At 32.0% G+C, this 139,636-nt stretch overlaps 3 protein-coding genes and 1 pseudogene across 3 annotated transcripts; 2 read left to right on the plus strand and 2 right to left on the minus strand.

Annotated features, from left to right (window-relative positions):
- The first annotated feature begins 16,762 nt into the window (after positions 1-16,762).
- LOC134706551 (putative polypeptide N-acetylgalactosaminyltransferase 9) lies at positions 16,763-43,645 on the plus strand. The gene is made up of 12 exons (XM_063565581.1): positions 16,763-16,805; positions 19,881-20,268; positions 21,415-21,568; positions 22,344-22,510; positions 24,739-24,903; positions 25,313-25,526; positions 27,274-27,391; positions 28,179-28,370; positions 40,050-40,178; positions 41,030-41,134; positions 41,896-42,024; positions 43,296-43,645. Exons 2-12 carry the CDS (start codon positions 19,989-19,991, stop codon positions 43,434-43,436), a joined length of 1,794 nt encoding a protein of 597 aa, XP_063421651.1. The 5' UTR covers positions 16,763-16,805; positions 19,881-19,988; the 3' UTR covers positions 43,437-43,645.
- A 2,974-nt stretch (positions 43,646-46,619) lies between these two features.
- On the minus strand, positions 46,620-64,318 carry LOC134706553 (uncharacterized). The gene is made up of 5 exons (XM_063565582.1): positions 64,132-64,318; positions 54,624-54,653; positions 53,910-54,207; positions 50,565-50,660; positions 46,620-50,007 (listed from the first exon to the last, which is right to left on the minus strand). The coding sequence occupies exons 1-5, from the start codon at positions 64,162-64,164 to the stop codon at positions 47,396-47,398; spliced, it is 3,069 nt and encodes a 1,022-aa protein (XP_063421652.1). The 5' UTR covers positions 64,165-64,318; the 3' UTR covers positions 46,620-47,395.
- A 12,911-nt stretch (positions 64,319-77,229) lies between these two features.
- On the minus strand, positions 77,230-114,988 carry LOC134706555 (uncharacterized). Its single transcript, XM_063565583.1, has 7 exons — positions 114,778-114,988; positions 96,674-96,937; positions 95,511-95,606; positions 93,540-93,905; positions 92,737-92,921; positions 85,258-85,393; positions 77,230-77,566 (listed from the first exon to the last, which is right to left on the minus strand). Exons 1-7 carry the CDS (start codon positions 114,824-114,826, stop codon positions 77,490-77,492), a joined length of 1,173 nt encoding a protein of 390 aa, XP_063421653.1. The 5' UTR covers positions 114,827-114,988; the 3' UTR covers positions 77,230-77,489.
- Positions 79,005-82,072, plus strand: LOC134706554 (piggyBac transposable element-derived protein 4-like; annotated as a pseudogene).
- Positions 114,989-139,636: the final 24,648 nt, after the last annotated feature.

Genomic DNA, 139,636 nt, shown 5'->3' on the forward strand with positions numbered 1-139,636 from the left:
TTTGACAAAACTATTTCATACAAAAATGAGTTAATCGTCATCTGCCATGAATGTAAAGAAACGGGATTTTCTCGAAGTTTTGAAGACCCATTTGTGGCCTTTAGTTGTTTTCTGTTCTTTGATTGGGTTGTTGTCTACTTGACACTCCCCAATTTCTATTCTGAATTTTGAATATCTGACAATTTCATAATATCTGAGTTCGACAGATTCAACAAGTGTCTTGTGCCGAAAATAAAAATCAGTTTCGAAAATAAGAATAACAAACTTTAGGGGATTAGACCAGTAAAAATACATATAACTTCCGCTTTTACCTATCTAGACGATATTTTGTAAAGTTTTAAACACCAAAAACAAGAAAAAAAAATTAAAATTAAAATTAGATTAAAAAAAACAGCACGCATAGACACATTATCAAAAAGCCAACCACCTACTTACAGAACGAAACATAAATTTGAAAATCGGTCATGTGCCGTAAACCATTTTGAGATATATCTCGGAATTTTAAAAGAACAAGTATGTCTCTTTTAAAAATGTCAAAATATAGATAAAAAGTCAGAATTTTATTGCTTAGTTAACATTTCTGTTCAATGTATTCCTACCTATCAGGACAGATTCAGTTTAAGAAAGGCAAGGTTTCTATCATCTTTTCAAAGGTCTTTTGGAGTATGTTAAGCTTTTTTTTAACATAAACCTTTAAAATTAACCTATCTATCGGAACTCATTGTGTTATTTATGTAAGATATGAGTATGTTAATCGTAAGAATTTCTGTTGACCAAACATAAAAGATACGGAAATAAAGGACATCCTTGACCAACATCTCGTATATCAAATATTAAGGACTAAACCCATTTATTTACAACCAAGCTAATATAATTAACTTCCCTAAATACTTCATCTAAACTAAACGAAAATGCATGAACATTTCAATCTATATTATAAGTTATGTAAAAAGTCTTATATTAAACCCGACATATCCGTTGGCTACATACTATATAAGATCTGAACTATGTTATTCTCGAAGATAATATTACTCTTTGTTCTTTCGAGGATTACTTTTTATAGGAGTTGGTTTTAAATGGTTAAAAGTAAATATTGCTGAAAACTATTGATAAGAGCTAAGCCTTGTTACATACGTTTAAAAGCTAAAGAGACTGCAAATCGCCAATAACAGTTCTATTTATATATTTATCCTTTCACTTTCTGGAAATAATTGTCTTAGTCCTTCTTCTGAAGTTAATAAAAGAGATTTTGCTGCAAATGAGATTTTTTTAAATATAGTTTTTGGGAAAAATAAATTTGAATGTATCTTACCTGTATGAGTTATGACAAATAAGTATGTTAAAGTTACTAATGGAATGTATACCTGTTTCTACATAACATTATATATAGATAAACAAGTTTGTGGCATTAAGTACGCGTTAACACGTTTAAAACATATGGTTCATTTATTGATTATAGAAATGTAAGTTTTCCAACCATAAACTATTGCTAAATTTAAAAACAAACATTATCGTTAACCTTCAGGTGTGTTCATTAATGACTTAGATAACTGGGTTTTCGTTCTTTCAGACGGAAATATCATGATAGTTCGTCAATATATGGCATCAGATTTGATGTTCAAATTTAGACTAGATATATGACTGCGAAGATATAATTTTGCACAGTAACATAGATAAGCATTTGCATTGGCAAGATAAATATAGATCACCATATTTCTGTGTGTCAATCATTTCTTTAATTTTAGAGTCTTTTGTACTAGAAAAAAGTAAAATCACAAATATACTGAACTTAGAGGAAAATCAATTCGGAATGTCCATAATCACATGGCAAAATCAAATAACTAAACGCATCAAAAACGAATATTATGACAGGACAGCTAAAAGATAATCATAATCATCTATCAGGATATGATTCGATTTTCATAATCATCTATCAATATATGATTCGATTTTCATAATAATCTATCAAGATATGATTCGATTTTCATAATAATCTATCAAGATATGATTCGATTTTCATAATCATCTATCAAGATATGATTCGATTATCATAATCATCTATCAAGATATGATTCGATTATCATAATCATCTATCAGGATATGATTCGATTTTCATAATAATCTATCAAGATGTGATTCGATTATCATAATAATCTATCAAGATATGATTCGATTATCATAATCATCTATCAGGAAATGATTCGATTATCATAATCATCTATCAAGATATGATTCGATTATCATAATCATCTATCAGGATATGATTCGATTTTCATAATCATCTATCAAGATATGATTCGATTATCATAATCATCTATCAAGATATGATTCGATTATCATAATCATCTATCAGGAAATGATTCGATTATCATAATCATCTATCAAGATATGATTCGATTATCATAATCATCTATCAAGATATGATTCGATTATCATAATCGTTATTTGTCATATTATTTCCCATTTTCATGGTTAATATACATAGCAATATTTAGGTAATGCCAAAAACATGACTAGTCCTAAAATTGGACATATTTCATTTCATTATTCATTTAAAACTTTAAAATAAAACCTTCATCGTATTTAAATACTCCATTCAAATGCCATCGACGAACAATTGTATACTTCCAATAAAAGAAAGTGGCAAATAGATCTCAATTGATGACAAAACTGAATCAATCAAATTTTGGAAGTCAACGACAGAAATAGAAAGTTACATGTCTTGATGTTAGAAATAGTTATAAAACCAAACATGTTATAAAATACTCAATGTTGTTTTTATATTCCTTGAACGTAATTAAAATGCTCGACAAAAATGCAAGTTTAACAAAAAGAAACAAGATATTTAGACAATATACGTATAGTGTCTTGAAATATGAAATTTATTTGTATGAGGCTTAGAAACGGGAAAATGCGAGGTTCTACCGAGCATTTTCCCGTTTCGTGCCGAATACAAATAAATTTCATATTTCAAGACACTATACGTATATTGTTTTTATACTGAAATCGAAAAAAAATTATTTAAAAATGAAAAAACTATGTAACAAAAATTGTTAAAAAAAGTGTTTGGAATTTCCCTCTTGGGGTACCATTTTGGGGGTATTTCCCTAAGAGCGTAGTCCAGGCGGTAAAACATTGACATATTAAGGAATTAGAAAGGGAAAATGAACTAAATTGATAACATTTGATAACCATGGTATATAAATAACCAATTTGAAGACATAAAAGTTTAAATTCAGAAAAGTTTGACCATTGTTACTTTACGTTGTCATGGTCTTGACGTGACGTTGTTGATGAAATACAATAAGGAGGCGGGGCTTATAGGTTAGTTGGGGTCATTGACGTATAAAGCTTACGTTTATACGTATAGCTTTATCTGTATAGTAAATTAGCTGATTGCAGTATAAATAGGACATCACTGTAGAACGTCAATTTTAATATGAAAAGTTGAACTTGTAACACAATCCATTTCAACATATCCGTAATGAACATTTCAATATCTCTATCTTAAATACTTCATTGAAAAATAAAATAAAAAGCTTTATTTTAAAGAAATCATTCTCTAAATTTACTGAGCGTCACAGATTAATCTTTTGTATACTAGACTCACGTCCGGAGTACGCCATGTTAATCCTGATATCTTTGATGAGTTTATTTTTATTTAACCAAGATTATAAGATGTAGATAATCTCACACGTCCTTTGTACAAAGTATCGATACATAATGGAAAATTTTATATATGGTACCTACAAAATTAAAACGGAACCTACTTTCATTCTTTGATATAACTATGGATTGTAATATTTGCCTTAAGTTACTAAGGGTGCAAATTAAGGAATAACAGTACTGTAGTTGAAGAGTTGCCACCGTCAATTATAGATTTGACGGTCGCAAATGCAGTTTTACTGGCGACGCGTAGCGGAGACAGTAAAACGGAGATTTGCGACCGTCAAATCAAAATTGACGGTGGCAACTCTTCTACTACAGTACTGTTATTCCGATTCTAATGCATTACAAAAAGAAAAAATATGATAAAACTTGAAAAAATGACTAAATTTGTCTAATAAAAAAAAATCCGCGAAACTTCATGAATGATTTTGGCACAAAGACGTGATGGCTAAACGTGACGTCATACAAATGAAAACTTACAAACTGGAGGATATATCGTTACCTGTACGCTTCAAATTCAGATAAAATTACATTACAACGGCGAATTCGAGGAAGTTGTTGTTTTATTTTCGATTATATAGTAGTATTCGAACATTTGTTGATTCATCAATTCAAAATGGCGGGTTCCTCCTTAGTTACACCTGGTCAACTGTGGATTTGACGGCAACTTTAAGCCAATGGAAAAAATTGTTACTTCCAAGTTGCATTAGAATTGGCAATACCCTTTTTATCTTTAAAATATACAGAAGGAAGAAGGACGAAAGATACCAGAGGGAAAGTCAAACTCATAGATTGCAATAAACTGACAACGCCATGGCAAACAAGACAAACAGACAAACAATGGTACAGAGAACAAAATATATAAAACTAAAGACTCAGCAACACGAACCCCACCACAAACTTGGAGTGATCTCATGTGCTCTCAGGATAAGCAGATCCTGCTTCAGATGTGGCACCCGTCGTGTTTCTTTAACATTTATTTTTTTATAATTTGTCAATACATTTTGTGTAATTATAATGAAACATTTGAAATCAAAGTATGTTCTCTAATTCAGCTTAAATCTTGAGAATGAATTGTACATAACTAATATACCTTATCTGGTGTATATAAGAATTGATAAACAAAGATCACATACAATTTTGATAACAAATTAAACATATCTGTATCCTCAATGTTTATGTTAGTTGAAGCAAAACAATATGTTAAGTTACTATAGGAATGTAAACCTGTTGTTTCATGAAATATGAATAATGTATTATTTTTTTTTTGGATGGCATTAAGAACACTTAACATGTGAAATGTCCGTAACATATGTTTAAATTATCGATTACAAATACTTATAAACATAAAATTAGGTCATCCGTAAATCACAGAACATAAAGGTAAAAAATAAATTGCTTTAACTTTTTGTTTTGGGGTCGGTACAACCCGTCATTGTGTTATTTTGCGATGACATTTTTTGTATTTTTGTCTTTCAATTTTACTCAAAGACATGTGTTTTTTTTCTATATGCTATTCGTTTTTCTATGTTGACACATTTGTTTATTTTATAGTGATTATATTGGATAACACAATATTGACTACTGTGTCAGTTTTACCCTATATGTATGTATGTCTATTTGCTTTTATCACAATTAGTGGTCAGTTTGGTGGATTTTTATTCACATAAGTGAGAGGTTAAAACCACCAGTTTCTAAAAAAGAAATTGCCTACACCAGTTAGGAATATAACAGTTGTTTTCCATTCGTTTGAAGTGTTTGAGGTTTTGATAATGCCATTTTATAAGGAACTTTGCTGGAGTTCGATATTTTTGTAATTTTACTTTTTACAGACAAAAACACTTTTCCAACACGCGGCGTCAGATGCAACTTACACATTCCGATCATGTATTACTGCAACGTTATAAAACGGCAAAGAAACTCATAATAGATATAAGAAGGAGTTATGAGTTCCAATAAGACAACTATACTTCCAATTTACAATATGTAAAAGAACACCATGATAGGTGAAGGTACCGTCCTTAACACGGAGCCTAAAAGTTAGCTCACACCGAACAGCATCTACAAAGGGCCCCCAAAATAACTAGTGTGAAACGATTTAAACGGGAAAACCAACGGTCTAATCTATATAAAAAGGAAAAGCGAGAAACAATGATAAGCATGAACGAGAGAAGCCAATACCTAGTATTACTATCTTTAAGTCCTTTCTACGTACTTTTGAGCCTTTTTGTGTGTCTGAGAAAGATCGTTTTGACAAGGTCAATTATGATGGATCATAAACACTCATAACATATAAGTTTTTTATTTGATTTTGAACTTTTTTAGCCATGACATTCTCATTTTATTTTCGATTAATGAGTTTAAATGTCCATTCGGTGGCAATATGAACCGTAACTCAAAAAGGGACCTGCACAATGACAAAATACAATAGAATTATGTACTAGTATGACGATTAGAACTACTTTGGACGCATAATCGCATCATTCACTTGAATGTCATAACTTGAAATTCCTCGACGAAGATTGCTTCGGACGCAAGACATTAATAAACGTGTTGTTTTCAATTTTTCTCTCCAATATCAGAAGTGGCACATAGATCTCAATAGATGGCACAACTTAAATCAATCGAGTTTAACAATAGTCAATTGAAATCTCGAAGGGAAAAACCCAGGTGGACAGAGGTTACAGTGTTTAATCACTTAGATATTTTGGTCATGTTGACTCAAAAAATGTGCTACTTGATTTTGCTTTGCTAGTAGTTTTTTTCTATCAAAACTTTCTGGTTGTATGATTTTGATTATAATCGTCCAAATCAATATAAAGAAAAAGTTAATACTGTCATTTAATGGGAATTACACCTATACGCATTCCTTTGACGATTTCGGTTTTCAACGGTTGACTTTTATCTTCTATTTTTATATTACGATATAATTCTAAATCTGCTATTCAAAGGCACTGACTTCCATCAGGAGTCGATAAACAAATTGTGCTATATTGAATTATTTGTATTTCATATCTTTCGAATTAGTTGTGCTGTTTACAGTATCTCTCTATCTATTAGTATTATAACATGCTAGATCCATATGAAGACCAATTAGTGGCCTTGAACTGTATTCTGCTTTGCTTAGAAAAACGAAGCGATGACACATGATCTGTGAAATATAGCCGATTCAACCTTTATTATTTTCTTAATATTAGGGGATAAGTCTTTAGAAGAGGAAACGCGCGCCTGGACCAAATACGAAATTTTAATCCTGATATCTATGGTGAGTTTATTTACAACCCCTGGGTCGATACCACTGTTTGTTGAGATTTTATTCTACGAGGATATCACTAGCCCAGTAATAAGCACGCATGTGTTGACATGCATTTTCATTGATATGGTTATAATTATGAATTAATTATTTATGTGTAATTTTTTTTAAATCAATGTGTTATGTATTACTTTGTAAAAGGTGAGACGTTAATAAAATATTGTATTGTATTGTATTGTATTGTATTGTATTGTATTGAATTGTATTGTATAGTATTGTATTGTTTACGAAAATATGATTTTTCGAAATACAAAGACATTTCTACCTCAGGAAAAGATAAAATTAGCTGTATTTGGCAAAACTTTTAGCAATTGTTGGTCCTCAATTCTCTTCAACTTCGTACTTTATTTAGCCTTTTAACTTTTGTTATTCGAGCGTCACTGGTGAGTCTTTTGAAGATTGAATACGCGTCTGGCGCAAATACAAAATTTCAATACTGGTATCTATGATGATTTTTTTTTAGTGAATTGAACATAACGTAATGTATGTGTTTAAATCTTCAAGTTACCTTGCTGCATAATTTGTGTTTATATATGATATTTTCTAGGGTCAAACAGTCGTCGACATTGTTCACCAAATACCTTTGATAGGAGAGGGACGAAATATACCAGAGGAATAGTCAAACTCAAAAACGAAAATAAACTGACAACGCCATGGATAAAAATGAAAAAGAAAAACAGACAAACAATAGTACACATGACACAACATAAAGAAACTGAATAATAAGCAACACGGAACCAACCTAAAAAAACGTGGGGGTGATAGATTATCCCATTTTTGCATGAACCCCCTGAGTTCATGCTTATATATTGGTGAGTTTTGGATGTGTCTATGGGCCACTCGATATCTCTCGGCCGGAAGTCAGAATAAAATTCTCGGAACGTCTCGAAAGTTATCGGTAATTTATACAGGTTGTTATCTACGTCTTTGATATGGTCATTTGATGGCCTTTGACGACGCAATTATATTTGTTTTAAAACGACCACTGTACACCGTTTGTATCTGGATCAATTATAACGTTGTATTGTCTGTTGTCTTGATAACATGTAAACTAATTATGTTTGAAGATTTAACCACGAGAATCACTGTGTATTTCATCATAGCCTTACGGGAGAGAACATTCTGGTTAAAATATCAATATTAGATCGTAAAACAGAAAGATAATATTCTTATCAAAAGTATTTAATTCAATCAGTATCAAAGAAATATATACAAATTACATACTGTATTTATGTTTTCTTTTAGAAACTAACAATGATTGAAATCAGAATATTTTCACAGCTGCAATTAAGAAATGAAGTATTTTATATATGACGAGATACTCTGCTTTGGCATTTTTGAATATTCATTTGTAAAGGAAACAAAAAAAATGAATCTAAATAAATTCTTACATCCTACAAAAAAAAATGATTATAAACAATAATCATTATATTTCTACGTTAATTATTTCATACCATTTTAGTTTTTAGGTTTTTATTTATTATCTATGTTTTTGTATTGTAATATATCCATTAAACGGAAAGTAAGATAAATTTATTATTTTTTTTATTTTAAACGGTCGTGAATAAAATACTTGTGTGTTTTCAATTCATAAAGCATTATTTTAAATCCTTGCAGCTCACAACAACCGTAAAAATAGTTTACAATAATCACAACAAAATTTAATTACAACCATAATGTTGATTATTTTATACTGTTTAAGTATGGATTTAGAAGTCTTTGCTTATATTTTGTATAGTAATATATTCACATAGTGGAATGTTAGAATTTAAAAAATCGATAAATAAAATGTCCATCCGTAAATACTTGACGTTCGTGTTCATAGATATTATATATATTCAAAAGAATTTGAAAAAAATACTAACAGGAATGTTAGTTTATTATAAAATTTTAATTCAATTTTTGTTCGTATGTTTTAATAGTTTAACCTTTTAGCATCTACATATTTGTACTATGAAACGGTTCTGAAATTTGTATTCATTGTGTTGACCAACTATCCTACACGTCTAGATTCATTCACATTATAGATCACATTTCAAAAGCACACTATCGGTTTGCGTTCTAAAAAAATCCGGATAAAATGTCAATGAATCCGGAGTCAAAACATTTAATGTAGGCCGTTTGACATTTGAATTCGAAAATATGTGATGACACAAATGCGTTTTATTTTCCTGAGTATCAGTGAGATGCTTTCTATTTACTATTTCGTGCGCTAAAAGATTATTTGCATGCAATACCATTAAATTCACTCGTGAAAGCTTATTTTCGTTTTCGTTATTTAAATTCAGGACACGGCAGAAAGAGTTTTACATGTGACATTCAAGCACGGTCATCATTACTAATGGTATTCTGACCTCGAGTTGTTTCTCTTTTGTTTCTTTTTTGAGTCACTGTCCTATTATAAACTTTGACCTTTACAAAAAGCTAAGAATAGGATTCCTGAACTTTTTAATATATTTAGCCTTTTAACTTTTTTCATTCGATCGTCAATGATGTTTTTTTGTAGACTTAATTCGTGTCTGGCATACATCATTTTAATTCTGGTACTTTTTTATATCTACATAACTTTTTATACAAATTGGTTATTTTGAAAGTGTATTCATAAACTTCTGAATAAAGAAATTCTTCGGCAAAACTGAGATTCCCTGTAGAATGTTTAAATTGATTTAAGAAAAGTTAGGAAATCCTTGAGATGTTTTATGAGACCATAATAAGTCTCTTCATAAGAGGTCCCAATCAATTGCATGCCACAGGTTTCACCGCATACAATTTCTGCCATGAGTAAAGACAGCTTCGAATACGAGTTGAGAATTTTATAGGCATTCATTTAGGAAACAAAATATATTAAAAGATATGATAGATAAAATGAATGCATCCACAATTCCAGATTATAAAACAAACTGAGTGCATAAATTTATATTGCGATAGGTTTGTTAAATTTGCATAAGTCATCCGGTTAGTAGAAATTAGGATTTGTCAAAGGGTTATAATCGGGAAAATTATGAACATTCCCAAGTAATAAATAAAATAGTCGAGCTTTAAAATAACTATTCAAATAGATGCTGTAAATATATACTTTTAACTGGCTTCTTCTATTCACATTCAATTATTTCAATTCAAAAGTAAACACAAATTCAGCAACGATCATTGCCGGGTCGGCAGTCAGCGGTCTTAGGTTCATGTATTGCTTTTCTTTTTTTAAAGAAAGCAACTTGTTTTTATAATTCACCTGTCTCCGATAAATTTGAAATTGGGTGAATGAAAAGAGAGACAAAATTACAAAAATTAGGTATCGTTTAAAAAAAACTGAATATGTTAATTGCCAGTTATAATGGATAACACGAAGTACATAAGGCTCTGGATGTCTGTTATTTGCTGAAGTACAGTAGAGATCATTTATAACCTCTCATTAGAACTGCCGGAACAATCTGTCATGGAGCTGTTCTAAACTGTCCCGGAACAGTTAGAACTAGAACTGTCACGATCAGTCCTTGGGCAGAACTGTCTAAATCAGTTCTTGTCGTAGAACTGTTAGCAGAACTGATCAAATCAGTTCTAACCGTAAAACTGTCAGCCAAACTAATCAAATTAGTTCTAACTGTAGAACTGTCAGCAGAACTGACTATTTCAGTGCTAACCATAGAACTGTCTAGCCGTAGAACTGACCCAACCTGTCAGGATTATAGAACATGACGTCACTGAATGCTAAAACAGTGCTGTGATGAGAATTTTTTTAATATACATCATATTTTTTTGACAAAGAGAAAACTAATGGCCTAATGACTGTACCTCTTCTAGCCCGTTAATTGGAGGATGTAATTATACAGGATCGAAACATCTGGTGAAGATTGGAACCATCTGAAAACATCAAAGCACCAACAGAGAGCTACGAAGATTCAGAGATGCGGGTAGTCCGAGATTACTCTGACGTCCAACGGCTGTTTTTCCAGACAAGCTGGGGCAAGATAAGCAGTCAAGAGAATATTACAGAAGAAAAGCAGAATACCACCATCTGTAAGTAATAATCTCTATTCTTGGCGAGATCTTTCTCAGTGCAAACAACATTCAATATTGGGTTAAATTTAAAGAGAATATTTTGTGTTTGGTCTGAAATAAAAATATTGGAAATACTAATCCATTACACATAAATACAAGTCTAGAGATTTAGACTCTGATTTCAAACTCTAGGATTTAGTGATCTACATGATAAAATTATGGTTTTACATCCACACAAACACGCACAATCAGTGAAATGAAACAACATTTGCATTGAATTTATGAATTAACATATATACGTGTTACAAATGGAGACTGAGTTAGACAAACGTATATATTTCCTGGTAAAACAATGATTTTTTTCCGATATCAAAAGTTTTTATTGTTTGTCCAATCCGCCATTCTTCTTTGTAATTTGAATTACAAATTCGTCGTCTGGTTCACTGAATGCTGGTTGATCTTTTGACTTTACCATAATTTCTTGTTCGTGTTGACGCCTTTCGACGCGACTGTCTCAACATCTGAAATACCAATATCAGTTCACAGTAAAGGATAAAAAACATGAACGATATACCACATTTTGTTATTTGTTATTCTGCTTAATTCAGATCTGATGATCAAGTCAATTACTTTGTTCAAATTGTGTGCTGCTGAAGTGTTAGTATAACATTCTGTGTTTAAAAAATTAGCAAATATTTTTGATACTGTCGTATTTTGTATTTTGTTTAATTTTACGCCAGCTATATTTTGTATTTGATCCCAAACCAGGATTCGCTAGTTATACAATGATTATCGTCGGTTGATAGCTGTCATTATAAATTTTCGTTTAATGTTACCTTAATTCAGAATGTTGTTTTTTCTTTTGAATTATTTAACATTTTGTTGGTCTGTAACTTTCAAAACGTACACAACGGTATTGGTTAATTACTTAAAGAAAAATATTCAAAAATTAAATAGTATCGTTTCTACGAAAACGTATTAGGGACGTATACAAAATAAATTCGGCATATGGAAGTTTTTTTTTCAAAGTCGAAATTTTGACAAATCAATCTTAAAAACTCTGTGAATGATCATTATTTTCTCAATTATTGTGATAATTTCCGGATTTATTTAACTTTTTATTACCGATCCGATAATATATGAATATAAGGCGGGTATGCATAGCCAATGAGGTCCAATTTGGCTACGCCTACCCGCATGCGGGTACGCACAGACACTGCCTTTCAGGAAAGGTATCAAAATGCTTAGCCTGGGTGTGCCGTTTTGACAGGACAATTTTGTTTTAGCCCTCCCCCTCTTTTTCCAAAGTCCGTTATTGCTTGTTTTCTGTTTTTCTGTATACTCAGAAAATACATATTTAAAAATAAAGCGTATTTGCTATACTATAATTTCCTAGTCTACTATCCACGGCAGTAATAAATCAGCGACCGCCGTTGAAAGTTAGCATGGAATTGATCGTAAATAGCAAATACATTTTATTTATAGTATATGTATGATCATATTATAAGAAAACCGTGAAAATAATTGTCCTGCCCAAGGACTTTTGAAAATTATGTGCTATTTAAAAACAGTTCTAAACGAAAGTTGTTTTTGACTTATAAGCCGATGACGGCAACAATATCCAGACACCTTTTTTTTCGTTTTTCTTCCAAAATGACCCAAACTGAATAATCATAAGAATGGATGACAAATACGACTATGCATGGTACCTATAGGACACAGGGGGCATGATGATTAATTTATTGTGGAAGGAAGAGAAGCGACACACAAAATGAGGTCTTCTCGTTTAATAGTGTAGAAGAGTTCTTAAAACTATTGTATGTTGAGAACTGACTTAATAGAAAAGTCTAAAAGGAATCAGGTTGGTAGTTCTGCATACTGTCCTAGAACAGTTCTCCTGACAGATTCTGACGGATTTGATGAGAGGTTAGAAGTGATCTCCACTGTAACAATGGTAAAACACAACAAACTGAGTACATCGAATGCATATTTAAGACATACTAGAATATACTAGAAAATGATGTAGTTGGGGAAATGAAATATTTAAAGCTTACAAAATACAAAACAAGTATGGTTGGTTAATAAAGCAAAATCACCACAAAAAAAAACGACCTCTGAGAGGAAAATTTAAAAGGAAAGTCCATTATCAAATGGCAAAATCAAAAGCTCAAACACACAATCGAATGGATAACAACTGTCATATTCCTGACTTGGTACAAGTATATTTTTTTTTATGTAGAAAGAGTCTATATGCTATGACAAGAGATATCTGTATAATGGAAACGATTTCTTTTCCTGTTAGAATTTAATGTTTTCCTGAACTAGGTAGGGTCATTTAAAGGCATGAATGATAAACATAAGATTTTGTATATGATGATTGCGACATTATATACTGAATGACTCAAGAAACCCAACACTAATTTTTGCAGATTTATTTTACCGACACGCAACACTAGATTATTCTTTGTAATTCCCATTTTCAAATATTCATTCTTTTGTAAACAAACTTATGAATGTTGCGTTTCTAAAGTCGGTCAGTATAAGTACCGTTTTCATGAAAATGAAGAAAAATAACCAGAATCTACGCACTTTTACATCATTATTTCTTTTGAGGAACAAAAACAAAAAAATAATTTAAGAGAAGATTATTATAAATATTGACATTATCTCACCAAAATATAAAATTATTTCTTGGATGCGCGGATATCTTGCTAGTCTAAAACATACTTAAAATTTGATGAAAAACAAGGGAAAATCAAGAACTATTACAATATATACGAATTTACGACGTGGCGGGGTATTTTTACATCCCTAGAAAAAAAAAACGTGAATTAAAATTGAGAATGGAAATGGGGAATGTAGCAAAGAGACAACAACCCGACCATAGAAAAAACAACAGCAGAAGGTCACCAACAGGTCTTCAATGTAACGAGAAATTCCCGCACCCGGAGGCGTCCTTCAGCTTGCCCCTATACAAATATATATACTAGTTCAGTGATAATGAACGCCATACTAATTTCCAAATTGTACACAAGAAACTAAAATTTAAATAATACAAGACTTACAAACCAGATGCTCCTGAATTGGGACAGGCGCACAAATAAGGCGGGGTTAAACATGTGTATGAGATCTCAACCCTCCCCCTATACCTCTAGCCAATGTAGAAAAGTAAACGCATAATAATACGTACATTTAAAATTCAATTCAAGAGAAAATACATATATATGAGAGTACTAATCAGAACCATACAAAGAAGAAAAACAACTAACAAAAACGCAGACCCTACAAGGCAGGGAAGTTAAATATCCATCTCTAATAAACGACAAAGTAAAGAGAGTACTTGTAGTTACTGACAGCCAGTTCAAAACCAATAACAACTAATAAAAAATAAGTTTCTAAGACTGAAATATCAATCATTAAACATCAAACATCCAATAAATTAAGTGTTAAGACGTTTTATATTATAATTTTATATTTTAGAAAGACACTAACAAAATTTAAATTATATTCATTTCAGTGTGAGTATCGCGTTTCTTAAAATCCGTGGCAATAATTTGTAAAGTATAACAGTAAGTTTTTCACATAAAAATGCCTACATTGCAATATTAAGATTCAAGGGCATTAACTCTTATTAGATGCTTATTAACACTTTCGGTAATACATGTATATCTTTTTCATCATTTTTTGTTTGTTAGCATTTTTAGTATTTTATTCAAAAAAAAATTAAGGTAATGCTGGAAGTTTAAGTGTACAAATTCCATCTAAATCAGACAACTTCAAGTTGTTATACTGACCACTAGTCTTTTAAATTAGACAAATTTTAACGTTTTTAAACCTGTTTTAGTTTATTACTATAATCTGGTACGGAATTCTTATAAGGCTTGTGTGAATTGCAGTTTTCCATTTGGTTGATTAAAGAAGATATCAAACGTTTATCCTTTTAACATGTCGGTCAAAGTAAATAACTTAAATTGAAATTACGTAATTCGGAATCTATTTTGTCAGAAAGAAAGGGAAGAAAATCTTTTCAATTCTTACTACGACAAAGTCAGCCGGCATGGAATGGCATACGTTTAAAGTCTGTAATCCTTTGAAAAGTCAATACCTACCAAAGAATATATGCATTCAAGTTATGACTGATTAACAGCTAGTTTTAGAGACAGTTTCAAAAAAATTCAGTGTGTCAAATGAATATTTGTTTTGTAAACTTTTTGAGAATTATTTTAGTATATTTTTTATTAAAATTTCGTTCCAGTTGACCGACATTTCCAACACTTAACTTTGAACATATAGTTGCTGGTGTGCACGGTCCCTGATACACATTACCATTCACACATACTCTCAAAAATGAATTTAGTCAGGTTTATTCGTGTCGTGCTGACACATCATTTTTTTTTACAGAATACTGCTTCCTTGGGCAGATATCTTTTATCTGATAAATCTTCTTTCTTTTCGTTGATTTTTTCAATGGATTAAAATTACGTCTTCAAGATTAAACATTATTTACACCTTTCATTATCAGTTGTTAACATTTAGGTGGATTATAATACTATTTGTTATCATTTAATTTTTGCTCACTGACCTAAAAGGCCAAGTGAGCTTTTCTCATCACTTTGTGCCCGTCATCGTCTGTTAATTTTTACAAAACCCCTCTCCTCTGAAACTACTGGCCAAATTTAACCAAACTTGTTCAACAATCATCATTGGGCTATCTAGTTTAAAATATGTGTCCAATGACCCGGTCCGCCAATCAAGATGGCCGCCATGGCTAAAAATAGAAAATGGGGTAAAATGCATTTTTTGGCTTATATATCTGAAACTAAGTAAATCTGATCTAGGTAAAAATGTTTATCAGGTTAACATCTGTCTATCCTGAAATTTTCAGATGAATCACACAACCCGTTGTTAGGTTGTTTTTTTCTTCTTCAGTTTTTGGTTATTAATTTAAATGTTATCATAGATAAAGATATACCGTAAACAGCAATAATGTTCATCAAAGTAAGATTTACAAATAAGTCAGGAGGACCAAAATTTTCAATTGACCCCTCAAGGAGTTATTACCCTTTAAAGTCCTTTTTAACAATTTTTCGTAATTTTTTGTTAATCTTCTCCTTTGAAACTACTGAGACAAATTTAACCAACTTAGACTTGGCCACAATCATCATAAGGATATTTGGTTTAACCCTGTTTGTCAACCAACATGGCTGACATGGCTAAAATTAGAACGTAGGGATAAAATGCAGTTTACAAAAAAAATCAGGTGAGCCACACGGGCTCCTTGGAGCCTCTAGTTTTTATATAACGGTATCCGTACTTGCTGTTATAATAATTGGTATATAAACAATTATATTCGATTGAGAATGTTGAATTATACGGATGAAATAAATTTTGGATTGTCACAGACATAGGTATAAATATAAGCAATCTAAATGTACCGTTGTTGTCTTTTTTGTCTTTTTTTATCACCTGAAATACATTTGATTAAATCTATTTATCTTCCTGTAAACAAAATAAACATAAATTATGTAAGAATATTAGTGTTAAATTTGTTAAGAATGAAACTGCCAAGATACGAGACAAAGTCGGTAGTTTTAAAACGTGTTCATTTCTATAAAGGGAATGCACATTTAGTGAAGACTAAGTAAGAAAGTTTTTATCAAATTCGTATTGGTAAGTTTGGTTTCAGATTTATTTAGAGTTATAAATGTTATCAAAATCTTATTTTATCACAGTTTAATTCAATACCATTCCTCAGTAACTATGATTAAACAAATTCAAGATATACAAAATATAATTGTACACACCAGACAGTGGTCGAGGGATAAAGGTAAGCAATATGTATGTATTAAATGTAAATACTCATTCACCAAAGAAACGAAATTGCAGAAGAAAATTCTGCAACTCAGTATAAAAAATATACATAATATTTGTTCAGCAAACACTGATAAAACGTATGTGCATAATATCAAATTCAAGTAAATTTATTTTCCTTATCATTAAAGTTTGTCTTATGACCAAAAAGCTAGTAAACATTATTTTCGAATCTCGAATGAGAGCTTTACTTTGAATTATCCATCAGAACTGTCTGTATAAACTGTGCTGAACAATCAGACTAAAACACATGCTAATATTTACCTGAAGTGCTCAGAATTATCAAATGACTATGTAAAGTCAAAGGGGATAACGGAAGACGTGTTTAGAGCCGGCACATTGATATTCATACGATGAAGACATAATCTTTGAAATAGTCAGCAAGGTCTCGAGCTTGCATGTCAGTAACTGCTAGTAGTCTTTTGTTATTTTATGTATTATTGTCATTTTATTTAGGTTCTTTTGTTACTAAGTATTCTGACATCGGGCTTGAACTTCTTTTAAACTGAGTTTAACTGTGCGTATTGTTATGTTTTTTTGTGTAATTGGGTTTTCTTCATTTGCTATAGAGGTATAGGGGAAGGGTTGAGATCTCGCAAAACATGTTAAACCCTGCCACACGTTTGCACCTGTCCCAATTCAGGAACATCTGGCCTTGGTTAGTCTTGTATGATTTCAAATTTTAGTTTTTATTTATGTATTTCGGAGTTTAGTATGACATCCATTATCACTAAACTGTTATACATTTTTGTTTAGGGGCCAGCTGAGGCAAGCCTCTGAGATTTTCTCTCAGGATTGAACACCCATATGTGGCATTCGGCTGTAATCTGCTCTTTGGTCGGGTTATTGTCTCTTTGACACCTTCCCATTTCCATTCTCAATTGTTTGATAATTTTGATTGGAATCAAATTCCTTTTTATCGTGTTTTATGAAGCCGTCATGGTAATGCGCGTAGCTACGTTTACGTCAAAACGCCCGGGCGTACACTTGAATTTTGAAAATAAAACAAATAGTCGACATAGAATAAGAAAAACTGGTCAAAAGCACACCAGCCTTGTGCTTCGTTTTTCAATGAATTGTAATTTTGAATAAAAAGGGACTAAATTTACTCAAATAGATCATTTAATAAATGTGTTCGAATCTTTTGTAAAAGTCTGAATCTACTATGAATTCTACGTACTTTTCTTGTATTTTTAAAAAGCAATTCACTATCTGCTCAGATTCTATATGCTGTTTGTATTTTTGTCGAGCCTGTGATTTATGTCCCAAAAAAGAGACAAAGCGGTGTCAATATTTAGGTTCCGAATGTGGATAAAGTCTTTTGAATGACTCTCCGTGAAATTTTACGAAAGATGGACAGAAACTGTTTGTGCTCAAAAGAATATTCAGAGCAATATAATTATGCAATTATATCTTTATTTTTTCCGCATTTTCAGGACAAAATGTATTTCTTTCTGCAATTAATAAGTGCATGGTCGCTGTTTTGGCTTACATTTTGTTATTTTCACAATTACAGTTAACTACTTGTCGAACCTTCAACGAATTTTATGAAAATGCCTTATGTCTAAAGCTGAAATTTTGAAAGCATTTGTTTTCGTTCATTTTTCTGTTCTTTTCTGATAGACAGATAGCCGGACTCTTCTTTACGCAATTAATTGTTTTACATGCTCAATTTATAAACCTTCATAGATTGTCGTGAACTTGTTATTCCAAATCAAGAACAAAAAAAAGACAAACGAAAATTTCAGATTTTTTTAAAATTCCTTGAAAGGAACGATAAATTGATTCACTTTTTGTGTCAAGAAATCCTAGGTGTTTCAGAATAATTTTTTTTATATTTCCCCTCTCGGATATTTCAGTTTTCGTGTTCATTAAAAGGTGCTTATGCTCACTCACGGCACCCTTTAAACTTATTTAAAAGTGATATTGGTTTGAACGTTTTCTCTAAAACCAATGACCATTAGGCTACCTCCCAGGTTAATACGACGAATATAAAGTTAACATATTACAAAATTTAACCAAAACCAATAAACCATTTAGATTCAAAAGCATGTGGCTATCAATGATTTTTTACTAACAGGAATCATTACGGTATATCTCATTCTCGATAGCTTTCGGGGGCTTTGTCCTTTTCGAACACACTACCAGCAGGTGCTTTATCATTGAGCGGTTGGCACCCCTCATGTCCCTCGCCAAGGTTCGGGCGTACACGTTAAAATAACCCAGCTACGCCACTGATGGTTAATTTGTCACCACTCAAATGTTGGTGAATTGCACCCTTTACGTTTGGACAGTACGATTCAACTTCAATACTGGAAAAGGATTAGTCATTTTCTGATTTAATTTTTATTTGAACGATCTTAAATAAGCTTTATGTCATGTGGAACAAATGCGCATCATGGCACATTTCATGGTCGTGACGACAATTTGGATGATTTTATGTTTGTAATGGTAACAAACACAATTAATTCTTAATCCATTTGCTTATATTTTTTCGCAAATCAAAAAATTGCACCGTTCATATTTATTTACATGTATTCTGGATAAAAGAAGAAAGCAGTTTCAACATTGAATTTAGTTATTATTCTACAGACCTCTAGTTTTCTCGATTAAATTACATTTCGTCATTTCAAAACCTTTAATAGCTGTTAAATTCAACTCATTTGGTCTCTCTTTAAGAGGTGTATCATTCCCAATATAAAAACTTTTTTTTTATTTCAAACTGTTTCTCTTCAATGTTCTGAAATAGACAGTGCTCATCATTACATAAATATTTCATGTTTTAATGTATAAATAAAAGGTGTGGTACATTTTTATTTGCAAATCATTATTATATATACCAAAGACCATGAGATGCAGACGTAAGCAACCATAATAGTTTACAATTTGACCTTCAAACATGAGCAAAACCTGAACTATATAGAAAGCTATACAAATGCCTGAGTAAATCTAATGGTTACATTTATTTAGTGGTTTATCTTGCACACATTTTGATACTCTTTGTGTTAGTCATTGTTTTGTTCTTTTTCAGGATTATGTCAGTAATGGATAGTTCATTTAGGTGTTCAATCACTCGTATTCTTTCCTGTGAAGAGTAACGGAAGGTATTCGTCTCTTTAATTTAAAATTAAGTTAAATAATGCGGAGATCTGAAAAGCGGTTTCTGATCAAGTTTACGTGTTTATTTTGTTTAATTTGGATATGTGTGACATTCTTAATCAGTAAAAAATATAATTTACTTTTGAGTCAAACATGGATGGAAAGCGCAAACTATATCAGGGCTAAAACTGTACGAAATTTGGCTAACAAATCTGAAAGTCCGGATAACATATCGGGAAAGCCTGAATTTAGAGATCAGTTGGTAGAGCAAGCAAACAAACCTTATAGATGGAAAACAAACTACAGTAACTCAAAAGTGGGTATGTTCTAAATATGAGACAGTAAGTTTATGTTTAAACTAGCCTACATACAAATAATCACTAAACACTAAAATGGCAATACAGTTTTGTTTGGTTTACTATGATATAACTGAAAATAGACAAAATCGGAAATAAAGGAAATAGTAACTTCAGTTGTATCTCATATTGAAAATCTTTTCAAAAAGTCGCATTTAGGTACACGAAAGAAAAGACATTCGATAACTCGAGCTAGAATGAGTTTCACTCGATACAGAATATAGGTTAAAGTATGTATGTGGTTTTCTATTATAAGATGGTGGTTTTCTATAATAAGATGGAGGTTTTCTATTATAAGATGGTGGTTTTCTATTATGCGAAGGTGCTTTTCTATTATAAGATGGTGATTTTCTATTATAAGGTGCTTTTCTATTATAAGGTGCTTTTTTATTATAAGGTGCTTTTTTATTATAAGGTGCTTCATTAATGCTTCCCCACACTTCCGGTTAATCACCTTATAATAAAAAAACACCTTATAATAAAAAAAACACCTTATAATAGAAAAGCACCTTATAATAAAAAGCACCTTATAATAAAAAATCACCTTATAATAAAAAAGCACCTTATAATAAAAAAGCACCTTATAATAGAAAACCACCATCTTATAATAGAAAAGCACCATCTTATTATAGAAAAGCACCTTCGTATAATAGAAAACCACCATATAATAATAGAAAACCACCATCTTATAATAGAAAAGCACCTTCTTATAATAGAAAACCACCATCTTATAATAGAAAACCACCATCTTATAATAGAAAAGCACCATCTTATAAAAGAAAAGCACCATCTTATAATAAAAAAGACCCATAAGACAGCTATGGCGTTCCATAGATAAGACATGTTGCATTCTGCATAATAAAATTGAGAAAGGAAATGGTGAATATGTCAAAGCGACAACCACCCGACCATAGAGCAAATAACAGCCGAAGGCAACCAATTTTCGTTTACAAAACACTCATCGGTGACGCTCGAATTTAAAAAAATGAAAAGTCATAGTTAACAAAAGATTGTTCGCATATTTTATATACTAAATAACTACTTGAAGTGTATAATTAAGGAGGTTGTAATTGTAATTTTGAAATCTATTTTGTTTGTTTATCTTTTAAGGTTATAAAGGTAAAGGTGTAAGTGTTGACGAAAGCCTTCTGTCGCCTTTACAGAGACAGACATATGATGACGGATGGAAGAAAAATGCTTTTAATCAGTATGCTAGTGACCTTATACCGGTTAATCGATACGTCGGAGACCACAGACATGAATTGTAAGACACAAAGATACACAATAATACACAAAGACACACACAGATGCACAATAATACACAAAGATGCACAATACATAAAACATTTAGGTGGATTATAATACTTCATTTAATATATTTTTTTGCGAATATTACTATGTAAATGATTTATCCTTCGATTGGCCATGTTAAAAGGGCCAAGTTTCAGTCGATAGGCTATCAACACAATAAAAATTTATACCTCAAGTCAGCTACTGTCTGTTACAATAGACAGGGCCATATTTGAGGCCCTATATAGCTTCCTGTTCGGCGTGATCCAAGGCTCCGTATTTGTGTATTGAAGACTGTACTTTGACATATGATATTAAAGTTAACATTTACATAATGTGACTTGGATAGTTGTCTCATTGGCACTCATAACAAATCTTCTTATATCCATATTCGACAATAAAACGTTTTAGAAGTACTAAAATGTGCAACAATTGCAATATTTTGATTGTTTGTACTCTTAGTCTGAGTACTATAGTCTACCAAACTGAGAAAAAAAATTGTCGTGTGCTTTATATTAAGAAAAATGCAAGGGATGAGAATTAAAAACCAATATTCTGAAAAAAACAACGTTGCCTTTTCAAACGGTTTTTAATGCATAAGATTTTAATACTACATTTCTTGAAACAAAGTTATACGTCTATGCTCTGAGGTTCTCTCTGGGAATTAAAAGTTTCCTCGCCAATTAAGATTGCATGGACGCACTAAGTATGATTATAAATTATCTTTTATAATTTAATTATATTTGCAGGTGTACAACGGTGGTTTATAAAGAATATTTACCAGAAGCATCTGTAGTAATTATATTCCATAATGAGGCATGGAGTGTATTATGGAGGACTGTATACAGTATATTAAACACATCACCTTCATATCTGCTGAGGGACATCTTTCTGGTCGATGATGCCTCAACACAAGGTAAACATGATAATAATAGAGTTTATATGAAAAAAGGGGTGATATTGGAAGCATAAACTGTTCATTGAGGGCTACGTATATGTGGGTATTCATCAAACAGCAACATAAATTAACGAATCAAATATACATCAGGGGGAACAACGCGCTCTTCAACAACAGACAAGTACATAGATAACGTAAGGGTACCCAAATTGCACCGAGTACCCAAATTGCGCCTATTTAGAAAAGATAGCAATGGAAATCTTACAAGATTTCTAGAGACTAAACAATTTGTATTTTTATGATTTGATACTATACACGTCCTTCAACATAGATAAACATATTTAAATATACAAAAAAACGTTCACAGTATTTATCAACAGATGGACTATTTACTGAAAAAGCAAAATGTACGAAAACGTCACCATGCGACGTCATCAAAACGTCATCTTTTTAAAATTAGAAAATACAATATATTATAAGAATCCATTTCGGAAAATATGAAGAGTAAGCATGGACTAATATCCAATTGTTCAAAATATTTGAAACAATTAAACAAAAGCTCGGTTGTAAGACTTTTGACGATGTGAATTTAAGCATGGATGCAATTTGGGTACTCCTCATTACAGAATCATGGGTAGTTTGGAGGTTGATTCAAACCCATTTTTTTATGACTCAATGTGGATTAAAAATCAAATTGGTGTACCTATACAATAAAGAAGGATAGGGCTACAAAATAAACACAGTATGGACATTTTTTTCTTGATCATAAAAAAACGTAGGTGAAAAAACTGTCAAAATAGGTGCAATTTGGGTACCGTCACGTTACATGTATAAAAAGATTTGGTGTTAGTGCCAATGAGACAACTCACAATACAAGTAACAATTTATAAAAGTAAACCATTATCGTTTAATATACGGCCTATAACACGGAGTCTTGGCTTACACTGAAGAGCAAGCTATAAAGCCCCCCACCCCCCCAAAAAAAAAATACTGTTGTAAAACCATTCAAATGGAAAAACCAACGGTCATATATTTACAAAAAAAAATGAATACGATGAAAATAAAATTCGACTCTTTGCGGCTGGCATAAATCATTAGGGGATGAGACATGTTTTTGTCAATCATTGACAAACTGCTCTTTCTGCTCTCGTTTTGTATTATTTATAGTAGCACAACAGTCTTATTCAGGACTTATTTGAATGGTTATAACTTTGAAGAACATTAAGACAAATGAAGTGTAATATTAAAAGAGAGATTGCTAGGTAACCATTTCCAGAAGAGTTTGTAAACCCACAATTACCTGTCAATTCGAAGGCAGAAAAAATATTTACAATATTTTTATTTTCAAGATTAGTATTGTCAGTTTTAAAAGAGATATCTAGTTTATTTCTATTTCATCATAATTCTGTATGTCAACATGTATACCGGAATGCGTTTGGTCCGTTAGAATTACTTCCCTTATCTTAGATTGCGTTAGGCCGAAACTACATAGCTTATTAAATGTTTGGGTTAAGAGTAATAAGGATTGAATACTTTGTCTCATTAAAGGTTATTGGCGTGTAAACTGGGACGCTGGATAATAAGGTATCAATAAAAGCCAGAACCCTTCCCTTCTGACTTTTATAAGGTTTTGATTCAGCGGCCTAATTCAAAAAGAAAAATGTTACCAAAATGTTTCACACATTTGGTTTAACGATTTTGAATATATGCGATTCATTAAGTCATTGGTTGCCCTCGAATTAAAGGTCTATCGATTATTTCGTAATAGGTCTTAATATTAGAAACGGTTTTGGGACTTTTTAATGCAATTCAAACATCTAAGTATGACACCTTTTTGATAATTTCCTTATTGCAATATGAGTACTAGGAGCTCATTTTCTCATACATTGTAATACCACATCTGTCTTTATTTACCGCAGATGATAGATATATATAATAACATTTTAAATGTTCAAAACGTAACCTAGCGAACTATTGAAGTGTATTGAATAATCTATCATTATTGTTATTTGAATTAAAGATTTTTCACGATTTCTGTTTGATGGAAACGAGCGGATTACATTGGAGAAAACAAAAACATGTGTTACTCGCTGAGCTATGTGTTAGAGTAGACATGTATCCTCGTATTAACCAATAAAAGGCTTCATTTTGGGATGAAGTATATAATGATGATATCAACTTAATAAGACGATACTCGTTGAAGCTAATCAAGCATCTATAATAATATATTTTTATTATATTTTCAGAACATTTACATCAGAGGCTAACCGAAGAAGTTGATAGATTTCCTAATGTTCATTTGCTTCGAACTGGTTTTAGATCAGGCTTAATCAAAGCTCGATTATTGGGTTTTTCTCATGTTAACACAACAGTTGCTATATTTTTAGACTCTCACTGTGAATGTTCGGAGGGTATGTAATATTTCATGAACAGGATGGCGATTTTTTCTTATAATAATGATGTTCCCCTTTAAAATGTCCTATCTTATTTTTTTGTAGATAATCTGTGAAATAATCATTCTTTCCAAATGAGCCTGGGAATATTTATTCATATACATCTGTTAGAACGTTGATAGATCTACCCTAAATAGTTAGAGTGGGTTTTTCTTTTGCATACAATTACGGTAACCTAGAAACAAAATTACCTGGTATCAAATGTTTGTGATCAAAACGCTGAGATAAAAGTTAATGAGAGTTTACATTCAACATATTTTAAATGCTCAAGGCAAATCATTAGAAATTTTACCCCAGTATTCCTCGCCTCAAAATGATATGTGCTTACAGTTAATATGTACTAAATATCTTTTTATATATGTTTCAGGCTGGCTTGAACCACTATTAGATAAAATAGCACACTGTAACAAAACAGTTGCTGTTCCCTTAGCTGACCAAATCTCATCAGAAACATTCCAGTTTAGCCCTGTCAATATAGAACATATGCACATGGGAGGATTTGACTTCGATTTAAACTTTAACTGGAGACCTGTTCCAGAGGAAGAATTGAAGAGGAGAACCAGTGTTATAGACTCTGTAAAGTACTCATCCTCCCTTATAGATAGTCACATATAATATTTAAATTGGAAAACAAATAATATATCTGAATGAAAGGTTAAACCAACTTCATCTGATGTACAGTAGTTGTCGTTTGTTTATGTAATATATACGTGTTTCTCGTTTCTCGTTTTGTTTATATAGATTAGACCGTTGGTTTTCCCGTTTGAATGGTTTTACACTAGTAATTTTGGGGCCCTTTATAGCTTGTTGTTCGGTGTGAGCCAAGGCTCCGTGTTGAAGGCCGTACTTTAACCTATAATGGTTTAATTTTTAAATTGTTATTTGCATGGAGAGTTGTCTCATTGGCACTCACACCACATCTTCCTATATCTATTCAAACTAAATATTTTAATCATAATCTTTTAGGTATATACATTTTTCCCACACAAATTATGAATGTTAAATTCAGGAAAAGCAGACTTACAGTTGTGATTCAAATTACAAACACTAACTATTCTTTCATCTAACTTTACATTTTTTTAATGATTTTTGCTTAAAAACTGTTTTGATTTGAGCGCCACTGGTGAGTCTTGTGTGTCCAAAACACGTGTCTGGCATACCAAATTATAAGCATGGAACATTTGTGCATGTATCTTTGATGAGTGTTCGTTAATGAAAAAACATTCTTACTCTGTCATAATGTAGCAGTCTTACACTGTCATAATGTAACAGTCTTACTCTGTCATAATGTAGCAGTCTAACACTGTCATAATGTAGCAGTCTTACTCTGTCATAATGTAGCAGTCTTACACTGTCATAATGTAGCAGTCTTACTCTGTCATAATGTAGCAGTCTTACACTGTCATAATGTAGCAGTCTTACACTGTCATAATTTAGCAGTCTTACTCTGTCATAATGTAGCAGTCTTACTCTGTCATAATGTAGCAGTCTTACACTGTCATAATGTAGCAGTCTTACACTGTCATATTAAATTCATAATGTAGCAGTCTTACACTGTCATAATGTAGCAGTCTTACTCTGTCATAATGTAGCAGTCTTACACTGTCATAATGTAGCAGTCTTACACTGTCATAATGTAGCAGTCTTACACTGTCATAATGTAGCAGTCTTACTCTGTCATAATGTAGCAGTCTTACACTGTCATAATGTAGCAGTCTTACACTGTCATAAGTCTGTCATAATGTAGCAGTCTTACTCTGTCATAATGTAGCAGTCTTACTCTGTCATAATGTAGCAGTCTTACACTGTCATAATGTAGCAGTCTTACACTGTCATAATGTAGCAGTCTATGTAGCAGTCTTACTCTGTCATAATGTAGCAGTCTTACTCTGTCATAATGTAGCAGTCTTACTCTGTCATAATGTAGCAGTCTTACTCTGTCATAATGTAGCAGTCTTACACTGTCATAATGTAGCAGTCTTACTCTGTCATAATGTAGCAGTCTTACACTGTCATAATGTAGCAGTCTTACACTGTCATAATGTAGCAGTCTTACTCTGTCATAATGTAGCAGTCTTACACTGTCATAATGTAGCAGTCGTACACTGTCATAATGTAGCAGTCGTACACTGTCATAATGTAGCAGTCTTACACTGTCATAATGTAGCAGTCTTACTCTGTCATGATGTAGCAGTCTTACACTGTCATAATGTAGCAGTCTTACTCTGTCATAATGTAGCAGTCTTACTCTGTCATAATGTAGCAGTCTTACACTGTCATAATGTAGCAGTCTTACACTGTCATAATGTAGCAAATCAATCTTTTCAGAAGTCCAACGTTCCTTGGGTGTTGTTTTGCAATTAGTGTGGATTTTTTCAAATATTTGGGGACATACGATCCCGGCTACCAGATATGGGGAGCAGAAAATTTAGAACTATCTTTTAAGGTATGTTTTCATGAATAATTTTAAAGCATATAGTTATTTATTAAACAATCAGAAAGAACATCAAAATAAATTATAAATATAAAAAAACCAAGATGTGGTATGATTGCCAATGAGACAAGTCTCCACAAGAGACCAAAATAACACAGAAAACAACTCTTAAATGAAATTGAGAAAGGAAATAGGGAATGTGTCAAAGCGACAACAACCCGACCATAAAGCAAAAAACAGCCGAAGGCCACCAATGGGTCTTCAATGTATTCTTTTAGCGTGACAATAATTGGAATACAGTAACCAAAACTGTAAACATACATCACAACACAATGTGCCCCATAAAAAAGCTAAGACGTAGATGGAAGAGAATGAAAAATGAAAGCAAATACTGAACTATAAATACAGAACTAATTCCATATGGGACGATTAACAATAAAGATGTAGTCTAAAATGGTTTTGGTAACAACCCAAAAATAAAGAGATATAAAGGGTCAATGCACGATGCACATCTTTTGGATACATTAAATGTTCATTTGATAAAGGATCAATTTGAGACAAAAATATTGATTTGTAACAAATCTTTAAGTCCAGTCTTGCATTTAACTGATATATTTGTTTCAAATATGATATATATAAACAAACCAGGTTGCAGCATCCTTCAGTTTAAATTTACACATAAAATGTATGTTTAAAGCTAGAGTCCAAATTTAAACGTTTAATCCTTGTAAAATACATATAAACATTATATGTTTCGTGTACACTTAGTTTTGTATTGAAATGTGTTTTTACAATTTAGACCTGGATGTGTGGTGGATCACTAGAAATAATTCCCTGTTCTCACATTGGTCACATGTTCCGTAATGCCATGCCATACTCCTGGGGTGAGAATGGCATGCACATATTGATTAAAAACAGTCTCCGATTGGCCGAAGTCTGGATGGATGACTTTAAAAGGTTTTATCATGACAGAATATTTTATAACATAAAAGTAAGTATGCAATCACAGTAACTAATTAGAATATAGGGTTTTGAATGAGGACATACACATTCTTATATATATTTATGCACTTGACATAATCGAAGTCAAAACAATAATGTAACAGTGGATGTTTCGCTGTTCTGCATCTAGAAGTTATAGTGATGTCTCTAACACTAAACAAAAGCTCTTATCTCTAGAGTATGTAGGCGTGTGGTCGTAACAACAATCGTGTTAGTCTCTGATTCTAAACACCTTTTCCTCGAATCAAATTTACGATCCGGGTATATCGTCTGTGTTATACCTCAGTATGCCTATAATCATACTTTTTGTATTTTAATTGTGTAATCGATGGTTAACTGTTGAATCATTTACATTGCAAATAGAAATTAGTATGATGAATAATATCATTAAAACAATTGTTATCGATTCAATATACAAACAAAGTTTTTTTTCTTCGAAATTGAGTGGCGACTTTTGTCATCATTTTCCGCAAAATAAAGACCCATGTGTTTAATAAAAATTATCTCTTCCATCTTAGTAAAAATTTCTGAATCATCTACACTTGCTTTGCAAATACACGTATTTATGCTGCAATTGGGTGTTCTACTATACAGATACAGCCCTACAGATATCGCTATGCTGTATCTGTATACTATACTTTAAAGCTCCGAACACTGCCGGACTGAGTATTGTATGAACCTGTGTGACCTCATAATGTGTATTCAAGATGCATTCCAAATGACGATGACAATTGTCGATTTTAAAACTTGAATGTGTATGATTGTGTTACAAAATCAACTATGTCAATTTCAGCATACATGTTTAGTGAATGTCAAGTCTGAAGCGTAGGACAACTCGAACACTTCTGTTTGAAATTTGACAATGTTTTGTTATTTGTTTTTACTATTGAAATTAGTTGTTATGTTAGAATAGATAATTATTCACCTTGAGCGATGTATTATTGTTGACAATTCGAGATTCTTTGTTTGCGAACCCGTCTTCAGCGTAATGTGTGATTTTGATATTACTACGCGGGCCTCAAGGGATTACAAATCGAAAATTTATGCTTAATATGTTAGTTTTTGTGTGTCTTTCAAAACACAAACAATTATAATATACAGAATTAACTGCAGGATAAAGACAATAACTGTTTAGTGTCTTTAAATATCAGCTGTATCTGTACTCGGCTCGAAACAGGTGTAGTAGCTCGCTAAAAGCTCGCATACACCTTGTTTCCTAGCATCGTACAAATACAGCTGATATTTAAAGACTCTAAACAGTTATTGTCTATGTATCAGGATATTTGGCAGTTTTCTTTTATAACATATGTCATGATGAATTGGAGTTCGAACTTATGGTTATTACTCTTCTTGTTTGGTATATATTTTAAAATTTAGAATTTGAAATGTTCATTTAAAGCTTAAGGTGAACATATCAATATCATAGTCCGGCGGCTACAAGCATATTTCAGACGAATTGTGCACATCCTGTTACAAGCATGAAATTTGGCATAAACCTTCCTCAACTATTACTCTTTTATTTCAGATAGGGAGGCATTTGAAAAAAATGTCTTACTTCCGGTAAAATCCAAAATGGCGGACGTCATACTTAAATCAGCCAAATATCGAAGGCTAGCGTGTAAAAATGTGTTATTATCATGCTACTATCATTATATTTGGTACAGACCTTTTTTTCAACTACTTTTGGATAAATTAGATAGATAAGATGTCTTCAGAAACCCCACTTCCGGTTAAAATCCAACATGGCGGACATTGTACTTAGATAAGCTCATTTTTTAGGTAGGGTAATTGAAATGTGTTATAACGTATTGCTACTATCATTACATTGTGAAGGATTCTTTCTTTGGTGCTTCTGATGGATACAATGTATAAGACATATGTCTTAAAAACCCTTACTTCTTTAAATATCAAAAATGGCGGACATAGAAATATCATTTCTTTTTTCAAATTTTCAACTTTTTTCAAAATGTAAAGAAAATGATTTTATTTTGTGCTGGTCATTAAACTTTTGGCTTAAATTGTTATCAAAGTTACCAGGATTATAATTTAGTACGCCAGACGCGCGTTTCGTCTACATAAGACTCATCAGTGACGCTCATATCGAAATAGTTTTAAACCAAACAAATACAAAGTTGAAGAGCATTAAAGTTATCCCCAAAACCACTTATTCTAGCATGTTGTTAATGTTTAGATATAAAGGTGACACTTCCGGTAAAAATATGACGTAAATTTCAAAGATGAGTTCGCAATCTATTTCTTCGATGTAGAGATAGATTGATTAAAACAAAATAAAATCACCATAATACTAAAAAATATTTAAAGTTACTACTATTTGGCCAAGAATACATTTTTATTCACAGTCACCATGACATGCACACATCGCAGTGCACGGGATACCCGATTTTCCACATTAAAAATAACCGCGGTATCCTTTCTTACATCCACAATGTACAAGATTCTGACAAAATGATGATGCTTCAAAAAGAGTTTTTAAAAAGCTATCCTCTTTGTCCTCGCCTTGAGTGGGTAGCATAAGAGCCAATCCCAAGCTCATCTCCCTAAAAACATTCCTAAGTATATTGCATGATTTACATGCTGGAATAAACATGACCAAGTTGAGGGATAGCATCAAAAAGCCTTCCCTTTTGCGCAAATAGTTATTTTCTTGCTTCGTTAACAATGTTATACCCATCTGTTTAGCTTGTGCGATCTTACAATAAAACCCCGGTGATTTAGTCTGATTAATCATCATTCTTTTTTGTTAAAGTCACATCTTCAAATGCAATCAATGTTTCCCACATAGTCTTTTTTCTCTTTCAAGCAAAGAGAGAACCATATCACAACAGGTAAAGGCATGGATAACAATAAGTGGGTCAGATCACTCAGATCACTCATTGCCTAGTGCATTTTAAAGGCCCTTGATAGATATTAATCCACAAGTCTTTTGCCCTCCCAAACACAATCTATAGTTAGTCTACCCCTATGTGACAGAATAGCGAAACAGTAATGACAGCATCATCATTAACGACTGTTCGAATCATGACTCGTTTAAGTTCGTGTTTGACTGCATCAGACACATGCACCATGATTTTAGTGTCTGCCTCTAAATGTGAACTTGGTGCTGAACTTGAAATACATCACGTGGTGGATAAGATCCTGACCATTTTTTGCTATAACTACCAGACGCATCCAAGACTTCATCCACTCGTATTTCAGTTTCAAGGTATTTTATTAAGGTAAGTACATAATACCCAATCAGCATACTGGTTAGGCCGCAATTCACAATCGGAGAGCTGATTTCCAACATTTACAAAGACTGTGGTATTGTTTCTCACATCGTTAAATTCCAAAAACACATATTTTCTTGCCTTGTTAACCAAATCTGTTTCTTTTTTTCGATCTTACAACAAAACCACGTATCGTTTTCAATGACATTAAACTTATCAAATCCATATTGTGATGTTGGCTGGTCAATCATCATTCTTAATGCTATAGTCACATCTTCAAACTCCATTAATGTCACCAACTCAGTTCCTTTTCCAGCAAACGTGTTATCTTTTAATGCCTAGTGCATTTGAAAGGTCATTGATTGATATATATCTGATACTTTTTCCCTTCCAAATGCAAACCAAAGTTTGTCTGCCCCTATGTCACGGAATAGCGAAACAGCAATCACATCAGTATCTGTTTGAGTCATGACTCATTTAAGTCTGTGTTTCACCGCATCAGACACATCGATCTTGATTCTAGTGTCAGCCTCTTCGTGTAAACATGGTGCTAAACTTGAAACATCATCAAGTGTTGGATAACACTGAACATCCTGAGCATTTGTTGCTTCAACTACCTTTTACTCAAAATTGTATTGAGCAAGCTGCTGTGATTGAAAACTTAAAAGTTCTTTCTTACTGTCGTCATCTCTCAGAAAACTTTGCCAATTTTGAGGATGTTTTTAACCCTGGATTCGTCTGTGTATTCCCTTTCCCCTAAATGTTGTTCTTGCTTCTTTTAGCAGCTTTCAAACTACCAGTATTGCCTATGTTCACATCTGACACTACAACCACTGTTGTTACAGTTTAAAAGTGTTTCCGAACGAGTATGATGATTGGGTATTATGTCCTTACCTTAACAAAATACCTTGAAACTGTAACAATAGTGGATGAAGTCTTTGATGAGTATGGAAGTTGTAGCAACAAATGCTCAGGATATTCTATCTTATCCACCACGTGATGTATTTTAAGTGTAGCACCATGTTCACATAAAGAGACTGACACTTAAATCATGGTGCATGTGTCTGATGCAGTGGAACACGAACTTAAATGAGTCATGATGAACAGTCACTGATGATGCTGTCAATACTATTTCGCTATTCCGTGACATAGGGGCAGACAAACTTTGGATTGTGTTTGGGAGGGCAAAAATCTTTGGATTCATATCTATCAATGGCCTTTCAAATGCACTAGGCAATGAGTGATCACACACACTTATTTCTGACCCATACCTTTACCGGTTGTGATACGGTTCTCTCTTTGCTTTAAAAGGAAAGAAAGACTGTGTGGGAGACATTGATGGTATTTCAAGATGTGACTTTAACATAAAGAATGATGATTGATCAGCCTTAGCACCAGGGTTTTACTGTAAGATCGCACAAACTTATCAGATGGAGCTTACATGATTAACGAAGCAAGAAAGACAATTTTTGCACAAAATGGAAAGCTCATTATATGTGAGGCTATTCCCACGACTTGTTCTAGTCTTTTAAAGCATGTAAAACGTGTAATATACTAATGCAGGTGTTTAGTGAGACGAGCTTGGGATTGACTCTTATGCTACCTAGTCTAGTTATTAATGGATTGCTAAGGGACAAAGAGGGTCCCTTTAAAAAAAAATCTTTCTGAGACCTCATCATTTTTTCAGAAGCTTGTACAGGTTTGTACATTATGGATGTAAAAAAGGATGCCGCGGTTATTTTTAATGTAGAAAACCGGGTATTTCATGCACTGCGATGTGTGCATGTGGTGGTGACTGTGAATAAACATGTATTCTTGGCCAAATAGAAGTAATTTTAAATATTTTTTAATACTATAGTGATTTTGTTTTGTTTTAATCAATCTATCCAAAACTCTACATCGAAGAAATAGATTGAGGACTCATCTTTGAAATTTACGTCAAATTTTTACCGGAAGGTTCACCTTTATATCTAAACATTTACAACATGCTAGAATAAGTGGTTATGGGGATAACTTAAAGCCAAAAGTTTAATGACCAACACAAAATGAAATCCTTTTCTTTACATTTTGAAAAAAGTTGATATTTGAATAGGTAAATGATATTTCTATGTCCCCCATTTTGGTTATTACCGGAAGTAAGTGTTTTTAAGACATATGTCTTATACATTCTAGCCATCAGAAGCACCAAAGAAAGGTTCCTACTACACAATGTAATGATAGTAGCAATACGTTAAAACACATTTCAATTACCCTCCTTAAAAAATTAGCTTATTTAAGTACAATGTCCGCCATGTTGGATTTTAACCGGAAGTGGGGTTTCTGAAGACATCTTATCTATTTAATTTATCCAAAAGTAGTAAAAAACAAAGGTCTGTACCAAATATTATGATAGTAGCATGATAATAACACATTTTTGCACGCTAGCCTTCAATATTGGGCTGATTTAAGTATGACGTCCGCCATTTTGGATTTTACCGGAAGTGAGACATTTTTTTCAAATGCCTCCCTATCTGAAATAAAAGAGTAATAGTTGAGGAAGGTCTATGCCAAATTTCATGCTTGTAACAGGATGTGCACAATTTTTCACAAAGCCGCCGGACTATCAACTCCATTTCTTCATATAAGCTTTTCATACTTGAACATACAATTAACATGACATTTATACGTTTATGTAGTTTGTTTCTTTTTCGTTTTGTTTTTTTTAATCTCAACACATAATCTTACAGTGTTCAATCGTTGTATTTGTTTGGCTTTTTAACTATTTCGATCTGAGCGTCACTGATGAGTCTTATGTAGACGAAACGCGCGTCTGGCGTATAAAATTATAATCCTGGTACTTCTGATAACTATTTACACCACTAAATAAATAAATAAATAAATAAATAATCTTTATTTCAAGAGGATGATCCCATTAGTTAAAAACTAATCTTCCTGAGAGTCCTCAAAATAATAATATAACATAGTTATAAGTACAAACAGTATTATAAAGTTATATTATACACAATATACAATTGTATTGAAATAATAATGAAAAGGCATATTAATTTGCACAATTGATGAAAAATGTGTAACATTTTGTTTTAAAAGATACAAGTGTATCACTCATTTTGATTTCATTTGGTAAACTGTTCCATATTTGAGAACCTGAATATGTAAATGTTTTCTTTAAAAAAATTGTTTTTGGTTTTGGAAGATTTAATAGTTTTTCATCAGCTGAACGCAAGTTATAGTTTTGATTATCAGTAAAATGAAAATTTTCTTCTAAATAGTTAGGAACCATGCCATCAACTGATTTAAATACAAGTATTGCCTTTTGGTATTGAATTCGTTTTTCCACATTTAACCAGTGTAAACTATTAAACAATAAACTGGATGATGTCATTATGTCAGCTTCTACTATAACCCTAGCAGATTTCTATAATAACTTATTAAGTTTATTTAATCCACTTTCACAACAACTTCCCCATATATTGCAACAATAATCAAATAATTGCAGAATATAAGCATTAAAATAGATAATACGTATATGCATAGGTAAATATTTTCTTATCTTTTGTAAGAAATTGATTCTATTTGATATAGTAATTGACATTTTATCTATTTGCTGATTCCAATTTAAGTTTTTGTCAATATATAAACCAAGTAGTTTTTCACAATCTACATTTTCTATTTGTTCATTTGAAATATTGATAACTAAACTGTTTCCAGTTAAACAAAGCCTTTGTTTTGAACCAATAATCATTGATTTACACTTTTTGGCATTTAATTTCATACAATTTTGCAAACACCAGTAATAACATGAATATCATTTTGAAGGTTAGAAGCTAACTGAATTACATCATTTCCTCTACAATGTAATGTAGAATCATCTGCATATAAATTTATTAATGAATGTTCTATATTAAGTGGTAAATCATTGATATATAAAAATAAATAACAGAGGGCCCAGGATAGAACCTTGTGGTACACCAGTTTTTATGCATTTAGTATTAGACATGACGATATTGACCTTAACTTGTTGGCTTCGTTCAAACAAGTATGACTTAAACCAGTCTAGTGTACTATTTGAAACATTATAATATTCAAGTTTTTTCAATAAAATAATATGATTAACCAGATCAAAAGCTTTCTTAAAATCTAAAAATATAACTCCGTTTATCTCTCCATTATCTATATTTGCTAACCATTCATCTACCAATTTCGTACGTGCAGTAGTACACGAATGCTTAGGTCTGAAACCTGACTGTGTAGTATTAAGAAGGTCATTGCTATTCAAAAATATATACAAACTATTAGCTATATGTCGTTCTATGATTTTAGAGAGACAAGGCAAAACTGCCATTGGTCTGTAATTATCAGGATTACAGGCATCGCCACTTTTAAAAATTGGGCATACTCTTGCAGTTTTAAAAATACTTGGAAATTTACCACATTTGATACTTAGATTAAATATATATGTCAAAGCTGTTGCTATGACATCGCTGCACATACTCAAAATATTTGGTCCGACATCATCTAAACCAGTTGCTTTCGACTTGTCAAGTTTTTTTAAATACATATTTACATCTAAAATACTCATTTCTGGTATAATGAATTTTTCACTACCCCTTTGTAACTTTGATTTTACAAATTTATTGAGTGCATCAAAACTGGCACCATCATCACTATCACATAATTCTATTATCAACTATACCTTAGCAATATTTGTGAAATGTAAATTAAATGTATTTGCTATATCAACATTATTTTGAAATACACTTTTTTTATATTCTAAATGCGTGATATTATTATGTATTTTTTTAGGATTAAGACTTTTGACATACTTCCAAATAGTTTTACTATCTTTACAATTTGAAAATATTTTTTCTTTGCCTGTTCTACTAAAAATGTAACCTTATTACGCCAAATCTTATAATTATATATATCATTAATTCTGTGAAAATGATCTCTTTGGTGTCTAGCGCTATTTATATCAGAAGTCCACCACTCTGGATGTTGGGTATTTTTTACCCTTTTAATTTTCTAGGAGCATGTTTCTCTAGAGTGCTTAGAAATAGATTATACCAATAATTAGCTGCTTGATCAACATCTCCAATCGATTCAATGTGATGAAAAGGAATATTTGTTAAATTTTCAATAAATTTATTTTTATCAAATTGTTTGAATGATCTATATTCTATGGACAAGTGCTCCATTTTTGATATTTTTTAGTTAAGTTTTCTTGTTACACAAACAGGATAATGATCACTGACAGCATAACTAGGCACATTTACTTCTATAATATGGTCTACATCGGTTGTATATATATGGTCTATGGTAGTTGCACATTTATTGGTTACTCTTGTTGGTTTATGTACAATTTGTTGTAAACCATACAAATTAATACAGTCCTTCCATTTTTGATTTCCGACAACTGTATGATTTATTTGTGAATAGTTTATATTAAAATCTCCTAAGAGTATAATTTCTTTATTTTCTGCAGAAGCTTTATCAATTTCTTTTTCAGCTGAATCAATCCAAGATTGAAATGAGCTTGGTGGACGATAAAAAATGCCTATTAAAATAGAGTTTGTGTTTGGAAATTTAATTTCAATCCATAAAGATTCAATACTACTTATTTCTAAATCGACTCTTCTCTTATGACATACACTATTTCGTATGTACGCAATTACACCTCCGCCATAATTAATAGCGTTTCTATCTTTTCTTTCTATTTTGTAACCTTCAATTTGTAATGTTTCGGTACCAATTTCATCATTTAAAAATGTTTCTACCATACCAAATATAATAAATAATTGTTCAAATTTCACTGGGTCGATGCCACTGCTGGTGGACGTTTCGTCCCCGAGGGTATCACCAGCCCAGTAGTCAGCACTTCGGTATTGACATGAATATCAATATTAATTATATGGTCATTTTTATAAATTTTCTGTTTACAAAACTTTGAATTATTCGAAAAACTAAGGATTTTCTTACCCCAGGAGTAGATTACCTTAGCCGTATTTGGCACAACTTTTTGGAATTTTGGGTCCTCAATGCTCTTCAACTTTGTATTTGTTTGGCTTTTTAACTATTTTGATCTGAGCGTCACTGATGAGTCTTATGTAGACGAAACGCGCGTCTGGCGTATAAAATTATAATCCTGGTACTTCTGATAACTATTTACTTGTAATTTATTTATGATATGTTTTTTTTAATACCCCAGTCCCAGTAGAAGGACACGATCGCACTACGATCTTTGAAAAAAATGCAAATTTTGATGATTGTAGTGCGATCGTGTAGATCGCAGTAAGGTCGTATCACGGTCGTGTTGAGGTCTTCAAGATCGTGAAGAGCGTGGCCAACTTTGAACATGTTCAAAACAGTCGTGGTGCGGTCCTGGCGAAATCAGGTCGTAGTAGAAGCGTAGTGAGAGCGCACTTAGATCGTAGTAAGATCGCAAAGGTCGCTGTACAATCGTAGCGAGCGCGTAGCGAAAGCGTGATTTTATTCGGGGAGACTGCTCTACGATCGCACAGCGACGTTATCACGACCTCACTACGACCATCACGTTCTCACTGCAACCCAACTACGCTTCCACTACGACTATACCACGCTGTTCACGAGCATAGTACGATTCTAGCACGCCATTGCCGTCCTCATCACGCTCTTCTTACAACCTGACTACGTTCACACTACGAACATCATTCTCATTGTCATTTTCACATAAAATATATAAAAAAGCTCCCTAGATTTTGTTTGTTTGAATGTAATTATCCATTTGCTCGAACGGCTCAACCATGCTTCTCGTTTTTATATAGATTAGACCGTTGGTTTTCCCGTTTAAATGGTTTGACACTAGTAATATTTTGGGTCCTTTATAGCGTGCTGATTGATGTGCCCACGTGTTCTGGTAGAATTTGGTGGCATGACTGTATTGTTTCCGAGAAATCTACGATTTAATCAGAAATAGAAGGAATTGAAATGTATTGATATGGAACACGATGTTTACGTTATTGCCGAGAACGTAGTAAGATCGCGCTGTGGACGTAGTATAATCGTGGTAAGAACGTGTTATAATCGCAGTTAGATCGTGTTGCAATCGGATAACTCGTGTTATGGTCGTAGTGAGAACGTGAAGAGCGTAGAAAGATCTTGATAAGCGTTGTGAGGTCGCAGAATAAGCGCGGTGATAACGTGGTATAATCGTAGCGGGATCTTTGTAGAAGCGTAGAGTGGACGTAGTAGCATCGTGAAAGCAACGAAAATTTACATTTTCATGCCGCTCATACTGCGACCTCACCACGATCAAAATTTATTTTAGATCGCGTTGAGCGTAGTGCGATCGTGGTCTAGTGGGAATGGGGCTTAATATATAAGAACAAACGCTATATACTACAACTATCTTTTTCGATAGTTTTACTCAGACAACGAGTTCATATGTATTTCGCAAATGTAGGCATTAAAGGAATATGTAATTCATTAGTGTAAGCATTTAATGAATATGTATTTGATAAATGTAAGTATTAAAAAAATATGTATTTTATAAATGTAAGCATTAAAGGAATAAGTATTTTAAAAATGTAAGCATTAAATGAATATGTATTTGATAAATGTAAGAATTAGAGGAATATGTATTTATAAATGTAAGCATTAAAGGAATAAGTATTTCACCAACGTAAGCATTAAAGGAATATGTGTTTCATCAATATAAGCATTAAAGGAATATGTGTTTCATCAATGTGAGCATTAAAGGAATATATATTTCACCAATGTATGCATTTAAGGAATATATATTTCATCATTGTAAGCATTAAAGGAATAAGTATTTTATAAATGTTAGCATTAAATGAATATGTATTTGATAAATGTAAGCATTCATGGAATATGTATTTCATCAATGTAAGCATTAAAGGAATATGTATTTATAAATGTAAGCATTAAAGGAATATGTATTTCATTAATGAAAGCATTAAAGGAATATTTATTTTATAAATGTAAGCATTAAAAAAATATGTATTTCATCAATATAAGCATTAAAGGGATATGTATTTTATAAATGTAAGCATAAAAGGAATATGTATTTTATAAATGTAAGCATTAAAGGAATATGTATTTTATAAATGTAAGCATTAAAGGGATATGTATTTTATAAATGTAAGCATTCAAGGAAAACATGTGTAAAATATTCAAACAACAGTTACTATTGGTCGAAAATCAACTTATGGTCTCACAAAGTGTGATGATTATTAATAAAAAGTCAAGAAATATTATATACATACTATATAAGTATGTCAATTACCTCTGTGGTCATTACTTACATCATATATGTCGTACTACGCGAAATATATGTATGTGTGATAATCAATTGGGAAAATATATTGCTATCTTGGACATTTACATGAAAGGACTTAGTTTTGTATGTAATAAGTTATATATTGAAAGTTATTGCATTTTTGTAGTTTGATATTGGTGACATTACAGACCGTAAAAAATTAAGAAGGTCTCTTAAGTGTCATAATTTTGACTGGTATTTGAAAAACGTGTATCCAGGATTATTTCTTCCCTATAATAGTAAGGCCACAGGACATGTAAGTAGCACACAATAAAGTTTGGTTTTATTTATTACTTAGCCCTACGGGTGTCCCATCTACACATATTAAAAAAATATTTCTTGTTAACCATACATTTATTCAAATCTCTGTAGCATTACTAAAGCGATAACAAGAAATTGAGTTCTTATTAACATTCCTCAGGCATACTGGCTTGACAACATCAGACATGAAGGAGTAAGAACCCAATGCATAAAATATTGTCAAAATGTCGGGCAATCTTGAACAATGACAACTATATCAATAGATGCGATATTTTCTGGACAAATGTAATTGAAGCTCATTTTGCTTGATGCAAAGGGATCTGAACTGATAGTTTTAAAAAATGGAAAAATTTATTTAAGATTTTTTCTTTAAATTATGCGATAGTACGTACTACGCTAACTGTCGTATACGTGAATTTTAAGACAAACCATGCCAAAACAAAACAAGACAAAAGAACTAAATTAACATTTTAAAGAGATGCTTCACAAAACAAATAACGCAAATCTTCATCTTCAATTAAGATATTTTCATTACAAGTGCTGCTAAAATACATATTATATTTTCTACATAAAACCTTCATACCTTCCAGTCCCAATTCTAAAAGGAACAGAACTACTGTTAAATTTGCCATCACACTTCCGTATTTTTCGGTGTGTAGATGGGTTTTTTTTTGTTTTTTTTTTAAATGTGTGTAGATGTTAAAAACCAAAAATCTTCGCCGAATTTATTTTGATAATAAAAATTGTATTTTCCAATTGCCAAGCATTGTCTGCGTTGATTCTGAGATTTTAAAAAAATATACATCGTTCGTTCGATCATTTTTGTATTTGTTTTCTTATCAACAGATACGGAATGCAGCTACTGAACTATGTATAGAATCTCCAGTGATGGGTTTTATGATGTACAGAGAAGTTAGTCTTAAGCCATGTAGTGATTATGCGTTCAATCAGGTATACTATTTTTGGAATAAAAAGGTTCTAAGAAAATAGGTGATACTTGCATCGTAAAACATATTCTTACGAAATCAGTCATCGTAACCATAATGAAACCAATATACACTTAACAAAAGATGTTTTAAATAAATTAAAATGTTAAAACACAGTTCTTTTATTAAACAATGTGTTCTATCACAAGACTTGTAAATATAAGCAACGTCATGGATGTACTCATTTACACTGGATAACCTATATGTGTGGTCATAAAAAAAACAAGATGTATTTCCTCTATCATAAACAAATACGGAAATCTGATTTGATTGCAAATGAGACAACTATCCAGAAAAGTTCAAATGAAATGGATAAAAGCCATCATTGCCATTTTAACACCTATTAAATGTAAACCTAGGACTCTACGTTTTATATGAAGAATATGGCATTTAGTTACATTTTTTTTGTACTCAAGAGTAAATACTTTAAAATCATATTTACAATGTTGCAATGAATATTTTAAATTTTCGATGTTGTAAAATGGCTAAAATGATGCTTTATTTTTTTGGCGGAATTGAAATATTTGATTTGTAAAAAATGGCATACAATGTGTCCAATAAAATGGTAGTTATTCTCTAATGAGTATCATAATGTCTTCTTTAAGTCACTTGATAGAGAATAGATGATGCAAATTAATCATCATACTTTAGTCTCACACTTGTTTCGTATTGAATCAATTTAAAGCAATACAGATATGTAAATAATGATTTTATTTTTCAATTTAGCACTGGACGTTTACAGAAAAAAACACAATAAGACGAGATGAGGGATGTCTTGGTTATCAGGAACCTCACTCTCTCGTAGTGATGCCATGTTACCCTCTTGCCTCAAATATTAAATGGACATATTCACAAGTACAGTACTTTGTTTTATCTGCGAATTCCATAGAATATAAGATTGAACTGCAGTTAAACATTACAAACACACACGACTGAATCAAATTTAAGTCTTGTTAAAAAATGCAATGGAATTAGCGTAGTTTTTGCTTGGTATCAACGAGAAAATCAAAAGCATGTATTTGTTTAGCAACTTTTGTAACCATTTTAAAATGTCTATCTCTAGTTTGCACAAAAGGATTCCCCTTATTTTCTATGTTAATGAATAGTTGTTTATGTCAAATTAGACTGCAGCTTAATTGTGTGTTATTTGGGATTTTTATGAACAAAGTAAAATAACAAAAATACAGAAATCCTAATAAATTCCAAAACCAATATTAAACACATCAAACCCCTATCATGCATTATGAGTAAATGGCATAAGAAGTTATCGTTGATATTATTGTTACTTGGAATTTACCAACAACTTAAACAAGACCATGTTATAATAAGTTTGTTAAATATCGCAATCACATTTTGTATACATATACAAAAAATTCAGATGTCCAAAGAAATTTCAAAACCAATATTAAACACATCAAACCCCTAACATGCATTATGAGTAAATGGCATAAGAAGTTATCGTTGATATTATTGTTACTTGGACTATACCAACAACTTAAACAAGACCATGTTATAATAAGTTTGTTAAATATCGCAATCACATTTTGTATACATATACAAAAAATAGAGTCTATTAATTTGTAATTTCCTTTTTATATTATAAAAAAGGCTATTCGGAATGGGAAACCTAGGTGGCTTTTTTGTCATTATAATATAGATCGATTGGCGTTCCAAGTTGGACAATATTTGTTTTCCTGAAAAAAAAATATAGTTCGGTAACACTAATTTTCATTTTCTTTCTTCAAAAAGCACATGTTAAGAGCAAATTCGAATATGCTATAGTTTATACTTTTATTTCATTTCTATTATTACAAATGTTCTTTTTCTTCACAACCTTACACAATCTGACTATTTTTTACGCATACTGTGACTTGAAATAAAGATTATAACTTTCACCGTATCTGTTAAGCTCGAGACCAACACCATCTAAATCGTCCTTCATACTGACATGGGTATTACTACCGAATTAAAATAGATATACAATGTTTTGTTCGCATGATATTCCAAACCTCACTTGTATCTCTTCAAACCTGTTGAAGATGCATTGTGATCTAAATTGTTTATGTTAAGACTATGTATTCAATATACTAAACACACTGTAACCCTGTGGGTTTTTTTATATTCAGGAGAACTTGATCATTAGTAACCTGGACAACCTTTGTTTGGAACTGTCTACTGATAGTACAAAAGTTAATGTGAAACCTTGTCACGGTGGAAGTCAACAAGTGTGGTCATGGCCTCGACGTACACTTAAGAAAAGGTCGTGATTAGAACTAATAGTAGAATTTTTATTATGGTTTAACCCAAATTATAGGACACTAGATGATGCAAGACGAAGTTCTATATTTGTTATGAATACAACTAACATTTGTGAATTATAAACAATCATTTTTTTATTCATTTACACTTATGAATCATGTTACTTGTTTGAGTTATACGGTGGATTCATTTAAAATAAATATTCACCGAACATTGATTTAAGTGAGTTTTATTTTACATTTTACAGAAGAAAGTGAATATTTTCATCCTTAGCTATCATAAATACAGGAATATAACTCTTTGCACAAATAAGGCCACTGTAGATTCATTTTTTTTTTATTGGAAGAGACAAACATTCTTTGTAAACACTCTTATTTATGTGGCCATAATAACAAATTAACTGTTTACAAAACCTTTGAATAGACTACCTAAGCTCTATTTGGCAAATCTTTTGCGAATTTTTGAACCTAAATGCTCTTCAACTTTATTTGCCCTTTAATTTTTTATTTTAGATGAAAAAAAGAGCGTCACCGACAAGTCTTTTGTAAATAAAACGCGCGTCTGGCCTAAATACAAAGTTTAAATAATCGTATCTATGCCGAGATTGTATTATAACAAAAATGTATTACGTTCTCTGAAACTGACATAAACAAGATAACTGATAACAATAAATCCAGAAAAAGCGACGGATATTAACATAAAGTTTTATGTTATTCATGCCCCCTCTGCAAGACAAAAGGGTCGTTAAGTATTAACCTTGTAGAGCTACTCAGTAAAATGACTGAATTACTATTAGAAAAAATTGAAACACAAAAATACTGAACTCCGAGGAAAATTCAAACCGAAAGTCCCTTATCAAATGGCAAAATCAAAAACTTGAAAACATCTAACGAATGGATAATAACTACGTTGCAGGACCTTGATTTAGAACAATAGAACACTTCTGACATGTGACTGTTCCAATCACCTCATATTTACAACCCCTCTGTCCATGTTATTACTTCGGGTCTAAACATAATTCAACATGATCATATTCGATTGGTGATGTCTCACTGTCCTAAGTTTAAAAAAAAACAAAATACATCAATTGTTTATAGTGAACAAAAATGTTAAACAAGCCACACAGAGGTACAAGCTTAAGTGATCGTTATGCTGGATTTATTATTGACAACATATCTGTTAAATTTGAAGTTAGACTCTCTTTTTTTTTAAATGTCCACATTCATATGGGAACGAATTGTTAATCTCTCCTTGCCATCCTCTTCTTATTTCTCAATGAGGCGGAATTAATTCCGACATTTGTCAAAAACAAGAAGATCAAAGAAGACAGATTATTGAATTTCGGATACACATATTTGTTACACTAATGTTTCAGATAAGGGTAGAGGTTGATACCTATTAAAACGCTTTAACCCACTGCAATTGTTTGCACCTGTACAAAGTCAGGAATCTGCTGTTCAATAGCTGTCGTTTGTTTGTGTAGTTCAAAAGTATTCCTCGGTTCTCGTTGTATATATTTATCAGTCTGTTGGTTTTCTTGTTAGCATGTTTTTACACTAATAAATTTTAGGGCCCTTTATAGCTTGCTGTTTGGTGTGTGCCATGGCTCCGTGTTGAAAACAGTACTTAGCTATAATGGTTATAATTACTTTCATAAATTGTGACTTGGATGAGGAGTTTGCTCATTAACACTCATACCACATCTTCTTATACTAGTATCGGTGTTGATAAGGTGCTTTCCATTCACAATTCAAACTATTCTTAATGGGTTTCATTAATATATCCACTAGAACTGGATATTAAAGAAACAACGGACACGGATTATGTTGCTCCATTTTTAAACTTATAACTCGAATTTGACATACGCAGTCATCTCATTACTAGAATTTATGACAAATAAAGGCAACAGTGGTATACTTCTGTCAGAAAGTCATAAATCGAGTGAGAGAAAAACATCTGGGTTACAAACTATAACTGCGGTAATCACATCAACCATAAGAGGAAAACAACGAAACAACAGAAACACAAGTGCTACCAAACGACAATGCAACGCACACAGAAACGAACTATAAGATAACAACTGCCATTTTCCTGACTTGGTACAGGACATTTTAAGAAAAAATGGTGGATTGAACCTAGTTTTGCGGCTGGCCAAACCTCGCGACTTTATGGCAATGTTAAATAGACAACATTACATGACCATACTTCAGTACAAATAAAAACAAGAACATTCAGGACAGAGAAATACAAAATGTACATTACAAGAGGACATTTCGACATGCAAATAATAAACAAACTAGACGATTTATTTTACCCAATCTTCACCTGCATATGGAGTATACATGTCCCAACTTATTTGGTATTCAAAAACTTGTAGCTGCTACTCATACTTTGTGAAACGAGTGTCTGAGCAGAAAGTTGATGAACCCTAAGGTTTTTAAAGAATTACGTTTCTAAATTCAAACATTCAACGGAAGATACCAAGACCTTGTTTAAAGATATTCCGTATCAACTTCAAAAATCATACACGTTGGTCTTGATGTATAGATTCTAGCTTCTGACGTTGTTTGTCGTCTTAAAAACGTTTACATTATTCTATAACTGTGTCTACGTGAATATCACTAGATATTTTACTGTTTAATCTATTTTTAGTAATATCCATTTGACTTGTTTCTATACATATCGTCATTGTGTTATTTTGCTATGGTAAATAAATGTGTGTATTCTTGTCTTATTTTTTCGCTGATGTGCCTTGCCTATGCGTATTTTTTTTTTGTATTTCGTTGTTGACATATTATTTAGTGTTTAAAATTATATAAACGCAATATTGACTGATGTACCCCTGTGTAGCTGTTTCACTTATACTATAAATATCATGTCTGTTTGTTTTGTTCACACATCGTTGTCAATATATTGGAATCTTATGCGACTGTCATACAACGTATGAGAGGTTAAGCTAGCTATAAAACTAGGTTTACACCACCATTTCAACATATCTGTACCATGTAAGGAATATGACAGTTCTTATCAATTTGTTTGATGTATCTGGACGTTTGATTTTGCCATTTGCTTATCGGTTTTCCGATAGGACTATTCGCGGAGGTCGGTATGTTTGTTATTTGACTGTTTGATCTTAAAACAATAGTTTTTTTAAAATTTGAAAGTCGGCAAATAAGAAAGGAAAACTAAACTTGAAAATATTATACATTTATTTAAAAAGATATTAATATTAGTAATAAAATGTTACATACGCATTTTTCTTTTTATTTCTACAATAAAACATTCACCATAGTAGGATGACCTAAACCATCATCTGATCTAGTATACATTTTCTACAATTACAATTGTTTCAAAGCAATATTTTCTATAAATAAAATACATTTCTGCTGCTAAACGAATGGACAACAATGCTAAAATATCATAATGGATATTTCAATGAAGTTCAATAACAATAGAAATTAGTGTTCTAAATAACCTAAAATAACTAAAGCTAAATGTACCATGTTTACACATTTCCAAATCTTCTATTATATGGATATCTAAATCGTATGGTACTTATTAGAAATAATGTAAAAAAAACCACTGACATGTGTTGGATAATTTGCAATTACTTATTCAAAACTGTTTATTGAACAGTGAAGGAATTTAACGTTGGTTCGTTTATCATTTGTATTAAAGTTTACACACTTCTGCCGTTCTCACACTTTCACAGAATGTATCACACTAATTAATATTCGTGTACAATATGTAATTTCAAGTAGTGATGAAAGCCTCATTTCAGAGACAGTGCAACGCTTTTAGACTGAAAAAATATGAAAATGTATGACTGTTGTAAGATTTGAATGTTATTTCGTGCAAAACATATTCACTATTGTCACTGTGCTTTAAAGCTTTAGAGTGTAATTTTATTTGTTAAGGAAGAGGCTAATAAGATGTATTCTCCTTATCACTTTAGTAGTATTCAACCTTAAATCCCTGTCTTTTTGGTCTTGAAGTAATTAACAACATCGTTCCACGCCAAGCTCTTTAAATCCAGGATTTTAGTTTTTATGTTTTGAGATGTCTGAAGTGCATTTTGTCGATATAACTGATGACCAATTGTTTTTTGGGTTGATTGTCTTTTGAGAAGGTGCTGAAGAAATATATTCATCTTGGTAGTTGACGGAATTGAAGTCGTTGTACCTGTAGTAGCAGTGGTGCCAGGGGTAGTACTAGTTACTGTTGTAGGACTAACGGTAGTAGTAGTGGTAGTAGGAGCGGTGGTAGTAGTGGTAGTAGGAGCGGTGGTAGTAGTGGTAGTTGGAGAAGGAGTAGTAGTACTTATTGGTTGTGTAATGTTTGGCTTTTTGCCAAGTTCGATCAGTATTGCAGCAAGCCACGCATCTATTTCTTCATCAGAATCATCGCTATCGTCGTCTTCTTCACTTTCATTTACTCTGACTTTGAAAGCTTTTATTGTTTGATTTTGTATTGCATACAAGAACTTTAAAGTTGCGTTTTTAGTCATTTCGTCTGACTCTTCGCTTTCATCCGATTCATCGCTGTCTTCTGTTGCATTTACCTTTTTGGTTTTTATATTAGAGATTGATGTATTTCCATTTAGAAAGGCTAATCTTAGTGCCTGTAAATGCTTAAACGCACTCCTTGTTGACGAATCTTTTGTCCCTAGACTGTTGACGGCTATCTTATTAAAATGGAGAAATTTATTCGATGATTTTGATTTTCTTGCCTTTTTCAACCTTCTGTTGGCCTTTTTCTTTTTTAAAAATTTCAATAGTTTCATTGCATGCAACGCTTTAGCTGTATTATAATTACTTATTGTATTTCTCATCTGATTTGAAGGGTTTGCTGTTGTAGTAGTTGCTGTTTGTGGTGGTGGTGGTGGTGTTGAATGGCCTATCAACTGTAATAACTGCTTCATGTGTGTATTTGTTTGCAAACTTTGTGATGTTTCAGCAGTTTGAGATCCAAACATGAGCATATTCATTAGCTGTTGATGATTATTCATTTGATTGTTTATCATTGGATTCACTGCCGCTGTATTGACAACATTAGTCATAGGCTGCATTGCCGCAGAATTGATGACATTGGTCATTGGATTCACTGCTGCAGAATTGATAACATGAGTCATTGGATTAATTGCTGCAGAGTTGATAACATGAGTCATTGGATTAATTGCTGCAGAGTTGATAACATGAGTCATTGGATTCATTGCCGCAGAATTGATATTATGAGTCATTGGATTCATTGCCGCAGAATTGATATTATGAGTCATTGGATTCATTGCCGCAGAATTGATATTATGAGTCATTGGATTCATTGCCGCAGAATTGATAACATGATTCATTGGATTCATTGCTGGAGAATTGATAAAATGAGTCATTGGCTGCATTTGTGGTATCGGTGTGCTTGCTTGTGGGAAAGTATATTGTACTGACTGAGCCGCACTTGCTTTCTTTTTACCAAGAAGTAATTGCAAACGTTTTAATTGAGGAGCAAGTTTATTATTTGGATCAATATTCCCTGCTATAAAACCCAGATCGGGCATTACTGGGGTAGTAGTGGCCATATTATTTGAGTTGATATTCAAATTAAACATACCACCGCCGGGCATTTGATGTTTAATATTCATCTGCCCGACCGGAGGACTTTTTGTTAGCTGTGGCGATGGTGCTGGCATCGGAATCATCAGCTGGGATGCAATAGATTCTGCAATCAATGCCGTTAGTGGATCTAAAGTTGTGGTTTCTCTAAAACCATGAAATTGGCCTTGACTAGCACCTAATAGAATATTGTTAGCCTGCAACGAATTCAATGTTTGCATGGTTTCAGAGTTAATCCCTTGCAATTGACTCATCGCAGACATGAGAGATGACTGGTGTGATTGTAAAACTGGAGACGATTGTCCTCTCTTCAACGAATTAAGTATCGTGTGCGTATTTGATTTTTTAGCATGGTTGGATATTAACTGTTTTACATCCACAATGTGATTAGTGGAATGTAATTTAGTGTCCAATAATGTATTAGTGTGTGTTTGTGGGTTATAAAACAAACCTAATAATGATTCAGTCGTAGAGGTAGGCGAGACTGTTGTACTGATGGGACTTGGTGTTGTGTTTGAACTGTTTAGTAAATGATTTATGATTCCTTGTAGAAGGACAGCAAGCGCTTCTTCTTCCGAGCTTTCGCTATCATTATCATCAGAATCGGAATCATCGTCGGCGAGAAAAGTTCTAGTCAAATTTTGAATTAAGCTGTTGTTCAATAATTTTGCTAGTTCCATTTCGTCACTTTCGTCGGAATCATCTTCATCGTCGTTTTGTTTTGCAATCATTGATCTCACCGTGGGAACTAAATGAGTTGGTACTTTGAATTTTTTCACTGCTTGTGAGGTTGAATTTTTCAAAGATTCGTCGCTGTCGTCATCTTCTTCTGAAGAAGAGTCGTCTTCGAATACCTCACATCTGTCATCCTCAAAGCATCTCATCCAAACTTGCATACTTTTCTCTAATGCTGCTTGGTACTGACAGACTGCTGGCTCACAGCAAGGTTTATTTACATCTCTGAAGCATGTCATACCTATCAAGCAGAAAGATAATCAAATACAAGTTCCAAAATTCAGTTCTTTTTATCTGATTATTTATATTTATTTTGAGTTACAATCGTAACTAATATATACCCTCAAATGTTAAGCGACACATTATTGAAGTGGACATAGTTAAGTTCATTTTTGTAAAAGTAAAATCTTAAGGAAATGAGTAATAAATCAAACTTATTAATAGTTGCAAAACTTTTATGGAAAACTTGAACATGACACGGTTTCATTTTGTGCTTGATATCAAGAACGACCAGAGAATTAGGATATACTTTCATAGTGTGCGATGAATATGTAATTTTGTTTATGTGTACACAACATACCTTACACTACTTTGTAGGTCTTATCTTGTTTTCCATATTTAGGATGATGCCAAATTTAGTGTGTTTATGGAATGAATGGAATGTCTAATTATCTCGTGTAAGTCTAGGTATATTTAATATACACATTTGACCATGTGCTTGTACCCTTCGTTACTGTGAGACTTCCCCATTTTGAATTTACCTTTGAATTTTATATTTTGTTACATATTTTTACATACCAATTTCACAGGCACAAAAATCATTACATTGTTCTCCAAGCTGCGCTCTGGAGTTCGAACATGTTCCATTTGTTGGAGGTCTAGATCTGTACGGACCTGCAAATAAAATATCTTTGTTTACTTTCGTTACTGTTATAAATATATAAAAGTGTATATTCTACTTTCCGTCGCTGATTGCTCATTATCAAGTTGAACAAGTTCTTAGTTCTCTGATAAAAGACAATTTCGTGAATATGCATGCATTTTGTCCACGTGATGTAAAGCAAATAACCTCAAAAAAATATCCCATTGAAATGTATCTTTTAGAAGGCAACATACACAAAATAATTCTCATTAATTTCTGTCATATACTAAATGAAGAAAAGAATAGGTGGACACTCATCTGTTGGAACTAAATAAACAAAAAGAAAATATAAAAAAAGAAACATTCAAGAAAAACAGTAAAATTTCAAGACAATAAAACTCCGAAGAAATGGTGTGTATTTAGCTTACAGTTGAAACTAGTACATGCCAAAATATAAAAATATCGTTTCAATGTGATATGAATGTGAAATGTATTTTGAATCATAAGAACTTTCGAAGTGCTACCTCCTGAGTTTTTAAACAACATTCCATAGGGGGAAAAAACCTACAAATCCGCACTCTTTATTCTGATTCCCAATCATATAATTCTGTTTAAATCACGTGACAAAGAGATAAGCTGTAGATGTTTTTTTTTGTTTTTTTTTGGTTTTGTCAGGCCTGATTATCTAGAGACGAAGACAAATATGTATACATATAGATTCTAACAATAAAATGATAGTTGAATTTTAAATGCTAGGTTTGAAGATCAGCACTATAAAAAAAACTTTTCACCACCACGGTAGCAGAATCTGATTCTTTGGTTATTTTTACACGATATATTCGCTAGTTTTTAAATTTGTTTTTCATGAAAAGATAGAATTTATTAAATATTGACGAAAGAAGAACCGATATCAGATGAAGAGCACGTTAAAAAAAAGTTATACATTTACCGGTCGTGGAAGTATAAATCAGCTAAGAATTAGAAATAATATTTAAAAAAAATGTTTATCAAATATGCAAACCCTTGATGTATAACAATGGATCTTAATGCATTCGTCCAAGATGAACTCACGATCTTCAATACGACCTGCAATGTGTTTGATTCCATACGGAACTTTAAAGCCGACGTAAGATAAATTAACTATGCATCTACGTACTTATAAGTAAATCTGATCATGATTTGCTGTATGCTTTATTTTTTATATCATTAATTTATTTCACAAACTCGAATTTGGATCATGATTGTAATAGCCTGGAAATATACATTAAGGCTGCACATATTATATCATACAATGTCACATGTATTTGTGCATCAAAAGTGACAATTCACGTTGACAGAACATATTATTCAAGGTGTGTTTATTTTTAGCATGATTATATACATATGTAAGTGTACACATCTCTTCCTCCTACAATAAAATGATTGAGTTATGTACATCTGTTCATAGTTATAATTAGTTCTTTTCTATAAATTTAATGAAGGCTAATCCGGACAAATTCCAGGCTATAGTCATTCGGGAAAAATAAACATAAGTTGATATTTGATTTAAATGGAAACAAAATTTCTTGTGAGGAAAATGTTAAACTTCTTGGAATAAATATAGATTCGGACTTAAATTTAAAAACAATCATATACTTTAAATAAAACAATTAAATATTCTAAAATGTATTGGTAAATATTTAAACAGGCTAGATAGGTTAACAGCATACTACTCATTCATTCTTTCGAGTTTTAACTATTGTCCAGTAATTTGGCACTACTGAAGTGAAAAAAAATCTTTTAAAATGAAAACAAAATCAAGAAAGTGCTCTAAGATTCATTTATGAAGGTTATTATAGTCCTTACGAAAAACTGCTAGAAAAATCTAAGTTACCATCTTTAAAAATAAAAACAATAAAAACAATTGCAGTGGAAACATTTAAAATAATTCACAAAAAAGTCCGAGTTACCTTCATGATTTGATTGATTTAAAAATTAACAATTATGATTTAAAATCACAGGAAACAGCAGTACTCCCAAGAGTTCAAACTACTATGTATGGCTTAAGATCGTTATAATGCTGCACAAGTCTGGAATGAGCTACCGAATAAAGTTATAAAAGACAAATAAAGAAGGAAGTTGAAAGGAATTGATGACCTAAGTTCCTAAACGTTTTGCCAAATACAGCTAAGGTAATCTATTCCAGATGTAGAAAAGACTTAGTATAAAAAAAATCAAATATAAAAAAAGATGTTGAATGATTGCCAATGAGTCAACTATCCAAAATGACCAACATTAACAACTATAGGTCACCGTACGGCCTTCAACAATGAGCAAAGCCCATACCTTGTAAACATTCAATTTATAATCATAACCATATCAAAGATAGTTCTTGTCACCACAGACGTGCTGACTACTGCGCTGGTGATACCCTCGGGGAATTAACACTCCACCAGCAGTGGCATCGACCTAGTAGTTGTAAATAAACTCATCATAGATACCAGGGTTGAATTTTTTATTTGCGCCAGACGTGCGTTTCGACTACAAAAGACGCATTAGTGACGCTCGAATCAAATAAATTTATAAAGGCGAAATCCAGAAAAAAGTTGAAAAGTACTGATGACCAAATATTCCTAAAAGTTTTGCCAAATACAGCTAAGGTAATCTAGAAAAGCCTTTGTATAAAAAAAAATATTTTGTGAATAATTAATTTATGATTATGACCATATCGATGATAATTCATATCAACACATATGCTCTGTTCTATTGAAATCTCAATACAGTCTACAAAATGAAGTTGTAATGATGTCTTGATAAAAAAATTTAAATTACTCGTTCGATCAAAGTATCGGTCATTCAAGAAGTAACTGCAAAGCTTATCTTAAAATTACTTATACTGTGCAATTAAAAGTGGGCATTTAATTCAACCATACTTTTTACTAGAGTATTGTTAGAATATTTTTACGTACCGTATATCCCAACGACACTGGTATTACTTACATACTGTCAAACGATATGTGATAAAATTTGTATACCCAGGACAGTCCTAGTAACCGTAATTTTGTAACAAATTGAGAGGTCTCTTACAACATGAATAGTTAAAACTTTTCCATAAAAATAATAACAAAGTCATCAGTTTTTCTAAACTGAAAATAATATCATAGATTGTTGTTTTCTTTACATCCAGTGGCAAATAAATAAAATCTCTTAACAATCCAAGAATCAATTGTGTTATTGTAGGATTCAAGTATTATATTTTAAGCAAAGATATAAATAATTATATTCAAGCAGGCGATTCTTACCGGTTGCATCAAACACTTCTGACATCACAATAACTTTTTGGTTAAGATCCCGACAGCAAGATGACAATGGACAATCTGCCGATATTCTACAAAAATTAGGGGGTAGTGTAGTAGGTGAAGGCGTTGTTGTTGTAGGTGCTGTTGTCGTTCCTGTTGTAGTTGTTTGGCCAGATGTCGAGAAAGAGATTCCAGGTGGCATTATATGATAGAACATCGGATTAATGACGATTGGAGCTCGCGTTGTTTGTTGATTTTTAACAAATGGATTATATATATTAGGATCAAACAGGACAGCTGACTGAAATACACATGAAGAGAAATATGACAATAATGATAGTTCATGTCAATAGCTTTTAAACAGCTCCTATGGAAATTCATTAATGAAAAAATGTACACTACAAAATTGAAATTTTAATTTTGAATTTCTTTTATAATCGATTAATCATAGCGAAAATTGTTCATGTTAATATTATTTGGAAACAAAAGCTTGTCTCAAATTTAAAATGATACAAATGTACAAAAGAGTAAGATGCAACAACAAAGAAAATACTACGGAAAAAAGAACACAAGGACTTACTTACTTATGGATTGAACAATCAAATGACAGGGAGGGCATTTTTTTTACTCTTAAAATTGATTAGAATAATTGTGTTTTAAAACAGGCAAACGAACTGACGAATGAAGAAATAATTACAGATTAAAGGTAACACTTACCAATGATCCTGATATCACAGACAGTAGTACCTAGTAATACAAATGATAGAAACGTAAAAAAAAAAAGGAGATGTATAATACTGTCATTCACTTTAATATATAATTTCAGTAAGTAAATATATTCAAACGTTGTTCTACGCGTTATTTGTTTTGAGAGTGTGTCATTGACAAGTTTGATTATTATTGTTGTTATAGTAGACAAAATCATTTAGCTTGACTGTATCGCTAGTAATGCATACCTAGAAACCATTTTATCAATACATAAACAATTTCATATTGCAAAACAGTTTGTCAGAACTAGTGACATTAAATAAGCAAAAAGGCTTAAGCAACACATCCCTGACTTATCAAAAGACTTAGCTTGAATCATTGAAAATTTTAATCCTTTCCATGTTTATATACTCTTATAACCTATTGATTGGAGTTTTTTTCGTCTACCGTTAAACACATGTCATTATTATATCTATTAGTTATATCTGCAATATTTATTTTATTCGGAAGTGTAAGATTTAGACTCACTATAAGGTTTAACTTCGGGGTTGATTTGAAATAAATGTATAAATAAGCAATGAATGTGATTGTTAAGTTTGATAGATGCTTTTTGTGCTTCTTTGTTTTACATTTGTTGTTTGTTTTTGTTCTAATTGAGCAATTGACTGCTTATTTTGACAATTTTACCTATTATGTCTGTTTTGTTCACGCATCGTTGTAAATATAATGGATTTTGATGCGACTGTCATACAAGTGAGAGATTAAGAGATAAAACCAGGTTTAATCTATTATTTTCTACATTTGAAAATTCCTGTACTAAGTCAGGAAAAGACGGTTGGTATCAATTCGTTTAATGTGTATTATTATTTGATTTTGCCATTTGATAAGCTAAAGCGACTTTCCGTTTGGAATTTTCCTAGTGTTCAGTATTTTTGTGATTTAACTTTTATTTGCCAATTTTCCAACAAGAATTCTCAGCAAAAGGATAAAATGAAACAGACAAAGAGTTCGCATAACACTACATAGACACATATTTCAGCAACATGAATTCTATCATGAACTGGCGTAACCCAAAAATAAAATAACAAAAATATAAACCTCAAATAAAAGCTGAAAACGGAAATTCCCTTAAGAAATTGCAAAATCAAATGCCCCAACATATTAATCGAATGAATAACAACTGTTATATTCCGGACTTTGTACCTACATTACTTTTTGTCGAAATGTTAGGTTAAACAATATTGTTCTGGACCTTAGATTGCAGGAAAACAGCATATTTGTCGCGTAGTTAGTCAAGTGCATAACGAAATTAAAGTCTTTGAATATAAACGAAGCATAAGTGTCCATGGGACTGACAACGAATTATCAGCTTTGTCCATTATTAAAACGTTTTTGCATTCTATTGTCCGTAAATACATAAACGCGAGACATATCTCAGTGTCACCAGTTTATGTGTTTATTATAATCGTCCTTAATATTATTCGTGTCCGAGAACATTCACACTATTATTATTATTACATATTATTTGGTTTATGTACAAAAAAATGTAAACATCAATATATTTTATATTATTCATGGCCGAGAACATTCACACTATTATTATTACATATTATTTGGTTTATGTACAAAATAATGTAAACATCAATATATTTTATATTATTCATGGCAGAGAACATTCACACCTATTATTATATATCATTATGTTGATGTACAAAGAAATGTAAATATCATAGGTATGCTGTAATGTTTATTGTTATGAAATATGACCTGCATAAGTGAATTTAGTAGTCACTCCATTAAAAGATAAACGACCAGTATATCTCTATCTATCAATGTCGTGACCATAAACATATTATTGTTTGCTGTTTTTATGTTAAATTATGCAAATGAACAAGTAAGAATCAATATTTGGCCGGAAAATGTCCATCTTAATAGTACTTCCTTACTAAGCTAAATATGAACCATAATCAGTTAGCATTAACAACATTTTTGATGTCGCAAAATACCTGTTATTGAGTTTTTTTATCTTTTTAACTTTTGATTTTGTCATTTGATTAGGGACTTTCCGTTTTGAATTTTTCTCGGAGTTCAGTATTTTTGTGATTTAACTTTTTTCTTGCTAATATTAAGAAATTCACAGCAAAAAAATCATATGAGGTATTCTTATTATTAAATTGACCAATGCTGTGATTTATGTTATTAAACAAACAAAAATATTCAGAGTTAGCAAATAGAGGGAAAAATTTCAGAATAAAGATAAGAGGGTGCAAAAATATAAGGAATAGATAATAATGAAAAAAAATAATAAAAAGAAGAGAAAAATTGTTTACTTTTGTTTAGGTTTGTGAAATACCGGTACTCTTCATTAAGATCTGCATAATGCTTTACCAAAATATTTGCGAAAAGTTACTTATGTCAAAAAAGAAACTAAACATGTAAAGATATCTGCGGTATAACATTTGGCTAATCATATGTGTTAAAACATTGAACCATGGAATGTTTGTGGTATAATTATTGGATAATTAAAGCAACCACAATGTATTTTTATTAAACATACCATCAGATATATATATAGGCCTTTAATTTTTAATATACAATGTATATGATTGATTTCTCTGACATATGTTAAAGGTTTGAGATAACGTCGACTGTGTTTTATTTTATTGTAGCAATGTAATGTAGTTATTTTCTGAACACTGATATTTAGAAGCGTTTTGTTATCTCATCAACAAAAACATTAAACCATATGAAATAAAAAGCTTTTAAATATGTTAGTATATTAAGTACTCTGATAAGATCCCTTTTTATCATATTGACAAATTTATCGTTTGAAAATCGTTATCATTATCATTTTTTACAATTTTCTATCAAACAAATAAAGCAGTTAGCGATGCACGTTATGAAACACAGTTTTAAAGGATATTCAAAATGATCTATGTTTGTGTAGTAAATAAAAATTCATTTTGGAACATCCGAAACCAATACGGATTTATATCTAAAAAAATCATTCCATTGTTGTATTCATGTCTAAGATGAAAACATAAATATTACCGTTAATTAAATTGGTATTTATTTCATTTGCGACAAAAGCGACAAAAAAAAACATTAATTTCAAAGATGAGAATTTAATATTCAAATACCTACAACATTTTAAGCAGACCATTGGTAAGTTATAAATTGTAGGTTCTGATGTTGATTTTTTTTTAAATTGTAAAAATACGATTTTTGAAATAACAAAATATCAAAAAAAAAAAAAATCGGGTTTTTGCTTTTGATTTTGAATCAATGGTTTTGAAAATAACACTCTAAAATAGAACAAATTTGTCAATTATTTACCTTGGTAATGTTTATCCAATTTCATTTTACATGGAAAATGCATTGCCTTGTATCGTTTCTTTAGTTGCCTAGTATACATGGCGCAATCTAATACTTTTTTTATTGCACAAATGAAACACGTATTATGTATTTTTGAGAACAAGCAAATTGGCGCTGTCGAATTATACAAGGATTTATTAAATGACAAAATATAATAGATACAGAAATTTGTGGTATGAGTGCCAATGAGACAACTCTCCATCCAAGTCACAATTTATAAAAGTAAACCATTATAAGTCAATGTAGGTCTTCATAACAGAGCCTTGGCTAACACCGAACAGGAAGCTGTATAGAGACCCAAAATATACAAGTGTAAAACCTTTTATTAAATGAAAAGTCAATTTAATCAGTCAAATTGGTACCGTTAATGAGATGGTTTTATATCATAGACTTTCAACTTCTGTTTTAAGTAAAATCAATTCCCATTAAATCATTCAAGCGCTGTATTCTAGGCATACGATTCCCTTGAAATCTTTTGCTGCAACAATATTTCAATAATTTGCTTGACCATTTATTGATTAATTTTGTAACACTATTAATTTAACTAACCCCTACGAAATCAAATAAGTGCAGGTAGGTTAGTCTGTAAAAAGTATATGTGCAATATGACCTATATTGATAAAATGGGTTAAAAGTACTAACTTATATTTCTGTAATTTGAATCAATCATCGTTTCTATATAGAAAAAAATATAGCCGTAATGTCCACTTTGAGATATGATTGTCATCGATATACATAAAAAATTCGTCCGAAAATGTCAAACATGACCATGTCAATACAATATTTCCTAAAAATGTATCTTGAGTGGACAGTCGACGTATAAAACACTGACTGAAAAATAGATATATCCAAGGTTATGTGTAGGGAGAAAAACAATGGAGTCATAAGGTTATGTTTTGATTTATTTCAGAAGCTAAAAACACAATTTATCATATCTCTTCGTTCAATGTAAATCAGTTACAGTAACAAGAACCTGAATAGCTTACCTGTAATTTGTTGCATAAAACTTTCATCAATAATTATTTTTGCTTTACAATATATTTTAAGGAGTGGCTTAAAAATGACATTCAATGTTCTTTGTATCTATCATATTTTCTTCAAAAGCGAATAAACTACATTTCACCCCTGTACTCCATTTAAGCCATAGTTGCTATGTTTCGTGAAGTACAAGGAAATAAAATAAAACATACATGTATAAGCCCAAGTTTGGTTGAAATTGATTCAGCAGTTTCAAAGGAAAAGATTTTTTGAAGTAAACAAACAAGATGAACAAATTTTGAAAAAAAAGTCTTTAAAGGGAAATAACCAATTAAAGGGACATTTGAAACTTTGGTAATACAACTAATTTGTAGATCTTCCTTTACTGAACATTTTTGCTTATTACAGTGTATCCTTATTCAAAATAACAATATTTAAAAATTTGATGTCTATGTCTAAAATTGAGTCAAGAGAGTTGTATTAAAACTCTCGATTCTTTAATTATGGTAATATAAAAAAGAAGATGTGGTATGATTGCCAATGAGACAACTATCCACAAAAGACCAAAATGACAAAAACATTAACAATTATAGGTCACCGTACGGCCTTCAACAATGAACAAAGCCCATATCGCATATAGTCAGCTATAGAAGGCCCCGATGAGACAATGTAAAACAATTCAAGCGAGAAAACTAACGGCCTTATTTATGTAAAAATATGAACGAAAAACAAATATGTAACACTTAAACAAACGACAACACTGAATTACAGGCTCCTGACTTGGGACAGGCACATATATAAATAATGTGGCGGGGTTAAACATGTTAGCGGGATCCCAACCCTCCCCCTAAGTTAGGACAGTGGTATAACAGTACAACATAAGAACGAACTATAAAAATCAGTTGAAAAAGGCTTAACTCATCAGATAGACAAAAAATAAAAGTGGACGTGGCCGAGTACTTATACATCCCGACACAAAAACACACAATGAACAGATCTGAGAGTACTCGCAGTTATATGACAGCTAGTTCAAAGCCATTAACAACTAATAAAAAAATTATGCCTCTAAGACTAAGCAATCAATCCGTACACATCCAACATATAATGGATTTAGTGTAAAGACGTCATAAACAGCCAGAGAAAAAACATGACCTTGTGCAATGCCAAGTTACAGGTATCGACAGATTGTAGATACACGAAAATGTATATGTATATAACATACTCGTAATATTTAGTTAGCTTTTAATCTACTTATAACAAAGTCAATATTTATACCAATAAAAACAATATTCAATGATCGTATCACAGTGTTGAATAGGTAACCTTTAAGAATAAGTTTATTTAAAGGAGCAACAAGTTTACATGGATCATTTCTAAATTTCCGGGCACGGTTAACAACATTTCCGTAAAAATTAGGATGTGCTATCCCGTTTGAAATAAGTTTTCTACAGGTACAACCAAACTTCAAAACCACATCTTTATATCTATGGAAAAATTGAGTAAAGGTTTTAAGTAATTTATGGTAACGATATCCCTGGTTTAATAACTAACCAGTAATACATAGGTTGCGTTTGTTAAAATCAAAAACAACAAGTTGTGAAATATAAACACCGTAGGATGGTGCCAAAGGAACATCATAACTTTATATTTTCGAGTTCAAAAAACCATGATAATCATTAATGTATAATAACTAGTATGTGTAATTAAATTAACTAACTTATTGATATCTTTACTTTTTAAAGCTTTTAGGCTAATCTGTCGCATACAAGTATAAAAACCGCAAGTCGAGAAGTAAGTCCAGTTGGTTCTAATAATGTTGCTTGAAAAACATCGGAAATGTGTTATCGAAAAGAAACCGTGACTACTGATATAAAAAGATGTGGTAGGATTGCCAATTAAACAACTATCCACAAAAAAATACATAAAAATAGCACTAAGTGCCTGTATCAGTACCAATTTAAAATCAAACACAAACTCATGTTCTAACTCAATATTGAGAGTGGAAAGTTTTATAACCAGAGAATCGTACTTTATAAATAATTGTAACACGAATTTCAATTTGAAATAACATTGAAATAAAAATGTATACACGTTAAGAGAAGACAGCAAGCCAAATTATAAACTAAGAGGATGACAAGAGTACCCATTACTCAACTATTATGTTTAAGCCTACCAGCATATTGTCACATTATTCGTAGATTTTCGTCTAAATTACTAATAACAAAAATGTAAATTACTGTAAATATTCCCTAATGCCCGCGTCACACTGTCCCGATTTTTATATACGATGGTCACCCGAATGCGAAAATTGTAAGTTCGTACGAAGTTGGTCCCGATCTCGTTAAAATACCAAAAAGTGACCGAAGCAAGTACGATTAATAACGAAGTCTATACGATGGTGCCGAAATTATATACGATAGCAAAAGATGGACATACGAAGGTTAACCGAAGACAGGTATTTAAGCTTCATATCTCAGCCGAAGCCTACACAATGGATCACAAAGGCTACACGATGGATTACGAAAATTAATCGATGGTCATATGATGTCTAAAAGAAGTCGTGTACAGCTTACGATGCATTTAAATTCTGTCATGCAATGCGGGAAATCGATCTATTTGTCTAATTCTTATAAAGCTTAGTTTATTATCCCCTCGCCTACTACATATAAGTTGCGTGTAGATAAAATTGTTATGGACACTCTAGACCTAAAATGCTCAAAACTTGGTATGGTGTTACTCGTTAAGAATATCTTAAGCGCTATTGACGATAAAGTTCAAAGGTCAAGGTTACAGCGGCAGTTGTAATACAAGGCAATATCACCCTTATGGACTATCTAAAACCAATATGCTTCAACAGATTTTAACCACATTTGGTATATTGTTCCTCCTTGTAATGATCTGACATTTTTTACGTTCAAGGCCAAAGGTCAAGGTCATGCAGATCGACTTGTTTTTTCTCCTTCAAATAGCATAATACACATGAAATTGGATGCTCATTTTTTTACCTGCCAATTCTAAAAACAATATTAAAGGTATTTCCAGTAACTGAATGTTTTGGTTGATTTCTAAAAAAATAGTTTATGTATCAAATATGCATACTCAATCTACCATTTTCTACATGTGTCATATACAAATATAGTGTCCATATTTGTCCCCAATATGTTACATATGAAGGGATGCCACGCTTGGCATTGCCTAGCTGGAACTGTAAAATGTGTGCACTAGTCTGAACAATCACCCATAATTATGCCCATGTTTACTGATCTATCTTAAAGGTAAGGTAATGGGTTCCTTGATCAATTTTATTCAAAAAGAGCTCAGTCTTTCCAGGAGAGTATCATAATACTATAGACAAAAAGAAGGATGTGGGGAAAGCAACAAATGCGGCAAAATATGACATATAGAAAACAAAATGGTTATGAAGTAAACATTCGTGTGACAACAACTCATACGATACTAAAGAAATATACCTTAAAAAATCAGAACAATGAAGAGAAAGTTAGTTTCCCTATATACGTGTACCTGCAGTGTTGTTGTACGGGGCGCGTTTATGATTTGCATTATGTTACTTGATATGAAAAATTGACAAAAAATAATATTTTACTTGTAAAAGTAAATCCTGAGTCTGTAATAGCTACTCTTCTTGTTCCATTTGAATTAATAGAAACAACGCTGTCGCATTTCTTGTTCTCATAGAATCATATAATATGAGCTCCATGTTTTGTGAACGTCTTTCTTAACTGTCGTATTAGACTGACCAGTGCATAACGCGCATGGCACTTTAAATGTATTTTATCGCGAAAATTAACTTACATTTAGCTGGATTTATTGCCGTCGTCGCTCCATCTTGTCGCCTTCGTACTTTTATTCGATGGCAACACGACGGGATTACGAGGTCTTCACGAATTCGTGTTGCCATCGTAAGACCTTCGAATAGCTTCTTGATTCATTCGTGTAGACATCGTAATGGCAAAACTGCCCGATGGAAACGATGGAAACACGAATGCAATACGATGTTCAAAGATGCATTCCCGGTGACATTACGATGGTGAGGATGGTGATACGAACTCAATACCCACCCTCAACACCGGACGCACCTTCGGGGATTTTTTAACATGTTAAAAAATTTGGAACCCTTCCCGAAGTTGTCCCCGAAGGCTAGAAAAAGTGGCCGATGGTTAAAGATGGCACTACGAATAGCCCGATCTGGATACGATCAGTCCCGATTTTGAAAATTTCCATAATCGTGTTGACCTCGGGACAGTATGACGCGGGCATAAGAATGTACCAAGACGACATAAAGTTGATTATCAATGTAATGATAATAGTATCATTGAGGCTTATACATGTGACAGGAATTTTAATCGTTCGTAGATCATTTCTGGATACACTTTTCTTATCAGATTAGAATTTTTAACATCTAAGATCGGTTGAAACTAGACCTGATGGCAACTGTTACCTACTCAATTAAAAACAATACATAAATACCAGTTAGAAAGTTGTCATAATAATGATTTAATTAAAATGTTATAAATAAATTCATTATTTTGCTTTTGGGGAAAATATTTCTATTACGGAAGTAATTCAACTTCAACTAATTGAGAACATCACGTCATTCGAACTTTGGCGGTTAGTTTTACTTTGTGGTGAACATCTTTTCAAATTTCTTATTCTTTATTCGGGTGTTTTGTTATTTTGTTTAGTCACTAAACTAAAATAAATTCTTCCGTGTGAGATGAGGAAATAACATTAGAAGACATTAAAAGACTTACGGAATGGATTCTAAGGGTTGTATTATAATCAGATCTTTTTTAAATGCTAACGTCTATAGAACCTTCTAACTGTTAACTTCAAATATTTGTTTCAAAAGGGGGATCGTCTTTTAGTTTAGCTGCTTTCGTGCAGTTTATAAACTATACTTGATGTGTACGGAATATAAACATAACCAACAAATTATTATTATTTAAACTTTGCTGTTATTATTATGATACAAATCCATAATTTTCTTTGTTTAAATGTAATAATGCATATCATCATAAACACTTAATATCGTCCTGAAGTAAAACAGCATGTACAAGGTATTCATATTTCAAATAGACCATTAACATGTTTAAAATATGTGACATGCATTAAAAGTTAATTTAATTTAATTATAAATACATACCGGTAATATATACAAATGACCCATCATGACCATTTCCTGATTAGAAAATAAACAACGAAAATACCAAGAGCCAAGCACTTGTTTTTCTCAGCACATTGGTCTATCGTTGGTGTGTATTCCCAAACAAACACCAAGTTCAGGCAATTATCCTTTTATTACAAGTAATAATTATATGACGACGGTAAATGATTAGTAAGGACAAGAGTTGTGACACTTATAAGGTAGGTTTTGGACAAGTAACGAAGTAAATACAATATTAACGGCGTGCACCTGTCAATGCCTTGTTCATATCGATTGATTCTCTATTTATATCATCTTATTCAGAAAATAAACTTAAATTTAAATATATTTTTCATCTTATATAAAGTTTACTGACATGTCAACTGGAATTTAATGTATACTGAAACCGATAAAAGAAAGAATATCAAGATGAATTTAAAAAATTAATAAAATAAAAAAAACACAAAACAGGATATATTTTCGACTGCAGTCATATAAATCTAAATCTTATTTGCTTACAGTAGGTGCTATATAGAACATCCTTGTCTTACGAAGCGTCTATGGATAAATTCCATCCATTTTTTTTAAACTAAATATCACCACGTGTCTGGTTACATGTATTGCAAACATATAAGTAAATATTAATAAAACATAAACATGAGGTTAACGTCGTGTAAACCCTTCCAGATTGACCTGAATACATTATAACTTTATTAACAAAAACTCGCATCTGTGAAGGCACTTTTGTATAATTTTTTTTATATCAATAGGACATTATTTGAAAAAAATCCTACAATTTGTAAGACATTCGCGCTGTTTTTAAATATATCATCTTATCAATTGTTAATGTTGTTGACGGAATGCAGTTTAATGAAACTCGTCACAGGGATATCAAATACTGGATGATTTGAATAAGACTATTGCAGGATAAGTAATGACTGAACCTTTTGCAAACATGCTTGTGTCAAATGAAAACGAACCCACTCCAAAGGGGCACTCGGAATTTAATTCCTCATAACAACCATCAACTTTTCTTTAAAAATAAAAATCAAATTAAGGTCTTCGCTAATTGAAAGAGGAGGGTAATAACTATGAATGTAGATGCAATAGTTCCTCGAACTTTACAAGCGAAACAATCAGCACAAAGTAAAATCACAAAAATACCGAACTCCAAGGAAAATTCTAAACGGAAAGTCCCTTATCAAAATCAAAAGCTCAAACACATCAAACGAATGGAAGACAACTTTTTCAATATCATTGTGAATGAAGTTAAACTACCATCAAAATTAAAGTGAAAAGTTTTGTCAGGAAACAGAACGATACCTCATATCGTTTCATTCATTCGTGTACTGCTCTGACCATTACTTGACTGGACTCTCAAAAATCACTGCTAAAAATATCAATAATTGCGAGATCTACGCAAACTGTAAAAACTAAGGAATTAGAACTTAACTTATTGTAGATATCAGTGCATTTCTTTGCAACTGTCAATAAAATTGTTGATTTTAATGTTTTTTAAATCTAACAGAATACATTCATAGAAAACTTTGTTTCAAAACGAGATTCATGCATAAAAGGAGAATAAACTGACTTTGCAATTTTTCCGAATGCCATGTCGCATATACTATCATACAGAACGATACGAACGACTGCAGCAATCAAAAGTCTGAAAAAAGAGATAAAAGAACACTTTAACCATAAAGTGGATTAAAATTTAAAATAACATTTTTGATGTTCGATCGATGTTCTTTTTGTGGAACGTCCCTTTTGATGGATTGTAGTACTAGCCCATTCGTAATATTGAGAGAAAAAATGACATTTCTAATGTAAGTAAAGGATTTCATAAATGGTTGGTTGAAAACAAATGACACTGCTAGAGTATTCTTTCACATCATTTGTGTCTGCTTTTATGTGTTGTAACGACTGTGATGACTCGTATGAGTACAACTAAGATAAGGACTAATCTCATAACGTTGTAATAAAGAGAAAAATGCAAGCCAATTTTAGTGTCAGACAGGGGGGGGGGGGGGGGGGGGGGTCCCTAAAAAATAAGATAATATCAAACATGAAATAAATTCAACTGCTTATAGGCCATTACATATGCTTGTTCTGTTCTTTTTCTTTTAGGAGCCACTGGTAGGATTTGAATTTGGAATAATTTCTACCATACTATCATTTTTGCCAAATCATTACCTTTAATTCAACAACAATGATTTCTCACATGTTTTACTTATTTCAATATATACGCAACTAATATAACACTTTTACTGCACTCTTTCTATTAGAGCAGTCTATGTCGTATACAGTCACTGACCCGATATCACTTGATATCACTTTTCCTCATAAATATCGAAATAGTACATGTTGCAGCCGGGTTCATATTTATTTTTTTGTGACGACCTCTTCAACCTGTTCTTGTTCCCAATGTATATAACGAAGCGTTTAACGACTCAACTTTTTTTCTTTTATAAATGTTGGAAAAATATATTTCACTTGTCAATATCTTTTGTTTAAAACCTATACATCATTATGTTATATGCTTATTGATGATATTTCAGTTCATTCTCAAACGAATCGTTCACAATCGGTTGGTTTCAACAGGTGAAAACAATATAAAGTCAATTATAGGGTAAAATGACCTGACATATCAACGATATTAAGGTTTGGCCCGAAACGGGGTGAAAGCTTTATAGAGCCTCGCATTGTCCCATTTCTGAGCCTCGTCTTTATACAGTAGTCAGAATACTCCGGAAGAAATATCCTCAGATAATAATTGGGGACTATATACCATGAACAAATGAATCTGAAGACTACATGTTCAGTCTGTGTAGTATCCCAATGAGATACCGATACTTTGTCAATCACCAGAGATATTAAATTAAAAAAACCCAGGAAAAACAAGATGCAAAACAGCAACAGGGAGAAGTAAATAATGCCATAATTGACAAAAAATTACCCCATCTCTATTGATATAATCAAAACCTTCAGATATTAAAGGTAATACACAAGAGAAAATAATATTAAATGAAAAAGTTGGTGCAGATTTCATACTATTTATTAACAATAAAATGGTTAAAGATAAGAAAATACTTTTAAAGTATTATAAAAATAACGAACTCCAGGGTAAATTAAAAAAGGGAAGTCTATGTAAACCGACCAAATCAAACGGTATCAACCAACGGATAATCACAGGGCCTTTAGGGCATTACACATTTTTGTCCTCAATGGTCTACAACTTCGTACTTTATTTGGCCTTTTTGACTTTTTTGGATTCGAGCGTCACTGATGAATCTTTTGTAGAAAAATAACGAACTCCAACGTAAATAAAAAAAAAGGGAAGTCTATGTAAACCGACAAAATCAAACGGTATCAACCAACGGAGACTGTCAAATTCCTGACTTGCTTTAATATTTTTAAAAATACATACCTATCTATTATGATTTATTAACAATTCAAACTGACATTTTAATGCAACGAATTGTTCGACACATAAATTTAACTCCATATGATATGTATTAAAAATAAGACAATAAACGGTACACTGATCATGTTAGGCCGTGTTCCCACCAAAAGCTGTGTACAGTAAACATGTTTACATTTGGTTTAATGTAATGCACACTAGTTTCACATTAAATTTGTTCACATCTATACACCTTGTTCAGGTACCTGTACATAAGTTTTGTTCACACTTGTAAACTATATGTCATTTAAATGTTCATTACGTAGAACAGATTTCAAATTTTCGAACAACTTTTCTAGCAGTTAGGTAACGACCAATTGACTTTAAAAAAGGGGGTGATTTTACCACAATTTGATTTTTAATAAATACGGGTCATACAGATGATTAGAATGAACAAATATTCTGAGTCCACAGTTTGTCCATACATTGTAGTGTCAAATATTGAATTGGTACCATAGAAAAAAAAATCAATAAAACTTTCACGCGGGAAAAAATTCTGACTCAGGATTTATGAGTGAATCGTTGTTTGAGTAAAGACCAGTGGCAAATATTTCTGTCAGTGTGTACGTCCAGTCGATTCGGGAAGACTTTAACAAATGAATTATGTGTTCGGCATTGATGATGGATGAGTCTTGTCTGTCTCGATAAGGGTTTAATAAGGCTACGTATAGTGATTTTATAACAAATACATATATCAAGTTTAGACAAATATTTCTGCAAAGATCTTTATTAATAAGTGTTGTAAGTATCAATTTTATATAAAAATCGCTTCTTTTTTAAATATACATGGGCAAATCAAAGTTCTGAATGCCTAGTTTTGTGTACACTTACACAGGCCTACATCGACTATCGACTGCGTGTAGACAAAACATGATTTACATTACATGTAAACATTGAGTTTTATCAATGAGAACGTAATTATGTTTAGTTTATGTGTGAGTTACACTTACACAACACCGAGTTTAGGTCAATGTGAACACGGCCTTATTTGAAGAAAAAAATGCTAACTCTAACACATACTTATGTAAATGAACTTAAATTTATTTGACTCTATGTAACTTGTATCTATGAATATGACAATAAACAGTAAATTTCACGTTTAAGTCACTTTGACCACTTCTATGAACTAACAGCAAACACTTGCATGATAAAGTATAAAACTATAACGACAACCAAACCAAAAAACCGCCAAAGGTTTACATAAAAGTTCAAATCTAAATTCTATATTTCCCAAACACAGGGCCTTTTGAAGGCATTGCAGAATTTAACACGATCATTCACACTTGCATACCAATCTTTTTCACTCCGCTCGGCCTGATTATGTTAATTAGATACAGTACATTATAACATACATAAAAGTCATCATATAAGTATTAATCAAACATGTCCAATTAGTGAAAAAAGAGAGATAACTCTGATTGTTGAAATAAACATTTATATTTGCCAGGTAGATGGTTATTATGATGGTTTCTTTTTGCAAAATTAAGCTTTAAAAAATTCACACAATAATGATAAAAATGCATTAGCATACCTATATCAGTTGCGCCTCGAGCTCAAATGAGTGAAACCGTTGATTTTGTTCGACAGCTCCTTACATGTCAACTTTTGGGTCAAAAGAAAAGAAAGGGGAGGGGTTGCAATTTGTTCAAGAAAGCAACTCAAAATTTGTAGCTATTTAAAACAGACCATTAATAGCACGTCTTATGAAAATAGCACGTTTAGTTTTTGGTGGGGTTCGTGTTGTTAATTCTTTAGTTTTCTATGTTGTGTCATATGTACTATTGTTTGTCTGTTTGTCTTTTTAATTTTTAGCCATGACGTTGTCAGTTTGTTTTAGATTTATGAGTTTGAATGTCCCTTTGGTATCTTTCGTCCCTCTTTTATGAATTAGTTGTCATTTCAATTACAATCGACAAAGTCGTAAAGTTTATTTTTGTATGTCTATACATACCACAAGAAAAACATTACCAAAGAGAAAACAATATGCTACAAAAAAGTAGATACAAGAAATGTAAAAGGGTTTACCAAAGTATTACGAGTTTTTACTAAGATGAAATAGAGCACCAGATTAAGATGCAAGAGTCAATGTTTTAACCTCAGGATCAGGACGTAACACTACCTTTACTATTAGCTTATGATGGTTTATGCACGCCCTCACCGTATTCCGTTATTAAAAAGAAGAGTACAACATAGTAAAATGTCTCTGCAAGAACTCATTCATATTCATATAAAAGTAAAACGAAGATTCATAGTATTCTTTTATATTTCTTGGTTAATTACTAACCTATTGTTTAGTTCATTTTTGGTTATATCCGTTTTACGTGGCTCGGTACTTCTAACATCCCGCCAATGCGTTGCTATGATGTGGTCATATTTGTGGCTTGTTATTCATTTTTGTTTATGTGCTTTGTCAATATGCCATTTTGTTTTTCTTTGGTGACATACTATTTTGTTTGTATATTGTTTAAGATTACAAAACAATTATGACTACTGTGTCTTTATTTTTGATATTTTTTACCTATTGTCCCAGTTGGTTTTGTTCACACATTGTTATCAATATAATTGAATTGAAAAAATACAAATAGGAGGTTTAGCTATCTCTAAAACTAGGGTTAATATATTTCCTACATTAGGAAATGACTGTTCCAGGTTCGGAATATGACCTTTGTTTTCAATTCGTTTAATATGTTTGAGCATTTGATTTTACCATTTCCGATTTGAATTTTCCTTGGAGTTCGTTTTTTTGTTGTTGTTATTTTACATTTTACATTTTAACATCTATGACATGAAACAAACACAGCTAGAAAAAAATCTTCAAATGCTTTCCTATCTATTTATATTGATGCTTACTTCGGGTTGAATAATTACCGGTAGATTATTTTACTTTTTTAAATTTGAATTTACGTCATAGCATGTTATGAATCAAATATGAGAACTCGAGGTCAAATCGGTGATCATAAATAATTTGACTTTTACCGGGCGTTGAAAACAGCTATTATTCTGAAACCCGATGTGTTAAAATTGTCAATATTTAATTAAAAAAATGTGTAAGGGTTCCGTGGAACCCAGTGTCTCGCCTACTTTTGCTGTAAATCACAGGCTAAACAAAAATGAGGAAAAAAATCAATAAAAATATTCCTCTTGATACTATCTTATGATTGTAAGAAGCTTCTGTCCAAGTTTGGTAAAAATCTAGAATAATTAATGAATCTAATAAATGTTTTGAAAACTTTAACTGCAGACTGTATGTAATGTTCACTGGAAGAAAATCTAAGTCCATTTAAAAGTAAAATACAGAAAAAATGGAGTTGTCTTTTTACAAAATTTACTTCTGGATACTATTTAATGATCATAAATAAGATTTTGTCCAAGTTTAGTACAAACCCAGGATAGTTTAAGAAAGTTATTAAAATTTTAAAAACTTTTACCACAGAGTGAATGTTATGTTTCCCGCAGAAAAACTAAGTCCATTTAAAAGTAAAATACAGAAAAAATGGATTTATTTGTTTACAAAATTTACTTCTGGATACTATCTTATGATCATAAACAAGTTTCTGTCCAAGTTTGGAACAAACCAAGGATAGTTTAAGAAAGTTATTAAAATTCTAAAAACTTTAACCTCAGAGTGAATGTAATGTTTCCCCGCAGAAAAAAACTAAGTCCATTTATAAGTAAAATACAGAACAAATAGAATTTTATTTTTACAAAATTTACTTCTGGATACTATCTTATGATAATAAACAAGCTTCTGACCAAGTTTGGTAGAAATCCAGTATAGTTTAAGAAAGTTATTAAAATTTCAAAATCTTTAACCACAGAGTGAATATGTGTGGACGCCGCCGACGCCGACGCCGACGAAAGTAGGATCGCTTAGTCTCGCTTTTTCGACTAAAGTCGTAGGCTCGACAAAAAACCTTATCTTCCTGTTTTGAAAACATTAAGCAAGTGGGAGAGTAGATCACAGACAGGAACTGATTTATTCGGTTTGACGATTGATATATTTATATGTTATTACAGCTAATATAACAGCATGCCAAAAAGTATTGAATCACCATTAGGGGTACCGATTAAAACTTGCCCTTTCACAAACTTTTAACATGCGAACTAGACAAAAGTTTCAATGTAGATTGATCATGAATGAGGGGCATGGTCAAATAGTTCTTCATATGAGATGTGCCAATGAATAAGTTATTCATAGCTCAAATAAATTAAAGTTAACAAAGAAAGTAAATTGGTAAATTAGTTAAACTAATTCTGTCAAATCCAAAACTGACCGAAGGATGATATAGAGCTCCTCTCATAGTGAGTAAACGCTCCTAATATTCATTTTGGAATCCATATATATCATATATTTTCTACTTCATAGCAGCTTTGTTATAGTAGCCTCTGTCTGAAATCTGTGAGGAATAACTTGAAAACTTGCAACAGGAAGTAGGTTACAGCTTATGACTGACAAGATGCTGTTCAATAGTTTTTTGATAAATTTTTATTCAGTACTGTTGATTCATTTTTTTAGTTTACCAATTTTCGTGATCGAGGAAAAAATGTGGATATTTGATTTGACTGTGTTGTCAAAGTCAGGATACACCCCAATAGACAATGTATACTTCTTCGAACATTGAAATTCGTGGTTGACCTATAACCCCGAAAACTTTCATCCTATCCAACAAATAATAATGAATCTACAGTATCCACAAATAGGGAGATGTTCTGATTTAAAGAGCTCTCACATGTTGATATTCATCAGTATCAACCTAATGACCAAATATAGACATTGTTTAAGACGACTTTGAGAAATGTGCAACATAACTTTATAGCTAATTCGACGGTTATTTTTTATTCAAGTGGGACGAAAGATACCAGAGGGAAAGTCAATCGTCATTAACGAGTCATTTGTAGACAAAACGTGTGTCTGGGGCAAATATAAAGTTTCAATACTGGTATCTATGATTTATAACCAGTGGGTCGATGCCACTGCTGGTGGAGTTTTTATTGCTCGAGGGAATCACCAGCCCAGTAGTCAGCACCGCTGTGCTGACATGGGTTGTCATAGTTATAAATTATATGATCACTGTTACAAATTAACTGTTTACAAAACTTTTGCTTTTGAAATACTAAGGCTGTGCTTTTCTATCTCAGGAACATATTATCTTAGCTGTATTTGGCCAAACTTTTAGGAATTTTTGGTCCTCAATGCTCTTCAACTACGTACTTTATTATGCATTTTTAACATTTTTCAATAGAAGTGTCACTGATGAGTCTTTTGAAGACGAAATGCTAGTCTGCCGCAAATATACAATTTCAATATTGGTATCCATGATGACTTGACTTTAATTATATGAAATAATTATGAAGAAGGGGTAACAGGAAGTCTGTATGATGTAAGATCTGAAACATGCTCACACAGATGAACAAACAGAGAGACAATATAATTGCAGTATACCCAATACTTTTGACTAGGAAATTAGGATCTCTGTTAATTTTTAAATGCTAATGTATTCATCTTGCTGATAAAAGAAAGAAAAAACTGTACAAAGAAAGCTTTTAATGAATGAACTGTAATGGATGAATGAATAAAACTCAATAAAAAACTAACCTTCCATACATGTTCACTACATGACAGATAACTAAAAATGTATAGCTGGATTCAGGGAGTGCAATCATAAATGGTATACCTGTATCTTAACTGACTCGAGTATTGTAGTTAATACTAAATAATAAAGTGTTTCATTCCTTTTTCAATCAAAACTTGCAATTTGAAACAATTGAAGTATTACAATTTAAATATATGGCTGTTTATATGCCAAATTACTACATTTGTAATGGAGAAATGTTAAGATTTCGTATGCATGGTAAAAGCAAAGCTAAATGCTTATGTAATTATGAATAGTCTGCAATTTGATAAAAAGCCAATACACAGGTACATAATAAATTGTTTGAATACTTTCAAAGTATAAGGCTCCCTCTTTAATGTATCAAGCTATACTCGTACTAACAAACTAAACAATATAATTACAAAGTATCAACAATTATATAATTTTCTTCAAGAAAAGTTAAATCTTATAAAAGGAATGATTGCAAAGCTTAATTCATATAAGATCTAAAATAGATTCTAAAATTAAGATTCTCAAATCAAACATATTATGCTGGTTAAAAATACATGTATTGCCAAATTTCATCTTTTCCCCCAATATTAAATCTGTCTTTCCTCATTAAAAAAATCTTTTCTTTAACAGATGAATACCATACCAACACCAGACAAAAAGAAAAAGGAAAAATCTATAAAAAAAAAGATATCTATTAACTATTTCAACATCTCAAACTTTACTAAAATGTATTTCAATATTTGAAGCTCTATAAATAGCTATTAATAACTTTCAAGCAGTTGTGGAAAGTAATGCTGCTGATAAAATATTAAAACACTCCTCCAGTAAACATTTTCAAGATAATAACAAATGAAGTAACAGATATTCCAAATTTACAAACATTTATTCACTGATTAATGTTAATTAATGAAGTTTTTCTAAAAAGTTTGAAAAAGATCAGCATTTATTTGGCAAATTATCTGATTAAATGCAGTACTTCAATTGCAATGGAAGGCATCAGCTATTCTTCTGATTTGCCAAAGTGAATCTTGTCAAAAGAGGATACTTTCTACATACCTCGGAAAGTCTGGTTGATGGTATAATCTATTTGTTTTTGAAAGCCTGGTCAATGGTATAATTATATGTTTTTGTAAAGTAATAGAATAATGTACCATGTCAAAACATGTTCCTACACAGTTCTTTCCTATACAAGTAAAGTAAAATTACAGAATATTGGGATGAAAATCAACGAAAATAAGGAATCAACATACACAACAATTCTTAACAATTTGTACTTTGAATCTGTAATCCTGATTTATTCCCTTCCCAAACCATTTAAATGCCATTTAGGGCAAATAAATTGGTATAAATGTAAAACTTAAATGTGCTTTTGAGTGTTTTATGTAATTAACATTAATCAGTTTTATTCAACAAATGTCTTATAAAGACTAATAACATGTATGCCCAAATGTTGACAACACCTTTTGACAGTCAAGATATAGTCAGAAAGAAACTATATTTTAATGTGGACAGAATTAAAATTCATCAATATTAATCAGACCCATATTTTTGAACAACTAATCCAAACCAAATTTTAGTAAAGTTGATATAATTACAAAGGATTTGTTTTCTTTCAATTCAGGCAATTCATATACCATATCCAAAACTACAATAAACATGAAAGGATAAATGGCACAAATCATAGACTACACAACAGTTTAATACACTATATAGTAAATTACTATGTGAATACACAAATTACATAACTGTACAAATAACAAAAAAGATTTGTATAAATAGACATTTAATTGTAGATACAAAGGAATTTGTAAGTATTCTGATTAAAGATTATAATAATGGTATAATTTTTTTTTACATTTATTTTCAGTTTAATAAAAATTATTAACAACATCAGTGAAATGAAAACATCTCATATTTGACAAATCTTCAGCAAATAATTACAATTTTTACAGGCTATATTTTTAGATGGATTTATCTCCCCTTGGACATTTTGTATCTGAACATTAACCACAAATAACAGACTATAAAACATACACGTACACAGATTATTTACATGGGATTTCTTCTTACAAATAGTTGCCTAATTGAAATGAAAAATCTATATCTAATTTGATTTAAGCAGACCACCAGTGTCATATGTTATTATTTCTTACAAAATCTACCTGGATTCTTTAATCATTTCTAATTATTGACTACAAACCATAATTATCTAGCGACACTTCTACAGCATGTACATTTCTGTGTTTAATCAAATTATCGGGCATCACTGTGTAATATGAAGCTTTTATATTTAGTGTAATCTGTTTTAAATTTCTCATTAAAAAATATTCAAAGTAAACCAGTTATATACTATTTTCCAGATTTTTGATCGGGGTTTATATTCATTGATAAGTTTGAAATATGAATGAATAATGCGTGTTATATGGTCATGCCACAATCTAATCAAATAGAAATATTTCAGGTAGATTTTGTAAAGCCAAACCTATAATTTTATTTTTCTCCAAAACAGCAAAGGCTAAGGTAAATTAAAACACCATGATTCAAAAAAGGCACACACTGATTATATAATACTTGTTTTATATTCAACATTTTCATCACAATAATCATATGTTATTTATGCATTTTCCTGACAAAATGTACATCTTCTCTAACATTCATATTTGAAACAATGAGGATCAGAGTGCACACATTTATATAGAATAAAGCCATCCAATTAAAACCTGATATGCATCAACATTTATAATAGCATGGACTACATTCAGCTTACAAACAGTATCTTTGATCAACTGCTCACTGAAAAACTGGTGGTCATTTCTATAAACTGCAGCTTTATCAATAACATACATAAATACAGTTAAATTCAGAACTGCACTTACAATGATTTCTGTCAAAAGCTTTTAAGCCAATAAAAGGCAAAAGATAGCTTACTTATTACCAACCAATCTTCAAATACACCAGCAGGATGTATGTATGAGGTGAAACAAAGCAATATATCAGTACTTGCAGTATAAAAAAGCCTCCCTAATATAAAAACAAAATGAATAAAATCTATAATGACATGATAGGAATGTATGACTTATGAGGCAATATAAAATAACTAGTTAAAAGGAGAAATCAGAATATTTACTTGCAAGAAAGAGGAAATTTTTTAAATGTGTTCCTATTATTATAAACATTGACAGGTAGACTTTTGCCCAACAAACACTTTTTTCTTATTCGAAATTTTATGCTTAAAATATTTTATGCTTAAAATTCAAATTCACACAAAATCTAGATTATTTCCTAATTTAACAATATTGAGTCTACATGTATTATGAAGTTAGATTATTTCCCTAATTTTTTTGGCTGCCAAATCTAATAGTGAAAATATAAACTAGATAAAAATATTGCATACATATATATATATATTGAAACATTATGCACCAATAAAAACGAGCTAAAATTATAGAAACCAGTTGTTTTATCTAATTCTCACTGTAAATAATAATCTCTATGTTGATAATTATAAACATCCTAAATGATAATAAAATGTTTAATTGCACAGATTATGATGGTAACATGATCTCATATTGGCACATTTTATTCATGTGGGAATTCTCTTTATTGTAATGTATTTTCTTTGGATACCTGTTGTTATATACACAAACACAAAGCTTTTATTCACAACCAAAAGAAAGTCAAATATTTCAATGCAAATATATACAAACATGTACACATATGATATAACAAAGAAATATTAAGTCAATCAATTGTAGCACTCAATGTATGACTATTTTTTTACAGACTCAGAATAAAAAGTCAGAACAATAATAGGCTACACAAGTTTGCCAATGGCAGGGACCAATACAATTTATGCAGACTGTTTTTTTTCTACCAATTTTTCTGTAAGACTACCCAGTGTTCATATTGACTAACAGAGTATTACTGTTTTTAGTCCATCTTTCTTTATTAACACTGCCCTAATTTGTTCTTCTATCACTCCTCTTTCACAACCATTAAATCAACAGGCAAACTTGGCTGAATAGTCCAATCAGATCTCTTTCTTCTTCAATTTATTATAGGTTTACTTGTTTATGAACATTTATTTTAGATTTGCTGTGTAACTTCACAGACTATATAGTTAAGCAATAGTAAAAACAAAATACAATTCCAATGTTAGCTCTCAGTTCCTTAATAATTGCCCTTTACTGTGAAGATTTAAAATGTCAACTTTTATTCACCCTAATCTCTGATTTATATGTTTTTTACAGGTCGCTCATAAACAAGTAAACATTTCCTAATAGATATATGTCCTACAACAATATGGCTGCCAGGAGAGATGAACACATCAAGAAGAAGACATTCTGTAGACTAGCTGCTCCACTGTAATCTGTAATATAGACATTTATATAAAATCATAAATATTACAAAATTATGTCCAGGGAAGTACATAGATAAATAGTGGTCATCTCTTTGAGCATGCAAAACTGACAACTAATAGCCTTTACATTGATATCTATAAATCTATTTCATTAAATCTTCACAAATAGTAATCAGAGAAAACTCAAGTTTGTTATTCAATATCTGTAGCATTACCCAGAGCAAGTATTGTTCACAAGAAATGTTTACTGAATATTCAATCATGTACATCTATATCTCCAGCTCAGGCCATAACATCTATTATTTTGAAACAGTTTGGTGATGATGTAGTTATTGTATATAAGACAGTTGTCTTGTCTTTTTATAAGTCACCTATCTTTTTACGTTCAATCTTTGATAGACACAAATCATGCTGATTATAAAATGAAAGCCTTTTTGTATAATTTTGATAAAACTTACAAACAACTAAAATGTTCTAAAACTGATACTAGATTTAGAGAAAAACAGTGGAACTATGTTTGTGTTTACAGCTGTTTTCAACACTATTCTACTAAATTATAGGTAATCAGAAAACGTAACAATGCTGCTGAACTCAGTGATAACTTATTATTATCCAATGATTTTTAAATTTAAATTTATTGGAGAATAAATGAAGATGAGATAATCAGTTGGAAATACAGCAGCATAACCAATATAAATGGTAAAATTAATCTTTTTTTCATAACGGGTTTAAAAATGAAAAAAAAATGTAGCATTTAATATGCACAGCGATTCAAGGAGTAAAGCTAGCAGAAAGGTCACATATAATGCATGAATGAGTACTCATACAAAGGTAAACATTTTCAATCATGCAGTAAAGGGCCAGTTACAAGGAACATATCCTATTTTTGTTATGTGTGCAAAAGTGCACCATTGATCAAAACAAGACTGTTCACAAGAAACTGTGTGCCAAATTTAACATAAAGCAAAACTTTCAAAAAAGCCAGAATCATTGCTGTAAATATAAAATTAAATCTTAACCCTTTCGCGGCGAGTGTATCCTTGAGGATACACAATGCGCAGGGCGGGTGTATCCTTGAGGATACATGATGCGCAGGGCGAGTGTATCTTTCAGGATACATAAATATTGTCCCAATGAAAACCGCAATTTTACGGTATTTGCCGTTCTTAACAGTTGAAATCAATGCTTCAATCAAAATCTACGATACCTGAGGGTCATATTTTAGTTCTTCAGCAGCATTAATAACATCGTGAAAGGTAAATAAATCAAATCGGAAAATTTTATTTTCTAAAATTAGAACCGGAAACACGTTTTGAGGTCATGTGAGGATTCAAAATGGCTCCTCTCGATAACAAGCAGTGGAAGTACGCCTGTTTTCGCTCTTTTAAAGGAGCCCTTCACATTTCATAGGTATTGTTGGATATATAATAATAATAAATGATTCAATATATATTTATAAATAATGAAAGCGATCATTGGTAGGCCCTTTTTCCCACAAGTAGGCACAAGACAGGTAAGACTTGCATGTAGTTTTAATTTTTTGTCACCGGTTTCGAGGGGAAAAGATAATTGGGTTTGGAATGTAAGGGAAAATGCACGAAATTAATTAAGGAAGTACAAGTTCGTCTGCTACTATTGCAGTCTAAAAATGTCGTCAGACGAATCTGACGGCGACTTTGAAGGGTTTAGTGAAACTGATGTTATAAATGCCGAACAAGAGGTTTTGGCCGCTGAGGAAAGGTTGCGAGTTATTTTGAGTGAACAGGGGATAGGGGATGACAGTGATGGAGATCTCAATGAGTCTGAAAATGAGGATGAAGGGGAGGAGGAGGTGCATATTGATGAGAGAGGAGATGGTGGCGATGGATGGCACTCTAGGTTTGATATTTATGAAAGGGGTTTACCACATTTATTTACCCCTCGTGGCAATACTGGGCCAAGTCGCGTCATGGGTGCTGAAAAGGAAGTCTTAGATTTTTGGCAACTCTACATGGGTGATCAATTTCTTGAGTTTCTTATTAACCAAACAGATAGTTATGCCAACTATAACATTCAGCACAGGCCAAACGATAATAAAATGCCTTGGAGTATCCCAACTTTACCAGAAATTAAAGCATTTCTTGGTCTAACCTACCAAATGGGAATAAATCGCAAACCATCTACTAAATTATATTGGTCAACCGATCCAGTTATGGTCACCCCAATATTTTCATCAACAATGACCAGAGACAGATACACCCAAATATTGCGGTACCTCCATTTCTCTAACGTTGCAAATGAACCTAGACAAGGAGAACCAAATTATGATCCTTTATATAAAATTAAACCTGTAGTTAACCATTTAAATAATAAATTTGGTTTAGAATATATACCAAAAAGAAATGTCACCATTGATGAGTGTATGGTACCTTTCAAAGGGAGAACATTATTGAAACAATACTTACCAAGTAAACCACATAAATGGGGCGTAAAGGTTTGGATGCTGGCAGAATCTGCCAACAGCTACATACAATATATAGATGTGTATCCAGGTAGAACAGTTAGAACAGAGGGCAGTCTGGGTTCTTCGGTGGTAAAGAATTGTTTAGAAGGTGCAAATATTGCAGGTCAGGGCTATCATGTTTATACCGATAACTTTTTTACATCGCCTAACCTTTATTTAGAGTTGTGGGAGAATTATGACACAGCTGCATGTGGAACAGTCCGTAACACTAGGGCAGGTTTGCCAAAAGATATCATGTGTAAAAAGCCAGTTATGTTGTAACTCGTGGAGACCATCAATTCAGGCAAAAAGGTGCTTTGTTAGCGGTATCTTGGAAGGACAAAAAAACTGTATCAGTATTGTCAACAATACACAAGAAAGCATTGGTCAAGTTACTCGTTCAGTAAATGTTGACGGCCAATTTGCAAGACAGGAGTTCAATTGCCCATCTGCTATTGTTGACTACACTTGTAATATGGGTGGTGTTGACAAAGCAGATCAATACATTCAGTATTATTGTTATCACCAGAAAACCTTAAAATGGCCAAAAAAAGTATTTTTTAGTCTACTTGAGATGGTTAAATTTAATGCCTACAGATTATTCACATTAAGTCCAAACCATTCTTCAAACCTCACATTCCTTCAGTTTTCTTGTTTGCTGATAAAAGGATTGATCAATGGATATTCTGCCGGGGTACGGAGAGGAAGGCCATTACTTGCCCCTGATCAGAGATTGATTCAAAGACACATGCCTACAACTTTAAATAGTAAAGGCAGGTGTCATGTCTGTTACATGAGACAGAAGAATGGCAAGCAAGACAATATAAGACAAACTAAATATGGGTGTTCAGTATGTGGCAAACACCTCTGTATGCCTCAATGCTTCACAATTTACCATACAGAGAAGAATTACTGCTAGACTGACTTTGTGTTCTTTGTTTAATACCGTTTATTGTTCCAGTTTTATTCATGGATTTGTGTTATAACTTTTAAACTTTTTTCAAATTGACCTTTAATTAACTGAATAATCATGACAATTGGTGTAAAAAATGTGAGGAAAAGCAAGAGAATTACAAAGAAATAATCCTTGAGTGAATGGCACACAATTCATAGGTGAGTCACTGATTGTTGGTTGTTTTTTGTTCTTGTTCGTTTAAATCTTATTGTTGAAAATTTATAAATTATTTTGAAGACTTTAGTTATACATGTACTGATAAAAAAAAATATCTTTCAGTTCCAGTACATTTAAGTTTTGTAACTTGATATGGTAAAAAAACCTGCACTGAATGATCAAGAATTGAGAATACCCGTTATGTGTGTACACAATAAATGAATGTAAAATTTCATTTTATAAGTGAAAGAACACAGGTTTGAACATTGTTTTCAATTTAGACTTGTATACTATATAATGAAATTCGAAAACTGAGTGATTTTAAAACTGGAAATACTAATAGTGAATCCATGAATAAAGCTGTAACATATCGGGGAATTACAATTGGTACTAGAGAAAGTTGAAAGTTACCTTTGCCTAAAAAAAAAACTACAAATGTTCTTGTACATAATGGTGATTCTGATTATTTATTTCTATATTTTAATAGTATAGTAAATAACTGACATTCCTGCCCAGCTATTCTGCTCTATTCTTCTATTCTTCTAAAATAAGTTGCAAGAGCTGATTGAAAAAAGGAATAATATAATTTGTCTTTGTTGAATCTGAGTATAGAAGATCATAGAAAGGTTTCTTTTTGCAAAGCATTTATTTTAGCATTGAAAAGTATTTTTTTTTGCAATTTTTTTTTTTTTTTGCAAAGTTTCTAAAACAAAATAGTGACATTTATTCTTGGAGTATGAATCATAAATTTCATATCTAATTTGTTTGATAATCGCTCTTATCAAAATTAAACAGTGTTTTGAATTTTAACAACGTATCTGTGGTTCCATATATTATTGTACATCGAAAAAGAGTAGTCGTTCGTCGATTGACAGAGTTGTCTTTTCATCAGTACAAATGGCGGTCGTAAACGGAAAGTCAAAACGGTCAATAATGAAAGATAAAAAGCTTCGAACTTGCCATAAACGATGTTTGAAGGACCAAATCGATTGATAAGATAAATGAAAAGACTCGGTAATAGCGATTTGCCGGATATTAAACGTTTTAAATGCATTTTACACGTATTCAGTATCGAAATTTTGGCAACATTGAGCAAACAAGGTAACAAAATCAAACTTTCAAACATCATAAGGACTTTATTATTCGTTTCAATTTGATAAGACATAGAAAATATTAAACACAGTAATCTATTCAACTTCCGTATCAGTTTTTTTTGCAATCTGTGCCGTGGTTTTCCAGTTGCAGCACGTTTTTCAAGTTGCAACTTTTCTTGAAGCACCGATCACGAAATTAATTCAGGCTGGGGAATCTGAGCGTGCAAATTTGCCTCGGCCACAGAAACCCGCGGAAAAAATAAATTCAGTAGTGAAAGGAGTAATTCACATTTATGCTAAAACTAAAATTAGAGACAATTTTCTTCTTATTGTATTAGTTTTCAATATATAATAATTGAGCTGACAAGAATGAACCTTTATTTTTTTGGTTCTAAAACTCATGTGTCAAATTGGCAGATATTTACAAATATATTGTGTAATTCTAAGGGAAAATGTTGTAAATTTTACTATGTATGAAAATTTTAATCTAAAAAGGCAGAAAGTTGTCAAAGTAGACAATAATCTTTTGAACATGACCAGAAGGCAAAACACATGAATAATTCACCTATATGAGAATAGTTGTTCATTAGAATTAGATATTGGCATATTTGAATTTTTATTTGAGGTCATATCTAATTATATTACAATTGCTGTTTGTATGATAAGATAATATGGACATTATGCAAATTAGCAAAGTAATACAAATTTTGTCATATGATCACCATAGGAGTGTTTAAAATTTCTTTAGCTCAAACGTTTTTTTTTTAAATTTAAGTTTGTTAAAAGTATTGTCAAAACACGACAGGATCTTTGCATTCATTAAAGGAGTAGGGGCGGGACAATAAGGCCCTTATTTGGCCCAAAAATTACTGCAAATTTAAAAGTTGTTATATATACATATTTTTAAATAACTGAACAATATCTAAGGTACAAGGTATTCAGAAAAACAAAACAATTTTGGGCATTGAACAAGTTACCATGGCAACAAATCATGACTCAATCTGCATAGTTTGTAAAAATTCGTGATTTTCTTTGTTTTTCATCAAATTTTTAAGTATATCTTAGATTGAAAAAGTATGTGCGCACCCAAAAACAACTTTATATTTAGTGAGATTTTGTCAATAAAGATTCTGTTAAATTATTTTGTTGTTTCTTGGCTGCGCATGATGTTTCCACAGCAGATTTAAAGATAGAAAACTGCCTAAATTCTGTATTTCTCATCATTTTTGTGAAAACAGTACATATTATGATGTAATTGTGACGTCATCACATAAAAATCTTAATGTTTTTCACTGATATTTCTTGACCCTATGCATTTCTAAACAGTATGTGCCCATTTGAGAAAGTTATCAAACATTTTATTTTCTTGGGCCAAAAACAGGCCTTAATGCCCTACCCCTTTAAGAAGATTGAAACATTGGAATAAAAGCATAAACATCAAAATGAAAATTCCATACAATAATAAAACTCTGCAATGCAAAACTGTCAAATAACTATCAAACATAAAACAATTGTTTTCAAACTTTACTAGTGCCTTTCTTTGCTTGTTGGTTTGTAAACATAGTAGAAATCTCTTTCATTTCACCTAATACAGGCAAGAATATTTCAATCAAATAAAAAAACAAATTTGTTTAAATGAAAGATATGCATATATCACTTTAATAGCATCTGACACTGTGTTTCTTTTTCTTTGACAGAGGACAAAAAACAATAATTGATAAGATAAACCAGAAGTCAACATAGATCAATAATTAACAAGAATGTGTTCATAGTGCATGGGTGCTCCACTTGCACTATCATTTGCTATGTTCAATGGACAATGAAATTGGTATAAAAACACTTATTGGCATTACAATTAGAATGATCATATCATAGGGAACATGTGATGAGGTTTTAAGATGTTCAGACTACAACCTCATCAAAAACTTCCTTGACCAAAAACTTTAACCTAAAGGGGGACAAAAAGACAAACAGATGCACAGACCTGAAAATATGATGCCCCTCTTCTTTCGTAGGTAAGCATACGAATAAGTGAGGATTGATGAAAGGAGCTGAGTGAATTTTACTGTCATGTTTTATGACTAAATCAAAGAAAATCTGTTTCATACAATATGAAATTGAGAATGAAAATGGGAAATGTGTCAAAGAGACAATTACCCAACCATAGAGCAGACAACAGCTGAAGGCCACCAATGGGTCTTTAATGCAGCAAGAAACTCTGCACCCGAGGGTGTCCTTAAGCTGGCCCAGTAACAAATATGTATATTACTGTGGAAATAAAGAATAATAGGTACTTTCGGTTTTGAAACTGTCTTTATCATGTGGAATATCTAGACAAGCCCCTTAGGGCGAGTTAAGATATTCCACATAATATAGTCAGTATCAAAAACGAAACTACCTATTATTCTGTTTATCAGTAAGTATGAAGTCACACAATGTATTGCCTAATATTTTCAGTGATACAGCCAGTACGTTGATACTCAAAAATATTAGGCAGAAAGATCAAAGGGAAAATATAATAATTACTGATAATCATTATTATTCGTTGGATACCAATGTTCGTCCATTTCGTGGGTACAGGTGAAACACGAATTCAAATGTAAAAGGAATAACATATTTTCAAAAGGCTTTGTATATTAATATTGGTAAAACCAAGAATTCAAATATCCAAGAATATCCAAGAATATGTAAGTTTTCAGCAATCCACGAAAATTGATACCCACGAAAAAAAATGAATTTACAGTAGTTCTGTGACAATGGACGTCATACTGAACTCCAAAATACATGTTTAACTGCCATGACTGCGCTAACTCATCTTATAAATGTGAAATGTTTTATGTTGTGCTTAAATTTAATACATCAATTAACAGTGGATAGAGGGTTGGGGTGAAGGGGTTCATGAGCTGAAGTGAAATCAACCTAAAAGCAGAGGGGTTGAGTTCGTTGATGAGAAATGGATGGTACGACATAAGTCACACCTCTGACAGATGAGCTCTTGATACTATAGCCTTACCTTGATTTAATATTGCTTGTTTGCGTGTTGTAGTCGAGTGTTTGTTTACATAGACCACAAAATAATCAGTTTTAAAGTTAGCATCTGTAACTGCATCAATCCTTAAAGTGGTGGTAACTTTACCCTTGACTTGCTTCTGCAAAAATAAATGTGAATTGTTAGGAAGTCAATATTTCCTATCCCATGTAACAGAATATCTCTTCTAGAGCAATATCCTTTGTCTATTTCGTAAGAGCAATGTCCTGAATATGCATGAAACAATTGCCTTTTTTTATAAATAGAAAATTTACGAATGATTTGGTGTAAAGTATAAACTGTGTATTTTTCTCTGCAAGACTTTGTTCAATGTACATGATGTATAAACACCTGTTTATTACATTAAAGTTTTGATTGTAAAAAGCATTGTTAAAATTACGAATTGTTTCCTTTGGACAACTAATGATCAGAATCTATTTCTTGATGTTTTTTTAAAAAGATTTTGAGAATTAAATCCTTTTGAAGAGGATTACGACTGCAGAGGTTGAACCCTGAATGCTTTGGGAAAGTATGGACACAACATTCAAGCTGGATACAGCTCTGAATTTTGATTGTGATTATATAATTGACACAGCATAGGTTTCTGACACAGAATGAATGTAGTCTAATGAACTTAATTTTTTCTTCTTCGCTTTTTAGCAATCCACTATGCTGAAATGAAAAGGTACATAGATGATGTCCCTGCTAGCATATAACTTCATATTAAAGGAATAACTGTAAAAGTGAAGCTGCCAAAAATTGAGTTCAGAGGGCCCATAGGTGTCCTGTTGGCAGGCAAAATTTCCGTCCCTATCCATTATACTCTCATTTTCAAGTGGGAGTCCAAATTTCCTAAACCATCATCCCAAATGGCCTCTATTGTGACAAGACATACCTATTGTATTTATTGTGAACTTGTTATCGTCCTGAATATGCATGTAATATTTGCCACTTTATGTTAAGCAACCAACAATCAATCAATGTAAACAATGAATGGTAAAGATTGCTTTAATGTATCAGTTGGTAGTAAAAGTGTATATGGACCATAATTTGCTATTGGGCTCCGTTTCCTATAACTATAGAAAAGTGATAAAATGTGAATTACTGTAAGAAAAGTTGCAACTACATCTAAAGATGCCATTATTTTTATCAACATAACAAGTGTATGCTACTCTTCCCTAGAAAAAAATTTAAAATATACGAATTTCAAAGATTCTACAACCGTATTTTTGTGTCGTTTCTCGCGTTACTTATTGCTTCCGAAGAGCATAACGCTGACTGATTTATAGATAATCGTCACCGGCAAATTCATAACTTTTGCTTTCAAATAACAAAGAACATCGACCAATAAGAATATTAAGAAGAAAATGCCGAGAACTATAAGTATTTATGTAGCAGATGTAAGAACAGTGGCGTGATTTCTGTGTCCGATTTTGTAACGCAATTTTTAGATGATGTAATCTGCTTTGTTGTAATAGAATTCTTAAAAACAATATGCAAATATGAACGCTCGCTAGATGTTCAAACAGGTAAATCCGAGATGATTTACATTCTTGTTTTGATCTTCGTAATAATTAAGTAAGAAAATTACGTTGTCGTTATGCGTTACATTTCACACGAAACAGAAGTCCAGTTATTTATTAAAATTGTTTTTGTCCTTAAGTTCTAACCATTTCCGGTCATACGTGAAACATGTGACTAACATGTGATAGCGCCATTACGGCGGGATGTACGAAATACTAGGTCTAAACATTGTTTTTGTTTCCAACGGGATGTTACCAAACATAATCTGTAGACTTGTTTCGTCTTGTTTAAAAGAGGAAAATACAATTGTCAAAGAAATTGCGCCGGTGGTCTGTTATTTTTCCTATGTGCATAATGTTACATACGATCCTGTGTGAAAATAAATGCCCAATGACTTGACAAAATCGATTTCATATTTGACAGACTTTAGAACACACTTCGTTTCCCGATAATGATGTGAATAGTCCTTTGAAAAATCAATCGAAACTACGTCTCTTATCATTGTACCAATGCTCGTTGGATTGATTTAACTTCAGCAGTAATTTATTTTAGGTGAATAAATATAATTTAATAACTGTAAGATTTGAAATATTCAAATTTTAAATATAAGTTTATTATTTATTAAATGTTTAACTAACATATTCATTTATTCTTGTAAGAATAAGAAACACAGTTTTTACTATTTATTTATGAAAGCGCTAATGTAACGTTGCGCTCTTTTGAACAACATAGTTTCCCGTTTCTGTTTTATGACGTTACGCCTTTGACGTGCGCTTTGTCGCCTAGACTTTATTTTGATAATATACGGATGCACATTATTTTATTAGACAGATCAAAGTTGAGAATCGATTATTAGCGACCATATGATTCTTATAAAAGAATAAAAGATAGATACATGGTGCAACTTAACTCGCATACTCATTTCTTCGCCCAAAGTTAAACTTTATGTGATTCGTACAATTCTCAACTCTGGAGACAATTATCAAGTTCTGGAGGAAATTCTAAAATTGTGCCGAATTTTGACTATTTGTTAAAAAGAAAATGGCTACCGATAGACGGAAAGAAGACTGTCTGGACTTCAGTGATGTAAAACGGACTCGTAGTACGAATTTAGCGCAGCTTACTAAATTGTACAAAGAATTGGAGAAGAATTTAATTTCATATGAGAACGTGGAACATGCAAACCAATTATATTCAAAGTTATGTGAAAGGTTTGAACAATTTAAGTTAGCACACTTACAGTGTTTAGATTTGTGTACACAATCAGAAGTTATAGCAAATTTGGAAGTGAACTATGAACGTTGTCATGAGAACTTTGTAGAATTCCGGGATAGATTTTCTCAGTATATCGCGAGTGAAAAATCGCATGAAGAGGAAATACCCGAAGAAAGTGATACAGTTTCAATTGATAGTAGTTTGAGTTCACGATCTTCAGTTTCATCACAATCTAGATTTCGCAGTGCCAAAGCTAAGCGGCTAATCGCAGAACTTAAACTCAGGAAATTATCAGAACAGCATGAACTAGAGCGTGCACAAATAGAAATTAAATTTAGACAACAGGTATTTAATCAACTATCCGAGATGGAAGAGGCCAATATCGAAGAATCAGTGTGGCAAGAAGCAGTGGAAGAAGACACAGATAATACCAGTGGAATCGTGAACATTCGGAACATTTCGCAAATAGTCTCGCAAACATTACAGAGCTCTGTTCCTGCGAGTGAAAAGTGTATTAATATGAACTCTCTTTCCGGACAAACTGCAGCAAATGATAAACCAAAGATGAACATTAATAACAGTACACAGGGAATCAGTGCTCAGTCTGGATTTTCGGATGTAAGTGTTTCTAGCATAGATTCGGCTTTTCAACGCCTAGCATCTACACTTCACGAAGGGTTTAATTTGCCAAAACCAGAATTATTAACTTTTAATGGAACTCCGTTAGACTATAGTAAGTTTATACGGAACTTTGAGACAAACATTGAAGGTAGAATAAGTGATAATAGTTTGAGACTGAGTTATTTAATTCAGTACTGTAGAGGTGAAGCAAAGTGTTGTATAGAAGATTGTGTATTATTAGATTCTGATGAGGGTTACAAACGTGCTAGGGCAATATTGTACTCCCGATACGGTAGGCCACATGTAATTGCTAGATCATTTATTGAAAAATTAGTGTACGGCGCTCAGATTAAAGCGTCAGATATTGAAGGTTTATCTAAATTGGCATTAGAAATGCAAAAATGTGAAATCACATTGTCTCAGTTAGGTTTTAATTCAGATATTGATAATTCTGAAAATTTAAGGTGTATTGTTAAACGCCTTCCAATGCATATGAGAACAAGATGGGTCGACATTGCTCATTCAATTAGTGAGTCTGGTAGAGAACCCCGTTTTTCTGACTTAGCTAAATTTGTAGACGAAAAATCACGCATTGCTAGTTCTATGTATGGTTACGATCTTTGTAGAGAAAACAATCAGAACAAGACTGATAATAGGGTTTTTACAAGTAAACATCATAATAATGATACAGTTAATAGTAAGATTACTACGTTAAGTACTCAAAGTTTAGATAACACAGCTAATTATGAGCAAACATGTAAATGTTGTACAGGTACATGTGTAGATTTGACATCTTGTAGCAAATTCAAGTCAATGAGTTTAGATGATAGGTATAAATTAGTACGCATGTTAAAATTGTGTTATAATTGTTTAAAAGGGAAGCATTTTGCTAACAATTGTAGAAAACCAAAGGCATGCACTGTATCTGACTGTAATGTTAAGCATAATATTTTATTGCATAGTTGGTCTAAGCCCGGTTTTGATCATGCAGCTACTCAGCCTTCAGTTAATTGCGCAGCTACTAAAGGTTCTATGATTAAGAACTGTTTAGGAATTATTCCTGTCCTCGTTAAGGGTCGGAACGGTAACTCTTGCAAAACATTTGCCTTGCTAGATGACGGAGCAGATAAAACTTTATGTGATGAACGATTACTTCAGAAATTAAATATAGCCAGCAAGCCAGTCACTTTCGAGATGTCTACTGTTAACTCTTCTGGTTGTACAATTCACGGTCAAGAAGTTGACTTACAAATAAAAGCTATTGACGGAAATGATAAGGTGTCGTTAAAAAAGGTCTGGTCAGTAAAGAAGCTTCCAATTTCAGCTCGATCTGCCGCAGAAAATGTAGATATAAGAAAATTGCCGTATTTAGCCGATATACAGATACCCTCTACTGATTTAACCGAGGTCATGTTGTTAATAGGTACAGATTCACCTAACGCTCACATTCCGCTAGAAGTAAGGTCCGGTAACGAAAACCAACCATATGCAATTCGCTCACGCCTCGGATGGGCTATTCGTGGTCCTATTGAAGGTATGCATGCGTCAAATGTTATAAATGATGATAGAGCACGAGAAGACAAGAATTGCTTGTCTACAGATGATACAGAGGCTATGAAAATGACGGAGTCAGTCTTATATCACCCAGCAAGACGGATGCCAAGCCCAACTCATCATTCATCCAAGTCCATGTCCAACAGAAGGAGCAGGAGCAGGTCAGCATTCGCCTCCCCGGGAAAGGCAGCAAAACGTGCTCGTTCCAAGAACCCAAGAAGGGGAAAGAAAAGGGCAAGGTCTCCATCCAAAAAAGCAAGAAAGGAGGAAACAAAAGGAGGTCCAGGGGAAAGAAAGCCGCAGCAAAGAAGCAAATGGCAGAGGGAACAACAAGATGTTGAATTAGACGATATTGTTTTAGTTGCTGATCATATACAGAGAGGATAACGGGTAGAATAGTCGAGATCACAAGGAGCCGTCATGGTCATATCCGTAGCTGTGTGGTCAAAACTGGTCAGTAACAGATTTGAGACACAAATAAACTATGCGTACTCGAGTGTTCTAAATAGAACTGTTTTTTTTTATTGGTGACAAAATTGTATTATATTTTTCTAACTGTATTAAGAAATTATTTGGTAATTTCATTGTGGGGAGTGTAAGATTTGAAATATTCAAATTTTAAATATAAGTTTATTATTTATTAAATGTTTAACTAACATATTCATTTATTCTTGTAAGAATAAGAAACACAGTTTTTACTATTTATTTATGAAAGCGCTAATGTAACGTTGCGCTCTTTTGAACAACACATTTTCCCGTTTCTGTTTTATGACGTTACGCCTTTGACGTGCGCTTTGTCGCCTAGACTTTATTTTGATAACATACGGATGCACATTATTTTATTAGACAGATCAAAGTTGAGAATCGATTATTAGCGACCATATGATTCTTATAAAAGAATAAAAGATAGATACATGGTGCAACTTAACTCGCATACTCATTTCTTTGCCCTAAGTTAAACTTTATGTGATTCGTACAATAACAAATACATGTTAATATACCGTTACACTTAGAATGTACAAAGTTGGAATCCTGTCACAGTTTTTAATTAATATTTTGTATTCATGTTCTTCAAACACTTATCAGAAACGCAATAAACTTGTCAAAGGAGAAGTAAACTTTTACCATGCATGACTTGAAAGGAAGTATTTTATTGATTTTAGCCCACTAAAGTAGGTTAAAATGTGGAAACCATGTAGATGGTGTACAGGTCACAAGTATCACATTGTGCCTATTTTAAAGATTTTAATTCCAAGTTAAAAGTTTTTTTCTTTACTGGATTTAAAGAATGTTACATTGCCAATGATTTGGAATAAATTGTATATAACTGGAATATCAAAACCAAATATAAATACATTTTTTTGCTTAAACATCAAGATACAACGATTATGGAGAAAATATGGAAAATTCTGAATAAATTGTACTAATTGTTTTCAAAACAAGCACATATTTAGGAGTTTTATAATACTGTTACATTTAAGATGGATTTTAAGAAAAAGTATACTGTTCAGATTATTTTAAGCAGATTTTGCAATAAAATAAAACTAAAAAAATGCTTTCGGTTTCTTATGGTTTCCGGTCAGGTTTAAAAAAAACTTTAATATAAAATTGAAAATAGATTATAAATATTAACATGAAGCAAGTAACACTAGTAATGGTGTTTATTTATGCCTTTTGAATTATATTGTGCAAAATAAAGAAAATAAAGATTGGTTTCCTGTTTGGTTTCATGTCACGTAAACGGTGAATCAAAATGTATTAATTTTTTCTCGAAAAACTCAATTGTTCCATTCATACTATTCTAACACCAACACAACCCACAAAATAAAAGTTAAAATTTTAGAACTTATAAAAAAGGATACAAAAAGAAACCAAAGGCCTAATACCAAATTATGGTCCATATTGCATTGTATATTGTATAATATAGCATTGATTTAAGTTGATTCAACTATAATTCTGGACAAAGAAGATAACTCCAGTTTTCAAAGAAGATGTCATAAAGCATTGGTTTTAGTTGATTCAACAACCATTCTGGACCAATTTATTTTCTTGAAACAACAAAAATGCTTGTTTTTGGCCCTTTATTCCTAGAGTGTTTGCCCTGTAACCTTTAAAATATATCCCAACCTTCTACTTATGGTATTAAACATTGTGGTACAATTGAAACACTTATAAACAACTTATCGTCCTAACACTAGATAAATGCTTGTGTCTGGCCCCTTTGGGCCCCTAATTCCTAAACCTTAGGGACCATAACCCCCAAAATCAATCCCAAACTTCTGTTTGTGGTTATAAACATTATGTTAACATTTTATTGATTTCCATTTACTTATACTAAAATACTTATCTGGAAACCATCTGTCTTTGGAGAACGCTGACGACGTCCACCACAAAGTGATACCAATATATAGTTGCAATTTTTTTTTTTATAGTTTACTAAATCTCTCACTTGTATGACAGTCATTTAAAATTCAATATTAATCAACTATGTTTTTTAAATGTAATTTTTTATAGTTAACATATCTATACTGTCATTTATGTAAAACATACCGTACAAAATACCATGAGGCCATTCTGCTTATAATCCACATTATACCGGTCTCCATTTTCACCATTCTCCCAGAAGAGGTTACCACTTGTACAAGTTATACCTGGTACTTTGATCGTACAAGTCAGATCCACATATTTGTTTCCTTTCATAGCAGTGATGTTGTTACATGATATTTCAGGTGGAACTGAAAGTTTTATTAAAATTTATAATGTAATCAGAATCTGCAAACTCATTCATGAATAATTTCCATTGTTATTAAGATAAATAAATTTGTTTTCTTCTCTTTTCGATTTTCTATAGGATTATGTTAAATTTATTTAAAATTTGGTTATCAATGCACAACAGTGATTTAATTGTTCTTCCTTAACCATGTTAACTGTGTTCTTCTGGTCAAACTTCAATAACTCCTATAAAAATGGTTTAACATAATTGCTAACAGAGTCCTATTGAGTATGAAAGTTATCTGTCAATCCTTTTATAGCTGACTATACAGTATTGGCTTTGCTCATTGTTGAAGAAGTACGATGACCTATAGTTGTTAATTTCTGTGTCATTTTGGTCTCTTGTGGAGAGTTGTTTCATTTATGACAATCATACCACATCTTCTTTTTTTATAATTATTTATTTATATTAAAATATTTAGGTCAAAGATGATTTTAATATTACCATAAATATGTATTGCAAGGACACCTGGAGTCATATACAGTATAGTGAGATTTTCAATTTAATAAAATTGCAGTTAAAATACAGCTAAGGTCTAGCTAAAATACAATAAAGGTCTAGCTAAAATTGTGATACTTACTACTGAAAACTTCAAGCTTATAGGAGATTTCTGTTTTCAATGAATCATCATCGCGAACCATGGCAACACATTTAAGTATTTTATTGTTATCGTCTGGTTTGAGACTGATGGTAACTGATTTCTCTACATTATACACTGGTGGTGGATTGGTCCTACTGGTATCTGGTACCTCAACCTGAGGATCACCCATCTCCTCTGTATTACCAAGGTAAATCTTTATAACGGCTGCTGGGTTGGAACCTTCTGTTCTACAGATAGGTTTATAAGTTCCTTCCTCTATTCTGATTGATAAGGCTGGTTCGCCTGATACAGTCTGTTTTTGGCCTTCTAGGCCTTCTATTTCAAATTCTGTTTTTTTTATTGTTTCTGTAAGAAATATAAATCAATGTATTTTAACAAAGCTGGTTTATTCCCAAAATTGCCTTCATTAAAACAATGCAGTTAGTCATTAAAACTGTTATCCAGTGGTTTTGATAATTGAAGGTTTCTGACAAAGAAATCAATAAAGGAACAGCATTAATATGGGGAGTTCTGAATGATATAAACCTGTTTAACTAATCATATCAACAATGAAGGATGGGTTGGTGTTATGCATCATTGGGAAATACTATGTGTATATTAGAACAAGATCATGTTAATGACATATGCATATGAGTAGAGTATGTTTCTAGATCAACAATCTGACCTGAAAATTTTTATTACTAGTTCACAAGGTTACAATCAGAGCCAACTATTCTTTGGTCTTGCTCCTAAACACAACATTTTAAACAGAAACATAGCAAATGAATATCTTAAAAAAATATAAACCTGAGAGAGTTCAGTGCATTCCTGGGATGTTAAGGATTAGAAAGGTATTGCATATAATTTTTTTTTCTCAAGGTATGAATTAAACAAGAAATAACTATTTTTCTCTCTCATTTTACAAGGAAGATCACTAAAATATATTCAATGGAAATGCATATTAAACTTAACAGGTGAAACTGTGAGCTACTGCTCACTGATGATACCCCCGCCGCAAGTGAATAATATTAATAGTGTAAAAATTTGCAAGTGTTCGGTAAACAGGAAGTTGTCGAGAGAAGAAACTGAAAACGCATCACACAGTATAGCTGACTTATATAAATCCTGAAACCAAATTTCAGAAATCCTTAAATTGTAGTTCCTGAGAAAAATGTGACGAAAATTTTCAACTTGGCTATCATGTGTAAATCATACAAGTGTTCGGTAAATAGGAAGTTGTCAAGTGATCAATCTCACAACGCATAACATGGTAAAGCTGACTTAGATAAACCCTGAAACCAAATTTCAGAAATCCTTGTATTGTAGTTCCTGAGAAAAATGTGACGAAAGTTTCATGGGACGAACTGACTGACGGACGGACTGACGGATGGACGGACTGACAGACAGAGGTAAAACAGTATACCCCCCTTTTTTGAAAGCAGGGGTATAATTAAAAATACATACTTAAAAGATAGTAGCCAGTAATCCATGTTAAAATATACAAGATCTACCAGTAAATGCAGAAAATTTAGACCAATTTAGGACTAGTTGACTGCATCAAAACTAGATTCAAATATCTCACAAAATGTACTTAAACTGTAATTGGTCAGTTCTGAGTGAGCTCATTACTGAATCAGAACTATAATTGATTAAGATATGTTATTGTGTTGTACCCCTATACATGCTACTAAACAGGTTGCATTGTCAATCTTGATTTTTGAACAAGTTGAGTAAGAAAATATCACAATAAAACATAAAACTTGAAAGACCATCCTCTTCTTCCAACCCAACCCTCAGGCATGTCAGGCTTAGTAAATTTGCAATCCCATGTAAGGTATTTCATTTAGCATTTGGAATGCATTTTCCTAAATAAATTTATATCTTTTTTAATTATTTGAGAATGACTCATGTAGTTCGTTATAGGTCCATAGGTCTTCTCTTCCAATGTGTACAAATTAACTGTTAACTTACGTATGACATGAACATCTACCATCTTCTCTGCTAAGACTGTGTTACTCTTGTTATACAGAACACATGCAAAGTGCCCATCATGATCTTCTTTTATTCCTGTAAATAGGGATAATAATAAAATTTAAAACATTTTAAGCCAATTGCAATAATATATAAAAATAATAAAATTTGGAACAATTTAAGCCAATGAGATGATACAGGACAAATAATGGGAAGACGAAAAACATATCAAACAAGTAAACTGCGAGCTACTGCTCACTGATGATACCCCCGCCGCAAGTGGATAATATTAATAGTGTAAAAATATGCAAGTGTTCGGTAAACAGGAAGTTGTCGAGTGATGAATCTGAAAACGCATCACACAGTATAGCTGACTTATATAAATCCTGAAACCAAATTTGAGAGTTCCTGAGAAAAAATGTGACGAAAATTTTCAAATTGGCTATCATGTGTAAAATCGTACAAGTGTTCGGTAAACAGGAAGTTGTCAAGTGATCAATCTCAAAACGCAACACATGGTATAGCTGACTTAGATAAACCCTGAAACCAAATTTCAGAAATCATTGTATTGTAGTTCCTGAGAAAAATGTGACGAAAATTTTCAACTTGGCTATCATGTGTAAAATCATACAAGTGTTCGGTAAACAGGAAGTTGTCAAGCGATCAATCTGAAAATGCATCACAAGGCATAGCTGACTTATATAAATCCTGAAACCAAATTTCAGAAATCCTTGTATTGTAGTTCCTGAGAAAAATGTGACGAAAGTTCATGGGACGGACTGACTGACAGACTGACGGACGGACCCACAGACAGAGGTAAAACAGTATACCCCCCCTCCTTTTTAAAGCGGGGGTATAATAAAAACATAATGCTACAAAGAATAATTATCTGAGACATTTCAACCTTACCAAGAAAACATAACGCTAACTATTAAACCGTGAAAATGAGGTCATATAAATGCTGCTAAATGGACATATACACCTTACATCTTTTCCATCCATGAAAAAAATAGTTGATCTATTGCTTATAGTATGTGAGAAACAGTGTCAAGTGTTGATCATTGATTTGCATATATATTTGCAAAATAAAAAGAGAATACTGACATTTCTCATGGTTGAATTAAGTGTCAGATCTTTCACTAAGAATCAAATCTCCTACTAACCTTGCTTAAAGCTTAAAGTAAAAGACATGGCATTATCTGTAGTATCTAGCTGTACATTATATTCATCTGCAAGTCCTGCCTCTACATTGGCTAGTACTGATATAACAACTTTAGAACCATCTCGTCCTCTTTTCTCCCATTTCAATGGATTTCCTATCAGAAAGTTAGCATTCTTGTTCACAGTACATTTATACTGAGGTGAAGCACCAACGAAAACGAATTCCTTTTCTTTATCTAGAGTTAACATATCATTGCCATTTGACACTGGAATAAAAATAATAAATGAGACATTATGAACTATCTACTGCAAGTACATAACATAAGAATATTTAGTAATAATTTGACAATTCTGACAATAGTTTTATTGACAACATATCAAATTTCCATATATATGGTAATATATTGTATACATTATAATCTTATTTTACTCAGTATAGATAAGGAAACAGGACTTAATCTCACATTTTGTTTCCAAATAACAAGGTTATGTAAATGGATATCTGGAACACTGAATACCATGTTTTTATTCTCTAACTCAACAATACAGAGAAATGAAGCCTACTATACTAAATACACTTTTTTTTATACAGTTAGATCATTTAAATATCGGCTCAAAAACACTTTTTATTGTTTGAACCATGTTTGAACACATGAATGTAGTTTACGATATATACTTTTGTAGTTGCTGAAAAGTACAACTAAAGGTTATTATAAACGAGGACAAACAAGAACATGATTCCCTTCTTACTTTTTTTCAGGAAGAAGATAACAATCATCCTGGTTCGTCGTTCATTTAAATGAGTCAACATAAAAAAAGGTTTCTTATATTTGATTAATCCAACACTCATTTTTCAAACTTGATGTCAAATCAAATCAATCATTTACATAAGTCAAAAAGTTTCAAGAAAAATAATTGAGTTATCTCCCTTTGTATAACTTTTTTACTTTTAAAAAAAGTATTAAAAATGAAAACAAAATCACTCTTTTGAAACTTTTAAATACATTGCTAAAAAGAAGCAGTAGTTACATTTGTAAGCCTGATTTTTTTTCAATTTAAATGATTTGAAAAAAAAGTATTGGTATTAGTTTCACCATGATTGAACCTCTACCTCTTTATACTGGAGACCATATATTTAACTACTGAATAAGAAATCCATATTAGTCTATTTCTTTTTTTTCATTTTTGTTTTAAGCAGCATGTCATTATTGAGCATTATCTTTCATTTAATGTTTACAGAAGGACAGACTCCTGACATCGTTTAGAGATGACAGCATTGTATGCTGCACTTATGTATCCCCACCAATATGTTAATTATTACTAGAAATTTTTGTAATAATAAAAACCCTGTGACCAAAACTATTTATAATTGTACCTATCCCAGTATATTGACCAATTGGGAATGTGCATCCTATTATCTTAGATGATTCATATACAATCATAAAGGCTCAAATGTGTCAGTAAAAAGTATAAATATAATATCAATTACACAATCTCAGGTGTTCTCAGGTAAATATAGGTACCCTCAGGTTACCTGCCATTCATTATTTAATGTATAAACATGATCATGAATGAATTTGTAATCAGTAAACTTTACTAAGGTCAATTGTCTGCATAAAATACTATACTATGTACAGGCTGATTGTTTGCTTACTGAAGAAACTATTGACTATTGAAGGAAAAGCCAGGTAAATCCAAGATCATATGCCTATCGAAAAACTACTGAACATTGAAGAAAAAGCCTGGTTAATCAAACAAAGCTTTCCAAGGACTTGGATTTCACAAGACTGCATGGTCTTAAGTATAACGTTTTTAAAGTATTCTTCCTATTACATGTATTAAGAACAACTTAAAATTACTTTTAGCTGAATTGTTATCTTTAAACTTAAATAATAAAGAGGATGTATTCTTTCAGGATAAGTCATAAAAGAGAAATCTTGTTTCAACATCACTGCATCATAGACTTGTGAGTGGGTGCACTATTTTGCTGATACTTAAAAATTACTGAAAAGAGTAACTATAAAGGGTGACTGCTAGTTCCTGATAAAGACATGCATCAAACCCGCAGAGTTTAAACGTTTCATTAAAGGAACCCAACTCTTATATGGAAGAAGAAGAAGAAGAAGAAGAAGAAGAAACCATTCTATTTTTGCATGCATTACAGTAGCTGAGAAATATGTCATGAGTATTCCATTCTCAATTCAGGTTTCATCAATTTCAAAGTATGGTCAGGTCTGACCAACAAATATCAAAATTATAGCTTACACAATACAACTCATCATAATACTGACACCATATGTTATTTGATCGATTTAAAAAGATATATTGAAGACAATTAGGACCATTGACTAAATTCGATTCAGTCAGTTTGCCCTTCAACAATGAGTAAAATCCATGGCACTACATGATAGAGTAGGAATTTTGCATCTTGCAAAAATCTTAACCATGGTTGTTCTGGCTTTACTAAAATTTGATTCAAATGGCCCTAAATCAAATTATAATTGCCTTCTATTTTTAAGGTGTCATATTATAAACAAGGCTGACAGCTTGGTTGACTTATTCAATTAATTCTCAGTAACCATATGTTTTTTTTTATTATGTGGCAAAAAGAAACCTAATACTCTATCTTTGTATAATGCTGTTTAAATGTAAAAATATGATATGTGCAATAAATCATGTTTATTTCTACTAGTACACAAGATGCATCCCACATATATTGTTAACTTTACTATCTGTACCAGGTACATACTATACCAAGAATGTATTTCAGCCTCACTTACAAAGTGTGTCAATTTTTTTTAACCCTGTATCAAGGCAAAACAAAACTATGTGTGATTACTGTACTTTTCCTAGCCTTATTATTACATGTATTATCCCCAACCTAAAGTTGTTGTTTTAGTGCATGTTTTTTTATTACTGGTAAGTACTGTTAAATTCACAATTTATATTGCTGGAATAGACCCAATGTAAAAACTAAAAATTTAAGATCCATACCCAACCTTTTTTCTAATCATGTAACTGTAAGCACATACTTTTTTGTTTGGCCCCAGAATGAAGTGTTGTTTTAAAAAGATAAACATTTAAATTCCCTTCTAATATAATTAAGTAATATTATATGCCAAGACAATTTATACAATGATATAAGACCATATGAAAAGGTTACCTGTGACAATGCATCAAAGATTATACCCAACTAGTTTTTTCTGTGACTTTATAAGTCATGATTCAAGGTTATTGGAAGGTCATAGTGATAAACTATGACAAAAATATATACCAGATACCTAAAAATGCAAAAATTGATCTAGCTCCCCCAAAAAATAATATTTAAAAGTACATGTCGCTCTTTATAAAGACATTGATTTGCCTACTGACATTGTTTTGGTCAATCTTGTTACTGCAAGTATGCATGTTAGCTATCTGAGCAACTGACCAAAAGCTTTTTTTTTGGTTACATCATTCCCTTAAAAAATAATTGACATGCTGTATTGCTGGATTTCATGGATATCAAGACTCTCTCTATTCCTGGTGGATTCTGACAATTCCTAATCTTATGTGATGTATTGTTTTAATTATCATGACTAATAATGTGTCTATTTTAAATACAAGGACCCCTGTTTTACTGCAATCAGAGGGAGGCCAGATCAAGTCTCATTGATGATTTTAAAGAACAATTGGTTTTAATCATGTAATTGTTGTGTTACCACTGAAGTCAGTACAAAGAATGTAGTTGGCATCTTTTAATTATTTTATAATTGTGTTCTTTGTTTTATCATTGAAATGCCCTATGTGGGCCCTAATAATGCTGAATAAAGATATATTTGATTGATTTTATTATGCAATAAATAGACAACCTAGTGTGAGAGATGTGTGTCAGTGTTTATGTTCTCATCTTACATTGCTTAATTATAAAGACATCTCCAAAGAACCAATGCTGGAAAGTATTCTAAATCATTCAGCTTCATTAAATATTATATAAAAGGTACATCATGCCTGTAAATTTTACAACCTTGTACAACATTTGTACACAATGTCAAAACAAAACTTTCATTATCAGCTATTGTCATTGAGCCTATAACAATGTCTTTTAACAACACCAGCAGGTGCTGGGAACCTTCAAAACCTAATGGCTATTCAATGATTAAACTATCAATCAATAATCTTTGATTTATTATATAATAAAAGTTGATAGAACAAACTTAATTCATTAATCCAGGTATAAATATAACAAGCATTGATCTGTTACTATTGTGGGCTGTCACCAGCTGTTACCTTCAATGGTGAACAACATTCTAAGAACTTGATCAAATGTAGATAACAATCTAATAAATGATTTATCCCACTAATATATTCAGGGTGGGCTTACTATTTTATTTCTCTAAATTTTGACATTGCTTATGCTTTTGCAACTGAAAATAGACTGCCTTTTAAAAAATATTGTGCATGTGTATTGGAAGTTTAATTAATTACTGTATGCACTTTAATCAAAGCTTGTCTACTATCAGAATTACTTGAAAGTTTCCTCATTGGACTTTAATATGTCTTAAAGCCACACAGGAGATGCATGTATGTACAAAAACTGGAAACTAAATTAGTTCTTTTTCTCAAAACTTTTGATATTATATTTGACTTACTGTAATAAACTATTAAGTATCAAAAGCAGAGCTATGCTGTCATTTATAAAATTATGAATATTTTTCAATAATATTGATTTCCTAAATTAAAAAAGAATTCACCACAGATTCTTTTCAATCATAAAGAGTCATATTTGAGTTGTCCAGACAGAATCTGGCTGACTCTAAACCTTGGCGGAAACATAATAAAATTGTGTGTCAGTGAATCATAAATTCCTATACACAATATATGATTAGTTTGTCAATATCAGACCTTGACAGTTATAGTACACATCTGCAAAAACTTACATAAAAAACATGCTTCATTAAATATTTATCATATATCACTATAAAATAAGTATGTTGTTGTGACAATAACAACACAATAAAATAGATTCAATCTTCATTATGATATCATCTGTTTAGTAATTGATTACATTGACCTCAAAGCTAAATATAATGAGACTCAGAATAAACTATATTTCTAAATACTTTCAATTGTCTCTGATGTAAAACTCATTCCATGAAAATTGCAGGCTGTTCAGCTTTGATAAGGTACTAAAGTAACATGTCTGACAACAGTACATACAGAACCATACGAGAAACTTCTAAATACTTTCCATTGTCTCTGATGTAAAACTCATTCCTTGTACATTGCAGGTTGTGCCATGTTCAGCTTTGATTCCATACAAAAGTAACAGTGTCTGTACAGAACCATACAAGAAACTTCTTAATATTTTCTGGCAAAAATCAGTCTAACATTTAAAACTTACTTCAACATACGTTAAGTTTATAGTATACTATATTGGTTTATCTATTATGCAATAATATTATACATGTATATTAAGGCCACAGCAGACTCCCCTTAAAATCTTATTTTAGGAATGTTATTTTTTATCCAAAAAAATTAGGCTTGTTTAATATACATGCTTCCCCTCATTAAAATGCTGTTTAGCTTCTTTATTGGGCATTGCTTGCTGTATGCTACATCCTCATCTAATCATATATTAAGTAAAAGTCAAGTGCCCATTGACATCCTAAGTATGACAGCTACTTGTGAAATTAAGTGTTCATAAAAGTGATTGTCAATTTAACTTTAACCTCATCAGATAAGCAACTAATGCAGATAATTACATTTGCATGGCTTTCTGATATAAAAAGTACATTCACACATTTCTTACATCTATATTATCTGACAAGACTAACAAATGGTATTTCTGTGATTTAATGACAAAGGACAAACCAGAGTATGTCCATATTGTATGCAGGTGTGAGATAACCTGCCCTTGAAACATACTATACAACAGCCTTGTAACAGATGACACACTATAAATCTCTTAGCTAATGATGAAGAATTAATCATCAGCTTATCTGCATGCTCTATCAGGTTATATTTTGTCTTTTCACAAAATAAACATCAAGAATATAAGCACATTTATGGTTATAGCAGCTACATACATGTACATGTATCATTGTAATTTATGTAAATCCAAGCCAAAAATACCGATACACAGAAAAGGTACACAAAAAAAATTGTTGTTTCTAAATTTATAAAAGACTGACAAAAAAGTCCAACAGAAAAAAACTGTTAATCAACAAATTTAAAAAACACTGTCCTGAATGAGCCTAAAATCACAACTACATTTGCTTTCAATGACTGAATTGCTTGATCCGAAAAATATACTGGGTACATTTTGTAATAGAAAAAAATAGTATTTTTGATTACTTTTAGGTCAAAAAAATTCTTAGGTTCTTCATCGTCCATGTCTTCTATCCTTCTAAGAAACATGGTAAAACTTTAAATCATTTCATAACTTTCAAGTGTCACTTGTGAATGCTATGGCACTTGTAATCTGACTGTGGATCCACTATCATGACTGTCATGACTGTTATCATTATAGCCAATTTATCCAATGGAATTGTACAGATACCAAATATTTAGCTTTCTCCTCCTTGATCTACATTAGTATATGTTCTACTTGATCAATAGTAATATGTAATATTAATTCACTGGGAGTTTTTAACATTAGTGGTTTTATCACTGCTGGAATTAATAGGACCCAGCAGGACCGTAACAAGTCCTAATGATTGTAACAGGCTACTCTGACAACTTATAATGATAATACACATTTCCTCTGCTATGTTAAATATTATTTATTTATATCATTTCCTCTGTAAATGTTATTTTGTTTCTCCCTTTTCCTAACATATTTTTATGCATACCTTTTTTAAAGCTTCGTTCTGGGTAGTGTAAATTACTGATGATGATTAAAAACATTTCACAGTCTATGATTTCACACATTTTTCTAAAGTTCTTTTATAAAAGAAGAATTTAATGATTCAAAGACTGGTAAATAGCATTCCAATACTCAAGTTAATGGTTTGTTTATTTACTGCTTGATTGAAATATATTTAATGTCCTTATACAGTTGTAAAATAATATCCATTTTTTAATGCATTTTCATAAAATAAATTACTGGTACATTTGTACTACAGTAAATTGAGTAATGCATATAGTTTTGTTTTTATTTGTAAATAGTTTGAATGTCCTTCTCTGTTCTGATTTTATTGCAAGTCTTTTAGTGTACTGGTTTTCTAAATCCTTCATTAAATGAGGTCAAAATTTGTTCCAAATTTGTTACGTCAATAGAGACACATGTACAAGGTATACAGAGCACCACATGTCTAAACAAAATGTAAAATGGTACCACTACTACAGCCATGAGTAAATGCCTTCCAAAGGTCAGGAAGATTTTTCTCTTGACATTCAGTTACATGTATTAAAGTAAATACAGACCAAATTAAAATTCTGGACTCCACTCACGTCTTGAGCACATTTAGTTTAATGTTTCAGACTTTTACTGGAAGTCTGAAAGACCAGGATATCTCTAAAGAAGACAACGTTTGGAACTGTTTCAGGAATCATTTTAATTAAAAGTAGGCAAATTCAGTTAACACTAGAAAGATCATACAAGACATTTGATGATGAATAGTCATCTATTACTAGCAGGACTATACAGATTTACTCTAACTTGATGTATGTAAAACATTTAAGGTTAATGCTCTGAAAAGTAAGAGCTGCCCTATTAATCCAAGGGTGGTGCTGAAAATTTAAACATAACCCCTGTCAAAATGCAACCATGGTTGACCATGGTTACCATCGCTAACCATTGATAACCATGGTCAAAGCATGGTTGACTGTGCTGAAAACCATGGTTAACCATGGTTAACCATGATTGTGACCATGGTCAACATCTGACCATGGTTGACCATGCTCTATTTAACCATGGTTAACCATGGTTTTCCACGTTTGTGACCATGGTAAACATCTGACCATGGTTGACCATGGTCTAATCAACCATGGTCTAATCAACCATGGTCAATTTGACAACCATGGTCTTGCACCTGACCATGGTCAACTTGACAACCTGGACCATGGTGAATAAATATTGATCTGGATTATACCCATGGGAATTTATAACAAATTGTAAATTACTTTGAGACTTTCAATATTAAAAAATCGTGCTCGTTTTTTCAGTGGTACAATGTTATTGACAATTTTTAATTTCTTTCTTCCCAAGAGGTAAATTGTGACCTTTCATGATTATTTCAATAACAATATATTCTCTATACATTTTAAAAAACACATAAACTGAGCAGTAAAGCTATAGTGACAGAGAATGCTAGTTACAGTCGGGTCAAATTTGGGACTTACAAACGTTTACAAACTGGAAGTTGGAACTTACTTTCGATCAGTATTCCTTGTTTTTTAACAGTTGTACGCTGTCATTTAACGATGTATTTCTTTCTTCCAAAGACGTAATTTCTGACTTTCTCTCCAAGTTCATAAATCTGCCTTTCTTTATCATTATACGGCATATTTTAAGAACTTGAAAACATTTCAGAGTGATATCTTTAGTCTTTATTGTTTATGTTTATTCCCCAACCGGAAACACATGCGACGTCATGATCAATTATTATCACCAACCGTTAACCATGATTCACTCAGTGCGAAACATTTAAATGACTTGGAACAAAACTTATTTCGCGCTTTAAAATTCAAGTGAAGGATTTGATGTCCAGTGTTGTCACGTAAAGAAGATTTGTTATCAGATAAGTACATTCACAGGAAATCTGTTTGATATTTTGTTTAAAAGATGTAAAAATTGTTACAGTATTTGATTTGGCTTTCATTAATTGAACACATGCCACCTGAAATGGGTCTTTACATTTTTTTGTCAGTGTCAGTTATCCATATCAACATAAATTTTATATTTAATTGTTTTTAATTCCAGGTGTAACTGATAAAACTGTACAATATGAAAATTTTGTCAATGGTAAAATAATTTACACAATCATTCTTTTGTTTGAAAGGTAAACCAATAAAAAGGGGGGGTTACAATTATTTGTTTAAACAAAAACATGTTCATAATGTTTATTTTGTTGGGTGTTTTTATTATTGAAAATTTGCAAAAGAAGATAAAACATTTTTGATCCTTAAAATCTGTTATTGTATACAAATTATCAAGAACAATTGATTCTTTGTGGAAAATTTTATGTTCTTGCAGGTGGAAACTGCTTCGCATTTTATGGATGAACATTTCTGCAAGGGTAGCTTTAAAGAGTTTCATGCAATTTAGCATTTGTTGGTAGTCCTGACACAAAAAGGAAGAGAAGTATACAGGCTCCATAACAAGTAGACTAACTGTTTCAAGATAATTGAAGATTGATTTGACAAGAATGTAAAATGGCCAACCATGGTTTAATGGAGATGGTTGACCATGGTTGACTCATTAATAACCATGGTTGACCATGGTTGGAACCACGGTTGACCATGGTTGGAACCACGGTTGACCACGGTTGACCATGGTTGGGACCACGGTTGACCATGGTTGTAACCACGGTTGACCATGGTTCCTACCATGGTTGACCATGGTTCTAACAATGGTCAACCATGGTCATTAAAACCATGGTTAACCATGGTCGGCCAATTAACAATTTTGTCAAACCATGGTCAACCATGGTCATACAACCATGGTTGACCATGGTTAACCATGGTTCTAACCATGGTTTAAACTGCACACTGACAGGGGAAAGGCTGAAACAGCAGTCAACCCTTTAATAACTTGGGTTGATCCCTGCCTAAGGCATCTTTTTTTTCATTGAACAAAGAAATAAATGTAAGACCTAACAATTAGATTAATCCTTTACTTTACAATTGTGAATGACATTAGTACTACAAGATTATATCCCTATTCACAAATTCTAAACAATAAATGGCCTTATACGGTATATAATGTATGTTTAAATTTAAAATAGGATTATTTCTAATTTTAAACAAACAGATATTTTAACACTGCTACACTGGTATTCATAAATATTAAGGACTTACAACCTACAAGTTCTTATAATGTGATTAATAATTGATTTAATGAAGTCTAGCTCAGGTTAATACTAAGTCTAGCCAAAGTGCTAAATGTTTTTTGAAAGGTTAAACTTTCTAGGTTGCTTAAGAATAATGCATACTGTTTTCTTGAAAAAAATATGTACATTTTGTATTTAACTCGAAATTGTTTACTTAGGCATTTAAAAGCTTACTGAATGTTCCATCTTAAAGAATATAAATTATATTTCCAATAAAAATTATTTGAAAATCATACGAAAATTTGCAAAAATTTACAGATTCCCAAATGACCAATTTCTCATATAAAAAAAGGTCCATTGTAATTGTTGAGTACAAATGAATATGCATAATTAAAGAATATTATGACTATTGCAAATGATGCATGTTAGACCCCGTTCACACTAGCATTTTTTTTATCGGTCTAATCTGAATCGATCTAGATAAAATCAGTTAGCGTTCACATTATCTTTAATCATAACGTTCTGTATCGGTCTAATCTGAACCACTGCGTTCACACTACAATTAAAAACGCAATCGATTTAACCTTTTTGTCCGTTAAGCTGTAAACACTGTGTATAAATAGAAATGATTTATCAAATTCATGTGTTGATACACTGATACACACACTTGAAAAAAAAATGGATAAAGTTATTGTTTCTCTTGAATCACAAGTTAAAATTTTGAAGTCCAGTGTTATTGCAGTTTTCCGTTTAATATTGAAAAAAATAACTGTAGCAACGAAGTAAGAACACGACGCCGGAAATACTGCGGTTCCTACAAAGAAAAAAAATCAACAGAAGAAAAAAAGACACAGATTTCGCTAATCTATGCTACTGTGCTACGGCGAAGACAACATGTTTTCAGTTTGTTTTAAAGGTCTGTAAACAAAGAAATATGGGTTAAACAACGAACCTCTGAGATAGTTTTGCCGCTACACATTCGCATACGTTATTTTCGATTCAATCGTACTAGTTTAAACCGATCTATGCGTTCACATCTAAAGTAAGATCGGTTTACTTTAGATCGATTCTAACTAAACTACCTCTTTTGGTGTTTTAGTTTAGACCGATTGAAGATCGATTCAACGCGTTCACATTAGCCCTTAAACCGATCTAAAGAGAACCGGTCTAGTTTAAATCGATAAAAATGTCCTAGTGTGAACGGGGTCTTAGTATGCACATTTTCATACATGTAGTATTATAAATGTGTCATCTGGATGTATATCAACATCTGTCACCTATTGTTCCAGCCAAGAAAATACAAATAGTTTGATAAATTATGTATGTCCTCTACATGACTATTTGTATTGTAATATGTATAGCAATGATCATAGATCATCAGACTACACAATGTAATAAAATTCAACCTGTACAAAGATTTGTGACCTAAGTTTGTGACTTCTATTACCCTTTCATGACCTTTCCCACTTTAGTTTTATTGCTTCGTTTATAATATAAAATACAGGGTAATTTAAAATGTACCTGGTTTAAGCTGTGCAATTTGCATTTTTTGATAGTTCAAACAAGACTCAATCAACAAGAGAAAAAGATGGCTTCGTTTTCAATAGAGAACATATTCTTTTAAAAGAATTCTACAGAATTTTCAAACTAAAATGCATCAAGAATAAAATTTCCTTAAATTATACTAAAGAGAAATAAATGGAGAGTGTGTCTGTGTCTAATCCTATGGGACACAGATGATGCCACTGCTTACATATAATGTTAAAAAGGAACATAACTAGAGAACTGTATTAAGAGTGACACCACCCAACATTAAATTTGATGTTAGTTTTGTGGAAACAAACATTGTGTGAGAGTTTCATGACATTTGGTTGAGGCAAATTAAAGTTCGAGTTTGCAAACAAATTAGAGACATAGACCAGTGTACCTACATGTATAGACAGACAGACACGTACATGTATGGACAGACGGACACCTCCATGTATGGACAGACGGACAAGGGTTAACCTGAATGTCCCTGGGCATAGAAATGTCTGATATTAAAAGAGAAAGAAAATTTGCTTGATCCATCCAGGGGTCTATTATGTATAAGATTTAGTTACACACATTTCAAACTGATGCTAAGCACAAGTACCAGTGCAAAATTAAAGTAAGAATTAAATTTGTAACTGAAATACAAACATTTCTTAAACTGTCCCAACTTTCTCTGACATGTGACCTCAGATCAACATATAATATTTGAGACTATGTTACATGTACATGTAGGTGTATAAGTAAATTTACTGCATTGTTAGAAGAGCCAATGACCTACTGATATTTCCCTTTATTTACAGCTTCAGGTATCTGCATTTAAATTTTGTAAACAATATTTTAACTAAACAAAGGGTAAAGATTAATGGCATCATAGAACACAACATAATGTAGCTAAACAATTAATATTTACATGACAAAAACACTTTACAAAAAGATGACACAAAAAAGATGATCACTCTATTGTCCACTGATCCAAATATGAGGTCTATTTCAAACATTCTTTCAGGGACTCTACCAAAACGATTTCACAGGCATTGGTTCACCTCACGGCATTTAATTCTTTGAATTGTTTTAATTTAACAGTATATAAGTGACCTAACATATTTCTATCTTTTAAAATTCCTGAGCAAAACTTTAAACACTTGTTTAACTTGAGGTATACTCACTGACTTTAATAAAGAGTCAATTACATTTGTAATTTATGTTTTTTTTTATGTTGTAGGTTATTTTCAAGATATTCCATACCCTACAAGTAAGCTCAGCTTGCTTGTCACGAACAAAAATAAGTTGCATACTGGAAGATTCAATGAACATTGTATCATTGGCAGGCCAATTTGGTAGACATTTTTTATTAAATCAAGGCAAATGTCATTTTAAGACGAGCATTTTTTTTTTAAATTTGAGACCATTTTCGATTGTTTGTATCATCTATTTAACAATTACCCTCTGATACCACCTAAATATTATTTCACTTATAATTGTAGTACATTGTACTTATGAGCATGTACACTTAAGGTTGAAACTAAATTAAGTAACTTATTTTGTAAGGACCATCTTACATCAATGATCATCCATAAAGTATATTTGTCCTACTGAGACCAGTTACTGTTTTTGATTTGCATATATCATGTATATATATATCATTCACGATTATGAGTACAACATAACTATAGACTGGTACTGTTGTTCTGATTTTTTGTTGCGAGTTGGACTTAACCTTTTCCAACTCAATGCCAGATCCAGAGGGTGCTGAGTCGGAACAAGGTGGATTCACCCCTGCAACTGATTTTTACAGTTTGTTCCACAACTTTCCCAGGTCTGGGCACTCTAAAAAAAATTTGAACCTCACCAAGATTCAATAAAAGTTTCTGCATATATATATCTGTGTTTTTCATTTAAAATTATGTTCTAAAATAGTTACATTGTATACATTTTGTCATGTCAGGGCTTTCTATAGCTATATGTAAGCTATATAGTATTGGCTTGCTACTTTTTGAAGGTGACCTAAAGCTGCAGTGACATCTATCTCACGTAATTTCATTGGCAATCATATCACATCTCCTTATTTTTATAATGTGTTAAGTGGAGAGGATCCTTTTCCTCTCATATATATGAATGTCTAACAAAAGATAAATGTGAGAGGCTGTCACTGCCAAATACATTATGTAACATTACACTGTACAATCCATTGACATGTACAGAACTTCTATTCTACTTTACATTGATTAATCTTATGTTATACCCTTCCAATAACTAGGAAATATTGTGTAAGCTGGAGGAATGAGTAATACACACTGATCAATATGGTGTATTCTCTGGATTGATTTATGCAGATATATTATAATCCCAGGAAATATAATTCCTCCACTAATCTTCAATAATCAAATAATTACATAAACGTTCTCAACCAAAATGCATATACATTAAATATTAACAAAGCTTTTAGGGTACAATATTTCAAGTGTTATTATTCTAAAAATGAAAGTGGTAAACAGATTTCCAAGGTCATTCATTACATTGTGTCTAAAAATGTGCTTGCTTGCATAAGGCGTATTTAAATACCCTATTTAACCAGGTTTCAGACATAATGGGTTTTACCTTTTTCCTTTACTTTAGACATGTAATGATGAGGATGGATGCTTTGATGAGTCTAAATGTTTATTGAAATATTACATAAAAAGGAAAATCTAATATCCCATGCATTTTAAATTGAAATGTAAAATGATAATCTGTCTGTTACATGTAGCTGTGTCTCAATGGCCTGATGGTGGATATTTTTTTACTTTTAAAATATCAAGTGTTAAAAGTACAAGAAAATGTTGTTTGCATTTAGAAATTTCTTGATACATGTATCTCAGTCCATCCTTGTTAAAGACATTTGTTGACAAATAGTAACCTGTAGTTCTCAAAGACAATTTAGTTAAAATATATGCTTACAGCTTTATTGTACAAACGAGAACTGGGTTCAATATATTGTCATGTGAGATGGTGAGAGAAGATAATTCACCTTATACATGTATATTCAAGTTTTATTTTACTTGGAGAATGAAGATTCAAATCCAAATGAGAGGGACAGCTCAATATAAAATCAACATTTCAAGGATAGCAATGAGATCAAAAGAAAATAGGACAAACAGACTTATTCTGTCACCGACTTGATAAAGCCCTCTACCACTTGATAGAGACCTCTACCTCTTGATAAAGCCCTCTACAACATGATATGGCCCTATGATGTTACATACAACACTCACTCACTGTCCAAGCTATAAGAATCACAAAATTTGAAGAAATGTTATGATTTTAGTCTCTGACTCACAGTTTCATCAAATAACAGGTAGTTAATGCAACAATTAAACATTCAATTCAGTTTGTACATGTAGGCATGTATACTGAATGCATGTGATAACATTTGATGCAAAAGTAAATTGTCTAACTACAGTGGAAAATGGCCAACAATGACAAGAGTTATAGGTTTAAGCTAACATATAAACATATTTTTAAACAAAGTAATGCAATATCTACATGTTTTCACCATCAGAAGTTGTTGCTAAAATAAACATTTTTTAGCACCAAAAATGATATTAACTGACCAGTAGGTAATAAGTATCTTTGAATGTAAAAAAATATGTGACCTAAATTGGCCCTTTGATATGGTGATTGGTTGTTTCCGGAAAAAACTTTTTAATTGAAACACTCAAGAGAGGAAGTTATCAATAACAATAAACAAATTCTGTGTTTCTCAGCGCTACAGTCTGTAGGCGGTAGCATATATATACCTAAAGATTGAGACTTAAAAATTGACCTATTTTAAGTGTGCACAAGACACCTCCTCCCTTTTTTCTACATGTACATGTATCTAGAAAGTCACAGTGGTAAAGTACAGAAGAAAAAATAGTCCTGATGCTAACAGTACATATTATGTCAGCTACATGACGTAACACTCACTGTTTATAATAGAAATAAAGATATTCTACTCTTTCAACATGAACAAATAACATCTATTTTGAAATTTCAGCCTCAGTAAGTTAGTTGTACTAAGGGTATGATGTAACTCAATTACATATCAAGTTTATATACATGTAAAGTTATCTGAGGTTGGGAATGTGTAATTAACATATATCAGATTCCTTTTTATGGTTTAATTATTGTTATTGTGGGATGAATGCCAATTGGAGACTTCAAAAACAAACAGGAAAATGTAGAATGTACTTAAGTTTTATATAATAAAATTTGTTTAAACCATTTAGTGATAAAACTAGTTTTCAACCAGAAAAAACAACAACTCATGTTTGTACTAATTATTGTGAAATTAAGAAAGGAAACAGGCTGGACATGTGTCAAAGAGACATATAAATGTTTATTTTAGATCAAATGACCTGTAATTTTCTTTTCCCTGATGACTATGAAGTCTGCCATGATACTAATGTGCAAACAATGACACAATATGTAATTAGCTGAGAATCCTCAATATTCTAAGGTAAACATAGCCAGGTATTATGACAACTTTGACACCTGGTAGTGCAGCAACTGCATTCACTGTACAGTAACAACCAATTACATGACTTAATAGCAGGAAACCCTGGCATCAGTCCATTTGTTAACCTACTATTTATAAACATTCATTCAACAAGTCCAAATAACTAGCATTATCAATCAGATTTAACCTTTTTTTTACATTTTAATTACTCCCACTCTCAAATACTTGAATTCGGTTTATTGATTACTTTCGTCTTTTACTGGTCTATTAAAAGCTTTACATCACTTATACACATCTATCCTAAAACATATTTTAATACATAAACATGTATTCTCATTTTACATTCTACTTTATATCAAAGATTTTATCATTCAAATAAGGAATGTGAAAATGAACCAGAATTAAAACATGTTATTCAAGACATTTATTAAATATTTTATCAAGTAACTGATACTTTTATTTATTTTGAGAGATGTATTTTTCGTTCTACCCTCATAATAGGTTGATACTACATGTATCTAAAAATAGAATACCCTATTATCTTTTAAGTCAACAGTTTTATCACTGTTTTAAACCAGTTTTTGTTGACCAAAGAAATTATTTTTAATCATGTAAAGCATGACCCCTGGGTATTACAACTAAATGTTAGGAAGAATTCAATTTTATGTGTGAAAATGTCAACATGGTTGAACTCCTGTCTATACAGAGGTTAATTCAGAGAATTACAGTCATTTAAAGTGGATAATAGGTGTAAATTGTTAATCAAAACAGTTGGACAGATGGACTTATGTAACTCCTACAGAAACATGGCATCATTAAAGCTTTATTACGTTTATTATGGGCTGTATATTTCTTTAATCCTGAACTTCAATGGATAATAAACTTTGTTGTCAAACATAAAGCTTTCAAATGTGGCACATAAAAGTTAACACCAGTACCATTTTAGTTTTGCTGATAGTTACTGAAAGAACTACATATAAAAAGATGTGGTATGATTGCCAATGAGACTACTGTCCATAACAGACCAAAATGACAGACATTAACAACTGTAGGTCACCATACGGCCTTCAACAATGATCAAAGTTCATACCGCATAGTCAGCTGTAAAAGGCCTAGATATGAAAATGTAAAACAATTCAAACGAGAAAACTAATGGCCTTATTCATATAAAAAAAATACAGACTACATAACACACTACATGTAGAATGCAAAGAATTACTGATCATTGATTCTTATTGTGTGTATAATAACTGAAGGTTACACAATAGAATAGAATTTGTTTGGCATATGTTACAAAATACCAGAAAAATATTTAGAACACACCCTGGTGTTATGTCAATTCTCAATAGTTTGAATGTAAATCTTAAAACTACTAAAATATTCTTGGAGAATGTAGGTTTTTCTTAAACAAAATACTACCAATACATGTATATGTCTGGGATTATAATAGTGTAAATTGTCCCAGCATATCTATAAATATATTTTAATGATTTTCCTTTCAGACAATAAATGTCCATTACTATATTATTAGTTATGAAACAATGTATCTGTAAACCATTAAACAGTACTGAACATAATCCAATATTATATTGTCATAAAAATATGACTTTAATGGCCTGGCCAATTAGACGCCAAGCCAATCAATAATGAATAAAGACAAACAGAAAATATAACGACACTCTGTAAATTCCTTTAGATTCACTATAGATACACATAATATAATATGCATACCCTTGAATCATCTAAATAATATGTACCCATAAAATTTAACCCCTAAAAAATTAAGAATACATGTATACAGTAATTTAAAATTATTGATCCGTAACATGATCAGAGGTAACGCTAATTTTCCCACGTGGTTTAAACATCGAAAGTACATAAAAAATGTCCAAACGGACTTTTCTTGTATATGATGGAAAATTTATTCAATCTAGCTTCCTAAAAAGAGGAAGTTTAAAAGTTTTCAAATCTACTTTCACTATGAAATTTTTTAAGGTACGCCGGTTATGGCGCCGGTAAATATGTTGACATTGTCAACTTTGACCAGGTAATAATATTTACCTGTCGTTTCTTTATTATTCTTACATCTCAAATTTAAAAATAAACTATACCCTGGACTTACCACTCATCAAAGCACATATTACTATACATATCTTTCCAGATAACTCCATTCTAGTCGTTATTCCTCTGAAACTTCAAACAAACCGGCAAGCAGAAATAGTTCAGGTGACACACATGCGTAGATTGTAGGTGGTGGACAAGAGTTGTCGAACTTGCTCATTCATCAAGCAATGATCGGTTACCTTTCTTGCATTCGATTTCTTTTAATACCACACAGTCCAGTACTATTTGAAATGTAGTCTTTCATTTAATTTAGATGCAAATATAATAATTAAAAATTTCTAATATAAGAATAATTTTAATAGCATGATACCTATTGGACGTGGTCAATTGTTATATAATTAAATTTAGAAAGCATCTATAGTGCCTACATGATGTATCTGATAATACCAGTGACAGTCTAAGATGTGATATTGATATGTAGCACTAGGTGGATCCAGGAGGAGCTTCCCGGGGGTTGGAACCCGTTTTTTGCAAGATAAATGCATTTGAATGGGGACATATGATTGGATCCCCCTTTTCACGGTATCATGAGTTGAGAAACCACTCTCAGTTTAAAAATGGACGGATTCGCCACTGAATATGGTATGGATTCCTCTCAGTGAAACCATATGTACACAACAAGAGACATGTATTATACATGTTAATATCCACAGATAAAAATTAGGATCACAACAACGATTACATTAAATGAAGTATTTAAAACAAATTGTCATAAGATCAGTATGCTATTCTAAAAAGGAATTGTGAACCATGACACAAAATTGTAGAGGTTACTGACCAAGGCGCGACTTACATTTGATTGTGTCAGTAGGATTTTTCGTGGACGGTATATATATTCAAATTTTGTTTTCTTACAAATTCTTATTCTTTTTACCATATTTCGGTATGATTCACCTTTGTTTATATGCTTAAATAGTGTATTGGACCCTGGATGGTCAATAGCAGAGAGACGTATGGACAAACTAAATCTAAATCCATATTACACTACACGAACGACCCGATGATGGTTAATAGCAACGAATCCAACATTCATGTACTTGTGGAAAAATGAAATATAAACCAGCATAATACTATACCGTGACTAACGACACATGTCAGTAGAACTAATCTACAGACGTATGGACAAATACAATCTAAACCCAGAGGACAATACACTAAGGACACATGTCAATAGAAAAAAGTATAACAGACGTATGGATAAACACAATCTAAATCCAAATATTAATATACTCACGACACCTGTCACAAGAAACTTATCAAACCGACATATCTAATCTAATCTAATCTAAATGTTAATACACTAGCGACACGTCTCAGTAGAAACTAATCTTACATACGTATGGATAAACAAACTCTAAATCCAAATGTCAATACACTCACGACACCTGTCACAAGAAACTAACCAAACAGACATATATGGACATCCAAAATCTAAATGTTAATACACTAATGGCACATGTCAACAGAAACTAATCTTACAGACGTATTGACAAACAAAATCTATATGCTAATGGCAATATACTAGCGACACGTGTCAATATAAACTTATTTACAGATAGATATAGATTAACAAACTCTAAATCCAAATGTCATCATTAACTAACAATAATTGTCATTAGAAACTCATCTTACAGAAATATGGACAGACAAAATCTAAATTCAAATGTCAATACGATAATGACACAACTCAATAGAAACAAATCCTACAAACGTATGGACAAATAAAATCTAAACCAGAGAACAATGCACTAATAAGTAACGACACATGTCAATAGATACACGTATCACAGACGTATGGACAAATAAAATCTAAACCCAGAGAACAATGCACTAATAAGTAACGACACATGTCAATAGATACACGTATCACAGACGTATGGACAAATAAAATCTAAACCCAGAGAACAATGCACTAATAAGTAACGACACATGTCAATAGATACACGTATCACAGACGTATGGACAATACACTAGCGACACATGTCAATAGATACACGTATCACAGACGTATGGACAAACAAATTCTAAACCTAAAAGACAATACACTAGCGACACATGTCAATAGATACACGTATCACAGACGTATGGATAAACACATTCTAAACCTTAAAGACAATACACTAGCGACACATGTCAATAGATACACGTATCACAGACGTATGGACAAACACATTCTAAACCTAAAAGACAATACACTAGCGACACATGTCAATAGATACACGTATCACAGACGTATGGACAAACACATTCTAAACCTAATAGACAATACACTAGCGACACATGTCAATAGATACACGTATCACAGACGTATGGACAAACACATTCTAAACCTTAAAGACAATACACTAGCGACACATGTCAATAGATACACGTATCACAGACGTATGGACAAACACATTCTAAACCTAAAAGACAATACACTAGCGACACATGTCAATAGATACACGTATCACAGACGTATGGACAAACAAATTCTAAACCTAAAAGACAATACACTAGCGACACATGTCAATAGATACACGTATCACAGACGTATGGACAAACACATTCTAAACCTAAAAGACAATACACTAGCGACACATGTCAATAGATACACGTATCACAGACGTATGGACAAACAAATTCTAAACCTTAAAGACAATACACTAGCGACACATGTCAATAGATACACGTATAACAGACGTATAGACAAACAAATTCTAAACCTAAAAGACAATACACTAGCGACACATGTCAATAGATACACGTATCACAGACGTATGGACAAACAAATTCTAAACCTAAAAGACAATACACTAGCGACACATGTCAATAGATACACGTATAACAGACGTATAGACAAACAAAATCTAAACCTAAAAGACAACACACTAGCGACACATGTCAATAGATACACGTATCACAGACGTATGGACAAACAAATTCTAAACCTAAAAGACAATACACTAGCGACACATGTCAATAGATACACGTATCACAGACGTATGGACAAACAAATTCTAAACCTAAAAGACAATACACTAGCGACACATGTCAATAGATACACGTATCACAGACGTATGGACAAACACATTCTAAACCTTAAAGACAATACACTAGCGACACATGTCAATAGATACACGTATCACAGACGGACGGACAAACACATTCTAAACCTTAAAGACAATACACTAGCGACACATACCAATAGATACACGTATCACAGACGTATGGACAAACAAATTCTAAACCTAAAAGACAATACACTAGCGACACATGTCAATAGATACACGTATCACAGACGTATGGACAAACAAATTCTAAACCTAAAAGACAATACACTAGCGACACATACCAATAGATACACGTATCACAGACGTATGGACAAACAAATTCTAAACCTTAAAGACAATACACTAGCGACACATGTCAATAGATACACGTATCACAGACGTATGGACAAACAAAATCTAAACCTAAAAGACAATACACTAGCGACACATGTCAATAGATACACGTATCACAGACGTATGGACAAACAAAATCTAAACCTAAAAGACAATACACTAGCGACACATGTCAATAGATACACGTATCACAGACGTATGGACAAACAAATTCTAAACCTAAAAGACAATACACTAGCGACACATACCAATAGATACACGTATCACAGACGTATGGACAAACAAATTCTAAACCTAAAAGACAATACACTAGCGACACATGTCAATAGATACACGTATCACAGACGTATGGACAAACAAAATCTAAACCTAAAAGACAATACACTAGCGACACATGTCAATAGATACACGTATCACAGACGTATGGACAAACAAATTCTAAACCTAAAAGACAATACACTAGCGACACATACCAATAGATACACGTATCACAGACGTATGGACAAACAAATTCTAAACCTAAAAGACAATACACTAGCGACACATGTCAATAGATACACGTATCACAGACGTATGGACAAACAAATTCTAAACCTAAAAGACAATACACTAGCGACACATGTCAATAGATACACGTATCACAGACGTATGGACAAACAAATTCTAAACCTAAAAGACAATACACTAGCGACACATACCAATAGATACACGTATCACAGACGTATGGACAAACAAATTCTAAACCTAAAAGACAATACACTAGCGACACATGTCAATAGATACACGTATCACAGACGTATGGACAAACAAATTCTAAACATAAAAGACAATACACTAGCGACACATGTCAATAGATACACGTATCACAGACGTATGGACAAACAAATTCTAAACCTTAAAGACAATACACTAGCGACACATGTCAATAGATACACGTATCACAGACGTATGGACAAACAAAATCTAAACCTAAAAGACAATACACTAGCGACACATGTCAATAGATACACGTATCACAGACGTATGGACAAACAAATTCTAAACCTAAAAGACAATACACTAGCGACACATACCAATAGATACACGTATCACAGACGTATGGACAAACAAATTCTAAACCTAAAAGACAATACACTAGCGACACATGTCAATAGATACACGTATCACAGACGTATGGACAAACAAAATCTAAACCTAAAAGACAATACACTAGCGACACATGTCAATAGATACACGTATCACAGACGTATGGACAAACAAATTCTAAACCTAAAAGACAATACACTAGCGACACATACCAATAGATACACGTATCACAGACGTATGGACAAACAAATTCTAAACCTAAAAGACAATACACTAGCGACACATGTCAATAGATACACGTATCACAGACGTATGGACAAACAAATTCTAAACCTAAAAGACAATACACTAGCGACACATGTCAATAGATACACGTATCACAGACGTATGGACAAACAAATTCTAAACCTAAAAGACAATACACTAGCGACACATACCAATAGATACACGTATCACAGACGTATGGACAAACAAATTCTAAACCTAAAAGACAATACACTAGCGACACATGTCAATAGATACACGTATCACAGACGTATGGACAAACAAATTCTAAACCTAAAAGACAATACACTAGCGACACATGTCAATAGATACACGTATCACAGACGTATGGACAAACAAATTCTAAACCTAAAAGACAATACACTAGCGACACATGTCAATGAATACACGTATCACAGACGTATGGACAAACAAATTCTAAACATAAAAGACAATACACTAGCGACACATGTCAATAGATACACGTATCACAGACGTATGGACAAACAAATTCTAAACCTAAAAGACAATACACTAGCGACACATGTCAATAGATACACGTATAACAGACGTATGGACAAACAAATTATAAACCTAAAAGACAATACACTAGCGACACATGTCAATAGATACACGTATCACAGACGTATGGACAAACAAATTCTAAACCTAAAAGACAATACACTAGCGACACATGTCAATAGATACACGTATCACAGACGTATGGACAAACAAATTCTAAACCTAAAAGACAATACACTAGCGACACATGTCAATAGATACACGTATCACAGACGTATGGACAAACAAATTCTAAACCTAAAAGACAATACACTAGCGACACATGTCAATAGATACACGTATAACAGACGTATGGACAAACAAATTCTAAACCTAAAAGACAATACACTAGCGACACATGTCAATAGATACACGTATCACAGACGTATGGACAAACAAATTCTAAACCTAAAAGACAATACACTAGCGACACATGTCAATAGATACACGTATCACAGACGTATAGACAAACAAAATCTAAACCTAAAAGACAATACACTAGCGACACATGTCAATAGATACACGTATAACAGACGTATAGACAAACAAAATCTAAACCCAGAGGACAATACACTAGCGACAAAGTCAATAGAAATTCATCTTACAGACGTATGGACAAACACATTCTTAATCCAGAGGACAGTATATTAACGACACATGTCAATAACAACACATATTACCAACATCTGAACAAACAAATTCTAAATACAGAGGGCAATTCATTTACGAAACATGTCAATAGAAACAAGTATTACAGACGTACGGATAAACAAAATCTAAATCCGAATATCAATACTTTAACTAAGCATATAAATTAAAACAATTCCAACAGACATATGGACAAACAAATTATAAATCAGTGTGAATACACTAACGACACGTGTCAATAGAACTAATCTTACAGACGTTTCGGCAAACACAATCTAAATCCAGAGGACAATACACTAACGACACGTGTCAATAGAACTGATTTTTCAAACGTATGGACAAACAAATATAAATCAAAGTGTCAATACACTAACGACACGTGTCAATAGAACTAATCTTTCAGACGTATGTACAAACAAAATATAAATCCAGAGGACAATACTCTAACGACACATGTCAGCGGAAACAAATCTTACAGACGTATTCACCAGATAATCATTATACACTAACGACACGTGTAATAAGAAACGAATCCTACAGACGTATGAACAAACAAATTCTAAATCAGTGTGAATACACTAACGACACGTGTCAATAGAACTAATCTTACAGACGTTTCGGCAAACACAATCTAAATCCATAGGACAATATACTAACGACACGTGTCAATAGAACTGATTTTTCAAACGTATGGACAAACAAATATAAATCAAAGTGTCAATACACTAACGACACGTGTCAATAGAACTAATCTTTCAGACGTATGTACAAACAAAATATAAATCCAGAGGACAATACTCTAACGACACATGTCAGCGGAAACAAATCTTACAGACGTATTCACCAGATAATCATTATACACTAACGACACGTGTAATAAGAAACGAATCCTACAGATGTATGAACAAACAAAATCTAAATTCAGAGGACAATTCACTAACGACACATGTCATGGCCAACTTTTAACCATGACGAATAATGTACTCATAATCAGTTAACAAAATCTGTATTTCTTTCCAATTAAAATAATGGCAAATAGGACTACTAGAAACAATCGATGACTTCACTATTCAGTGTCTAGATTCAACTCCAGTTAATAGTTGCGTGTTCAGTCTTATGTTTCCGTCCCGAGTGCTGTGGGATCTGTTGTCTGTCTGGTTTCTTCTAATATGTTATTTTTATAGCATGTATACATGTTTAGCCTTCGTGGTATCTTTTTATTATCTTGATTACTTCGTCAATGATAGTAAGTGAAATAAGCTGGGCTATGCAAAACCAAACTTTATTGAACAGACATACAATTTATGAGTCTTTTATGAATGTGGTTAAATTCAGGGGGAAAAATCGAGTATAGGTCATGAAACAAAATAAATGATTATTTATCAAAATTCTTTTAAGTTACAGCAAACGTGTGAATACATAAAAAAAAAAAAAAAGTGTAGCAAAGTACCAATTTAAACAGACCAAGAAGCATACATGAACCCTTAAAAAAAACGACATGGGATCGCCAACAGTTACTCCGTATATGTATGTACTTTTACAATGATTGACAGTAGTCATAGAGCATGTAAGAGATGAATATTTATGTGCCAGTCTGCCTAAGAATCAGGCAGTGGTGAAAACATGACCAAAAAAACCCACCCAATTTGACATTGATTTCAGTTCATAAAATGTAGTTGTGCACAAAAATGACATTCATTTCCGTTTTCTGTTCTGATAATAGAAGATACAATTTGGTTGAAATGCACAAGAAATAAACGAATAAGGGGAGATAACTCTGTAATTTGCTATCAGTATAACCAATTTTCTAACCAAGTTATTTGATATTACCAGACACACACAAATGAAAGATCAATTATTTTTAACTCAGGATGATGGTTAGTATTAAATAGCATGATTAGCTCAGTGGGTTTTTTCTGATCATGTTTTGATTTTTACCTAAATTGCATGATTCTTACAAAGACTGGCACTTATTAATAAACATGGAAAAACAATTATTTACAATTTCTTTTACTGATTTCAACATGTACATATTTCATATCATTGTCAAGCAACTTTAAAAATTGATTAATGTACATTTAGACATAACTATTATCCAATAAACCTTACTACTGTCATTCCTCAGGCAAAATCAGATCAAATCACGGTACGTCTTCCTGAAAGACGACACATAAGATTTATAAAATGTCTTCGTGGATGTGCGACAATTGTACGATAGTATCTAATGACTTATCAAACATTTCAATTATTGTCATTATATATAATATCTCAGTACGAGGTGGAGTTGTCATAGTGTTAAGAACATAAACACTTGTTACATACCATTTAACTCTTAATGTAGAAAATGGATTTCTGTCAACCCAAGGAGGTTATTACACAGGGAGGATAATAACCTCCTTGGTCTGGTCAACCTAAAAGAAAGAATGATGTAGAATAATTCAGCTCGAAGCAAGGAAGGGACGTCTTGTATGTTGTGGAGCAGATTTTTAAATTTTTATTGTCATGCTATAATATTGAGCTGATGAAATTATAATGTCTGCTCTTTTATTGTTCTTTTTTCCGATGGTACATCACTTGTAATTTTGTTTGTAGCTATCGTAAAAATAATTAGCTATACTGCTTTATATTTGACATTTGCATCCGTGATAAAATGTTGCTTTGCCGGATGAAAACGCCATCTGGAAATCGACGGCGACTTTATGGTTCAATGAAAATTCTTGTGTTTTATTGGTATGAAGAGCATGGTAGTGTTTTAATTCTTGGTGATAAATGTGTTATGAGCATATGTTTCATTATCCAGCCTCTTTTCAATATTGATTTTGATTTATTGAATACAAGTGAATTTTCTGTACATTTTCTAGAGGGTGATAATTTTATATATATTTTGTCAAAATACATACAATCAATTAAAACAGACAACCTACACTTATAATTTCAAAGCGCCCAATGATCAAAGAGTCGGTCGTCTTATGTATCAATAAAATATATGTATGCCAGAGGGGAAAACAAAGGTTTTGTATGTAAGTGATAATGTAGTAAATTAAATTATTTTCTACTCTTGTGTCATATGACAGTATGTGACAAGAAGTGACTCGGGTAGCAAAACGACTACATGTAGTTATGCATAAAATTATCACGAGAGAAAAAAAAGCTATTGCAGAAAATTGAAAAACAAACAAAGTGTAGACACAGAAGAATTTTAATAACCTACAGAACTTTAACTGGAAGGAACTAGTTCAAAAACAATTTTATGTTTTTTCTTTAATTTGCATTTAATGGAATGATGCTGTTGGTTAAAAATGTAAAATAAATTTAAAAAGAAAACGACGAAAAGTTTTGAATAAAATTCTGGAAAAAAAACTACAAAAAAATCGAGTTAAGGTCGGCACAATTAATACATATCCTTGGTCATCTGATCACGATCATATATTCCATTCCAGGCCTTACAGTTACTCAAAACAAAATCACGACAGCGCCTGTTAAACTTTCGAAGGATGACTTCAACTTAAAAAATAAGAATTCTGGGTTGATAAGTTCCCTTGTATAAGAATCCACCATCGATTAAGCTAATCATGGCTGATTTCGCAAGCCGTGAAGGGAATATCGCATGAACAGGGAGATATATGTAGGCGCTACTAGAATGAAACTACATAGAAAATTCAAATGAACAGTTCACAATCGGAAAGCTCTGGATACCCCGATATTCCAATGCGTCTGCAAGAGAGAACGCCTTTATATTTTTACCACAACAGTTTTACATGAAAAGCATGTTTTATTTCTACTATAATAGCTCTTTTCACGAACAAAAATTCTATAGTGACTTTCTGTGAGAAACCAAGTTAGGTTCCTCAAAAATTATTTCAGATATGGGTTAATTTCTACATTAATTTTTTGTTTAAAAACCCCGATTCAAAACATTAAATATGCAAATAAAACTTTAAAATATGAATTAATCGATAGAAAATATTGAGAAAAAAATGAAGTAATTAAGAGAACTAACATGAATAAAGTTTATAGAATGTCTAAAGAAATAACCTCTTGGTTCAGTTATAACACGTTTTTTTTATTGAAGATCGAGGGCAAACAATACGTATAAACACCAACATCAAAACCATGTACCCTAGTGCCTGTTTCGTGAACTTTTCCATTACGAATGAAACGAAATGCCTGTGGGTAATATAACACATCTCAATTAAAAGATGTTTGGTCCATCTGCCTGGAACCATTAACGACAAAGTTTTAATATTTATGGAGATAGTTAGCCAGATGTTACACCAACATCACACATTAATTACAGGAAAAGAGTTCTTTGAATGTCTATAATGATAGGAATCTGAGGTTTATATCTTAAAAAATAACAGCAAGGCGAAAGTGTTTGCTCAAAATTAATTACTGGTGACAAATGGCAAAACTAAAATATGGCCTTCTAAAATATAAGATAGAACATTAATGAACTGAACACTTTTTATGTGTCTAGTGAATGCTACTATCTTACATAAGAGTTTGGACAATACCGCATACAACACAAACGGTAATGCGCTAACAAATTATTATGGTCATACAATTTCGAAAATTTTCTTATTCTAGTATTCAAAATCAATTGCACACCATAATGTTTCTATTGAAAGGAGTAAAGCGGCAAGTAAAGATAGGTATAAAGGACTCTTGTTTGGTTCAATGACAAATTCTTATTAACCCTACTCCAAAGATATTTACAGGACCAGGAGCCCACATAGATTCCATTGTCATGAAAAAAACATTTTGAACCCTAAAGATTTGGGAGAATAGACAATTGAAACGTGAAATCAAAGAACATCTCGGACAGACATACAGTGATGGTATGCAAAGGAAAGAGTTAAGATAAACTTATAACGCTTGAACAAAACGAAGCCCATAGTGGGAGAAATAAACCAAACAGGGGCTACACTAGTTTATTGATGTTCGAAATCTTGAATACCCATATTGAATATACAAATTAAAATGTAATAAAACAAGAAGGAATCACATGAACCCATAGTGTAGTTGTTTATAATTCAGGTTCTTAGAATCTCCGGGTTCTTGCTTCCTGTTTCACGTATGACCACCATTGTTATATTAACTCTTGGCTGGATGTATGTCAATTTTTAACAATGACTTATCTAATTTTTGTGCTATTTTTACATTCCCTGAGCGGTGTGAGATTTTTTTTTTAAATTTCAAACAACTTTGGTTTTCATATTTGAAGGTCGAAGGAAACAACTGATTGAATATTATATGTTCATTTTCGTATTTTGTTACGATTGAGGCTAAGTTTTAAAGTGGGCTAACAACTTTAATGTCACTTTTGCATTAATTTATCAGTTTGATAACAAATGAAGATATTAAACAATTGCAGGGTGTCAGAAAGATTCAAAATATTTCATATTACTTCTCATGTGCCATAGTTTGGCAACAGCGCATCGCGATCATGTTTGCCCAGTGGTTTTAAAGGAAAATATTTTTGAAATGATTAAAACGGACGACCTACGTACGACGTTGGATGTCAAGTGAAATCACATTGACCATGTGTATATGGGGGAAATCAGCGAATTATATATACAGTGAAACATGTTTTAAGAGACCACTCAAGGGAGAGCAAATCAGTAAGATCATAAGACAGGTGTACTAATATTCAAGTTGATTGAACCTCAACTTCATCAAAAACTATATATATACCTTGACCAAAAAATTTAACAAAAAATTTAACTTGAAGCGGGACAGTCGGACGGACGAACAAACGGACTCACAGACCAGAAAACAAAATGCCCCTCTACTACCGCAATTACTATCACAAAGTTTAGTCTATGATATATTCATTATTTGACTGACTATACGCACACATTAAAGCTTTGAACAAACAGAGATAACTTTCTAGTGGGCTACAAATATAGGATAAGATACAGTTTAATTATGGCAGATTTATATCATAATAGTATTAGGTTAAAGATTATTATATTTATATAACACCTTGATCAAATATAACAACTCGCCATAATAAAGGAAGGTGGACATATTAAGTTAAGATCTACCTGTGAATTATAAGTCTTCAGTTGATTGTGGAGATATAATTTCTTTTTTGGACATTTGCATACTTTCTGTGTCTTTAAATTGTCAGGCTAAGTTATCTGAATTCTCATTAGATCGAATGAAATTGTAAAATGAAATTAAAGAAAATTTTACAAAATATCCGGTGGGAAAAATAAACATCATACTCGTCGGCGTTCTAAAATTAACAATTAAAGTTATTTTGTTGTACTAAAAGTGATATAAAGATAACTGAAGATTAAATTTGATATTATTGAACTAAAAATAGCTTTTACAAGTGTTTGTTTCCATATCTATCACAATTCTACATAGTTATAACTGATAAATTGTAAATCGAGACTAAACTTAAAAACACTCTAGATATATATTACACATGCACTCTATTCGGTCCTGCCTTTTTTATAAGTTTATCTTGACTCTATTTTACATAAATTGCCATTCTGCACTTTCTTTTGTAAGTTTCTCATCTTGCTTTTTTCTTTTAAATCAAAACTCTTGTCCCTACTTACAGATCCCCCCTAAAAAATGGTAGCTCCCTTACTAAAAAAGTGCACTTGTTCAGACCATTGGATTTCCTTTATATATATAAGAAACTATTACTAGTACTTTATGTTTTTTTTCTAATTTGTGGCAATGGTTGTATATCTTTGGATCTAAAGCTTTGCATTTGAGTCTTGATTCTGGATGATTCCGAGTTTTACACTTGTCTTGATACAAGGTGATCCAAACCTTTGCACTTGTCTTGCCTCTGGATGATTCCGAGTTTGACACTTGTCTTGATACAAGGTGACCCAAAGCTTACAACTTGTCTTGGCTCTGAACGATGACTAGCTTGACACTTGTCTTGAATCTGGATGATTCCGAGTTTGACACTTGTCTTGACTCAAGGGGATCTAAAGCTCCGCATTTGTCTTGACTCTAGATGATCCCGAGTTTGACACTTGCCTTTATACAAGGTGACCCAAAGCTTTGCACTTGTTTTGACTCTCGATAATTGAGAGCTTGGCACTTGTCTAGACTCAAGGGGATCTAAAGCTTTGCATTTGTCTTGATTCTGGATGATTCCGAGTTTGACACTTGTCTTGATACAAGGTGATACAAACCTTTGCACTTGTCTTGCCTCTGGATGATTCCGAGTTTGACACTTGTCTTGATACAAGGTGACCCAAAGCTTAAAACTTGTCTTGGCTCTGAACGATGACTAGCTTGACACTTGTCTTGAATCTGGATGATTCCGAGTTTGACACTTGTCTTGACTCAAGGGGATCTAAAGCTCCGCATTTGTCTTGACTCTAGATGATCCCGAGTTTGACACTTGCCTTTATACAAGGTGACCCAAAGCTTTGCACTTGTTTTGACTCTCGATAATTGAGAGCTTGGCACTTGTCTAGACTCAAGGGGATCTAAAGCTTTGCATTTGTCTTGATTCTGGATGATTCCGAGTTTGACACTTGTCTTGATACAAGGTGATACAAACCTTTGCACTTGTCTTGCCTCTGGATGATTCCGAGTTTGACACTTGTCTTGATACAAGGTGACCCAAAGCTTAAAACTTGTCTTGGCTCTGAACGATGACTAGCTTGACACTTGTCTTGAATCTGGATGATTCCGAGTTTGACACTTGTCTTGACTCAAGGGGATCTAAAGCTCCGCATTTGTCTTGACTCTAGATGATCCCGAGTTTGACACTTGTCTTTATACAAGGTGACCCAAAGCTTTGCACTTGTTTTGACTCTCGATAATTGAGAGCTTGGCACTTGTCTAGACTCAAGGGGATCTAAAGCTTTGCATTTGTCTTGATTCTGGATGATTCCGAGTTTGACACTTGTCTTGATACAAGGTGATACAAACCTTTGCACTTGCCTTGCCTCTGGATGATTCCGAGTTTGACACTTGTCTTGATACAAGGTGACCCAAAGCTTAAAACTTGTCTTGGCTCTGAACGATGACTAGCTTGACACTTGTCTTGAATCTGGATGATTCCGAGTTTGACACTTGTCTTGACTCAAGGGGATCTAAAGCTCCGCATTTGTCTTGACTCTAGATGATCCCGAGTTTGACACTTGTCTTTTTACAAGGTGACCCAAAGCTTTGCACTTGTTTTGACTCTGGATAATTTAGAGCTTGGCACTTGTCTAGACTCAAGGGGATCTAAAGCTTTACATTTGTCTTGATTCTGGATGATTTAGAACTTGACACTTGTCTTGACACAAAATGACCCAAAGCTTTGCACTTGTTTTGACTCTGTATGGTTCCTAGCTTGACACTTGTCTAGACACAAGGTGATACAAAGCTTGACACTTGTCTTAACCTGAGGCGATTCAGCTCTTCACTCTTGTCTATAGACTCTTGGTGATTCAAAAGTGATTGACATACATGTTTTAACATGGAGTGATTCAAACTTTGACACCTTTTTTTACTTGGAGCGATTCGGCGATTAAGGGGGAATCGACGACCGACACTTGAATATATAGACAGTCACACTGAGCCGGATTCAGAACTTGACGCGTGGATATTCGGGGTGATTCAAGTTCGGATGTCGATCAGTATTTGTCTTATCTTTTTCTGTGTCGTCAAGTTACTGTTTTATTGGTTATTACACTACCTCTTATCAAAATTCATAAGTATAAAAAAATTGGTACGCGAAACAGTAATTATATAATGTAAAGGTGTTGACTTACTTAATTCACAATGGAGCCTGATAATTTACAAAGCAGCATCCGTTTACTGACGATTCTGTTCAGGGCCAACCAATTTAGGAGTGATAAAAAAGATGAGTTAGTGTGAAAACCATTGTGTAAAAAAATTAATGACAACTAATAAATAATATTTTTTATGATATTGCTTTTAAAATATGACCTCTACTAGTATTTGAAAAATCACGAATTGCTGGTGCAAGAAAAGTGACAAAATATCATGACCTGTTATTATGATTTTGAGGCAAAATCTAAGATATATATGTGAAAATATGAAACTGAAAAAATTGATTAAGTGTTTAGGAAAACTGACAAAACCTGCTTAAAATAACCATTTTGAGTCACAATTAAGATTTTTGTTATGACATCTTCAAAAACAGGAAACCGGAATATGACTCTGCGAAAACCACAAACATAATTGTTCACGTGAACTATAAAAAATTAATAAAGAGAAATTACAATTTTGAGGCAAAAAACTAAGATTTTATAATAAAAGCTCGAAAATAGGAAACAGGAAAGTTTTTTGAATTGTACAGTGAAACAGATAAAGTTACATAACTTAGAATTATCATTTTGAGTCAAAATTAAATTTTAATTATGAAATCTTCGAAAACAGGACACTGGAATATGACTCTATTGTGAATACCACAAACATAATTGTTCACGTGAACTGAAAAATTTCATGAAGAGAAATTACAATTACAACTACAATTTGAATTGTAAAGTGAAACAGAAAAAATACATAACTTAGAATTATCATTTTGAGTCAAAATTAAGATTCTTTTCATACATTTTCCATAACTGCAATACTAAACTTGTCGTTTATGACATTTCTGAAAACTGACTGCTAGACGAGTGGCTGCTAAAAGAATGGATTCTAGCTTGTTTAGTCTAGTAAATTTATCAAATGTAATGCGAATCATGGTTAATATTTTACTCAGCAAGTTGAAATATCTAATTTCTCTGACAACAAACAATATGTCTTAAAGTCGAAGGCGTTATTTTGTTATATATCAAACAAAACTTGAAAATTAATAAAATTAATAAAACGTATTCTGCAATGATTCTTTCAAAACCCATGATACCCAGAATTTTTAAAGGATGCATGTAAGAATCGAAGTTAAATTTCATATATGTTTCATGTATATATTGTTACATAGCCTTAGAGGTAGTATATAACAGGTGTGTTACATAGCCTTAGAGGTAGTATATAACAGGTGTGTTACATAGCCTTAGAGGTAGTATATAACAGGTGTGTTACATAGCCTTAGAGGTAGTATATAACAGGTGTGTTACATAGCCTTAGAGGTAGTATATAACAGGTGTGTTAATACAATTTAAGCCGAGTTGTACGAATTTTTATTCGACTAATGTGTGGGTCTTTGCTGTTAATTTGTTTTCTTTTACAGATTCGCACTTTCGGTTTCTGTAAAAAAAACTAATTTAAAACACTTGATAAAAATCATCTTTCAAGGGCAGTAACTGCTATAAATGGGCAATCGACGACTTCTGGCGGGATCTTAGCTTTTTTTGGGTCATACTTTGTTAATTTTTTTTGCCATTCAAACTTTAAATATATCTATCATAGTTTATAATTTAAATAAAACTCATATAAGGAACCAAGTGACGATCAGTCGACTTATTGGCAACTTCGCTAGCCAAGAGTTATCAACAAAATCTCCTCCTTAGAGGAGGAGGAGGGGAGTAATAGTAACCCTTGGCTAGCGAAGATGACTTATTGGTAGATTTAATTTTGCAGAACATTTTGGTGTAAACAAATTTTTGTACCTGTTTTAGTTTTCAAGATTAAAATGTAACCAAAGAACTTTCAAAACTGGGAAATTTTATAAAACTTACTTTTGAAGGGACAGCAACTCCAAATTGGGGTGTCCGATTAGTCTCAAATTACCAAACAAATCGATCTTGACCTGCGGAACATTTTTACCTAGCCAATTTTTCTCTTACTGCATTTTCTAAATAAGCCTAAAACTGCGTTTTACCCCATTGCGGATTATTCTTTTGTCGGTCATGTCGGCCAATTTTTGTTGACGGTCGAAATAAACGACACGCAAGATACTATGTATTTTAAGGATCATTTACTCCAAATGTTGTTCCAAATGGTCCAGTAGTGTCAGTATATATTAAGATCTTTGAAAATGTTTACGAGGACGACGACGGACATCAATGATGGCCATGTGGAGGACTTTTTTTAAATGACAAGTGTTAAAAACAAATTCATCGGAAATTGGTTCTTTGATCTTATTATCATTTCTTCACATATGCGTATACACATATACCTTTGCACGATTAATACCTTATTATTTAAAAAGTAAATATAAGTTTATTTCACAGTAAGATCGTACGATATTACAAGTGTAGGTTTATTCATAAACATGATTGGAAAAATGCAATGGGTACAACAGACGAAGTGAACTGTTACGTTGGTATCACAAGAAAATGGAACAGAATTGTAAATGAAAGTATAAAATTAAAGTACAAGAGAACCTAATTAATTATATCTGCTAGACTTTATGAGATTTCCGTCATATAGCATTAGGAAAATTTATTCCAATTAAGGACACAGAAGGGCATTAACATTTAACATGACAGTTGCATCAATAATTCGAATAAAAATAACATTCTGATAAACCCTCTCGATACATTTTTTATCGAAAGTAAATATTACGCCTACGAAAAACTATCCAAATCGATGATCTGCCAACACTTTGTCTTTATTTCAATCTAACATGTCAATAGATTGTAGTATTCAAATATTTAAACGCATAAAAGTACAACACAAATAACGACATTTACACTGACATAAAAGATAAAATATCGAAAGTCGTAAAACACACATATAATCCATTGCGGACACAATAGACAAAATCGACAATTTTTAAATAGATTTCGGTTTGATTTCACTATTTTTTTTATTCCATTATAAGATATATTTACTGACCAGCCGAGATACACCGCCAAATGTACGAACTAAAAATCATTATTAAGTTCGAAGATGAAAACAATTAACAAAACGTGTAGAATTACTCTCACGTACGCAAGTAACAGCGAAGGACAAGAACTAATTACTGTTCTACTGGCAATGTACCACTGGAAAATGAGAGTTTGTTGGATTGGATAATTTTGGCTTGCAACAGAACTGATCTACGAACATCTCAGAAAGTTTTTGGAATGAGTCTTCAATGTACAAAGAGTGTTGCAATCACAGTAGACGAGGCAGTGAAATAAACGTTCCTTTTACGACCGGACATGGCTACGTATTTTAAGTACAAAAAAAAAGTGAAAGGCACAACACTTGTATCGCTGTTCTTTTATCTCTATCACCACAGGAAGCCTCTAAATTGTGGAAAAAGGCTCACCCATAATGCCAATTACGGACGACCATATATATCTCCGGTTTGAGTATTCTTCTTTGTTTGATTGTTGATAGTTATACCTCTGTGTAGATGCGTGGTTATATCAACAAATTACAGAACATTATGGTCAAATGAATCTTACATGTATGACGTGGCTCTGTACTTATACATCCCGTGATTGTGTTATTGTACTATGGTAGATTTGCGAATTATTGTCTTTAATTTTTGCTAAATTGAATATGCTCAAGGAATACTAGTATATGCCATTTTGTACTTCTTTGTTACATATTTGTACGTTTTTTTAGTGATTAAGATTATAACACAATGTTGACTGTTGTATTTTGACATTTGTACCTATTATGTCTATTTGTTTTGTTAACGCATCGTTGTCAATATAATGGAATTTTATGCGACTGTTATACAAGTGAAAGGTTTAGCTAGCTATAAAACCAGGTTCAATCCACCATTTTTACATAAGAAAATGTCTGTACGAAGTCAGGAATATGACAGTTGTTATCCATTCGTTTGATGTGTTTGATCTTTTGAGTTTGCCAAGCGATAAGGGACTTTCCGTTTTGAAATCTCCTCGGAGTTCAGTATTTTTGTGATTTAACTAATTTTACAGCTTGTTCAGGTCACAAATGCCGGACACTTTAACTGTAAAATATTGAATCAATACTTAAATTTGGAAAACCAAGAGATACATCCGATTGACGTTGGAAACTTGAAACATAGACATCTAAAACGTTTTCAGTTAAACAATTTTTCAAAGTTTAAAAGTACACACGACACTGTTTCTGATCTATTCCTGGATCAGCAGCAGAAAGTGATTAATTCTATTTATGTTTGAAAATCAATGTAGTATTTTGTTTACAATGTCCTTAACCTGGGGATGTCTGATTCGTAACATGAATAGGTGCAGCGTATCCAATTAAGAGAGACAATTATCAGGAATAAAACCACGTATGGCTCATAATGCCGTTTTACTGTCATGTTGAAGGCGTATCGATACAATCTATATATGGTCTGCTAGTGATCTGTAGTAATATACATTTACTTGACAATTTAATTGTTTGTAGTTTCGTAATGTAACAATTTTTACATCCCTTTGATCCTTTGACATTTGTTTGCTCATAGATGTAATCTATGGTTTGCTCCAGTCATTTATATTACTTCTGGATCTATTTATACGTTTTTGTAAGCTTCTCTGATCCAGTATGAAAGTAATGATGGGAATTATTATTTATAGTTGTTTAAATATCATAAAGCTCATCTCTTCATCGATATCTTGTATTGCCAACCCTAAATTGATAGCATTTCCTTATTCAGCTTTTTATACCATTTTGTGAATGTTGTTTAAGTGATAACCTGGGGTTTGTAAGTGTGAAAAAGATTACGGTTCTTTATTTGATCAGACTCTATTAATAGAAACTAACTACATCATTCTTAAGGATGATGCACTACCAACCAGTACATTTGAATCATAAAAATATACACAGACCTGTTACCTTTTGATAAAGAAAATAAATCATTAAACCCAAGTCATGAGCCTCACCAGTTTATTGCCTTTCGCCCACATCTAGTTCTTTGTATAAAAATAAGGAGAGTGTATTACTTCCAATGAGACAACTATTCACTCAAGTTCAAATGCAGTGGATGTTAGCAATATAGGTAACCGTAAGGCCTTCAACAATAAGGAAAAAAACCCATATGTTGGTTATCTTAGTATTTCACGTAAATGGTAGATGTTTGAAAGTCGTTGGTGTATTCACAACCAGGTTAGACTCCCCCGTTTGGTTTAATTTGAAATAGTGTACAACACTATACATAATTGTTAAAGATAGTATGTTGGTGTCTTTTGGTTGTATACATTGTTTAGTTGCTGTCTCGTTTACCTTCGATCCCCAAAACATTTTTAATTCTTAATAAACTTTATATAGCAGAAAGTAAATATAATTTTTACGATTAAAATTGAAAGCTAAATAACGATGGCTATCATTAGCGAAGAAACCATTGCATAAAATGGGGATTATCTTTTATTTTTTGATAAAACATGTTCCTCAATGAAAACCCTTTCGTTTGTTAGTAAAATTATGGCCCGAAATGATAGATGAATATTTCATTTATTAATATTGAAATATAGTTTTATAGTATTATGAACATACTAGTATTATAATTACCAAGCAGTTAATTATAGAAATATGATTCTGTAGACCAAACAATGTGTCATTTAATCTTTTATGGCTCATATGTTACAATGGTTCAAAATAATTTCCCTTCATTTTAAATAATTCGATCTGATTAATTGGAGACTTTATCCACATAATGAAAATCATTAAAACGTTATGTGTTTCTGTTCTAAAAATCTGCTTCAATAACAATATTTATCGAAGCACAGAACTGTAATCCTAGACAGTCGCAAAGAATTGAGACGATAAATCGAAGTATCTAACCATTTTAAATTCCATGTAATTAAAATTCCAATACTTATTGATTATTTTGACAGCTTTCAACACAATTACCATGTTCCATGAAAATTATACTCAGTAAATCGAGCCCAGCTTGAAAAATAAATGATAGAGGAATGGAGTATATGAGACAATGAGACAGAAAAAAAACATCAAGGTCAAAGAAGGTTGCCTTTATAATATTCCATCGTCACTGTAATGAAAGAAAGACAACTCTATAATTCATATGATCGAAATTATAGAGTTGTCTTTCTCTGATGTCTATAATGCTTTTAATAGTTTAAAGTCGTTTCTCGGTTCTTAGCACATACATAAGATATACCATTTTGATATTTAAGGAAGATGTGGAAATCACTATGTAAATTATTATTAAAATTTCAAAGCAATTGCAATTTTCTAATCTGAAAGGTATTCATGTCGTTTGTATAGATCTTTTAAGGGAACAGTCATTATTTATCAGCTGAGGGGGTCGGTGCATTTTAGGGGGGGTCATTACCAAAAAAATCACACTACTGGGGGGGTTGCCATCAAAATTTTTATTTTACTGGGGGGGTCACACAATGAAAGTTTTTATGTCTGTCAAGTATATAAATTGTTGACGATATTGTAAGTAAGTGTGCAATCTCTTTGATGATTTCTGTCATTTTAAAACCTTTGATAGGACCAGCAGGATGCCCAATCTCTCATTTGGAGTGTATCTAATCAAGGATTTGTATAGTTACTATACAAATCCTTGATCTAATCACTCATTTGCTATGGTTCATTATCCATAGGATGTAAAAATTTACAACCAATTCATAAGATTAACAACTGTATAAAACATGAAAAGTTTCTGAACATGCAGTTGAACATGTTTATTCCAACTTTCTAAAGTGTTAAAATCATGTTGATGATATTTCTTAGGATAGATATGGGACTGTTAAAGGTGTGTACATACATGTACTAAAATCATTTGATAATTATATAGATATTATTAATTTATTAAATTATTACAAAGTTATCGATTAAGATAAAAAATATTTAATGATTCAAGTAAGGGCCTTTAATTTTGTTGGGTAGCATGGCATTCACAAACAAAAAACAGTACACTCAGGGATTTTGTAAAACATTTCCACATTGAAATGAAATTGATTGTTCTTATAATAATAAACCTACATGTATATATATACATATATATATATAAATATAAGCTCCAAAATAATGTTACTGTATATTCATATTTGAAGCAGGACGAACCAGAACCATAAGTTGCACTCCTTAGAACTATATGATTAGAAAAATAAAATCCACGAAACATTTATAAAACTTTAAAATTTTAATAAAGGCATTAAATGTATTGAGACATTTTCCTTCATTCTGTACACGAACCTTCGAATTAAATTGCCATCTGTATTTTTTTCATTTAAATGCTTATTTTGTCTTTTTTTTCTTCTTCTTGCATGTGTCAGAAATTCGTGTTTCAAGAAAAAAAAAATCTGAAAAAAAAATCGATGTGATATTTCATGTATCAGGCTGTTTTATTCAAAGTAGAATTAAAATGAAAAATATTAACCAAAATCAGTTCCATCAGCTTCAAAACAAATTTAAAGAACATTGAAGGTCATGATGAACATCAAGGGAATATACGATTACCTTATAGTTTTTTTGCTTTATCCAATATTTTTTTAAAAATATTTGGAAATAGTTAGAGAATATCAGTTATTAATGACTGCTAACATGCAGTCAAACTGAATTATCTTTATCAAATTAATAAGTTCAAGCTACTTATACTAAATAATAGAACAGAGGGACGGAAGATACCAGAGGAACTTATAATTGTAGAATGTTATATAAAAAATCAGTACAAAATCGAAGAGAAAATGACTGAAATCAGTGAAAATTCTTACTGCCATGCATACTCGGTAACAGATAGTGTCAATGTCCACATTCTTCCCATAGTTATTTGCCCACTGTTAATTAATTGTTGTTTTTTTTAAGTAGGGGGGTCATACTTATGAAACATCATTTTAAGGGGGGGTCATTATGTGGTTCATAAAAATTATGGGGGGGTTGCCAACAAAACTATTTAATGTGAAAATTTGAACCGACCCCCTCAGCTGATAAATAATGACTGTTCCCTAAACACGGCAATACGTTGAAACAATCTTTTAGTGCATCATTCAACACATAAAAAAATCCCAATAACCATATGCATATGGAAAACAGACATTGTGTGTCGCGTACACACTAACCATGGATATAACCTCCTCATATTTTTCACTTATAAAAATTTAGATTAAATGCGACATAAGTAACCCTACAAATAAGAGATGTGCACACTAGTATCCTTTGGTAATTTTGATGTTGATGGCACATTCTAACAACAATATAGTATATTCATTTTCAACTTTTCTGCTCTCGGGGGCGATTTAATTAAGGATAAGTTATGAGAATTGTCTATGATTTATGAAGTTTATCGACCTTGTTGCGATGTTCGTAAGCTGTTTTTGTCCTGTGTGAACGTCCAATCTGATTTTGCAGACATTTAAAAAAAAATCTTGCTTGAAGTGTATTCTTCTCGAGTTTAAAGTTTTGGGATAAATTATGAAACAAAATAATGTATATTATTTACTATTCTTGTTTCTCTTTCTGAACTAGACAAGATGACGAATTGAAAGCACAGGTAAAACGCCTTTTCAGATACTATACATCATATGGTTTTTATTTTTCATTCTTTTGATAAATGAAAAATCTATTCAAAATTTCGAGTGGTATTTTTTCATATTTTTACTCATTTTACCGGCAAATAACACAAGACGAATCTTTCTTCGGGTTTTGCGTGTACGACAGTTTCGACGTAACATCATTTAATTATTGTTAATCTGAACAGAAAGAATCATGACACTTCAATATTTGAAATTTATGAAAATCAGGGGAAAAATTGAAGTTTAAACGAAGTACACTATTTGCAGTCGTGGAACATAAACGGTAATTACAAAATGTTGTCCAATATCTAGCTCAAAACCCAACATTGTTTTATTTTTAAAAGAAAACAATTGAATCGGATTAAGTTTAAATAGAAACCTTTTGACAGGCTATAACAACAGATTTGTATCTTCAGAGAATAGAGGAAATTTAATTCTTTAAAATATGTACAAACACGAATATGTTTTAGTTAAACACATTCTCGACCTATTAAGTTTCTTTCCAATGCATTAATATAATGGTTAGTTAACCTTACTTTGAAATCGACACTTGATAGGAATTATTTTATTATTCAACTGTTTAAATTTATTGAAGTATTTGCATTTCATGTTAAGATTTTTATTACTGCTTTGATAAGATGTAGAACTATGAGAGACACAGACTAAAAATAAGGATGTCATATATTTTAAGTTTGAATACAGAATTGAACAGTCTATTCCCAAGTGGAAATAAAACCTATTGTAAATTGTGTGAGAGTGTAGCCCCTGTAAACTGAGTTGCATAAAACCAAAGCACCATACTCTTTTTTTCTATTTATGTCATATCCTTTTCAAATGTGAAAAGAATCCAGAAAGTAGTTGACAGTAGTCGAACATAGTTCCTTTAAGAGGTATTATAACTATTTGGAAAAAATCATATGTCTCTACGAATGGTTGATTGACGTTTGTTTATGCAAATGATATTTTTGTTGTTGTTACTAAAGAAGACACATTTTGAATTATAGATGTATTTTTTATGAGGTTGCATAAAAGGAGGGTACGGAAGCGTATTAGGGACATAGAAAAAATAAAATTGGCAGTGAACTTTTTTTTCTAAGTCGAAATTTTGACATTTCAAATCTCGAAATTTTGACTACAACTTGAAATTTTGACTTTTCAAATCCCGAAATTTTGACTTGAACTTGAAATTTTGACTTTATAAAAGGTCAAAATTTCAACTTTAAACTCAAAATTTCGACTTTTTTAAACTCGAAATTTCGACTTATTTCAAACTCGAAATTTCAAGGTATTTTAAACTCAAAATTTCGACTTGTTTTAAACTCGAAATTTCGACTTATTTTTAACTCGAAATTTCGACTTATTTTAAAGTCGAGATTTCGACTTATTTTAAAGTCGAGATTTCGACTTTTTTAAAACTAAGAATTTCGATTTTCCACAGTATTTAAACGTTTGCGTCTATCACATTCACAGTCATTTATATCAACAAGCGGAGAGCCATATACATAATAAATTTGATAAGCATATTTTAATAAACTAATCCATTTTAAAGAGGTTATTTTAGATAGAAAATCTTTTTTTTGCCGAAGAATAAATAAAATATGTTTCTCGTTCAAATACATATTTCAAG

This window comes from Mytilus trossulus, chromosome 2 (assembly GCF_036588685.1).
Source record: "Mytilus trossulus isolate FHL-02 chromosome 2, PNRI_Mtr1.1.1.hap1, whole genome shotgun sequence".
NCBI classification, from domain to species: domain Eukaryota; kingdom Metazoa; phylum Mollusca; class Bivalvia; order Mytilida; family Mytilidae; genus Mytilus; species Mytilus trossulus.

What these genes read in the sequence shown, in the direction of transcription:
- LOC134706551 (XM_063565581.1), top strand. Translation starts at nt 19,989, where the DNA reads ATGCGGAGATCTGAAAAGCGGTTTCTGATCAAGTTTACGTGTTTATTT. An exon ending in AGTGTTATAGACTCTGTAAA is followed by an intron (nt 25,527 to 27,273) that starts GTACTCATCCTC and finishes CAATCTTTTCAG; the next exon opens with AAGTCCAACGTTCCTTGGGT. An exon ending in ATTTAGAACTATCTTTTAAG is followed by an intron (nt 27,392 to 28,178) that starts GTATGTTTTCAT and finishes TTTACAATTTAG; the next exon opens with ACCTGGATGTGTGGTGGATC.
- LOC134706553 (XM_063565582.1), bottom strand. Translation starts at nt 64,164, where the DNA reads ATGGTCATGATGGGTCATTTGTATATATTACCG. An exon ending in CTGTGATATCAGGATCATTG is followed by an intron (nt 54,208 to 54,623) that starts GTAAGTGTTACC and finishes TGTGTATTTCAG; the next exon opens with TCAGCTGTCCTGTTTGATCC. An exon ending in AGAAGTGTTTGATGCAACCG is followed by an intron (nt 50,661 to 53,909) that starts GTAAGAATCGCC and finishes TTTTATTTGCAG; the next exon opens with GTCCGTACAGATCTAGACCT.
- LOC134706555 (XM_063565583.1), bottom strand. Translation starts at nt 114,826, where the DNA reads ATGGAGTTATCTGGAAAGATATGTATAGTAATATGTGCTTTGATGAGT. An exon ending in AATATGTGCTTTGATGAGTG is followed by an intron (nt 96,938 to 114,777) that starts GTAAGTCCAGGG and finishes TTTTTATTCCAG; the next exon opens with TGTCAAATGGCAATGATATG. An exon ending in TACTTTAAGCTTTAAGCAAG is followed by an intron (nt 95,607 to 96,673) that starts GTTAGTAGGAGA and finishes CCCTATTTACAG; the next exon opens with GAATAAAAGAAGATCATGAT.